Below are 107,624 nucleotides of genomic sequence, written 5' to 3'. Positions count from 1 at the left end.
GGCAGGAAAAAAAATGTTTTACTATCCAAAGTTAAAACAACAAGAAGAAGGGCAGAAAATTTAATAGATGGAAAGATTAAAAAATGACTGAAGGTTCCGCTTTAATGACCAGGCCATTTTTTTTTGCGATTCGGCACTGCATCGCTTTAACTGACAATTGCGCGGTCGTGCGACATTGTACCCAAACAAAACTGACGACCCACACGTAGAGATTTCTTTTGGTGGCATTTGATCACCTCTGCGGTTTTTTATATTACAAAAAAAGAACAACAATTTAATAAATAGAAAAAAAAAAAAAATTTTTTTAACTTTCTGCTATAATACGTATCCAAAAAACAAAGATATAAAAAAACAATTGTATTCGTCAGTTTATTCCGATATATATTTTTCTAGATATTTTTGGTAAAAAAAAAAAAAGAAAAATCGCAATAGGCGCATATCGATTGGTTTGCACAAAAGTTATTGCGTCTGCAAACTACGGGATAGATTTAGGGATTTTTATTTATTTTTTCATTGTTTTTGCTGGTAATGGCGATCTGCGATTTTTAGCGGGACTGCAACATTGCGGCGGACAAACCTGACCCCAAATTACACTTTTTGGGGGACCAGTGACCTTATTACAGCGATCAGAGCTTTAAAAATGCACTGATCAATGTTTAAATGTCACTGGCAGGGAAGAGGTTAACACTAGGGGGCGATCAAGGGGTTAAATGTGTTCCCTGGGTGTGTTTTAACTGTAGGGGGGGGGGGTTGGGCTGACAGGAACATGACATAGATCGCAGTTCCCGGTCGCTGTTGGCTTCCTGCGGCCGAGTGCAGGGTGTACCAAGATGGGCGTCGTGAATTTCAATCGCTGAAGGCAAGACGGAGCGTCACTTCCGTCCGCTAATTTCCGGTTGCGCCGCCTCTCCCAGGTATCGGATTGGGCATCGGGAGCATTTGTGCGAGTACCAAGTAACTCGCGCAAATGCTCGGTATTGTATCGGGACAACCCTAGTTAGAACCCTCAAATATTATATATATTCATTTTTTTTTTGCACAGACCCTATAGAATAAAATAGTGGGTGTTGCATTTTTTTATGTCACACGGTATTTGCACAATTTTTTTGAAAAAAAACAAAAACACTTTCATGAATTAAAAAATAAATAAATAATAAAACACTAAAGTTACCCCATTTTTTTTGTATAATGTGAAAGATGATGTTACGCCGAGCAAATAGATACCTCACATGTCACACTTTACAATTGTGTCTGCCCGTGGAATGACAGCAAACGACGGTGCTTAAAATTCTCCATAGGTGGCGCTTTAAATGCCTTTATAGGTTACCAGTTTAGAGTTGCACGGGAGGTCTGAATTGCTGGAATTATTGCTCTCGCTCTGACGTTCGCTACAATACCTCACATGTGTAGTTCAATCGCCCTTTACATATGAATAACGTATGCGTTCGCATTGAGCACCGTGGGACAGGGGTGCTCGGCAATCGCAGACCGCGCCCCTGGGGCGTGCGGGCAGCACAAGAGGAGGCCCATGTGCGCCCTCCCAGCATTTTAAGCCCGCGCTGTAGCCGTCTTTCGGGCTATAGTGTGGGCAAAAACTGGTTAAGCCCAAGAGGCGGAAGTGTCATCCGTTGTCGCTCTGCTCCTCCAAGGGCATAGAGCCAAGTGCCTCCTGCCCAGCTACCACTCTGACTTCCTGCCCAGCTACCACTTTGACTTCCTGCCCAGCTACCACTTTGACTTCCTGCCCAGCTACCACTCTGTCTTCCTGCCCAGCTACCACTTTGACTTCCTGCCCAGCTACCACTTTGACTTCCTGCCCAGCTACCACTTTGACCTCCTTCCCAGCTACCAATCTGACCTCCTGGCCAGCTACCAATCTGACCTCCTGCCCAGCTACCAATCTGACCTCCTGCCCAGCTACCACTCTGACCTCCTGCCCAGCTACCACTCTGACCTCCTGCCCAGCTACCAATCTGACCTCCTGCCCAGATACCACTCTGACCTCCTGCCCAGCTACCAATCTGACCTCCTGCCCAGCTACCAATCTGACCTCCTGCCCAGATACCAATCTGACCTCCTGCCCAGATACCATTCTGACCTCCTGCCCAGATACCATTCTGACCTCCTGCCCAGATACCATTCTGACCTCCTGCCCAGCTACCACTCTGACCTCCTTCCCAGCTACCAATTTAACCTCCTGCCCAGATACCACTCTGACCTCCTGCCCAGCTACCGATCTGATCTCCTGCCCAGATACCACTCTGACCTCCTGCCCAGCTACCAATCTGACCTCCTGCCCAGATACCACTCTGACCTCCTGCCCAGCTACCAATCTGACCTCCTGCCCAGCCGGTGAGTGCTGTGGTGTGGAGGTGATGGTTATCCGGTGAGTGCTCTGGTGTGAAGGTGATGGTTATCCGGTGAGTGCTTTGGTGTGGAGGTGATGGTTTACCGGTGAGTGATCTGGTGTGGAGGTGATGGTTATCCGGTAAGTGCTCTGGTGTGGAGGTGATGGTTATCCGGTAAGTGCTCTGGTGTGGAGGTGATGGTTATCCGGTAAGTGCTCTGGTGTGGAGGTGATGGTTATCCGGTAAGTGCTCTGGTGTGGAGGTGATGGTTATCTGGTGAGTGCTCTGGTGTGGAGATGATGGTTATCCGGTGAGTGCTCTGGTGTGGAGGTGATGGTTATCACACTCTCCACACTCCGCAGAGCTCAGTGAGGAGAGCCCTGAGAACTGATTGGAGGGAAGGTACGCACCTCTTTTCACACAGCACACTTGAACAGAGCTGTGGATGTCAATCACAGGCTGTGTGCTAGAGCTGCCCCCGTCACCTTTTATCTCTTGGTGTCAGGAAAACTTGTCAGAAGTGACTGATGCAGATAGCAGAGGGAGGAGGCAGCAGACACAAATGACACTTAGTGCTCTGGACTGAGACAAGTACACACTATAGAGGCATGTGCTTTCTTCATATTTCATGTCTGAGGTTTACAACCACTTTAATGTCTGTGCGCTAATCTCCCCATCCTGCTAATGACCTGGAAACCATGTGTAATGTCTCCTAAACATCTCCTGTATCATGTCTGCAGTCTCTGATCATCATACACAGCCGCCTCTGTACCACCCCCCTGTACACGGCCGCCTCTGTATCACCCCCCTGTACACGGCCGCCTCTGTACCACCCCCCTGTACACGGCCGCCTCTGTACCACCCCCCCTGTACACGGCCGCCTCTGTACCACCCCCCCTGTACACGGCCGCCTCTGTACCACCCCCCTGTACACGGCCGCCTCTGTACCACCCCCCTGTACACGGCCGCCTCTGTACCACCCCCCCCTGTACACGGCCGCCTCTGTACCACCCCCCCTGTACACGGCCGCCTCTGTACCACCCCCCTGTACAACGGCCGCCTCTGTACCACCCCCCCTGTACACGGCCGCCTCTGTACCACCCCCCCTGTACACGGCCGCCTCTGTACCCGCCCCCCCCCCCCCCCCCCCGTACACAGCAACCTCTATACCCCCCCTGAACACGGCAACCTCTGTAACCCCCCCCCCCCCTTTACACAGTCACCTCTGTACCCCCCCCTGTACACAGCCACCCCTGTACCCACCCCCCGTACACAGTCAACTTCTCTGGAGTTAATCCCCTTTTTAATGCATGCCAATATTCTGTTTGCTTTGTTAGCAGCAGTTTGGCCTTGCAAGCGGCGCTTTCCCTTTTGGGTGGAGCTCTGCTTTAACATCTAGGGACGATCAAGGGGTTAAATGTGTGCTCAACAATGTGTAATGTGTGTACTTAGGGATGTTTTTCACTAAACAATGTGCCGGGTTTTTACTCCCTGCATTGCAGGGAGAGAAAAAAAAAAAAGCAAAAAAAAAAAAAAGCAAAAAAAAAAAAAAAAAGGGCACATCGCTGCTGTCTGTAGAGGGCCATGTGTTTACCAACACATAGCTCTCTTCTGTCATTCGCTCAGCCGATCAGAGGGTCCCAGCCATGAATCATTGACCGGGACCCGATAATCGCTTGTGCTGCAGCGAATGACAGCCGTCTTCAGGGGCCGCACACGCATGCGTGGGGGGGGGGGGGGGGGGGGGTACCCGGAAGAACATAGCGATGTACAGGTACGTGACTCTGCAAGCTGACCTGTCGCAGTAAATGTACTGCGGTGAGTCGGCAAGCGGTTAAACTCAATGCACCTAAACATAAGCGAAGCGCAGTGTGCATTAGGCCTCATTCATATGGGCGTACCGATCCGTACATTTGTGCGAAGGGGCCGTCTTCACCCACGCGGGACGCACAGGTGTTCCGTTAAGGCTGCCTGTTTAACCGCATAAGGACCGCCCCGCGTTCATATACTGCGGCAGGGCGGCCTTTTAGCGCAAAATCACGTAGCTGTGCGTGATTTTTTTTCCAGGCTGTTTCCGAGTCTGGGGGTGCGCACACGCGCTGCCGGCGACCTGCTCCCGCTGCGATTGGACTCAGCAGGATCAAATCAGCGGGTCCAGCGTTCCCAATCGTTCCCGATGGCAGACAGAACGGTGGTCTGCTTATGTAAACAAGGCAGATCGCCGTTCTGTGACAGGAGAAGACAGAGAACTTGTGTCTTCTTACAGTACAAGCACCTCCCCCACACAGTAAGCACTCCCTAGGGACACATTTAAAAGTGATTGTAAAGTCTTGTTTATTTATTTTTAAAAATAAACATGTTATACTTACCTCCTCTGTGCAGTTGGCCATTGGCCTCTTCTCGTGGCCCCTCTTCGGTGCTCTTGGCCCCTCCCTCCTGTGGAGTACCCCCACTGTGGGGGCCGAGTCACAGCTCCCTGTGTCCATTCAGACACGGAGCGCCGATTCGGTCCCGCCCCCTCTCTCTCCCCTGATTGGCTTACTGATTTTGATTGAAAGCCACGGGAGCCAATGGCTCCGCTGTGTCTCGGCCAATCAGGAGTTCCAGATGGTTAAGACACTCGTGGACATAGGAAAGAGAGGGGGCTCAGGAAAGTATTGGGGGGGGGGGGGGGGGCTGCTGCACACAGGTGGTTTGCTATCTTAATGCATAGAATGCACTTTCTGCCTTAACAACCCCTTTAATCGCTCCTGATGTTAACCTCTTCCCAGCCAGTGTCATTAGTACAGTGACAGTGCATATTTTTTTTTAGCACTGATCACTGTATTGGTGCCACTGGTCTTCAAAAAAAAAAAAAAAAGGGTCAAAAGTGTCAGTTAGGTGTCCGTTTTGTCCTCCACAATGTCGCAGTCCTGCTGTAAGTCGCTGCTATCTCTAGTAAAAAAAAAATCAATAAAAATTCCATAAAAATATCCCATAGTTTGTAGACGCCATAACTTTTGCGCAAACCAATCCATATACACTTGTTGGGATTTTATTTTTACCAAACACATGTAGCAGAATACATATGTGAACGGATCTGAGCGCAGTCTGCGCTTCGATCTTTTCATTGGATCCACAATCCGGGATGCACATGGAGATCAGTGCAGCTGGCCAACTGTTACTGATTTCAGCAGGCTGCCTGGAACGCCTGTGCATCCCCCCACGTGGGTGTAGACGATCCTTCACAGGGGTGTACGGATCGGTATCTCGGTGTGAATTAGACATGTGCAGTTTGTTTCGTTCCGAATTCGTTAATTCGGAAATATCCGAATTTTTCAGAATATTCGGAAAATTTGAAAAAGAATAAAAATCCGAAAATTCAAAAGAAGGAGAATCTGAAAACCCAAAATTCGAAAAATCTGAAATAATTTGGCTGTTAGTGAACGTAACGAATACGAATGTATCCGAAGTTACAAATGCTGTATCTAAAACCAATGGAACGTAATGAATTAATAATAATAGCAACAATAAAAACTATTTATTATTCATTAGTTCCGTTCGATTTGATTAGATATTTATTTGTTATTTCGGATAATTTGTAACTTCGGATTAATCCGTATTTGTTACGTTCACTAAGAGCCAAATTGGAAAGGAAATTCCAATACTTATAATTTAATAGTTATTATTAGTTATTATTTGGAATTTTCGGATTGTCGTTCCTTCGGATTTCCAAATTTTTGAAAAAAATAAAAATAAATTTTTTTCCGGCAGTGCACATGTCTAGTGTGAATGAGGCCCAACACCATTTAACTCCTAGGAGCCGGTGCCTACCGGCCCTTTAAGGGGGTTTAGGAGGCAGGGCGGGGTTTACGATAATGTGACTGCCGTGATTGGCTGTCACATGAACAGAAAGCTCCAGATCGAAAAAGGCGATTTCACGTGGTTAGGGGCCCAGGAGCGCACTCTCGGCGCGGCTGTATTAGCCCTAACGAACGCAAATTTTCGGCTACTCAGCGCCAAGGCCCACCTGCCGAGAGGCCGCATATTTGCGTACTGTCGGCTCATAGGAGTTAAAACCATTTCATGCATTTTGAAATGTAAACTGTATGCGAATGAGGACTTACTGGCTCTAGAAAGGTAACAATTTCTGTAATCTCCCCCCCCCCCCCTCCCCGGATGCTGCAGGAAAAACTGTGGGAACAGAATCTCAATAAACAGAATTTTTGGCATTATTGCCATTTATTATTCTTCGATGAATTAAATATTAAACACACGTTTTGAAATAATGCAGCAAAATACATCTGAGGGCGAATCATTCCTATATACACCATAACATGTTCAATGGCCTCTATGTACAAAAATAGCGTTTTCCCCTCTATCCCCGCCCACTTTATTCAGATCACGCACAGATGTGCTGCAGCGTGGAGGTGTGTCCTAATGCCAAGTTGGCGCATATGCGCGTCTCTTTTTTTGCATGCCCCCCCCAAGCACCGTGACTGAGCTGTCACCGACCATTCATGGTCACCTAACCGGCCCCTGAGTCCTTTGACAGCCAATCACGGTGATCACACGGTAGAGGAAGCCCAGGTATTGCCCCATAAAGAGATGACGTTGCTCCAGCATGGATGATCATCTTAAAGGGCCATCAGAAAATTGCTTTAATAAAACAAACATATATTAGTGCCATTCCCATGCCGCTTGTTCATGTCACACGGAGAGCAGATGAAGACGGCCATTCATGTGGCCAACCAACAATACAAGATGGCGGAGGAGCTCCCGGAACATCGGCGCAGTTGATGAGCAGCGTAGTCAAGGTGAGAACATCCTCCATACATCGTCTTTGACCACCACGGGGGGAAAGTCACCGATAGGAGTTCCAAACCATTCCTAAACTATCAGATGAACCCCCCTGTAGTGCTTAAAATATGTCGTATTCCTCCAGTCCAGAAGGGGGAGACACATGTAGTCCTGGATTTCTATTCACATATCTGACCCAGATACAACAACTCCCCCCCCCCCTCCCCCATCCTCGGTCCTTCATCGCTTTATCTGGTGCAGATACCCGGAGAGCCGCCTCTGCTGCTGCTGCCTCCTCAGCTCGTGTTTAGTTCTTTGAGCCATCGGTTGGTTCTTCGTTCCGGAGACCGGCGGCTCAACCGGTGCGGTTTCATTGGAGCGGTCAGAATCCTCCTCAGAAGACGTGCTTCCTCTGTGGCCACTTTCATTGATGCTGTAAAGGGATCATAGAAGGAGGAGGAGTTATACCGGAGATATGAACAGGCAGAAGAGGACAACATAAACCAATCAGTACGAGTTTCCTTAAAGTGATTGTAAAGGTTTTTATTTTTAATTTTTTTTTTTTACTTATGTGCTCTGTGTAAAGGTTTTACACAGAGCGGCCCCCGATCTTCCTTTTCTGGGGTCCCCCGGCGGTGCCCTGGGCTCCTCCTCTTCATCGGGTGCCCCCACGGAGAGCCGCTTTCCATGGGGGCACTCGTGCGGGCGCGCTCCCGAGTCCCGCTGCTGCATCCATTGACACGGACAGCAGGACTCCGCCCCCCGGGTCACTGGATTTGATTGACAGCAGCGGGAGCCAATGGCACCCGAGGCAGCGGCTGGAGCTGCTGGGATCGTCCTTGACGCTGGAACGATCGGGCTCAGGTAAGAAAAGGGGGGCAGGGGGTGGGCTGCAGCACAGGTTTTTCACCTTGAATGCATTAAAAAGTAAAAAACTGAGACTTTAAAACTCCTTTAAGGCGATTATAACATTAAAGTGGTTCTAAAATCTGAAAGTTTTCTTTAAATTCATCCATTCTATCCATGAAGGTAAAAAAACCTTCTGTGTGCGGCAGCCCCCCCCCCCCCCCAATACTTACCTGAGCCCCCTCTCGATCCAGCGATGTGCAGAAAAACATCGGCTCTCAGGGGAACCTCCCTCATCATTGGCTTCCGCTGCTGTCAATCACAGCCAATGAGGAGAGGGAGAGGGAGAGAGAGAGAGAGAGAGAGGGGGGCTGTGTCTGAATGAACACATAGAGCAGCGGCGGCTCGGGAGCATGCCTGCTTGGGCGCCCCCATTGCAAGCTGCTTGTTATGGGGGCACTCGACAGGAGAGAAATGCCAGGAGCGCCGGCGCTGAAAAGAGGAGGATTGAGGCTGCTCTGTGCAAAACCATTACACAGAGCAGGCAAGGATAACATGTTTGTTATCATGCTACACTGTAACCATGTGAAATTTTTATCATTTTTTTCCCACAAATAGAGCTTTCTTTTGGTGGTAAACACTTCTGGGTTTTTTGTTTTTTTTTATGAAAAAATAAGACTAAAAATTTTGAAAATAAAAAAAAAAAGTTTCTGTCGGTAAATTTTGTAAATAAGTAATTTTTCTCCTTCACTGATGGGCGCTGATGGGGCGGCACTGATGAGCACTGATGGGTGGCACTGGTGGTCACTGATAGGCGGCACTGGTGGGCATTAATGGGCAGCAGTGATAGCCAGCACTGACTGGCATCACTAATGGGTATTGATTGCTGGCACTGGTGGGCACTCACTGCTGGTACTGGTGGGCGCTTAATTGTAATCAGGGCACTGATTATCAACACCTAGCAACACGGCGCGGCCGTTCTGGGTGCCGTCATATGACAGTGGGCGTGCGGCAAGTGATTAATGCATAGCTCCCAACTATCCCTGATTTGGAACATTGTTCCTCTGTCCTCCTCATTTTTCCCCCATTTTGGTCTGATCTATATTGTAATATATATATAAAATGCACTTTTTATCTTTCAAAAAGTGTTTCCCAGCGCTTAACCTTTCATCCAATTTCTAAATTGCTGCATTTTTTCAATTTTAAAAGCCAATATAAAAGAATAGTAGTGGTAAAAAAAAAAAAAAAAAAAAAAAAAGCACTTGTAGAATTAACCTTTTTTTTGTTATTTTCCCTTTAAGGGGGTGTGGCAGGGGGCGTGTCCTATGCCTACATACATTTGCTACTATGTGTCCCTCATTCCCATCTAAAAATGTTGGGAGGTATGTTAATGTCACTTTAACGTTCGTTGTTTTTTTTCCCCCTATACCACTTCAGTACCGGGCATTTTCACCTCCTTCCTGCCCAGGCCAATTTTCAGCGCTGTCACACTTTGAATGACAATTGCGCGGTCATGCAACACTGTACCCAGATGACATTTTTATCATTATTTTGAGACAAATAGAGCTTTCTTTTGGTTTTATTTAATCACCACTGGGTTTGTTTGCCAAATAAAAACAACAACAAACATTTAAAAACAAAACAAAAAAAAACAAAAACAAAACACATGTTTTTCTTTGCGTTATAAAATTTTGCAAATAAATAATCTTTCTTCGTAAATTTAGGCCAAAATGTATTCAGCTCCATTTCTTTGGTGAAAATAACCCAAATCAGTGTATATTATTTAGTCTGTAGGAAAGTTAGAGAGTCTACAAATTATGGGATATATATCTGACAATTGATCAATCCTGATGTAGTGACGGCCGATCTTATTTCTTGAGACCCGAAAATGCCAGAACAGTACAAATGACCCCTTTTGGGAAAGTAGACAGTCCAAGGTATTTAGTAAGAGGCATGACAAGTGACAATTTGTTCAAAAATTAGGAGATTTAAAAAAAATTTAAAAATTAAATAAAAGTCCTTTCACAATTATTTTGTTTCATCATACGGTCACCAGTGCAGTACAGCGTCATCATATAACTGGTGTCACGGTGATCGGGGACACTTTATATGTGTATATATTATTATTAATAATAATAATGATGCTTTTTTTCTTTATTACATTATTTTCTTTTCTTTATGATTTTTTGTATACTGTGACCAGAGCATCACAATGTTACTATAGTAACACTGTACTACTCTGGGGAGGTGTTTTTTTTTTTTTTTTGCACACTACTATTGCTTAGAACAGTGAATATTACTATAATAAAACCAGAACTTTTACTGAATGAAAGACACATTCAGTGTTTACTTTTGTGATTAGCTGTGATTGGCCTTGTCTGTACCATGTGACCACTGTGGCCAATCAGAGAGATCGACACAATAATACACAATGAATGGAAGCCATCCATTGTGTACAACTGTCATGTGATCTGCTGTGATTGGTCACAGCAATCCTGTGGTACAGGCAGTGGGCCGGTACACTGATCTGTCATCCGCTGTGTGTCCGGTGGATATGGTGGGCGACAGATCACACCACAGCGTGGGGTGTGTGTGAGGCGCGTTCTGGGGAGGACATCACATGACGTCCACCCAGATCTAAAGCGGTCCCGTCTGGTCATCATTTGACTATTATATTACATATATATATATATATATATATATATATATATATATATACACATACACACACACACACACACACACACACACACACACTATATATTGACTATAGGCCAGACAGGAACTGGTTAACCACTTGCTTACAGGGCACTTAAACCCCCCTCCTATCCAGACCAATTTTCAGCTTTCAGCGCTGACGCACTTTGAATGACAATTGCGCGGTCATACAACACTGTACCCAGATGAAATTTTTATCATTTTTTCACCACAAATAGAGCTTTCTTTTGGTGGTATTTGATCACCTCTGCGGTTTTTACTTTTTATTAAAAAAATGTAAAAAAATGAATTTAAAAAAAAAAAATTGGTTTATTTTTTTATAAAAAAATTTTAAACGGGTAATTTTTCTCCTTCATTGATGTACGCTGATGAGGCGGCAGTGATGGGCACTGATAGGCGGCAGTGATGGGCACTGATAGGCGGCAGTGATGGGCACTGATAGGTGGCACTGATTGGCACTACAGGTGGGCATTGTTAAGTGGCACTGTTGTCACTGTTAGGTGGCACTTTTAGTGGGCACTGATGAGGCAGATGTGCCTCTTCCACTTGGGGACCGATGTCCCTCACATTCGATCCGGTGATCGGCTTTTTTTTCTACTCGCGCTGTCAGCGTGAGTAAAAAAAAAAACGATTACCGATCTTTTGTTTACATCATGTGATCAGCTGTCATTGGCTGACAGCTGATCACATGGTAAGGGGCCGGGATCGGCCCCTTACACAGATCGGTGATCAGCCGAGTCTCAGTGACTCGGTGATCACAACGCGCCCGGCGCGCGCCCTCCAGGGCGCGCGCAGGGGAGGCCGTCATATGACGGCCTCCCAGGAATGTAGGTCCGCGCTGTGGCCGTCATTCGGCTATAGCGCGGATGTCTAGAGGTTAAATAATAAACATGTCTTACTTACCTGCTCTGTAATGTTTTTACACACAGCAGCCCGGATCCTCCTCTTCTGGGGTCTCCCGAAGGCACTCTTGGCTCTTCGTATTCAGTGAGTGCCCTCATAAGAAGCCGCTTCCTATGGGGGGGGGGGGGGGGGGGGACTCGTAAAGGCCTGATCCCCAAGCCGCGCTGTGTGAGTCCATACAGTGCGGCGTGGCCCCGCCCCCAATCACTGGGTTTGATTGACAGCAGCAGGGGCCAATGGCTCCCACTGGATCCAGTGAGGGAGAGAGCGAGAGAGCACGCTGGATCAAGATTGGGGTCCAGTATTTATGGTGTCTGGGGGGGGGGGAACCTTCAGACCTTACATTCTCCCCCAACCCCCCCCCCCCCCCCAATTACAAAAGCCCATGCAGTCACGGGGTCCCAGAAGATGTAAAATCTAGTGAAGAAATCTCTTGTCTAATTTAAGTTGCATACCTCTACATCCAAAACTTGGGACTCCAAACTTTCTAAACAAAAGGGCCAGTTTACTGTCCTTCAGGCTTTAGGGGGGCTGGACTGTGGTCAGTGGGGAGTAGAAAATGCCCATCAGTGCCCATCATTGGTTTATAATGGGAGGAATAGTGCACCATTGTTAATATCAATGAAAAGAAATAGTGACTCATCGATGGTGTCAGTGGGAGGGTCTAGGGCCCCAAGGGACAGATAAAGGAAAGCAAAGGGCCACATCTGGCCCCTATGCCATGCTGGTCCCCTCTGGAGTCTCACAAAAAAAAAAAAAAAAAACCCTCCTAATTGGTGGATCTCAGCATTGCTGCTACAGGGAGAAAAAGCATTAAATGCGCATGCGTAGCCTTTGACTAGGCACAGCGCTCGCTTCTGAGAGGTTGAGCAGAACATTCAACTTAACCCCTTGGTGCCGGCACCTCCCGCCACTTTAAGGGGTTTAGGATGCCGGGAGGCGGGGATTACGATCATGTGACTGCCATGATTGGCTGTCACATGTTCGGAAAGCTTTCCGTTAGCTGCTGGTAAACATCGGCACAGATGTTTCTGCAATATTGCACGCAAATATGCAGCTGATCGGTGCCCAGGCCCACCCTCCAAGAGGCTGCATATTTGTGTGCGCCTGGCGCTAAGAGGTTAAGCATACCCGTAGGTCATGTTGGCCCCTCAAAGCCAAGGTGTGTGATTTGGCAGTTTAAAAAGAAGTTACATTGTTGTCTTTGATCATTAAAAAAAAAGTATATAACATTTTTATAAATAGAAAAGTACAAGGCTGCCACCTAGTGGGCACAGGAGGTGGCCAACACACTCACCTAAAAGGCCTTTTCAAAACAGATAGGACTACATATTTATAAATAGGGCCCGGGGCCCCAACCTTCTATAGGTATAAAACCTGAGCCACAGAATCCACCCCCCCCTCCCTTATACTTAAATAAGCCCGATCCAGCCCTGTACACGAGCAGCATCTCTCTCTGCTCTCTCCCTGCTCACAGGGCAGAGAGGCAGCAGCAAGAGCCATTGTGAAAAGGGAGCGAGGGGGCGGGTACGAGACGTTCTCACTGTGTCTATGTATGCAGGAAGCATGGCTTGGGATTGAGCCTGTACATGTGTCATAATAGAAAGCAGCTTCCTATGGGAGGAGCCACTGAATGGGCTGAATACAGAAGCGTGCATTATAGAGTGGCAGTGAACGTGGAGAGCAGTGTTTGGGGAGTCTGGGGTGGGGGGTGGAGGGCATTCAGGTGCAGCAGGGAAAGAACATTGGTACAGCGGCAGCAAGCACATGCAGGTGCCGTGGTGATGAGTGCAGAACTAAACGGTGGTGGAGTTCTCCTACAGCTCTGCTCTCTCTAATCTGGTGGGAGGAGTAGTGCCCCATCATTGGCATCAGTGGGAGGAATAGTGCCCCGTCATTGGCATCAGTGGGAGGAATAGTGCCCCGTCACTGGCATCAGTGGGAGGAATAGTGCCCCGTCATTGGCATCAGTGGGAGGAATAGTGCCCCATCATTGGCATCAGTGGGAGGAATAGTGCCCCATTATTGGCATCAGTGGGAGGAATAGTGCCCCATCATTGGCATCAGTGGGAGGAATAGTGCCCCATTATTGGTATCAGTGAGAGGAATAGTGCCTCATCATTGGCATCAGTGGGAGGAATAGTGCCCCATTACTGGCATCAGTGGGAGGAATAGTGCCCCATTATTGGTATCATTGGGAAGAATAGTGCCTCATCACTGGCATCAGTGGGAGGAATAGTGCCCTATCATTGGCATCAGTGGGAGAAATAGTGCCCCATTACTGGCATCAGTGGGAGGAATAGTGCCCCATTATTGGTATCATTGGGAAGAATAGTGCCTCATCACTGGCATCAGTGGGAGGAATAGTGCCCCATCACTGGCATCAGTGGGAGGAATAGTGCCCAATCATTGGCATCAGTGGGAGGAATAGTGCCCCATCACTGGCATCAGTGGGAGGAATAGTGCCCCATCACTGGCATCAGTGGGAGGAATAGTGCCCCATCACTGGCATCAGTGGGAGGAATAGTGCCCCATCACTGGCATCAGTGGGAGGAATAGTGCCCCATCACTGGCATCAGTGGGAGGAATAGTGCCCCATCACTGGCATCAGTGGGAGGAATAGTGCCCCATCATTTGCATCAGTGGGAGGAATAGTGCCCCTTCATTGGCAGGAATAGTGCCCCATCATTGGCACCTGTGGGAGGAATAGGACCAAAGACCAATCTCCTCACACCGCTCACTGAATTCTTCTCAATGCACACCTTGAAAACCAAAAACCTTCTGGTACTTGGGGATTTCAATCTGTGGGCAAACTCCGCCCAAGACCCTATTGCAACCGCCTGCGTTAACCAAATGGAAGAACTTGGCCTGCAACAACTGATAAATGCTCCTACGCATGGTTCAGGACACACTTTAGATCTCATCTTCAAACAGAATATGGACATCGACGTATTGAACAACACCCCACTACCATGGACGGACCACCATGCTATCAAATTTAAAATCACCACTAACACCACCCTCCAAAAACAGAAACGGGCAATAGCAACACACTGGAATAGATCTCAGAAGAAACTACACTCTGAACTCTTCAAAACTACATTGTCGAGCAAAATTCTTCTGCTAAACCCAAACCTCTCAACGGAACAAACACTCAACTCCCTAAACAATGTTTTACTACAAACAGCAGACTCCGTGGCGCCAAAACGCAGAACACCCGTCCGCACAAAAAACTCGAGTTGGTTTAATGGCACTCTCACCCTACTCAAGCAAGAACGCAGAAGAGCTGAGAGAACTTGGAGAAGAAATCCCACCAAGGAAAACCATGCTAACTACAAAGCACTCACGGTGAAATACCACAAGGCAATCTTCAAAGCCAAAAAAGAACATTTTGCAGACACCATCTCATCCGCCTTAAACCGCCCACGGGAACTTTTCAAAATAGTTGCTCAATCAATGAACCCGACCTGCCTAGAACCCCCTGAAAACGATACTCAAGAATTCTGCAATGAGTTATCAGATTTCTTCATCGACAAAATCGACAACATTCGGAAAGCAATTCATCAGAAAATAACAACCAACCTCAACCAACCAATGCAAAAAGAGGATATCGACACGAACATCACTCAACCACCGAAGTTCTTTTTGTCCCCAATCACCACGGACACGACTAAAAACATCATCGGAAGCCTTCACGACAGCACATCACCGAACGACATCATCCCCACCAAATTGTTCAAAGAATGTTCCGACATCCTGGCCCCCACCCTAACACATCTCATAAATCAATCATTCAAAGAAGGGACTGTGCCAACCTCCCTCAAGCAAGGCATCGTCAAACCCCTGCTAAAGAAACCTAATCTCGACCCTAAAGACCCTAACTGCCGCAGACCAATAACAAGCCTCAACACCATCTCCAAGATTATAGAGAAAGCAGTAGTACAGCAGCTACAACACCACCTGGAGACACACCACCTCCTGGACCCTCTGCAATCAGGCTTCCGCCCAGGCCATGGCACAGAAACAGCACTTCTCAAAATATGGGACGACGCCCTCGAAGCAGCAGATGACGGGGAACCGAGTCTCCTGGTACTGTTAGACCTCAGCGCAGCATTCGATACAGTGGACCACAATACTTTACTTGTCCGCCTCTCAGAAGTTGCAGGAGCCACAGATTCTGCCCTAAAATGGTTTACATCCTTCTTAGAGAATCGCTCTCAGACAGTGAAACTGGGAACATTCACCTCGGAATCTCGGGCAGTCTCCTGTGGAGTCCCTCAGGGCTCACCCTTGTCACCAGTGCTATTTAACATCTACATCCGCCCGCTTCTCAATATCATCAGGAAAACGGACCTCTGCTTCCACTCATACGCAGACGACACCCAACTCTACCTTCGCATTAATGGACAAAAAGATCATCATCAGCAACTACAGAAATGCCTCACTTTAATCAATGACTGGATGACCGCTAGCTCCCTCAAACTTAACGAATCAAAAACAGAACTTCTTCTCCTGCAAGCCAACAAAAATTCCAAAATTAAGACTCCGTGGACACCACCCTCCATCCTCGGACAGACCATCTCCCCCAGCACCAAAGTCAAGAGTCTCGGAGTCATCTTTGACTCAGGAATGACAATGGATGCACAAATAGGATCGGTGGTGAGCGGATCCCACCACCTCCTCCGCCTGCTTCGCAGACTCATCCCCTTCATCCCAGAAGAGGACAAAGCGGCAGTTGTGGGAACGATCATCAATTCCCGACTCGACTACGCAAATTCTCTCTACGTAGGTCTACCCCAATATCAGCTTGCGCGCTTGCAACTCATGCAAAATACGGCGGCAAGACTGTTAACAGGAAAAAAGCCCTGGGAATCCATCTCCCCATCCCTAAAAAGCCTACATTGGCTAACTGTGAAGAATCGGATCATATTCAAGACCCTCTGCCTCACCCATAAATGCATACAAGGAAACGCTCCGCAATATCTCCGGGAAAAAATAAAACACTACACACCGAATCGCAGTCTTCGATCAGCTAACCAAAACCTCCTCCTCATTCCCAAATACCGCTACAAAGCAAAGGGAGAACGTAGATTTGCAGTCCAAGGACCTCGACTATGGAATGCTTTCCCAACCAACCTCCGCATGGAAGAAAACCACCAGGCTTTCAGGAAAAAACTAAAGACCTTCCTTTTCTAGAAGCTGGCTACAGAGAACACATCTAGCGCCTTGAGGCGATTCAGTTCGCAATTGCAGCGCTTTACAAATCATTCATTCATTCATTCATTCATTCAATAGTGCCCCATCATTGGTGTCAGTGGGAGGAATAGTGCCCCATCATTGGCGTCAGTGGGAGGAATAGTGCCCCATCATTGGCGTCAGTGGGAGGAGTAGTGCCCCATCATTGGCGTCAGTGGGAGGAATAATGCCCCATCATTGGCGTCAGTGGGAGGAGTAGTGCCCCATCATTGGCGTCAGTGGGAGGAGTAGTGCCCCATCATTGGCGTCAGTGGGAGGAGTAGTGCCCCATCATTGGTATCAGTGGGAGGAATAGTGCCCCATCATTGGTGTCAGTGGGAGGAATAGTGCCCCATCATTGGCGTCAGTGGGAGGAATAGTGCCCCATCATTGGCGTCAGTGGGAGGAATAGTGAAGGGTACAGGGGAGAGTTTTAGTTAGTGATCACTATCATAGCCAATCACACGCTATCCCAGCAATCGTGTGAACAGTAGCTGGTCCTCCCAGCTCTCAATCATTAGTACAAGACTTGGAGCTGCTGGGGACATCTCCATCCTGCAGGGGGTGCCATGGAGCGGGCTTCCCGGTGCAAACACAGGCATGTAATATGCAGCCCCAGAGTAGACGACCCGCCTTCCACGAGGCTGTATATATAGGCGTACGCTCGCTGGGCACGGATTAGATAGAAATCTTCTAGAACAAGTCAGGACTTACCAGAATTTGCTGAAGTTCTGCACGGACAGAGCTGCCATACCATCAGCGCTCAGTTTGCTCGATGAAGAATGAACGCTTTTATTCCGTTTCTTCCTTCGCAGCTTCATCAGGTCGTCAGCGATGTGCCGGTCTCCTGCGTAGTTGTAGATGATCTGCGCTCGCTCCTCGGCGCACTCGTCCCCGCCGGCGCGGAACAGCGTCTGCAACTGCAGGAGGTCGATGTCTTTGAAGATGTTGGCGGAGGCCTTCTTCCGGGTCCGCGGTTCTGGAGCCTGCCATGCCGGGGAGCTGACTACCGACGCCGGAGTGCCCATGACGAGGTCACCAGGAAACCACTAGAAGGAGAAGAAGAAGACAACAGGAACCGTGAGGATCCAATCGGAGACAACGTAACATCTTCTACAGGATTTTATATCACACGTCATTGGTGCTCACAATTTAACCACCTACCTACCGGGGCAATTCTTTACAAATTCTCACATATGCTAAAAATCTGCATTTTTGGCTAGAAATTACTGTAACCCCCCCCCCACAAAAAAAAGAATATATTTTCCGAAGGCAGAGACCCTGAAGAATAAAAACGGTGGCAGTTGCAATTTTTGTATGTCGCACAATATTTGTGCAGTTATTTACCAGATACATATTTTTAGGAAAAAAAATAAAATAAATAATATTTAAAAATAAAAAATAAAACAATAAAATTAAAATGTAATACATTATACCCAATTTTTTGATAAAATATAAAATGTTGGGCTGCATCGAGCGAATAGAAAACAAACGTGTCAAGTCTTAAAACTGGGCATGCCCGCGGAATTACAAAAATCCACGCCACTCAAATTCTCCATAGACGATGTTTTAAAAGCCTTTGCAGGTTTTTTTTTTTTTACTTACCGTATTTATCGGCATATAACACGCACATTCATTTTAAGAGAGAAGTTTCAGGAAAAAAACCTACATTTTAAATAAGAAACTTTGAAGCAAAATAAGAGTCAGTGCCCATCTGCAGCCTCACCATTGCCATCAATGCAGCCTCACCATTGCCATCAATGCAGCCTCACCATTGCCATCAATGCAGCCTCACCATTGCCATCAATGCAGCCTCACCATTGCCATCAATGCAGCCTGATCGAACAGAACAGTGGTCCAATGGCGGCCCAGGAGACGGGGCTATACAGAGGCCGCCAAATAAACAGGAGATTCTCACTGAATGTAATCTGACGGTGCTCATCCCGCCCCCTTCCTGTCCCCTGTGAGGCAGCTAAAATTGAAGTATTGGCGTATAACACGCACACGCTATTTGCACCCGATTTTTAAGGTGAAAAAGTGAGTATTATACGCCAATAAATACAGTAGTTGCTATCACAAGAGGGCTAACAAGACCCCTATGTATGTGCTAGCACGGAAGGTGACAGGTACTCTTTATTGAGCACAACTGTATATGAGTTCAGCTGCAGCCTGTCCTCTGTGCAAGTGAAGCCATATTGGATTCCATGCATGGAGATGGTGAGCGGAGGGTGTTTATCCAGCAGAATGTATCAGAGCCGTGTGAGAGTCACAGAATATCGGAGTCTCCGACTTCAGGGGAAGGAGAGAGGGAGAGAGAGAGAGAGAGAGAGAGAGAGAGAGAGAGAGAGAGAGAGAGAGAGAGAGAGAGAGAGAGAGAGAGAGAGAGCGCGCGCAGTCAGTGGGAGGACCTGTACTGTACGTACATAGACCACCCTCCCAGGCTTCTCTCCCCTTTGCAAGACAACCTTTCCCAGGTATCCCCCCCACCCCACGCAATGCGACCCTTCCAGGCATCCACCTCTTGAAATGTGACTTTCCCAGGCAACCTCCCCCTTGCAAAGCTACCCTCCATTGCATCCCCTCATGCAAGGCTTCCCTCCCAGGCCTCTCCCCTTGCAATGCGTATTTCCCAGGCACCCTCCCCCTTGCAAAGTGACCCTTCCACCAGGCATCTCCCTCTTGCAAGGGGTCCCTCCCAGCCATCTCCCCCTTGCCAGCGGACCCTACCAGGCATCGCCCTCTTGCAAGGGGACCCCCCCAGGAATCCCTCTCTTGCAAGGGGACCCCCCCCCCCCAGGAATCCCTCTCTTGCAAGGGGACCCCCCCCCCAGGAATCCCTCTCTTGCAAGGGGACCCCCCCCCCCCAGGAATCCCTCTCTTGCAAGGGGACCCCCCCCCCAGGAATCCCTCTCTTGCAAGGGGACCCCCCCCCCAGGAATCCCTCTCTTGCAAGGGGACCCCCCCCCCAGGAATCCCTCTCTTGCAAGGGGACCCCCCCCCCAGGAATCCCTCTCTTGCAAGGGGACCCCCCCCCAGGAATCCCTCTCTTGCAAGGGGACCCCCCCCAGGAATCCCTCTCTTGCAAGGGGACCCCCCCCAGGCGTTCACCTCTTTCAAAGCTTCCCTTCCACACATCCCCCTCGCTACGAGGTGACTTTCCCCAAGCATCCCCCCCCTGCAAGGCAACTCTCAGGCATCCCTCCCCTTGCAAAGCGACCCTTCCAGGCATCCGCCTCTTGCAAGGCAACCCTCCCAGGCATCCCCCCTTGCAATGCACTCTTCCCAGGCATCTCCCCCTTGCAAAGTGACCCTCCCACCAGGCATCTCCCTCTTGCCAGCTGACCCTCCCAGGCACCCCCCTCTTGCAAGGTGACCCTCCCACCAGGCATCCCCCTCTTGCAAGGCAACCCCCCCAGGCACCCCCCCCTTGCAAAGCGACCCTTCCAGGCATTCACCTCTTGCAAGGCGACCCTCCCAGGCATCCCCCCCGTGCAAGGCTACCCTCCCAGGCATCCCCCCGTGCAAGGCTACCCTCCCAGGCATCCCCCCGTGCAAGGCTACCCTCCCAGGCATCCCCCCCGTGCAAGGCTACCCTTCCCAGGCATCCCCCCGTGCAAGGCTACCCTCCCAGGCATCCCCCCCGTGCAAGGCTACCCTCCCAGGTATCCCCCCCCCCCTGCGCAGCAAACTTTCCCAAGCATCCCCCCTTTCAAAGCGACTTTCCCAGGCATCCTCCCCCTTGCAAAGTGACCCTTCCACCAGGCATCCCCCTCTCCCAAGGGGACCCTCCCAGGCATCCCCCTCTCCCAAGGGGACCCTCCCAGGCATCCCCCTCTCCCAAGGGGACCCTCCCAGGCATCCCCCTCTCCCAAGGGGACCCTCCCAGGCATCCCCCTCTCCCAAGGGGACCCTCCCAGGCATCCCCCTCTCCCAAGGGGACCCTCCCAGGCATCCCCCTCTCCCAAGGGGACCCTCCCAGGCATCCCCCTCTCCCAAGGGGACCCTCCCAGGCATCCCCCTCTCCCAAGGGGACCCTCCCAGGCACCCCCCTCTCCCAAGGGGACCCTCCCAGGCACCCCCCTCTCGCAAGGGGACCCTCCCAGGCACCCCCCTCTCGCAAGGGGACCCTCCCAGGCACCCCCCTCTCGCAAGGGGACCCTCCCAGGCACCCCCCTCTCGCAAGGGGACCCTCCCAGGCACCCCCCTCTCGCAAGGGGACCCTCCCAGGCACCCCCCTCTCGCAAGGGGACCCTCCCAGGCACCCCCCTCTCGCAAGGGGACCCTCCCAGGCATCCCCCTCTCGCAAGGGGACCCTCCCAGGCATCCCCCTCTCGCAAGGGGACCCTCCCAGGCATCCCCCTCTCGCAAGGGGACCCTCCCAGGCACCCCCCTCTCGCAAGGGGACCCTCCCAGGCATCCCCCTCTCGCAAGGGGACCCTCCCAGGCATCCCCCTCTCGCAAGGGGACCCTCCCAGGCATCCCCCTCTCGCAAGGGGACCCTCCCAGGCACCCCCCTCTCGCAAGGGGACCCTCCCAGGCACCCCCCTCTCGCAAGGGGACCCTCCCAGGCACCCCCCTCTCGCAAGGGGACCCTCCCAGGCATCCCCCTCTCGCAAGGGGACCCTCCCAGGCATCCCCCTCTCGCAAGGGGACCCTCCCAGGCATCCCCTTCTCCCAAGTTGACCCTCCCAGGCATGCCCCTCTCCCAAGGTGACCCTCCCAGGCATCCCTCTCTTGCAAAACGACCCTTCCAGACACCCCCCTGCGAAGCAACCTTCCCAGGCATTTCTCCCTTGAAAGGCGACCCTCCCAGGCACCACCCCCCTCACAGTGACTTTCCCAAGCATCCCCCCCCTTCAAACCAACTTTCCCAGGACACCCCCCTCCCCCACTTGCAAAGCAACTTTCTCAGGCATCTCCCCCCTGCAAGGTAACCCTCCCAAGTCATTCTGCAAGTGCAGAATGACTCACAGCACTCTGCCCAATCTGCTACTGAAACCCATCCCCCATCTGTGCACATCAAATACATGCAGAGATAGGCACTAGGGGGTCAGAGGTCAGGAAATCCTTGTGTGTGGCGCTCAGATCCGGGACGTCTCTAGAATGGAGGGATGAGAACATCGTGTTTGGTCTTCATCTGTAACCTGCATGTCAATGAGCCCAATGTACTAATTATTATCATTCGGTGGGTGGAAGTACTTTCAGTTCCCTGTTGAAACTAGTTTTGCTTTCTGACATCAACAGAATTATTATTTCTCCAATATAGAGAAGTCACGCAACCGCCACTAAATTCACCCTGTGCCCTGACCGCACTGATACAATCATCACTTTAATGACCACCCCCTCCCCCGCAACTTACTCCGCTCTTCCACCCGGGAATACCTACTAGGCACGGGGAGCATGGGTCTCAACCCATCCTTCCCACAATGCACCAGTGCTGTCATATTGGGGGCGGGGGGTTGGAACGTCCTAAAGCCCTGATCCATGTGTAAGCTCTGACGACATGGAGCTTACACACGGCTTCTTCTAAGCAGCTTGGGTGGTGGTGGTGGTGGGGGGGGGGGATGTGACATTTAAAGTAGACATAAACCCTAACTGAATGACAATTAGTTGCCTAAAGCACTGTGTATGGGGGGGTAAGTCATCTTTGGAAAGGTTTATTAATGGAGAGCTACAAACCAATACTTAAAAAACTGAAGGCTTTTTATTCTTTGGGTACCTTATCCTTGGCTCTGGTGATGAAGCCTTCCCAGGATGTATCTGTGAGGCCAGGGCTACATCACCAGTGTCTCACCAGGAAATGGAAAAAAAGCAAAAAATGGTTGTTGAACGAATGAACGTAAGATAATTATATGGCAGCATTCAGAGCTGTAAGCTGATGCGATTTTAAAGTAAAAGTTGGCAAAGGCCCACTGCACAGTGACACTAAACATCCTTACTCTCCAAAAATAATCCATACACGTCCTCTACTCAATGTCCCGTCATCGATTTTTAAGCATATTGTTTTTTGGGGGGTTTTTTTGCCTCCTTTTAATGTCCTCCGTGAGCTCCAGAACTTCTAATTTCCCCCCCCATTTCCTTGGATCAGGGAGTGCAGGTAAGTTGCGGTCATGTGCACTGCTCTATGTACAACCCACAGTCCACACCCCACAGTCCACAACCCACACCCTGCAGTCCGCAGTCCACAACCCTCACCCCCCACACCCCACAGTCCACACCCCACAGTCCACACCCCACAGTCCACAGGAACGAGCAAGAGGGGGGAAAGAGGGGAGGGGGCAATGTTCCTACATACAGTGGGATGACGGAGAACAAAACATAGCCACCCTCTAACAGGAAGTCAGATCACAATTTGGGGAATGGAGGAGGAGAAGAACAATAGCAAGAACTTGTCTGAGTACAAGTACAAGAATACATACTGGAATAGGATTTCATTTTTTTCCCCCTTCAAAATCTGATTTTAGTGGTGCCATGAAATGAAAACTCCGTTGCAGGAAATTCAGGATGCACTTGGCTGAAAACTGACAGCTTTTTTTTTTCATTTTTAAAATTGAATTAATGTGGCTGGCGACTTTGCACTAAAGTCTACGGGGAGAAGACTTTGCACTAAAGTCTACGGGGAGAAGACTTTGCACTAAAGCCCTACGGGAGAAGACTTTGCACTAAAGCCCTACGGGGAGAAGACTTTGCACTAAAGTCTACGGGGAGAAGACTTTGCACTAAAGCCCTACGGGGAGAAGACTTTGCACTAAAGCCCTACGGGAGAAGACTTTGCACTAAAGTCTACGGGAGAAGAAGACTTTGAACTAAAGTCTAGGAGAAGAAGACTTTGCACTGAAGCCTACGGGAGAAGAAGACTTTGCACTTGCACCACAAATGCATGAAAACGCACATGCAAAACACAGAGTTCCTGGTGGCAATGGGCCCAAAGTCCTTTGTGACATCACAGCTTGAATAATCCGGGATGCATCTTGCAACTCTAATTATCCGAGCTGTAATGACCACTTGTACTTTGTATTCCCTATGTGTCCGCACCACATAAAAGCAGCTTTACCTCGCAACACCTGAGCTATTCCTCATTGAGGATGTGGTCACCAGGACAGGAAGTGAAAGAAAATCCCCAATACAGGACACAGACAACAACAAACAAAAAAAAAACAATACAAAGAGTATCCGAGCAATTCCAGAACATATGCAAAACGGAAACAAATTGGCAAGAGATGTATAACCAACCCCCTCCCCCTACTTTCCATCATCCTTCACAGCGCATGTGAACTTTAAAATAAGGTCACCATAAAAAAAATAAAAAAAAAGTAAAAGAAGATTTTGGCTTCACATTGTGTTCAGTTTCACGCCTGTGCTGATGTACTCACATCTCTGGATTTTCTGCATTTCTGCACCTCTATCACTTGTTTTTTTTGTTCTAAAATCTTCAATAAAAAAAAAAATAGATAAATAAAAAGAAGTATTGAAAAAAAAAAATATTATAAAAATACGTTTTTATTATTAGTATTATAACAAAAATAAAATAATAAAACTGTATGACATCATTTTTGCCAGAAAGTAATGGAAGAAAATGTTAATAATTGTTTTTTTAAAACAATTAAATATAATATACCTTCATATCCATCTACTAATGCTAGCAGCAAAATGTTGATTAAGTGAAGTTCCACTATAAAAAGTAAATGTAGAGTCACCCTTTAAATCCGTGGCTCCTTAAGCGTCAAAAAACGTTGCGCCGGTGATCCGCAGGCAAAGAAGCGCCGAGCTGCGATTTCTCTAATTATAATCCACAACAGCTACACGTGTTATGACAGCTTCCCTGCGCATGCACAGCCCCCAATACGATTGGATGGAGGGATTCGATCCGAGAGAGGCTGATCCGTCCCGACGGCAACATTTCCCATTAGTATGCATGGTGACGGGGGAATGAAATCCCTGGCTGGGGATCACATCTCCCAGGATGCAGTGCAGGAAGAATGTGCACACCAGCACTGGCCGCTGACGTCAATCCAGGAGATAACGGGAGGAAATAACAACCCTGTGCAATAAAATCCCTCGCTGCAGGATGACATCAGGAGCCCTGGAACTGGAAAGACTGGAACCATCCGAGATGGAAGAGTCGCATCATCGACCGCAGAACATGGATTGCAAAACTCCACCTTAACCACTTCTATGCCGGGCCATTCTTTACTTTTTTTTTTTTTTCTGCTTTTCTTTTTTTTTCTATATTTTTTTTTTTTATAGAAACTACTGTAAACCCCCCAAAAAGTATATAATCTTCTAAAAGCAGAGACCCTGGAGAATAAAATAGCGGTAGTTGCATTTTTTTTTTATGTCGCTGGATATTGGCACATTTATTTTAAAAATGTAGATTTTCAGGAAAAAAAAAAAAAACACACTAAAATGAATCTTAGGCTGCGTTCACATCGCCGCGTTCCGGGCGGAATCACCCGCAATTCGCAATCGCGGCACGCCCGTGCGTTCCTGGTGCATTGCCCGTTGATTTGTAATAGCATCCCCAAAACGCGGCGCGACTTTCTCACGAGTCATCGGGTGACAATCGTGGTAAAAAAAAACGCGCAAACAGAATCGCAGGATGCCCAAAAGAAATACAGGCGCTCCTTTGGGGCGACGGGCGTCCCCGTGCTTCTATTTTTACATTTTTTTTTTTTTACTGCGATTGTCGCCCCCTCCCATACGTGGAGATGTGAGGCCCCTTTCACACTACCGCGACTTCAAAGTCGTGAGATTTTACCGCAATTTCAGGGTATGCCTGTGTGAACTTGAGGTCTATGGACCTCAACTCGCATCAAAGTCGCACCAAAGTAGTACAGGGGACTACTTTGAAGTCGGTGCAGATATGAACAGTACTCATTGGAAATCATGGGGTGCGACTTGTCATGCGACTTTGCAGTCCCAAGTCACAGGACAAGTCACACACAAGTGTGAAAGGGGCCTTAGTGCGAACACACACAATATCATACCCAATTTTTGGTAAAAACGTAAAAAGTTGGGTTGCGTTGAGTAAACAGATACCAAACATGTCAAGTCTTAAAATTGGGCACACTCGTGAAGTTGCAAAACAAAAAAAAAGAGCCTTTAGTTCTACTTTAACCACTTGCCTACCAGGCACTTCTGCCCCCCCCCCCTCTTGCCCAGGACTAGAATTTTTCAGCGCCGTAACACTTTGAATGACAATTGCGGTCATGTAACACTGTACACATGACATTTTTATAATTTTTTTCCACACAAATAGAGCTTTCTTTTGGAAGTATTTAATCAGCACTTGGCTTTTTTTTATTTTTGGTTAAACAAACCAAAAAAAAAAAAAAGAATTTTTTATAGTTTGTTATAACATTTTGCAAACAGGTAATATTTCTCCTTCACTGATGTGCGCTGATGAGGCTGCACTGATAGGTGGCACAGATTGGCAGCTCTGGTGGGCAACGTTGGGACCAATGTCCCTTTAACAGAAGCTGGTTACCGGCTTTCTTCTTTTCCTGATTACCGGCTTCTGTTTAATCCTGTGATCAGCTGTTATTGGCTGAAAGTTGATCACATGGCCCTTTACCCCAAATCTGTGATCTGCTGAGTCCGAAGGTCTCAGCGATCACAGAGCGCGCCCCGAGGACATCCATGTACGCCCTTCCCAGCATTGTAAGCCTGAGCTGGAGCCGGCTATAGCATGGCAGGAACTGGTTAATATGCAATTGACTCACTTTAGAAATAAAAAAATAAAAAGGACAGTAAGGGTCATGTGACACTGGTAAATCTGCGCAGGCAAAACTTTGGGGCAGAACATTCAACATAGTTGCAGTAATTATAATGGGGTTCAGGAGGACTCACATGAACATTTTATAGAGGTGACCAGCCGGTCCTGATACTGGAGCAGAAGAGACACTTCCAATATCTTTTACATGAGGGCCGACACACTCTGTAAGAACGGACTGCAGAACAAAAAAAAGACAGAAAAAGTTGAGCGTCATCATTGAGACCAGAATGTACATAGATTGAAAAAAGACAAAATCCATTTGGTTCAACAGAAAAATGAATAGAATAAATAAATAGAAAACCTCCATATACACAATGCTATACCCATAGGGCAAAAAAATAAAAAATAAAAACCCAATAAAGCAATTATCCAATTTTCTCCAGCTTGGAAAAAAATAAATCCCTTCCTGATCCCCCAGAAGGCAAATCAGACATGTTACCTGCATGTGCTTATGTATGATCCATAAAATTGTTTATTTTTATTTTTTTTTACTATGTATCTGAATGAATATTAACATAACACACAGGCTAAACAGGAGCATACAGATGTGTTGCCAGGCAGATGTTGCTGGTCATAGCGGCTCTGTGGTCAGGAGGACATTTACCTTCATGGTTCCGGTAGCTGCAGACACAACCTGCAGATGAGGAGACAAGAGGCAGTTCATGGAGGTGGAGGAGAGGCGAGGTAGATGACCCAAACTCAGGTCACTGTGCAACCTGCAAACACAAAACAAACACAGCGTTATAACATGTAACAATAAAACTGATGACATCACTGGAGAATGCAGCCTATCCATTCACTAGAGAGCGGTGACATCACCGAGAATGCAGCCTATCCATTCACTAGAGAGCGGTGACATCACCGAGAATGCAGCCTATCCATTCACTAGAGAGCGGTGACATCACTGGAGAATGCAGCCTATCCATTCACTAGAGAGCGGTGACATCACTGGAGAATGCAGCCTATCCATTCACTAGAGAGCGGTGACATCACTGGAGAATGCAGCCTATCCATTCACTAGAGAGCGGTGACATCACCGAGAATGCAGCCTATCCATTCACTAGAGAGCGGTGACATCACCGAGAATGCAGCCTATCCATTCACTAGAGAGCGGTGACATCACCGAGAATGCAGCCTATCCATTCACTAGAGAGCGGTGACATCACTGAGAATGCAGCCTATCCATTCACTAGAGACCGATGACATCACTGAGAATGTAGCCTATCAAATCAGTAGAGAGAGGTGACATCACTGAGAATGTAGCCTATCAAATCAGTAGAGAGAGGTGACATCACTGGCATCATCAGCCCACATGCGGTTACTAAACACATTTGTCTGGATGCCTTTCCTGCAGGACACGGCGATGGTTTTGAGGCAGCCATGCTGTGGAGATCAATCACCACTTGTTTCTGCAGTGACTGTAATATTATGGAGGGGAATACCTTTACTGTCACAGTAGGCATAGTGTCTTTTGAAAAACAATGCCTTCAACAGACAGGCAGCACATGACATATATATATATGTGAACTGTCGCATTGTGTCAGATTTTTAATTAAAGGCATGACAGGGATTTAGGTAAAATTAACCAGTTGCCGCCAAATCATGTACCTGGTACGTCGTTGGACTTCAAGCGCTTGTACAGGGAAGATATGCAGCTGCAGGCATCACCCCGGTACTTTTTTTTTTAAAGAGACGGGCAGCTCACTTGTAACAACCACCGGAGTGGCTAACCAGCCACTCAGTTGTTATTTCAAGCAGCGGGAGGGGGGTCGTCCCCTCCGGCGGCTCGCTCGGGCTCTCCCATCCTACCAGGAGACCCGAGCTACTCGCCGACACGTCCGCCGGCTAGTCGGGAGACCCCAAAGAAAGCCGGAGATTGGCTTTGATCGGATCGTCGCTATGGTAACCCTGAGGCGCTGACTTCACTTCCGATTTACCAGCATCTTAATGGCGCCATTTTTTTGGAAAACCAAATGTATTAAAAAAAACAAACAAACACCGATCTTGGTGTTTTGAATGCTTTCAAGTGCAGAGGAGGGGTTTGGGGGTCTTATAGATCCCAGATCTCCCCATAAAGAGGACCTGTCACATGCCTATTGCTGTCACAAGGGTTGTTTACATGGCTTGTGGCAGCAATAAGTGATCAAAAAACATTTTTTTTTTTTTTTTTTTTTTTACAGTGTAATAAAAAAAAAACATTTTTTAAAGTGCCCCCATCCCCCCATGCTAGCACGCAAAGGCAAATGCATGAGTCATGTCACGCACACACGCAAACCACGATCGTCCCCACACGTGAGGTTTTGCTGCGAACATCAGATCATGGGCAGTAATTCTAGCACCAGACCTCCTCTGTAAATCTAAACTGGTAACCTGTAAAAGCTATTAAAGCGTTGCCTAGGGATAGTAAAATTTACGTAGTTAGTCGAACGGGCGTGCGCAATTTTAAAGCGCGACATGTTTGGTATCTATTTACGCTGCGTGACATCTTTTATATTTTACAAAAAAAATTGGGTTATGTATTTATTTTCCAAAAACTGCATTTGAAAAAAACCGCTGCACAAATACCGCAAGACATAAAAAATTGCAAAACCTGTCAATTTATCCCCTAGAGTCTCCACTTTAAAAAAATAATAATGTTTGGGGATCTACCAAAAAAAAAAAAAAAATAGCTTTTCACATGTAAACAAAAAGTGCCAGAAAATGCCTGGTCTTCGTGTGGTAAAAAAAAAAAAAAAAAAAAACACTGTAATAGGTGGAAACGTTACTACCGTGATAAGTTGATGTGAGCTTTCTCCATTACCGCCAGCCAGGCCAGTCACATAACACAAAGAATACATCAAGTTAGCATAAAGCATGCTTATTAATTCAGACAAAAAGGAGAAAGAAAGAAAGAAAGAAAGAAAGAAAGAAAGAAAGAAAGAAAGAAAGAAAGAAAGAAAGAAAGAAAGAAAGAAAGAAAGAAAGAAAGAAAGAAAGAAAGAAAGAAAGAAAGAAAGATAAGGCTGCAGTGATAAGTGGCAATGATGGGCGCTGATGAGGCGGCACTGGTGGGCACTGATGAGGCGGCACTGATATGTGGCAATGATGGGCACTGATGAGGCTACACTAATAAATGGCAATGATGGGCACTGATGAGGAGGCACTGATATGTGGCAATGATGGGCGCTGATGAGGCTGCACTGAGAGGTGGCAACGATGGGCACTGATGAGGAGGCACTGGTAGGCACCGATAGGTGGCAATGATATGTGGCACTGATGGGGAGGCACTGATAGGTGGCAATGATGGGCACTGATGAGGCTTGCACTGGTGGGCACCATTTGGACTGCACTAATAATCAGGACACGGATAATCAGTGCCCTTCATATCAGTGTAGATGTCCCTTTTAGAGAATCCGGTTATCGGCTCTCCTCTCGCTGTCAGCGTGTAATAAGGAGTGCCGATAACCGACTTCAATTTACATCCATGACCAGCTGTGATTGGACAGAACTGATCACGTGGTAAACAGCCGCTGATTGGCTCTTTACCTCAATGTGTGATCAGCAGTGTCCTCTCGTCAGCGGGCGCTCACGGGATATGACAGCCTCCCAGAACTAGCCATCAGGGCTGTAAACGCCATTCAGCTATAGCGCGGTCAGCAAGTGGTCAAATAAAGACACAAACAGACAGTTCTCTGCAGAGATTACAGGATGACTCCGGTATCTATGGCAACCCAGGAAGAAAATTTCTAGTAAGGCCGATACAATCTTTTATAGAAATCAGATTTCTCTGAACATATATACTCACTGTGATGATCTGGGCATTGAGCTCGGCGGACAGAGCATTGGCATTAGGGTGAGCACTGAAGAGGGCATGGAACGCCTGCATGGCACAAGCCATGATCATCTGCAGAGGGGGAAAGAAGAAACATTTAAGAAAATGTAAAGTGAGACATGGTAACCGTTTGCCCCCTGTAAGATTTACCCCCCCCCCTTCATGACCAGGCCATTTTTGCTGAGCCAGCCGAGATTCGAACCATCTATAGACGGCTTTAGTGCAGAAATAGCTGGGTGAGGGGGTATGTAAATGGTATAATACCAACCCTCCCCCCCCCCCAAAACACTCACCACATGGTTCAAGGTCATGACCTTCAGTAACGTCTCACAGCAAGACTTGACCACACTGACAGGGAAACACGGCAGCAGATCCTTCAGCAGGGTCAGCATGTGTAGCGTTGTGGTGGCTTCTTTACTGCCTGAAGACCATAGAGGGGGGGGGGGGGGGACAAAGTTATACATTTATCTGATCAACACAATGATAAAGCTTTCTTTTTGGTGGTATTTAACCATCGTTTTTTTTATATATATATTTTTTGCTAAACTAAGAGACACTGAATTTTGGAAAAAAAAAATAACGCGTTTTTCTTTGTTTCCGTTATATAATTTTGCAAATAAATAATCATTCTTCATAATTTTTAGGCCAAAATTTATTCTGCTACATTTCTTTGGTGGAAATAACCCAAATCAGAGTAATTTATAGTCTGTAGAGTCCACAAACTATGGGATATTATATCTGAAAATTGATCAATCCTGATTTCTTGAGGCCCAAAAATGTTAGGACAGTACAAATACCCCCAAAATGACACCTTTTTTTGGAAATTAGAGACACAGTCCCAATGTATTTAGTAAGAGGCATGGCGGGTTTTTTGAAGTTTGTCATAAAATTTTAGAAAATAAATAATAAAAAAATCGAAAATTGTTTTTACATACTGTCACCATTACAGCGTTATTATGTAACTGGTGTGGGGGTGATCATAGACTGACTGGTGACAGTACAAAAAAAAAAAAAACATTTTTTTAACACTCTGACTAGAGCAATAAAATATTTCCATAGTAACATTTTACTACTCTGGGGAAGTGATGTTTTTTTTTTGTTTTTTTTTTTTAATTTTTAATATTTTTTTTTTTTTTTTTACACACACATTATGTTTACATTGCATTACATTGCAATAAGCAAGCATTTTACTGAATGAAACTGATTCATTCAGGTTTGTTTTGTTGTGATTAGTTGCTATTTGCTAATCACATGGTACAGATGGGCTGCGATTGGCCCTGTCTGTACCATGTGATCATTGTGACCAATCACAGCTAGCAACACAATTGCACACAATAGTTGGCATAAAAAGGAAGCCAGCCATTGTTTACAATTGGCATGTGATCTGCTGGGATTGGTCACAGCGATCACATGGTACCGGCAGAGGGCCAGTACACTGATCAGTCATCGAACACAGCCAGGGACAGATCGTGCTGCAGTGCAGCCTTGCGGACGCGTGCAAGGCACGATCCTGGAGGACGTCATATGACGTCCACCCGGATCGACAAATGTTCCACCCGGCCGTCATTTTGCTACAGGACGGGTGGGTGATGGTTAACCACTTGCCGACCAACTGCCATCACTGTACACAATGGATGGCACAAAAAGGAAGCCGCCTGTGATGGTGTAACACATGCCCCCAGCTCCTCCCCACTGCGTCCTATCGTCAAGAAACTTCTCCCACTTGAACTTTGTTATAACATTGTATTTACTTTTGAAGTCTGACCTTCAAGCCACTTTCCCACTGAGGCGCTTTACTGGCGTTTTTGCACTAAAAATAGCGCCTGTAAACTGCCTCTTCTGCAGCCCCAGTGTGAAAGCCAGAGTGTGTTCACACTGGGGCAGTGCGCTTGCAGGACAGGAAAAAAAAAAAAAAAGTCCTTTAAGCAGCATGTTTGGGGCGGTGCGGGAGCGGAGTACACACTGCTCCCCCACCGCCCTTGCCCATTGAAATAAATAGGTGCCACTTTCAAAGCAGCGCTAAGGGGGCACTTTTAACCCCTTCTGGGGTTATGGCTGATGGCTTCAGCCATAAGCCCTATAAACCACTCCAAAACCCACAACATATATATTAATAATAATTCATATATATATATATATATATATATATGGAATATATATATATATATATATATATATATATATATATTCTATATATATATATATTCTATATATATATATATATATATATATATATATATATATATATATATATATATATATATATATATATTTACACACACACTAGGGATCAACCGATTGTTTTTCGGTGCCGAAACAATAATAATTTCGGCAACCTCTCAGGGCGATAGCCGATATGGTCTGCCAATATGCTGTACATTTAAAAAAAAATAAAAAATTTTACACATTTTTCTTTATTTTTTATCACTGTTATTGCTGTCACAATGAATGCAAACATCCCGTGTGACAGCAATAGGCAGTGACAGGTTCTCTTTATGAAGGGATCAGGGGGTCTATAAGACCCCAAACCCCTCCACTGCACTTGAAAGTACTCAAAAACGTCAAGATCAGCGTTTCTGAATACTTTCTATTTTTTAAAACTGGTGCTTTTAAGATGTCAGTAACCTGGGAAGTGATGTCATGGGTTATTAGATCCAAACGAAGCATTGGCTTTGTTCGGGTCTTCGGCAAGCCGGTGGCGACCAGCTGATTGCTCGGGCCCCCTGGTGGGACGGGAGAGCCCAGGCGAGCGGCGGAAGGTAGCGGGAGGGGGGTGTCCCCTGCCACTGTTTGTAATAACAGCCGAGCGGCTGCTGAGCTGCATCGGTTGTTGTTACAATAAAGCCGACCGTCCGCTCTAGAGAGCAGTACCAGGGTGGTGCAAGCAATATCGGTCTAGTTTGTGACCAATACTGATTTTTCAGAAAATGCTGATAACGGCCTTACCGAAAATCGGTTGATCCCTAATATACGTATAGTGATCGAGAAGTGGGTAAAGGTCACCAACATTTTCGAAAGTTGCTTCAGTCTATTGTAGCAAAACTCTAATACTTCCAGGAAGGGCAGGACCTCACACGGGAGTAGAGGTGACTTTTATTTCACCAGCAGTCTATTGGGAACAATCATGATTTGTAGAAGTTGGAAGATTTCAGCTTCAAATTTTTAAACAAAATTTTCAGTCTTGATATTTGAGGTTGAGGTTTTGAGGCATTATTCCTCCCACTGACTCTGCACTCTTCCTTCTATACTCAGCTCTTACTCTACCCTTCCCCGTGTTCTGTCCCTTCCCACAAAATACAACTCTCACCTCCCGATTTCTCGATCTCCTGGACACAAAATTTAGCGGTGGACTGGGCAGCAGGATGGTGAGCGGGGGCGGAGTCTGTAAACATGAACTCGCTGCCCTTCAGGATGGAGCACACGCCAAGCTGAGCGGCCTTCCGCACCTACGACAAAAAAAAAAAAAAAAAAAAAAATCACACATACGGAGGATCAGATCATATTAAAAAAGTACCCACAGACCTCTGAAGACTTCCTTTTCTAAAAGGTCTCTTGTTTTTTTTCCTGGTCTACAACTTACTTATGGCTTTGCATGGACAGTGAAGCTCAGTAAGCCATGGTACACCTGCAGAGTGGAGGGATAACTCCATGCAGACAGGTCCTGTTTCCGAAGCAACACTGACAAACATGAAACGATCTGAAAAAAAAAAAAAAAATTAAAATTAAAATAAAGAAGATGATGTAATAATGAGATTGCAGAAAGACATACAAAAGTATATGAAAATAGACATCGCTATCACCGTTTTACTGCAATCCGTGCTCCCACACTCTAAAAATATGTATGAATCTACTAAACACAATATATGAAAGTGCAAGGTGCTACATGTGCAAAAAAGCAAAAAGTGTCAATTAAAGTGATTGTTAGTTAAAAAAACGAAAAAAAAAAAAAACTCCTCCTTTACAAACATGTTATACTTGCCTCCACTGTGCAGCTCGTTTTGCAGAGAGAGGCCCCGATGACTGCCAGGTGTTCTTTCACCTTAATGCATAGGATTTTTTTTTTTTTTTTTACCAAAAATATCGCAATAAGCGTATATTGATTGGTGGCAACAGTTATAGCCTCTACAAACTATGGGAAAGATTTATGGCATTTATTATTTCATTTATTTTATTTTTTTTTGTAGAAAAATGGCGGTGATCTGCCATTTTTAGCAGGCCTGCGACATTGCGGCGGACAGATCAAACACTTCTGAGTTTTTTGGGACCATTTACATTATATTAAAAATGCACTGATTACGGTGTAAATGTCACTGGCAGGGAAGGGGTGTGTTCTGTGTGGGGATGTGACAAGGAGGGGAGACATATCAATATTCCTACTTAGGAACAAACAATATGGCTCCTCTCCTCTGACAGCACAAGGATTTGATTTGTGCGTATACACACACACAAATCCCCGTGCTGGCACTCGTGCACGCGATAGCGCATGGCTGTCAGTGATCGTGCCGGCCGGCCACGCGCATCGGGTCCCACAGCAGTGCGCGCCCCCTCTGGTGGCCAAAAGGGGTAGGACGTACCCATACGGGGTTTCACCCAAGGGAGCCATTCTGCCGCAGTATATCTGCGGGAGCCGGTCGGGAACCGGTTAAAGGTAAAGCTGGCTTTAGAACCAGTTTAACCACTTACCGACCGGCTCACGCCGATACACGGCACCACAGTGGCACGTTCCATCAAAAGGACGTATGGGAACGTCTTCTCCTTTCAAAGCCGCCGTGTGCGCGCGCCTGTTGCATGGCAGGGGATCCGATGCGCGTAACCGGCGGGGGCGCGATCGCCGCTGGCCACCCACGTTCGCGAGAGCCAGAACGGGGATTTGCTTGTGTAAAACGCACAAATCCCTGTTCTGTCAGGGGAGAGGAGACAGATTGTTTGTTCCTAGTAAGTAGGAACAGCGATATGTCTCCTCCCCCCACAGTAAGAAACACTCACCAGGGAACACAGTTAACCCCTTGATCGCCCCCTAGTGTTAACCCCTTCCCTACCAGTGACATTTACACAGTAATCAGTGCATTTTTATAGCTCTGATCGCTGTATAAATGTAAATGGTCCATAAAAATGTGATAAAAGTGTCCGATTTGTCGGCCGCAATGTCGCGGTACCGCTAAAAAAAAATAATTAAAATGCCATAAATCTATCCCCAATTTTGTAGACGCTATAACGTTTGCGCAAACCAATTGATATACGCTTATTGCGATTTTTATTTACCAAAAATACGAAGAATATATATTGGCCTAAACAGACGAAATTAGATTTTTTAAAAAAAAACATTTTTTGGGTATATTTATTATAGCAAAAAGAAATGTTTTTTTTTTTTTTTTTTTTTTTCCCAAAATTGTCGCATTTTTTGTTTATAGCGCAAAAAATAAAAACCGCAGAGGTGATCAAATACCACCAAAAGAAAGCTCTATTTGTGGGGAAAAAAAAAGGATGCCAATTTTGTTTAGGTGCAGCTTCGCACGACGCTGTGACGGGACCAGCTTCTCTAAAATTACAGAAACATGAAAATCTAAAAACACAGGATAATACAAAAGGAACACGACTTACCCATCTAAGAGCGGAGGTGCTGCCGCTGGTGGCCTGTGAGGACATAATATCCATGAAGGCCTTAGACGTGTCCGAGAATTTCTTAATCAGCACAGGACCCGGAACCCTAAAACACATCATCAGTTACTGGAGGATGAAGGACCAATGACCCGTAACCACTGGGGGGGGGGGCGTTGACAGACAGGCTTACCTTTTCAGAACCAGGTTCAGCAGGTAGGCAACGGCAGACAGCGACTCCGCAGACTCAACAGCTTCCAGAGTGGTCATCTATGGGAGAAAAAAAAAAAAAAAATATATAAAAATTTTTGTTTTTATGTTCTGCAGTGTACAGACAAACCATGGAGGGATTTCCGCATTTAATCTCCTTATCAGTTAGTAAAATGAAGAGAAAACCAAATCATAAAAAAAAAGTGTCACCTAGAGGACGATTTTCAGAGCGAGAACTGCTTAACTCCCACAGGTTTCAGTTTTATTAAATAGTAATACAGTAGTAAACTCAAAACGAAGTTGTAAAAGTGGAACTTCTGCTTACCTAATTCCATCCCTCTCTCCGGTGCCACATTTTCAGGGGGGGGGGGGGGGGGGGAGCAGGTAACTTTTTTTTTTTTTTTTTTTTATTATAGGTACCCTGTCCCCACTCCTGGGTGACCGGGCTGCGGCAAGTTACGTTAAGAGCTCGGCCCCCTTCTGCCGGGCCAGTGAGAGAGTGCAGCGCGCATGCGCAGTAGGGAACCCGGAGGTGAAACCCGAAAGGCTACACTGCCAGGCTCCCTTACCTGCAACGGTGGCGGCAGCACCTGTCCATCGGCTGAGGTGCCAACATCACTGGACTCCAGGACAGGCAAGTTTTCTAATGTTAAGGCTGCATTCACACCTGAGCGTTTTCAGCTCATTAAACGCCTGAAAAACGCCCAACCATACATTTCAATAGCACCTGTTCACATTTGAGCGTTTTGTCACCTGAAGCAAAAACGCCTGAAAAACACCCCAAGCTCAAAAAATAACATGAGCTTCTTTGGGACAGATTACAGGCGTTTTTCTGCCTTTTACATTGGTGACCTGAACAAAACCGCGGCAAAAACGAGGCAAAATGCGCGGTAAAAAACGAGCGACTTTGAAACGCTCAGGTGTCAATGCAGCCTAAAAATCAGCAGCTACAGTATGTGGTGCTGCTGACTTTAATTTTTTTTTTAAAAAGGGGCGAGCGGAAGGAACTCCACTTTAAAACAAAAATTAAAAAATCTTCTCCCTGCAAGGTAATGTCATAATGTGCTAGTAGGCTTCACCTACTAGCACATTATGAAAATGTTATCTAAGAACGAAGCCCTTCAGTGGCGCGCTGTCATCGCTGAGCTTCCATCTTCACCCGGTCTTCCTTCCGGGTTCACGGGGCTCCGGCTGCTTGAACGGCCAATCTGCGATGACATCACTCCCTTCCATGCGCGCGGGAGTCTCGGCCACGGCACAGATCTCTGAAGGTAACGGCACGAGTATGCTGCTCCTTCAGTGTGACGTCACCGGCTGCAGGGACATTGAATATCTCCTGTACGGCGCACATTTAGTAGTTAGTTACAAGGACTCTTTCTTATAAGCTTACCTGTAGGTAGAAGTGTCCAATGGGAGTTCACTAACACTTTAAGCCCCCGTTCACATGGGAGTGACTTCTCATGCGATTTGACGGTGGCACCGGTCAAATTAGTGCGACGCCGACTTTGCGGTGCTGCACCAATTTGAAACAGTAGTACATGCGTTGCTTTTGCCGAATTTGGGTGTGACTTGAATAGACATTTGTGCATGAACCAGGCCAGCCCCCGTCCATCGCTGTGCTGCTCTTCCAATGTCAGCTCTGCAAAGACAACAGAGCTAGCGGTGGCTGAGGGGAAAAAGATGATCCTAAATGCCGCATCTGCGGTGGGTCCGGATGGGACATTGACTTGGTCAGGACCCGGACCGTGGTCCACCATTTAGAGACGCCCGTTTTATTGCATTATAGTGCAGCACATTTGAAAAATGAAGACAATGGCAACCATGCAGAGAAATCACTCACCAGAGCAGCAAAGTATTCCGTTTCTGTCTCCTTCCCTCCCTGAGAGCGGATCACTTCTGTTACTGCAGCCAGAACCGCACAGATCTAAAAAGACAATCAATTAAGTCTCAGATCTATACTTTGTATCGGTGATAGAAGTCCTATAAACACAAATGAATGCAACAGTTATAACACTAGATTGGAGCAAACAATAGATAACGACTTCTCCACTGATCACCAATGTAAGGAACATTCTTCTCACTGATCACCAATGTAAGGGACATTCTTCTCACTGATCACCAATGTAAGGAACATTCTTCCCACTGATCACCAATGTAAGGAACATTCTTCCCACTGATCACCAATGTAAGGAGCATTCTTCTCACTGATCACCAATGTAATGAACATTCTTCTCACTGATCACCAATGTAAGGAACATTCTTCTCACTGATCACCAATGTAAGGAACATTCTTCCCACTGATCACCAATGTAAGGAACATTCTTCCCACTGATCACCAATGTAAGGAGCATTCTTCTCACTGATCACCAATGTAAGGAACATTCTTCTCACTGATCACCAATGTAAGGAACATTCTTCTCACTGATCACCAATGTAAGGAACATTCTTCTCACTGATCACCAATGTAAGGAGCATTCTTCTCACTGATCACCAATGTAAGGAACATTCTTCTCACTGATCACCAATGTAAGGAACATTCTTCCCACTGATCACCAATGTAAGGAACATTCTTCTCACTGATCACCAATGTAAGGAACATTCTTCTCACTGATCACCAATGTAAGGAACATTCTTCCCACTGATCACCAATGTAAGGAACATTCTTCTCACTGATCACCAATGTAAAGAACATTCTTCCTACTAACCGCCCACACAGATGTGCCAATCATTCTTCCTCCATTGCGATGTGACTATTTTACAATAAAACACTCGGTTGGTATTTGGTGATCTGTGGTGTGTTGGCAGAGATGTATATGGCCCTTTGATGCTTCCAGTCTCCCGATACTTCTCAGCCTAATCCAGGAACGTGTGTAATGAGAATGTTCATATTCAATGATCTACAAGTCCCATCTGCCGCTGAGGCAGGCAGCTTGTAGTTCACTGAACCTTCCTGCTCTTCAGTAATTACCTCCCCTAGGGGCAGACAGCGGTACTGACAGTCTGCAGGAGCCGGACATTGTACCCGCCATCTACTGATTATAGGTGCAATGCTCTGCAGGCTAAAAAAAACAAATGCATATTTCTGTATTTGCAAAACAATGTGCAGTTATTGGTTATTAGATGAAAAGTTCTCCTTCAAAAGGTCCACAACCCTAGTCGTCACCCACCTCCTTGTGAGCGGCCGAGTTGGACTCCCAGAATCTCTGGACTTTGTTGAAGGTGATGTTGGTGCAATCGGAGAGGCCGCTGAGGAAGGTGGCCCCGGATCTTTCTGTGACGGCCATTTCCTCCTCCTCTTCCTCCGGCCTCTTCTGTATGGACAGGGAACCCGACTGCAGGTCATTGTGCAGCTTTACAGCGTCTACCGTCAGATCACTCTTCCCTGGAGAGCAGAAATATGAACATCAACCAATGACAGGTGAGGACACAGGTATCATGTAAGGTGGAGCACAGGTATCACAAACCTGGAGATGTTTTCACCGGATTGGAAGGACTTTTGAAGTCACTTGCCAACCGCAAATATGGTATAAAAAAAATATAAATTTATACACACCCTATATTACCAAAAGTATTGGGACACCTGCCTTTACACACACATGAACTTTAATGACATCCCAGTCTTAGTCTGTAGGGTTCAATATTGAGTTGGCTCCGCCCTTTGCAGCTATAACAGCTTCAACTCTTCTGGGAAGGCCATCCACAAGGTTTAGGAGTGTGTCTATGGGAATGTTTGACTGTTCTTCCAGAAGAGCATTTGTGAGGACAGGCACTGATGTTGGACGAGAAGGCCTGGCTCACAGTCTCCGCTCTAATTCATCCCAAAGGTGATCTATCAGGTTGAGGTCAGGACTCTGTGCAAGTCAGTCAAGTTCCTCCACCCCAAACTCGCTCATCCATGTCTTTATGGACCTTGCTTTGTGCACTGGTACAAATCATTTGGTGGAGGGGGGATTATGGTGTGGGGGTTGTTTTTCAGGGGTTGGGTTTGGCCTCTTAGTTCCAGTGAAGGGAACTCTTAAAGGGTCAGCATACCAAGAAAGTTTGGACAATTTCATTCTCCCAACTTTGTGGGAACCTCTTGGGGACGGCCCCTTCCTGTTCCAACATGAGTGCCCACCACAAAGTTGGGAACATGAAAATGTCTTGGTATGCCGACACCTTAAGAATTCGATCAGTCCTGATGTACTTAAGGCCGATCTCTTTTGTTGAGACTCAAAAACGCCAGGAAAGTACAAATACCCCCCAAAAGACCCCTTATTAAAGTAGTTGAAAGTAGACAGTCCAAGGTGTTTAGAAAGAAGCATTGCTGGGTTATTTTTTGTATTTCTGAACCACTTCCCGCCAGCCAAATGATGGCATGGCTCTTGTCCTGGGTGGACATCTTATTACGGCCTCCCAGAATGACCGCGCATCGTGACGATCGCTGGTGCGGTGTGTCAGACAGACACACCGCTACACCGATCTCGGTAAAGAGCCTCCGACGTAGGCTCTTTACCACGTGATCAGCCGTGTCCAATCACAATGTAAACAGGAATAGCCGTTGATCGGCTTTTCCTCACTCGCGTCTGACAGACGCCGATCGGCTGCTCTCCTGACAAAAGGGGGGTCTGTGCTGATTGTTTATCAGCGCAGCCCCCCCTGGGATGCCCGCCCAGGACCACCAGGATGCCGCCAGGACCACCAGGGATTGGCACCACCCTGGTCCACCAGGTATGCCCTCCTAGACCACCAAGCAGCTGCCAATCAGTGCCCATCCCCAATGCCTGCCAGTGCCATCAGTGATGCCTATCAATACCATCAGTGCCACCCATAAGTACCCACCAGTGCTGCATATCAGTGCCACCTACCAGTGCCCATCAGTGAAGGAGAAAGCTTAGTTATTTACAAATTTTTACAACAGAAACAAAAGAAAAACTTTTTTTTTTCCCAAAATTTTAGTTTTTTTTTTTTTTTATTTGTTTAGCAACAAATAAAAAAAACAAAAAAAAAAACGCAGTGGTGATCAAATACCACCAAAAGAAAGCTCTATTTGTGGGAACAAAATGATAAAAATCCTGTTTGGGTACAGCGTAGCATGACCGCGCAATTGTCATTTAACCACTTCACACTTTGAATAACAATTACGCGGTCATACAACACTGTACCCAAATGAAATTTTTATCATTTTTCCCCCACTAATAGAGCTTTCTTTTGGTGGTATTTGATCACCTCTGCGGTTTTTATTTCTTGCGCTATAAACAAAACAAGAGTGACGAGTTTGAAAAAAAAAAAAAACACAATATTTTTTACTTTTTGCTATAATAAATATCCAAATTTTTTTTTTTTAACAAATTTTTTCCTCAGTTTAGGCCGATATCTATTCTTCTACATATTTTTGGTAAAAAATATCACAAGAAGCGTATATTTATTGGTTTGCGCAAAAAATTATAGCGTCTACAAAATAAGGGGATAAATTTATAGCATTTTTATTATTTTTTTTTTTTTTTTACTAGTAATGGCGGCTATCTGCGATTTTTATCGTGACTGCGATATTGTCATATGACGGTCGGCGGGCAGCAAGTGGTTAAACAGCAACAAACGGCCTGGGCAGGAAGGGGGTGTAAGTGCCCGATATTGAAGTGGTTAATAAAAAGCTCAAATTTTTTTTATCATATATTGTCACCAGTGTAGTACCGCGTTGTCATATAACTCATATGGCAGCGATCCGAGACACTGACCGGTGACAGTATGTGAAAAATAATATATATATTTATTATTTTTTTATATCTATAGTAACACTGTACTACTACTATGAGGTCATCAGGATTTTTTATTTTCACCTTATGATTACCTAATAAAAATAACACACACATATATATATATTTTTTTTTTTTTTTTCACATACTGTCGCCAGTCAGTTTTTTTTTCCCTCATATCATCACTACTATGTAATTTTCTATGTAAACTTCTTTTTTAAAATGAGGATTATTCATTTAATATTCAGAAAAAAAAAAAAAAATTATATATATATATATATATATATATATATATATATATATAAAAGATTTTTTTATATTTTTTTTTACATATATATATATTTTTTTATAATATTAAATGAAAATAATCCTCATTTTAAGAATAATATAATAATAATTTATAATAATTGTAGCAGAAAAAAAATAATACATAGTAGTGATGATATGAAAAATAATAAAAAAATAAATAAAAAGAAAGGGAACAATATTATCATTGTAATTGTTACTTTAATTAAAAATGCTCAAAATAATGATAGTGATCGTCTCTCCCCTCCCCCTCTCTCACCGGAGCTCCGGCTGAAGAACCGGCTCCGTGCGGCCTCCCGGTGTCTCCTCTCCTCGGGGTTGCAGTTGCTGCTGTGCCCCTTCTTCCAGCGCTTCACCTTCCCGGCCACCCCGGGGCGCAGCTTCCCCGACTTCCCCATCAGCACAACGACTACCGGGACCCGCTGTCTCCACGTGTGGCCCTATACACCGATCACTTCCGGGCGGAGCTCTATGGTGATCACAGGAAGCACTTGGTGGTGATCGCACTCTATAGGAAGTGCTGGCCTCTGGCGGCACCGGGGAGCATTGCAGTCCCTGAAATGTCACCAGAAAATCTACAGAGCGGAATTCAGCTTATAATATTACATTAAAATAAATAAAACGAATCAAACATACATAATTATTACATTTTATTAACCACTTAAGGACCGAGCCTCTTTCTGAGATTTCTGGTTTACAAGTTAAAAACTGTTTTGGTTTTTTTTTTGCTAGAAAATTACTTAGAACCCCCAAACATTATATATATATATATATATATATATATATATATATATATATATATATATATATATATATATATATATATATTTTTTTTTTTTTTCTAACACTCTAGAGAATAAAATGGCGGTCGTTGCAATACATTCTGTCACATCGTATTTGCGCAGTGGTCTTACAAGCGCACTTTTTTTGTAAAAAATGCGCTTTTTTTAATTAAAAAATAAGACAACAGTAAAGTTAGCCCATTTATATTTTTTTTTAATATTGTGAAAGATAATGTTACACCGAGTAAATTGATACCCAACCCGTCACGCTTGAAAATTGCTGCTCACCATTAAAGGCGGAACCCCATGGGAAAAATGAAAAATCTAAAAAATAAAAACATGGCCACCCAAAATCCAGACCCCCTCCTGAGCATGCATCCTGGCAGGCCAGGAAAGGGGGGGGGGGATGGGGGGGGATGAGCATGCACCCCTTCCCTGGCCTGCCAGTGCAAGGAAAGGCCGGTGCCCATGGCCTGTGAATCTTGCTGGGAGCTGGCCGCGGATCTGTGTGTCCTGCTGGCCAGTCACCTGTGAATCCTGCTGGGAGCTGGCTGTGGACCTGTGGGTCCTGCTGGGAGCGGAGAATACCCTATGGGTCCTGCTGGCTGCTGGCCTGTGGCTCCTGCTGGGACCTGGCCAGGGCCTATGGGTCCTGCTGGGAGCTGGCCGGTGGACCTGTGGGTCCTGCTGGCCAGTCACCTGTGGGTCCTGCTGGCCGCTGGCCATGACCTACAGGCCAGCGGCCAGCAGAACCCACAGGTCTGCAGCCATCTCCCAGCAGGACCCACAGGCTGGTGGACCTGTGGGTCATGCTGGCCACGGACCTGTGGGTCCTGCTGGCCACTGACCTGTGGGGCCTGCTGGCCACTAGTCTAGAGTGACCAGAAGTACCCAGTTTCCAGGCACACTGCCCCTGGACCAAGTCTGTCCCCACAAGCTGAAGCAGAGTGGGGCCCCCGGGGGGACAGCGGCCGCTGTCATACCAAGTCCCGCCTCCTGGATGAGCTCCTATGATAGACTGCACACAGGGGCCGTGCCGTGTAAGCGGGAGATCCTCGCTCTGTGTAACCCGGTGGCTCTCCTTGCTCTAATCACAATGTATTGAACGGAGTGTAACTTTTACATGTCATTTTAAAGGTGTCTGTAATGTTGAAATGCATCTTTTTCTCCAAATAAAAGTTTATACTTAGAGTGGAATGTTTTTACTTATGTTTTTTTGCGCAATTGCGTATAGTTTATATACTGTTTTTGTGCGTGTATTCAAAATTAAAGTGGGCCAGTCTGGATGAAGTCCAGGGCAAAATTTTTGTCCCAGTCCAGCCCTGGAGGGGGGGGGTCTAATATTGCTAGCTGCTGGAGGGTCTATTGATGCTGGCTGCTGGGGAATCTATTGTTGCTGGAGGGGATCTATTTTTGGAAGGGAGGTCTATTGTTCTTGGAGGGGATCTATTTTTGGAAGGGAGCTCTATTGTTGCTGGAGGGGATTCATTTTTGGAAGGGAGGTCTTTTGTTGCTGGTGGGGGATCTATTGTTGCTGGGGGTGGGTCTTATGTGGCAGGGGGGTCATTCGTTGCTGGGAGGGATCTACTGTTGAAAGAAGGGGGTCTAATGTTGCTGGCTGTTGGGAGTCCCTTGTTGCTCGGGTAGATCTATTGTCGCTGGGGTGTCCATTGTTGCTAGATCTATTTTACTGCCTTTCTTGCTATCATTAACAAATTCCATACAAAATACTTATCACCACAATGCTTCAGTTTCTGCATGAATAGGAAGCATATGAGTGCTTCCTATTCATTCATCTGTGCCCCTGAGGCTACAGAGAAAGGGACTGATGGATCTATGACCTCAGTCCCTTTCTCTGTCTCAAATGTGATATATTAGGGGTCTATTTAGACCCCTGATATTTTACCAAAGCCCCCCAACAGGGCAGTTAAAAATGTAAGAAAAAAAAAAGTAAAAATAAAATCACAAATCTAAAAAAGATTTATAAATATTTTTTAGATTAATAATAAAAGAAATAAATAAAAAAATAATTAAAGAGGAAGCAATGTCCCATGCATAGTTTGTACCTATATATAAGCCTATAACAAGGCTTTCCCATAGGTCCTGTAAATATCTCCTAAATGTGCACTGTTTAGGAGATATTTACTATATATGCAGCCGATGACGTCATCGGCGCAAGTGCTCTGAAGGAACGTCTACCCGTACCGTTTCTTCACAATCGTGTGCCTTTAATGACGGTTCCCCCGCACATGCGTGGGAGTGACGTCATTGCGGCTCTGGTCAGTCACCCTGCCTCCAGCAATGACATCGCATCGCTGGAGGGCTTAGTTTTCAGATAAGTTTCACATAATGTGCTAGTATGCGGTGCATACTAGCACATTATGCCTTCACCTTGCAGGTCCAGTAAAAAAAACGACCAGACCAGTGGTTTACAACCTCTTTAAGGACTCGTTCACATGTGCTTTGCTGTCTATAATTTCTGCCATGGCTGCAAAGCACAGCAGCTGTGACGTGTACACCCATAGCCACTGCTTCTGATGCTTTGTGTTTGAGCTTTGGGGTGCACAACTATGAACCTTCCCCAAGCTGTTACTGCAAAGTTGGAAGAGTACTGTGACGGACCCCCGTACTCAAGAGGAGTATGTCCCCTGCATAAGCTTCCCTTGCCCAGTACCAGCACGATCCAAGATCCCTTAGCCCACCCAGTCACTTGTCGAGACATCAGCGTAGGGTGGTAAGAAACATAAAACTGTTTATTCAAACATAGGTACAGAGAGTTATACACTCAGGGGACAATCCCCCCTTCTTTGCATAATGACACAGAGTGGGGTAAACTACATTCAGTAACAAGAGACACACAGACAGCCTTTAGGAAGGGCTGCAGGAGAAATCCCCCCTCCCCTTTAGCAGCTAATCCACATACACATATACATCCCATAATAGGTTGCTCCCAGGGCAGACAGACACAATAGAACACCAGGGCAGACAGACACAATAGAACAATGGGATACAGCCACTTAACAATAACCACTTAACAAACCCCCACCCCACCTCAAACGATCTGGTAAAAACTCTACAACGGACTACGAGACCAAGCTCAAACTATTTTCTAGCAGTCTGAAAAGTGGAATTATTTATCTTCATATATTTCTTGAAGGATATTGTTCAGAAATATTACTGTCCAGAGTGAAAGAACCTCTTCATTCTTTCAACACAAACCACACATATAAGACCCAGGATAACAGGGTTAACACGGTGCAGTTGTACGGTGAGTCTGGTTAGGGCTGACCAGACTGGGGTTCTCGGTCATCCTGTGTCCCTAATAGACACAAGGTGACTACTACTTACACATTAGAGGTGCAGGGATGGATCCGGGGGGCAGGGGGGGGGGCAACGGGGCAATTGCCCCCTCCGAGAAATTTGTGATTGGCAGGCCAGTCAGCGTATGAGTGAGCGGGCGGGAGGGCGAGTGTGCAGGTTAACGAGCGGCCGGGCCAGTCAGCGGAGGTCGGCAGGTGAGAGAGAGCCTGAAAGGGCAGGTTGGAGGATGAGTGAGGCGGGGGTCTCCAGGTGAGTGTGCGGGCGTGCAGGGCAGACGTCGAGTGAGGGGGCGGGCCGGTGCGCAGGTGAGCGGAGAGACTGGCAAGTCAGTGAGCCGGCGGGCGGGGAGCAGAGAGATGACATCATCTCACCACCCGCCCTGCATCACTGCAGTTCCGCCCTCACTGTAAAGCCGTGGGCAGCAGAGAGATTACATCATCTCTCTGCTGCCTGCCTTCACTCTGACAATCTGCACCTTAGCAGGCCAATGACAATAAGCAACGTGTGGCAGGAGATGTGACGATCAGCAACATGTGGCAGGTTATGTGACAATCAGCAACATGTGGCAGGTGACGTGGCAAGTGTAATCCGCAATGTGTGGCAGGTGACGTGGCAAGTGACAATCAGCAACATGTGGCAGGTGACGTGGCACGTGTTATCCGCAATGTGTGGCAGGTGATGTGGCAAGTGTGATCTGCAATGTGTGGCAGGTGATGTGGCAAGTGACAATCAGCAACATGTGGCAGGGGACATGGCACGTGTAATCTGCAATGTGTGGCAGGTGATGTGGCAAGTGTAATCCGCAATGTGTGGCAGGTGACGTGGCAAGTGTAATCCGCAATGTGTGGCAAGTGTAATCCGCAATGTGTGGCAGGTGACGTGGCAAGTGTAATCCGCAATGTGTGGCAGGTGACGTGGCAAGTGTAATCCGCAATGTGTGGCGGGTGACGTGGCAAGTGTAATCCGCAATATGTGGCAGGTGACGTGGCAGGTGTAATCCGCAATGTGTAGCAGGTGACATAGCAAGTGACAATCAGCATCTGGTGGCAGGCAAGTGACAATCCGCAGCTTGTGGCAGGGACGTGGCAAGTCACAAGCTGCATCAGAAGGCAGGTCGACGTGGAAAGCGACACACTCGGGGGCTCCCACTGATTCTGCATTATGGAGAGTTGAACCATTTCATTTTATATTACAATGTAATAATAGAAATATTGTGCTTCAATCATCCTGACACCATAACAACCATGGTGCAGTGACGATGAAGGCGCCAACACCAGCCACTGCCCCGATAAATTGCCCACAAAAAAAGTATTTTCTCGCAGTGCCCCTCCCGAGGCCAGACTCTAGATCCACCCCTGTCCTGGTGAGCTCTCTACGGTAAGCTGGGTTCCATGGCCCCCCCACCCAAAGTGACACCCTTAGCCGCTGCCTCTGTTGCTTTGTGCTTGAGCTTTGGGGTGCGCACCTATGGACTTTCGCCAAGCTGTTACTGCAAAATTGGAAGAGTACAATCGTCTAAATTGGCCACGTGGTGATATTGCAATGTATACAATCTCCTTTTCTTCTGTACATTGCGTTGTCTTGGTAAACCAACCAATTATGTATGTAGAGTATAAAATTACTGCTGGAAGCCGATGTTTCCTTGGCTGCATTTTGCTCTTGGTGTTTGTTGTAATTTGGTTATATAGTGTGACTATTATGTCTACGTGTCCATGGTTCGCTTTCACACAATGACTAAATATTTTCTGTATGTTAGTAAACACATGTAACAATTGTATTGGCAGATACCGAGAGCTGAGATTTGCATGACACCTGCAGGAGCTGAACGGTGTCACCATAAAGGTATGCAAATAATAGAAGTGAAGCGTGAATTACCAGGAATGTTTAATAACATGAGCAACGGAAGGATAGGTGCTGGAGGATATTACTTACTCTGTATATACCGTACAGTATATATACAGTGGGGACGGAAAGTATTCAGACCCCCTTAAATTTTTCACTCTTTGTCATATTGCAGCCATTTGCTAAAATCATTTACGTTCATTTTTTTTCCTCATTAATGTACACACAGCACCCCATATTGTACACACAGCACCCCATATTGTACACACTGCACCCCATATTGTACACACAGCACCTCATATTGTACACACAGCACCCCATATTGTACACACAGCACTCCATATTGTACACACAGCACCCCATATTGTACACACAACACCTCATATTGTACACACAGCACCCCCATATTGTACACACAGCACTCCATATTGTACACACAGCACCCCATATTGTACACATAGAACCCCATATTGTACACACAGCCCCCCATATTGTACACACAGCACCCCATATTGTACACACAGCGCTCCATATTGTACACACAGCACCCCATATTGTACACACAGCCCCTCATATTGTACACACAGCCCCCCATATTGTACACACAGCACCCCATATTGTACACAGCCCCCCATATTGTACACACAACACCCCATATTGTACACACAGCACCCCATATTGTACACACAGCACCCCATATTGTACACAGCCCCCCATATTGTACATACAACACCCCATATTGTACACACAGCACCCCATATTGTACACACAGCACCCCATATTGTACACACAGCGCTCCATATTGTACACACAGCACCCCATATTGTACACACAGCCCCTCATATTGTACACACAGCCCCCCATATTGTACACACAGCACCCCATATTGTACACAGCCCCCCATATTGTACACACAACACCCCATATTGTACACACAGCCCCCCATATTGTACACACAACACCCCATATTGTACACACTGCACCCCATATTGTACACACAGCACCCCATATTGTACACACAGCACCCCATATTGTACACACAGCACTCCATATTGTACACACAGCACCCCATATTGTACACACAGCACCCCATATTGTACACACAGCACTCCATATTGTACACACAACACCCCATATTGTACACACAGCCCCCCATATTGTACACACAACACCCCATATTGTACACACTGCACCCCATATTGTACACACAGCACCCCATATTGTACACACAGCACCCCATATTGTACACACAGCACTCCATATTGTACACACAGCACCCCATATTGTACACACAGCACCCCATATTGTACACACAGCACCCCATATTATACACACAGCACCCCATATTGTACACACAGCACCCCATATTGTACACACAGCACCCCATATTGTACACACAGCACTCCATATTGTACACACAACACCCCATATTGACAGAAAAACACAGAATTGTTGCGATTTTTGCAGATTTATTAAAAAAGAAAAACTGAAATATCACATGGTCCTAAGTATGTATATATACATACTATATTACCAAAAGTATTGGGACGCCTGCCTTTACACACACATGAACTTTAATGGCATCCCAGTCTTAGTCTGTAGGGTTTAATATTGAGTTGGCAAGCAACAACAGCTTCAACTCTTCTGGGAAGGCCGTCCACAAGGTTTAGGAGGGTGTCTATGGGAATGTTTGACCATTTTTCCAGAAGAGCATTTGTGAGGTAAGGCACTGACGTTGGACGAGAAGGCCTGGCTCGCAGTCTCCGCTCTAATTCATCCCAAAGGAGTTCTATCGAGTTGAGGTCAGGACTCTGTGCAGGCCAGTCAAGTTCCTCCACCCCAAACTCGCTCATCCATGTCTTTATGGACCTTGCTTTGTGCACTGGTCCAAATCATTTGGTGGAGGGGGGATTATGGTGTGGGGGTTGTTTTTCAGGGGTTGGGCTTGGCCCCTTAATTCCGGTGAAGGGAACACTTAAGGCGTCAGCACACCAAGACATTTTGGACAATTTCATGCTCCCAACTTTGTGGGAACAGTTTGGGGATGGCCCCTTCCTGTTCCAACATGACTGCTCACCAGTGTACAAAGCAAGGTCCATAAAGACATGGATGAGCGAGTTTGGGGTGGAGGAACTTGACTGGCCTGCACAGAGTCCTGACCTCAACCCGATAGAACTCCTTTGGGATGAATTCGAGCGGAGACTGCCAGGCCTTCCTTTCCAACATCAGTGCCTAGCCTCACAAATGTGCTCCTGGAAAAATTATCAAACATTCCCATAGACACGCTCCTAAACCTGAAACCCACAAATGAGCACTTCCGGCTTTGTTTCCTACCCATGCATGCGCAGTCCGCATTCACTCTCACAGAACACTGACCTGCAAAAGAGAGTGGACCGCATCTGCACATCCCTAACGGGGAAACCAATAGAAACGAATAGGTTCCTAAAACCACCCCGCTCCAAATCCAGAGCCAAACTAAAAAAAATAAAAATTTTGCCTTTAGTTATACTTTAACCTCTTGCCGACCAGACGCCGCAATTTCACTGCAGCAGAATGCGTAGTTTCCAACATTGTAAAAAAATGTATAGGGACACTTTTTTTTTTTTGTCTGTGGGCAGAGTCTTATTATAATTAGGGGGCGAACATTTGTTTGTAGGTGTGGCCTAGCGGGGAAAGGAAAATGTGGCGTGCAAAAAAATGGGCATGGTTTAAGTGTAATATTGGGAGTGTCTTAAAGGGGCGTGACTCAAAGTGGTGTGGTTAGAGTCTGAGATAACGAGGGATGGAGGGAGAAACAAAGAAAGAGAGAGAGAGAGAAGGAAGGAAAAAAAGAGCGATGGAGGGACAGCAGGCCCAGATCCTACACCACAACAGAAATATATGTGTTACAGAAAGTTTAACAATCAGCAGATAAAGATACTCCAAACACCTGGTGTTAGCGCTTCAATCATCCCGGCACCATGGTTGTTATGGTGTCAGGGTGATTGAAGTGCATTATTTCTATTATTACATTGTAATATAAAATGAAAAAGTTCAACTCACCATAATGCAGAATAAGTGGGAGCCCTGAGCCATGTCACCTGCCACCAGATGCCATCAGGTGTCTCCAGTAGAGTCCCTCTTTGCATCTCAGGTGTCCCCAGCAGAGTGCTTCCTTACATCTCAGGTGTCCCCAGCGGAGTGCTTCCTTACATCTCAGGTGTCCCCAGCGGAGTGCTTCCTTACATCTCAGGTGTCCCCACCGGAGTGCTTCCTTACATCTCAGGTGTCCCCACCGGAGTGCTTCCTTACATCTCAGGTGTACATCAGGTGTCCTTGAGCCCACCCACTTAATATTCGCTATTGTCTTCCTAATTCTCCTCCCGGACAATCAGGAAGTGAGTCCTGAGACCTGATTGGCCAGGGAGTCTAGGGAGGAGAAGCAAAGGCCCCGGAGCGAGGAGCAGCAGCCCTACCCCGGATCCTTGTCATCTGCCTCCTAAGGTAAGGAGGCCTCTAATCGCTGCCTTCTCATCCGTCTCCCACGGGGGGGGGGGGGGGGGGTCATCACCGCCTTCCCACCTGTCTCCCGTGCAGGGGGGTGTCGTTGGTTTGCCACCCCCCCAAAATATTGAGCACCAGCTGCCACTGCTTCTAGCCAGGGCTTTTTGACTTTTTTTTCTCAGAGAATAGGTGCAGGAACCCCCCCCTTCTGAGTCACTTCTTCTCAGGTCTCCACCCCCTACCCACCTCTGAGCGACATCCCTTGGTCCCACCCCCTACCCACCTCCAAGTACTGCCACTTTTAAATACAGAACCAAGTATTATTTTGTGATAAGTAATAATAACAAGAAAAACAGTACAGTAGATCTCCTGCAACCAGCAGCATTAAACCCTTCCAGCAACAATAGACCCCCTAACAACAATGGACCCCAATAAGAATAGACCCTGGCAGCAAAAACAGATTTCCCAGCATCAATAGACTTTCCAGCAGTCAGCAAGAATAGACCACTCCCTCAACAGTAGATCCCTTCCAACAACAATTGATCCCCCAGCAGCAGCACCAGCTGAATACACTCAAACCATGGAGTCCAAACCCAAATGAATAGGAATGATACCAAGACATTATTTCTCTCTTTATCGATGACCCCACACCGACCTAACCTACAGAAAGATCTGGGGATTGTTGAGATCGGATAGGCCGTAAAACAGGGTCAGGTAGGAGGCACTCACCCCCCCTGTTTCGGCCTTCTCCATTCTTACCCCCTACCGCTCTTGCACCCAGAGCCTTCTCCATACTCTACTCCTCCTTTCAGCTCATCCACATCCCTCTTCCCTCTCACCCCCCCCCTCCCCTCATGTAATACACCCCATTATTAGCCCAAACGAACTAATGTATCTATACAAGGTTACCAGCAGGTCTGTCAACCTTGGAAACTCCATTAGAGGTATGTAATTACCACCTCGTATCATGCGTCACCCCGAAGACTACCCTCACACATTATCATATAGAGATTTCCCTAACCAACCTCTCTTGTTTCAAGAAACCAGCTCAATCTACAACATAAATCAACTCCAACATGGACTTCACATATCTAAAATAGGCCACTTCTGGCCTCTGAGAGACAACGTTCATACTCAGCATCAGTACGATCCCTGATGACGTCAGAACGTACTGACGAAACCGGTCGGATTTACCGAATGTGACACGTCACTTCCGCCTGCTACGCTGCTGATTTCGCAGCAGCGTTCATTTGTTAGACTGTCCGCACAGACCCACGTTTGGCTTGCACGTTTTTTTATCCTGTTTTAAATAATTTTTTTGGCATATTTCACGATGGGAGCCTTCCATTTACTTTCTCCTCATTCATGGCATTAATGGTCTTCAATAACGAATCTCGATCTGAGGGTTCAACAAAATCCATCCAGTGTCCATGCAGTCACAGCATTCCTGATTCTTAGCACTTGGACCAAGCCGTGATCGTGGGAATCTTTCTGGCATGTCTATGAAGCGCTTTTGACTCCTGTAATGGGAGTCACTACAATCTGGTGAGTGGACTGTGTGGCCGGTGATGGTGGCGGAATATTACTCCCTTGATGATTTATCCAGAAGTTTTTGAGAATTTATCTTAATTTTTGAACACTATTTGCTCTTTGATTGACTTTTTGATTTTTTTGTTTTTTTATTGCTTGGTATTTCATCACCCATTATGGTTGTCACCAATGACACAGTATTTCTATATATTTTTGTGTTAGTTATTATCCTACTTGCACTTGCACTTTAAAGGGAGCGCGGTTTGTAAATAACTTGTTAATTATTCTCTTTTCTTTTAAGCCTTTCTCCAGACCTAAACCCTATTGAGCATCTGTGGGGCATCCTCAAACAGAAGGTGGAGGAGCGCAAGGTCTCTAACATCCACCAGCTCCGTGATGTCGTCATGGAGGAGTGGAAGAGGACTCCAGTGACAACCTGTGAAGCTCTGGTGACCTCCATGCCCAAGAGGGATAAGGCAGTGCTGGAAAATAATGGTGGCCGCACCAAATATGGACACTTTGGGCCCAATTTGGACATTTTCACTTAGGGGTGTACTCACTTTTGTTGCCAGCGGTTTAGACATTAATGGCTGTGTGTTGAGTTATTTTGAGGGGACAGCAAATTTACACTGTTATACAAGCTGTACACTCACTACTTTACATTGTAGCAAAGTGTCATTTCTTCTGTGTTGTCACATGAAAAAATATAATACAATAATTACAAAAATGTGAGGGGTTTACTCACTTTTGTGAGATACTGTATCTATCTATCTATCTATCTATCTATCTATCTATCTATCTATCTATCTATCTATCTATCTATCTATTTATCTAGATATCTATATCTATATAAAATATTTACAAAAATGTGAGGGGCGTACTCACTTTTGTGAAATACTGTATATCTTTCAGCACATTACAATGCTATTATACTACTTTTGGCCATTTTATATGGGTTAAACAATAAACCACTGTTACGGTTATGCTATATATGTAGTTCTTTAGGCCCGTCGAGCCCTTGTAACTTCTGGTTTTCTATGTTCTTCCTTCTCTGTATTATTACTTTGAATATCCTTAATAAAACATTATGGAAACTAAAAAAAAAACCCATTGGTGATCAAATACCACCAAATGAAAAAATGCTACAAATTTAGTTTGGGTACAGCATTGCATGACTGCGCAATTGTCAGTTAAAGTACTAAACAGAAATAAAATGGCCTGGTCTTGAAGGAAGGGGTAAATTTTCTGGAGGTCACGTGGATAACGAATGTTGATTTCTTTGATTACTAGTAACCAGGACATGGAAATAAGGTATTATCTTGCATTTTCTGGATACCCTGGGGACGGCAGCAGTATAATCACCACAAGAACAAATGAGGGTGTCATGACATGCCTCTCAATGCACATTCCTTTACTGACAGGTGCACTCACACAAAGACATATTCAATATTGTTCATATCTATATTAACAGAAATAACTATGGCGTTATCTTTATGATATGATAACAACGTAAAGTAGTCCATGAACGCCTAAGAGGTAGAATTGCAGAAGTGATTTGTGACAAACAATGAGCTGTCCATATGTCCAATTACAAGGAAGAGAACATGTCCCGCGAGTCCCTGAAATCATAGGGCTCCAATTTTAGCAAGGGTCTTTTATTGTCATTTGACGAGCAGTAAAAGGAAGAGCTGGTGAATGATGATCTTGTTTGTTTTGGCTTTTTGTGTGTTTACGTTGCTTATTGATGTGTTTATGGTACAAATGACTAGTCAATTTTTTCACCTGTTAATGTTGGTGATGATGAGATGGACTTAAAACATAACTCTAGTAATTAAATAAATAAAAATTGAAGGGATCTGCTCTGCTTTACTGTCTGTATTTGCAAATAACTGTGCTATCACAGAGCTATTTACCTGCAAAGGTTGGAAACCCCAAAACAAAGAAACGGAGAAGGAGAATCTGGGAAAACATGCCCTGTCCATGGAGAAGCTGCTGCTAATCCAGACCAGATGCAGGGATTATTAGGCAAGTGTTCCTATGCGCAAATGCCCATAGCTTTTGGGTATACAGTGGGGATGGAAAGTATTCAGACCCCCTTACATTTTTCACTCTTTGTTACATTGCAGCCATTTGCTAAAATCATTTAAGTTCATTTTTTCCCTCATTAATGTACACACAGCACCCCATATTGACAGAAAAACACAGAATTGTTGACATTTTTGCAGATTTATTAAAAAAGAAAAACTGAAATATCACATGGTCCTAAGTATTCAGACCCTTTGCTCAGTATTTAGTAGAAGCCCCCTTTTGATCTAATACAGCCATGAGTCTTTTTGGGAAAGATGCAACAAGTTTTTCACACCTGGATTTGGGGATCCTCGGCCATTCCTCCTTGCAGATCCTCTCCAGTTCTGTCAGGTTGGATGGTAAACGTTGGTGGACGGCCATTTTTAGGTCTCTCCAGAGATGCTCAATTGGGTTTAAGTCAGGGCTCTGGCTGGGCCATTCAAGAACCGTCACAGAGTTGTTGTGAAGCCACTCCTTCGTTATTTTAGCTGTGTGCTTAGGGTCATTGTCTTGTTGGAAGGTAAACCTTCGGCCCAGTCTGAGGTCCTGATTGAAGCTCAGGACTCTTGTGCAGGCCAGTCAAGTTCCTCCACCCCAAACTCGCTCATCCATGTCTTTATGGACTTTGCTTTGTGCACTGGTCCACATCATTTGGTGGAGGGGGGATTATGGTGTGGGGGTTGTTTTTCAGGGGTTGGGCTTGGCCCCTTAGTTCCAGTGAACTAAGCAAAGACAAAATGTCTTGGTATGCTGACGCCTTAAGAGTTCCCTTCACTGGAACTAAGGGGCCAAGCCCAACCCCTGAAAAACAACAACCCCCACACCGTAATCCCCCCCTCCACCAAATGATTTGGACCAGTGCACAAAGCAAGGTCCATAAAGACATGGATGAGCGAGTTTGGGGTGGAGGAACTCGACTGGCCTGCACAGAGTCCTGACCTCAACCTGATAGAACACCTTTGGGATGAAATAGAGCAGAGACTGCGAGCCAGTTCTTCTCGTCCAACATAAGAGCCTGACCTTACAAATACACTTCTGGAAGAATGGTCAAACATTCCCATAGACATCCTCCTAAACCTTGTGGACGGCCTTCCTAGAAGAGTTGAAGCTGTTGTAGCTGCAAAGGGCGGAGCCAACTCGATATTGAACCCTACGGACGAAGATGCCATTAAAGTTCATGTGCGTGTAAAGGCAGGCGTCCCAATACTTTTGGTAATATAGTGTATATGTATATACAGCACACACTTAAGGTCTGATAACAGAAGTATACGCACATCTTCTTATCTTACAAGCACTACACCGGATAGTTTGATCTGTGACTAGTGTGAATGTGTAAAGATCACCTTGCTGTAGGTGAACCTGGTTATTGCGATAGAGATTATATGCAGCTCCTGTTATTTGAGTTAACCCTGTCTCTTCTGGTGTGGGATTCCATAGCTAATGTTAGCTCAGGGCTCACTGTCTAGCTTGGGGTAAAGCCAGATTTGGTATCTGACGGCACAAAGGTACAGTGCCTTGAAAAAGTATTCATACCCCCTGAAATTACCCACATTTTGTCATGTTACAATCAAAAACGTAAATGTATTTTATTGGGATTTTATGTGATAAACCAACACAAAGTGGCACATAATTGTGAAGTGGAAGGAAAATGATAAATGGTTTTCAATTTTTTTACAAATAAATATGTTAAAAGTGTGTGTGTGTGTGGTGGTGGGGGGGGGGGGGGGGGGCATTTGTATTCAGCCCCCTACCCCTAACTAAAATCTAGTGGAACCAATTGCCTTCAGAAATCACCTAATTAGTAAATAGAGTCCACCTGTGTGTAATTTAATCTCAGTATAAATACAACTGTTCTGTGAAGCCCTCTCAGGTTTGTTAGAGAACCTTAGTGAACAAACAGCATCATGAATGCCAAGCAACGCACCAGGCAGGTCAGGGATAAAGTTGTGGGGAAGTTTAAAGCAGGGTTAGGTTATAAAAAATACCCCAAGCTTTGAACATCTCATGGAGCTCTGTTCAATCCATCATCGGGAAATGGAAAGAGTATGGCACAACTGTACACCTACCAAGACATGGCCGTCTACCTAAACTGACCGGCCGGGCAAGGAGAACATTCATCAGAGAAGCAGAGAAGAGGTCCATGGTAACTCTGGAGGAGCTGCAGAGATCCACAGCTCAGGTGGGAGAATCTGTCCACAGGACAACTATTAGTCGTGTTCTCCACAAATCTGACCTTTATGTAAGAGTGACAAGAAGAAAGTAATAAGAAGACCTATCTGTAGTTTACGAGAATCCATGTGGGGGACATTTATCATTTTCCTCCCACTTCACAATTTTGTGCCACTTTGTTGGTCAGTCACATAAATCCCAAAAAAAAACATTTAAGTTTTCGGTTGTACCATGACAAAATGTGGAAATTTTCATGGGGTATGAATACTTTTTCAAGGCACTGTAGTTAGAGGTCTGCTTGTATGGCGGATTAGAAACTACTAGGGACTAAGGCGCAGAGTAGATAGGCTGATTCTGAGTTCCAATGTCATGCGACAGTTTCTGCTGGTGAGAAGCTACGTTCCAGGCTTGTTGGACAATGGTTCAACGATCCCCCTATTATTACTGATTCTGTCTTCCGATCTTTGACACCAAGACAGATGCAGCATCGTGATCATCCTTGAGGGCCCCTGCAACTGGACTTTGCTGCAACATTCACCCGGAAGTATATTTATTAATAACGATATATATCTGGGTATATGTGCACAGTTCCACCAGAACTCCTATCGGACCCTTTGCAGATATTACCTGTTTGTACATTAAATGTATGTACTATCATTAAAGTGGTTCTAAAGGTTCAAGGTTTTCTTTTACCTTCATGCATTCTATGCATGAAGGTTTGGTTGGGAGCAGTTTGACAGTTTGGTTGGGAGCACAACCAATGTGACAGTTAGCATTTCGGGCATTCCGGGAATGTAAAGTTTTTTTTAAACTATTAAATCGATGGGTCTAATTTCGCTTAAAATCTGAACTCTGCTCAAGCTCTTCGCTAAATGGTCTTCAGTCTTATTCCTGTGCTCTTTATTCTGATACTCGTCCTGAATCTGTGACTGACCCGGCTTCCACTGGATCTCACTATTGGATTACCCCTTGTCTGCTTTGTTCTCTATCTCTACTGACTTTGGCTAGAATTACTGACTATGCTCCTGCCTAGCAAATTTGTACCTCACTTCCCACTCGTTACTAACCATTGCCTGGTGCTGACAATGATCCTGCCAACAACTTGGTGCCTCACTGCTTGGCTGCTACTAGACCAGGCATGGGACCCAACTCCGTCTTTAACTGAACTTGGTGTATCCTCAGTGTACTACTGGCACTTGTGTCTCTCCATCACCCATGCAAACCCTGTCTCAACTTCCAAGGGTGCTTGGACAAGAATGGTGAAAGAGGCCACCCTCATCATCTCAGGCTCCACATACAGGTTTGTGACAAATACTCACCTTCAATCTACAGCTGTCCTCTGCAGTTCTTTTCCGCCACAAGATGTCCTCTCCCCCATATCACAAATGGGTAGAGTTCTGTAGATCTTAGAGGTAGCTGGGAACAATGGAGTAAAATAGAACCCTTGTATTCTCTTCACCATATCATAAATGGGAGGAGCTCTGTAATTCTTAGAGATTGCTGGGAACAATCGAGTAGTGTAGGACCCTCCTCTTCTCCATGTCATAAATGGGAGTTCTGTAGTCCCCACAGATAGTTGGGAATAGTAGAGGAGTATAGAACTCTTCTCTTATCTCCTGTCCTGATCACCATATCATACATGGGAGTTCTGTAGTCTCTCCTCTCTCCTCTCTTCCTCTTTTCTTTTATTCTCCTATTCTGTTCTTCTCTTCTCTCTTCTCGTCGTCTCTTCTCCTCACCTCTCCTCCATATCATAAACGGGAGGAGTTTTGTAGTGCTTCAAAATAGCTGATACCAATGCAACACGGGACATTATCAGCTCACAAGGTTTCTGGAAAGACCAGCAAGTATTTTATTTACCAGACCAAAGAGGAGCAAATAAGAGAAGTTCATGGTTAGGGTTTACATACACTTTAAAGTGAATTCAAAGTTGTTCATTAAATTAAGGTGAAACCCAGCACATGACTAAACTATGACCAAGGCTTCAATTGTTCATTCTGCTGGATTTGTTTGGATGTCCCATATTGCTTATCTTCTACCCAGTAAGTATAGCGAATGATTAATATTGGACTCCAGCTCTCCAAATGTGAAACCCAGTACAGCCTTCATAACACAAGGCATCTGAACATCTCACTTCAATAATTTGTATCTGTGCCAAATACTGAAGGGTCCAGACGCACAGTTGGTCAAGGGGCATCAAGGAATCTGCATGGCTTTCGAACATCCCTGAAATGTAGACGACACTACTGGTCCTCTTTAGCCACTAAGTCTACACACTCGTCAGGAAATGTAGTCCTAGCTGTAATGTTAAAGTCAAGTGGTCTCTACCTTGGAGGAAATCTCTCCGGCATTGCAACATCATTCACTCCCCAAGCAAAGCCCAGAAGGGAGAATTCAGAAGTAATTTTGAGGGATCCAGTCTATCTTTTACAAATTGAGCATGTGTTAGCAACAGCAAGGAACTTGCATTGTGGGAATACTTCTCAGTTACAGACAGGGGTTCTCCGATCAGCAGGTTGGTCTCCTGATTTCATACAACAATGCCCACAGACTTTGTTCCCCATAGGCTTTAAGCGGACAATGCTCGGTCCACTTACAATGTCTTGGTCCCGTCTTACCTTCTGTCATTGGGCATTATTACACCACCACTGTTCTTCCAGAAAGATTCTTGGGGAATCCAGAGAAGGCTAAATCCCATGAGAAGACCCTCTAGTTCAGTGGTCTTCAAACTGCGGCCATTAGCTTGCTTTTATTTTGCCCTTGGGGCACTATTTTATCCACTGACACAAACAAAGGAGCACAATTCCTCCCAATGACACCAACGATAGGGCACAGTTTCTCCCAATGACACCATCAATAGGGCATGTTTCCCCTCATTGACACCAAAGATGGGGCATTGTTTACTCCCACTGATGCCAGGAAATTTTCTACTCCTGAAGACCATGGTCCGACCACCCTAAAGTCTGAAGACCCTTTGTTTAGAAAGTTTGGAGACCTCTGCTCTAGTCCAATGCAAGTGTGTCTTTCTAAAAAGGCTTGGGCTGCTCTGTATTCTCCAGAATCCTGCCAGAAGGGGCGTTATGTCAATGTTGTCTAGGTGCTCATTGTGGAAGACGTGTAAAGTAATTACAACGTGAATCAATAAAAATTGATAATGTATTTTTTTAATTTAGGCCATTTGTGTCACTAATAGCAACGACTTTGGCCTGGTGTCTATACTAGGTTTAGCAGTTGGAATTATAAAGTCTGACTTTTGACTTTACAGACTTTTTTTTCCTGTAGGTTTTAAATGGAAAACATACAGTCTACCTATAATGTCCAGGTCTCCTCCTATCTCTGGTCATGACACTATCGTCCTTCTAGGAAAATTCCTGGGGGTCGCAAAACAGGTCAAATCCCATAACAATAACCTCTACCTCCAGTCCATTGCAGGTGGGCTTTCTCACAAGGTTTGTTGTTCTGAATTTTCCAGGATCTGTCCAGAATCGGATGTGACATCACTGTCTCCTAGGCGCTCGTTGTGGAAGATGGGTAAAGTAATTATAAAGTCTGACTTTTCTCTTTACAGGCTTTTTTCCCGTAGGTTTTAGGAGGACAAAGCACAGCCTGCCGATAATGCCCAGGTCCTCTCTTACCTCCCATTGTTGGACATGACATCACCCTCCTTCCAGGAAGTCTCTTGGGGAACCCAGAGATAACTAAATTCCATGAGAGGACCCTCCAGTCCATTGGAAGTGTGTCTTTCTCACAAGGTTTGGGCTGCTCTCTGTATTTTCCAGAATCCTACCGGAAGGGGTGTGATGTCACTCTTGCCTTGGTGCTGCTTGTTGAAGGTGGGTAAGATAAGTATAAAGCCTGACATTACCATCCTTCTAGGAAGATTCCTGGGGAAAGCAAAACAGGTCAAACTTATCCTTTCCAGTGGCAAGTGGGTCTTTCTCACAAGGTTTGGGCTGCTCTGTATCCTCCAGGATCCCGCTGGAAGCGGTGTGACGTCAATGCTGTCTAGGTGCTCATTGTGGAAGATGTGTAAAGTAATTATAATCTGAACCAATAAAAATGTATCATGTTTTTTTTTTCTTTAATTTAGGCTACTTGAGTCACTAATAGCAACGACTTTTGACCTGGTGTCTATACTAGGTTTAGCAGCTGGAATTGTAAAGTCTGACGTTTGTCTTTATAGACTTTTTCCCCGTAGGCTTTAAATGGACAACACACGGTCCACCTATACAGCCCAGGTCTCCTCCTGTCGTTGGACATGATATTACCGTCCTTCTAGGAAGATTCCTGGGGAATGCAAAACAGGCCGAATCTCACAAGAATATCCTTTAGTCCATTGCAAGAGTGTCTTTCTCACGAGGTTTGACAGCTCTGTATTCCCCAGGATCCCGCCTGAAAGAGATGTGATGTCACTGACTGATAGGCGCTCATTGTGGAAGATGGATAAGGTAATTATAGAGTTTGACTTTTGTCTTTACAGGCTTTTTTCCCCTGTAGGTTTTAGGAGGACTGAGAAAGATGAACCTTTTAGAGTACTGCTTTAAACATGATACAAAATGGATACTAGTCTTAATATACTTTAGTCCAGTGGCGTCACTAGGGGGTGGCTTTTGGGGCTATAGCCCCGAATCTGGTGCCCATAAGCATGAGTCTCTGCAGGGGTCCCCAAGGGGAGGGGAGGCTCTCTGGGGACCCTGAACTAAGTGGGGGGCTCTTTGGGGACCCTGATGCAAGGGGAGGCTCTCTGGGAACCCTGATTTTAAGGGGGAGGCTCTCTGGGAACCCTGATTTTAAGGGGGAGGCTCTCTGGGAAACCTGATTTAAGGGGGAGGCTCTCTGGGGACCCTAATGTAAGGGGGCTCTCTGGAAACCCTGATGTAAGAGGGAAGCTCTCTGGGGACCCTGAAGCAAGGGGGAGGCTCTCTGGAGACTCTGGTGTAAGGAGGAGGCTCTCTGGGGACCCTGATGTAAGGGGGTGCTCTGTGGGGACCCTGATGTAAGGGGGGCTCCGTAGGGACCCTGATGTAAGTGGGGGGCTCTCCTGGGATATAGACACACCCACACGTATATTACTGTATATACATGTGTATGCCCACCCAAGCGTATGACTTTCTTTACTACGCTGCTATGGGCTCTAGCCCCAGATCTTTTGTAGACCTAGCAACGCCCCTGCTTTAGTCAAACTGTTATTTTCTCTTTGCTCTTTACTTTTTCCTGTATTTTGAATATCTGCGGTTTCCCTCAAGCTACATCCTGCTGCAAAGGGTCATTGTGACCCAAAAGACATATAGCTTTGAGTAATAACACACTTCTATGTAATCCAGATTTCACAATCAATCTAATGGCATAATTAATGAGCTGTTAACACCCTAAGGCTTCATGTACACGGAACGTTTTTACAACCTCTCCTAAACGATTTAACTTGACAGATAGTGACGTTTTGCTGCGTTTACATGCCACGCTTAGCGGCGTTTTGCCACGTTTGCGTTTAGAAGCGTTTAAAAAATACATTAAAAAAATGACCAAAAATGAAAAATACCTGTAAACGAAACGCGGCGAGTTGCCGCCTTTTAGCCGCGTTTAGAAGCGTTCGGCGGTTGAAATGCCTCTAAACTCAGCTTCTGAACCCATTTTTTTGCGTTCCGAAAAAAGCCTCTGAACTCAACTGCCTAGAAATGACTGTAAATGACCCTGTGTACATGTACTGATAAGATAACATAGAGGAGAGTTCAGGAGCAGTTGAAAAAAATGCGTAACTACTCATAAATATCCGTTTACCAGCAGCGATGTACATGAGGCCCAATACGCCTAAAATTTATTATTAATGATTATGGAAATAAATGTCACTGCCTTGGACATTAACCACTTGCTTAACGGGGCACCTAAACCCCCCTCCTGCCCAAACCAATTTTCAGCTTTCAGCGCTCTCACACTTTGAATGACAATTGCGCGGTCATACAACACTGTACCCAAATTTTTTTCCCCACAAATAGAGATTTCTTTTGGTGGTATTTGATCACCTCTGGGTTTTTTATTTTTTGTTAAAGAAATTCAAAAAGACCAAATTTTTTTTCAAAAAAATACAGAACCGTTTTATATTTTGTTAATAAATTTTGCAAACAGGTAATTTTTCTCCTTCTTTGATGTACGCTGATGAAGCTGCACTGATTAGCACCGATAGGCTGCATTGATGGGCACTGATAAGGGGGCACTGATGGGCACTGATAAGGCGGCACTGATGGGCACTAATAGACGGCACTGGTGGGCAATGATTAGGTGGCACTGGTGGGTACTGATAGGTGGCACTGGTGGGCACTGAGAGGTGGCACCGGTGGGCACTGATGGGCACTGATAGGCTGCATTGATGGGAACTGATAAGGCGGCACTGATGGGCACTGATAAGGCAGCACTGATGGGCACTAATAGGCGGCACTAGTGGGCACTGATGAGGTGGCACTGGTGGGCACTGATAGGTGGCACTGGTGGGCACTGAGAGGTGGCACTGGTGGGCACTGAGAGGCAGCACTGAAGGGCATTGATAGGTGGCACTGAAGGGAACTAATAGGTGGCGCTGATAGCTGGCACTGATAGCTGGCACTGATAGGTGGCAGTGATGGGCACTGATCGGTACTGGAGGGTGACACTAATAGGCAGCACTGCTAGGTGGCACTGATGAGGCACTGATTGGCACCACTGGTGGGCATTGATAGGTGGCACTCGTGGGCATTGAAAGGTGGCACTTTTAAGTACTGGTGGGCACTGGGCACTGATTCGTGGCACTGTGGGCACTGGCAGGTGGCACTGGCAGGTGGTACTGGTGGGCACAGATGAGGCGGCTTCGCCTCTTCCTCTTCGGGACCGATGTCCCTTAAACAGAAGCCGGTGATTTGATTTTTTTTCTCCTCGCGCTGACAGCCTCCCGGTAAAGTAGATCCGCGCTGTAGCTGTCATTCGGCTATAGCGCAGATCTGAAGGAGTTAAACAAAAACTGCTGAACGCTGGTCTAGTGCCAGTATTGTCAGTTTCTCTAGCATATTCTATACTTGGGTTCCCCGTAACACTTCTCTTCTAGGATAGGCGTGGTATCGAAATTTACAGTGCCTTGAGAAAGTATTCATACCCCTTGACATTTTCCACATTTTGTCATGTTACAGCCAAAAACGTAAATTTATTTTATTGGGATTTTATGTGATAGACCAACATAAAGTGGTGCATAATTGTGAAGTGGAAGGAAAATGATAAATGGTTTTTACAATTTATTTACAAATAAATATGTGAAAAGTGTGGGGGGCATTTGTATAGCACCCCCTTAGTCAATACTTTGTAGAACCGCCTTTCGCTGAAATTAGAGCTGCAATGTAATGGGTCGTTGTCCTGCTGGAAGGTGAACCTCCGCCCCAGTCTCAAGTCTTTTGCAGACTCTAACAGGTTTTCTTCTAAGATTGTCCTGTATTTGGCTCCATCCATCTTCCCATCAACTCTGACCAGCTTCTCTGTCCCTGCTGAAGAAAAGCATCCCCACCACATGATGCTGCCACCACCATGTTTCACAGTGGGGATGGTGTGTTCAGGGTGATATGCAGTGTTAGTTTTCCACCACACATAGAGTTTTGCTTTTAGGCCAAAATGTTAAAATTTTAGTCTCATCTGACCAGAGCACCTTCTTCCACATGTTTGCTGTGTCCTCCACTTGGCTTCTCGCAAACCGCAAACAGGACTTCTTATGGCTTTCTTTCAGTAACGGCTTTCTTCTTGACACTCTTCCATAAACAACCGCAATATACAGGGATATACAATGTAATACAGACAAATAATCACACACACATAGGTTGGACTTGATGGACTTGTGTCTTTTTTCAACCTCACCTACTATGTAACTATAAAGACCAGATTTGTGGAGAACACGACTAATAGTTGTCCTGTGGACAGATTCTCCCACCTGAGCTGTGGATCTCTGCAGCTCCTCCAGAGTTACCATGGACCTCTTGGTTCTTCTCTGATGAATGCTCTCCTTGCCGGGCCGGTCAGTTTAGGTGGACGGCCATGTCTTGGTAGGTTTGCAGTTGTGCCATACTCTTTCCATTTTCGGATGATGGATTAAACAGAGCTCCGTGAGATGTTCAAAGCTTGGGATATTTTGTTTATAACCTAACCCTGCTTTATACTTCTCCACAACTTTATCCCTGACCTGTCTGATGTGTTCCTTGGCCTAAATGATGCTGTTTGTTCACTAAGGTTCTTTAACAAAGCTCTGAGGGCTTCACAGAACAGCTGTATTTATACTGAGATTAAATTACACACAGGTGGACTCTATTTACTAATTAGATGTATTCTGGAGACAATTGGTTCCACTAGATTTTAGTTAGGGGTATCAGAGTAAAGGGGGCTGAATACAAATTCCCCCCCCCATACTTTTCACATATTTATTTGTAAAAAATGTTGAAAATCATTTATCATTTTCCTTCCACTTCACAATTATGTGCCACTTTGTGTTGGTCTATCACATAAAATCCCAATAAAATACATATACAGGCAATACAGGCAATATGGACTTTCATGGTACAGTACAGACTTACACAATGGATTTAGAAAAATAAAAATTAATTATGCAAAAAATATTTGGTTAAAATCATAGACAAGTGTATACTAAACACCGGATGCTACTCATTAGAGGCATCCAATTCTCTGCCGCAATCTGGGAAAAGAAAGATCAAACAAATTCTGCAATAATTTCAACAGAAACAATTCTCCAGTTGCAAACTCTACATGTTTTGCGGTGACCCACTTCCTCAGGAGTATACTTGTCAGAGAATTTTTTTTTTTTTTTTTTTTTTTTAGCAAAACACACCCAAAAACTCCACCCGGTGCCAAAAAAAGTGCACGCGCATAAAGAGTGAAACACAAAACATGCAACGGGTGTTACACTAGTCCTCTCTAGGAAAGACCTTACCCTGATCCCCTGGGACGTTAGGCTCCAGACGGGGACTGAGGTACTTCACATGGGTCCATCTGGCCGAAACCAGACGGACCCCCTTTCTCTGGAGGGTCTGCCGAAACAAACCCACCCAAGTACTAGGTGGGACTCCCCCGAAGGGAGACCCTATGTGAGAAGGCGAACCAAGCCAAAAGGCCTATGTCCACCACCTCCCGAGACTTTCAAAGTAGACCCGAGGTCCCACACCCTACTCATCACACTGTGACAAACGTGTATACACCAAACAAAAACATACAAAAAAGTGACAAACAAGGGAATAAATAAAAAGAAAGTGAGGGAGAAGGAAGTGGGAGGAGTGAAAAGTGGCCATTGTGCAGTACAATGGCCGGCCCTTCGCCCAGGAGTCAAAAATTCCTCTGGTCCTAGCCAAAAGGCTTGGCCCTAGAGGCAGGTGTGAAAAAAAGCGTGTAGTGAAATGACCAAGGTGCCAAATCTCAAAGTGCCCCTCAACACTTGTGCAAGCTATGGCACCCCTGGACTGCCACTCCAGGGGCACATTCACCACGGGCTTTTCGTCACAACCCTGACCAACAGCCCAGACTAGTACAGCCCCCACACCAGGCAGGAAGGCATGGAGTTCTGAGAGCTTAGGGAGAGCCTGTGTAACTCGACTCAACCACTACTCCCATTACTCCTAACTAATTACATTCGGGATATACTGACCGCTCCCCAGGTGGGAAAGGGGAGCCAGTGTTCTCTCCCGAAAAACTGACCGGAGCAAGCGCTACACCAATCTAGGCCAGAAGGCCAGGGACCCGACCCTCCAGCCAGACCCAGTGGTTCTCCATCCCCATCAGAAGGCTTCCCTTTCGGCTATCTCTAACGGCTCCAGGTTGCCTTCACACCAGCAGGTTTTGCATAGCCACCACCACCCCTAATTCACCTCGCCGTAGATCAGGGACGGAAGCAAGCGCCACCTCCTGGCAACTGATAAGAACAGATACTACACTTGATCTTAGCCAAAAGACCGAGAAGCGTTTCTCTTCAGATTGAATAAATCTTTCGCCTTTTACATACTTGTCAGAGAATTTTTTTTTTTGAAAAGCCAGTGGCGTGCAAAACACACCCAAAAACTTCCACCCTGGTGCCAAAAAAAAGTGCACACACATAAAGAGTGAAACACAAAAATGTGCAACGGGTGTTACACTGTCCTCCAGTAGGGAAGGACCTTAACCTGATCCCCCGGGGCGTTAGGCTCCAGACAGGGACTGAGGTACTTCACTTGGGTCCATCTAGCCGAAACCAGACGGACCCCCATTCTCTGGAAGGTCTGCCAAAACAGACCAACCCAAGTACTAGGTGGGACTCCCCCGAAGGGAGACCCCATGAGAGAGGTTGAACCAAGCCAAAAGGCCTATTATCTACCCCCTCCCAAGACTTTCAGAGAATGATCTACAAGAAAAACATATAAAAAATAAACCAACATGTAAAGAAATATAATAATCAGATAACGGAGATAGAACGGGTCACCAACCAGCATAGAGAGACGTCATATATCCGTGACCTAAAGTGTATATATAGAGATCATAGTAAACCCTCTAGGGAATCCACCCCCCCCCCCACCAGTAGTATAGATAAGGCCCAATAGGAATGTAATTGTAGGAGCAGGAAAAGACTCACCCAAATAGCCAAGATAGGCATCATAAAGGCCTGTGAAGGTTGAGTACTTTGTGGTGCATACCATAACCAGACTGGGAGTCACGAGGTGTCCGATCCACCATTATTTCTGCATTTATTTTAATTTATTTTCATGTTTCTAATTTGACTATTTTGCAGCCAAGGATATGAGAGTTTGTGTACTTTGGCCTTGGTGTGTACTTGCTTTCTTTTAGTTTGGTTTGCGTGTTTTGGCTATGTGGAAGTTTCGGGTGCATATAAGTTGTGTGCTGACGCAGCACTATAGGCTGTGCTGGGGATGTGTGTCTGTGTGTCTGTGATGCTGTCTGGTTAGGTGTGTGGAGAATTCGGGCCATGGTGTGCAGCTCTTGGCGGGTCGGGGCCATTATGCCTCCCTCGCCCTCCAAATCCTGTGCAGCAGGGGGGAGGTTTTTGCACGGACTTCACGTGCACTCCCTCTGTTTCATGCTCCGGAAGTATAGCCGGGGGGGGGGGGCGACACAGTTCCGGACCTGCCCCGCCATTTCCGGACATGCCTGGCTCCTCCTTTTTGCCGCACATGCCCAGAGATGTACCCGCCCGCCCAAAAAATACTACATATTCAGTTATTCATAGGCCATCGGTATAGGTTTCTCTGTCCAGCCACATTTTCATATATGGGAGAATGCTAATTTTGTGCAAACATACTAGTCACTATGACATGTTTTTATGATATTTTTTGCTGTCTAACCGCTTGCCGGCCCGGCTCACGTCAATATACGTCGCCAGAAGGTCGCGTACAGGCAGATTAACGTACCTGTACGTTGCCCTTTAAGCAGCAGTTTGCGGGCGCGCGCGTGCCCGCCGCGACCTCTGTGAGTGTGATCGCGGGTCCCGCGGACTCAATGTCCTTGGGGATACCCACAATCATCTCACGGAGAGGAAAAACGGGGAAATGCTGATGTAAACAAGCATTTCCCCGTTCTGCCTAATGACAAGGACACTGATCATAGCTCCCTGTAATCGGGAGCGGTGATTAGTGCTGTGTCACACATAGCCCCTCCCCCCCACAGTTAGAATAACTCCCTAGGACACACTTAACCCCTACAGCGCCAACTAGTGGTTAACCCCCTCACTGCCAGTCACATTTACACAGTAATCAATGCATTTTTAATCGCACTGATCGCTGTAGAAACGTGAATGGTCCCAAAATCGCACCAAAAGTGTCCGATCTGTCGGCCATAATGTCGCAGTCACGATAAAAATCGCAGATCGCCGCCATTACTAGTTAAAAAAAAAAATTATTTATAAAAATGACATAAAACTATCCCCTATTTTGTAGACGCTATAACTTTTGCCCAAACCTATCAATAAACGCTTATTGAGATTTTTTTTTTAATCAAAAATATGTAGAAGAACACGTATCGGCCTAAACTGAGAAAAAAAAAGTTTTTTTATATATTTTTTGGGGATATCTATTATGGAAAAAAGTAAAAAATATTGCATTTTTTTCAAAATTGTCGCTATTTTTTTGTTTATAGCGCAAAAAATAAAAACCGCAGAGGCGATCAAATACCACCAAAAGAAAGCTCTATTTGTGGGGAAAAAAGGACGTAGATTTTGTTTGGGAGCCACGTCGCACGACCGCGCATTTGTCAGTTTGTCAAAGCGACGCAGTGGCCGAATCGCAAAAAGTGCTCTGGTCTTTGGCCAGCCAGATGGTCCAGGGTTGAAGCAGTTGAAGGATATCTAAAGGTTTGTATCTTTTTTAAATAAACATGTTATACTTACCTCCTCTGCGCAGTTGGTTTTGCACAGAGTGGCCCCCGATCCTCCTCTTCTGGGGTCCCTCAGCGGCACTCCTGGCTCCTCCTCTTCTTGAGAGAGTCGGAGAAGCGATCTCCCTCAGGACACCCGTGCGGGTGCGCTCCCATGTCCTGCTGCTGCGTCTATTGACACAGACAGCAGGACTTGGCCCCACCACCGGCTCCCACATCATTGGTTGATTGACAGTAGCGGGAGCCAATGGCTGCACTGCTATCAATCTATCCAATCAGGACCTGAGACACTGGCTGGAGCTGGAGGGCTCGTCCCCGTCGCTGGAAAGACCGGGTTCAAGTAAGTAAAAGGGGGGCTCTGGGGGGCAGCTGCATCACAGGAGGTTTTTCATTTGGTTTGGTATTTTTTTTTTTTTAAATAACAAACATATCTTACTTACCTGCACTGTGCAGCTCATTTTGCACAGAGTGGCCCCGAACCTCCTCTTCTGGGGTCCCCCGGCGGCTCTCGCGGCTCCTCCCCACATCGGATAACCCCCTCGGGAAAGCGCTTCCCCAAGGGGGTTACCTTCCGGGCGTGCTCCCGAGTCCAGCATTCTGCGTCCATAGCCGCCCAATGTATGACTCGGCGGCTGCGTCATTGGATTTGATTGACAGCAGCGGGAGCCAATGGCTGCTGCTATCAATCTATCCAATCAAGAGGTAAGAACCTCAGGCATAGAGACAGCACGTCCCCAGTGGGTCAAGTTCCAGAGTAAGTAAAACGGGGGGGGGGAATAAACACAAAGGTTTACAACCCCTTTAATTAAAGCAGCAGATAGTCCAACTAAATACTGAGACAAGGGGGTGATCCTTTTTACAACTCTGATTCTGTTTTTGATTTTTTTTTTCTGACATGTTGGTGTTGTATCTTTCACTTGGAAGTTATAAGTTGCATTAGTAAATACAGCTGGATAAAACAAAAACTGTGTCTGTCTCAATTTCAGATGGCAAAGCAACAAAATGTGGGGGGTGATATCTTTTCTATACCCACTGTATGTAAATGAGAGCATTTGTGGCCGGAGTTCAGCTTTAAGTTCCAGTCTTAACTGGAGTCTACCTTTGAGTAAAGGCCAGCAGGCACACAGAAGGGGTTACATTATATATTTGCATACAGGAGAAAAAAAGCCGTATAACAGCAGGAAGTTTTATGTTGCAACTTGCTTCATCTTGTTGCTTGGGGGAAGCTGTTGCTTGTGGTATATGAATGTCATTCATCCGTATTCGGATATCATGAGCGCTGATTGTTTGTCGAATTAAAGCTTTCACGGATTAAGCTGATGGTAACTAAGGGATGCCCAAGCAGAAAAAAATCGGAGCACCATTATGGCCTTTGTCAATGTGTAGCTCCCAGCTGGGTCTCCGCCCTTCACTGCTGTCTTTCCTGGCGTATAGGTCTATAAAAAAATATGGAAGGCTTCTACATAATTTTGTTTTCTATCGGAGTTATAAAAGTAGGACCACCGATTTCTTTGGTGCTTTAGGTCCTCCTAGTGGCCCTGTCAGCCTCCTACCTTCCAGGGGCGGATCCAGAGTCTAGTCTCGGAAGGGGCACTGCCAGAAAATACCTTTTTTTGCAGGCAATTTATCTGGGAAACGGCTGGTGTTGGCGCTTCAATCATCACGGCACCATGGTTATTATGGTGTCAGGATGATTGAAGCGCATTATTTCTATTCTTACATTGTAATATAAAATGAAATAGTTCAACTCACCATAATGCAGAATCAGTGGAAGCCCTGAGCGTGTCACTTGCCACGTCGCCTGCCACCAAATGCAGATTGTCACCTGCCACACGCTACGAATTGTCACTTGCCACATTACCTGCCATCAAATGCTGATTGTCACTTGCCACGCCACCTGCCACATGCTGCGAATTGTCACTTGCCACGTCACCTGCCACACACTGCGAATTGTCACTTGCCACGCCACCTGCCACATGCTGTGAATTGTCACTTGCCACGTCACCTGCCACACGCTGCGAATTGTCACTTGCCACGTCACCTGTCACCAGATGCGGATTGTCATTTGCCACGTCACCTGCCACACTTTGCAGATTGTCACTTGCCACACGTTGCGAATTGTCACTTGCCACGTCCCCGGTCACCAGATGCGGATTGTCACCTGCTGTGTCACTTTCCTGCTAAGGTGGTCTTTTGCTATGTCCCAGAGTCAGGCAGCAGATTACCAGTCAGGCAGCAGAGAGATGATGTAATCTGTCTGCTGCCCACAGCTGCCTTTACAGTGAGGGCGGAACTGCAGGGATGCAGGGCGGGCACAGGGTGGTGAGAGATGATGTCATCTCTCTGCTCCCCTGCCCGCTGGCTTCCTGATTGGCCAGCAGCCCGTTCACACACTGAGCCGCCCAGCTACCCCCCTCTCTCACCTGCCCACTCGAGCCGCCCAAGCTCGCACCCGCGGCGCCTCCCGCACTGTCGCCGCACTGTCAACTAGGGAGCCACCCGCACTGTCACCTGCGGAGCAGCCTGCACTGTCACCCGTTGAGCCGCCCGCACTGTCACTCGCATTCTCGGAGGGGGCAATTGCCCCATTGCCCCCCCCCTGGATCCGCCCCTGCTCCCTTGCCCTACATTGCTAACAGGGAGCGGGTGGGGAAGCCCATAAGCCAAACAAGTCCTACTGCATTGCACAATGCTGTCCGTTCAACAAAGAGAGCTTAATAGGAAGAGAGAGTGTTGACCAGATGTTTTTTTTTTACTATCCAATCACATGCTGAGGCAAGTCCTTGACCAAGCCGTCATGCAGCAGGTAAAAGTGAGGTCAGAGACCTGACTATGCTATTTGGAAGGAGCGAGTGAAGATAAATGTATACTCCTTCCAAAACCATTCACGCTTATGTATTTCAGCTGTGTATGTGATAGTAGGGTAGGGCATGATGTGGCCTAGCTGGCCACCAGATGCCCCCATAGGCGCCCCACGGGAGTAATTGGGTTTTAGTGCCAAACCTGCCCTGGTAAAGGGCACCATGGGAAGGAGGCATTGGATATATATACAGTCTTGGCCAAAAATACTGGCACCCCTGCATTTCTGTCAGATAACTTACCACTTCGCCCAGAAAATTGTTGGAATTACAAATGTTTAGGCATTCTCACGTTTATTTCTTTTGTTTGCATTGGTACGACACAAAAAAGTGGAGAAACAAAAAAAGCCAAATCGGACACGTTTCACGCAAAAACTCCAAGAATGGACTGGACAAAATAATTGGCACCTTCAATTTAATATTTGGTAGCACAACCCTTGGAAAAAATAACTGAAATCAATGGGTTCCTGTAACCATCAATACCTCTCTACTGGAATTGTAGACCACTCTTCTTTCACCAACTGCTCCAGGTCTCTCAGATTGGAAGGGTTCCCTTTCCCAACTGCTGTTTTGAGATCTCACCACGAGAGCTCTATGGGATTTAGATCTGGACTCATTGTTGGCCAGCCCAGTACTCTCCAGCGCTTTGTCTTAAACCAGCCTTTTTCCACCTTTTCAACACAGAGGAACCCTTGAAATAGTTCTCCGGTCTCAGAGAACCCCTGCTAAAAATTAGAAATCTACAACTCATGATACATTAGTGTAATGGTCAGTGGGAAGAACGGCCCTTACACTTGTGGTCATTGGGAAGAATTACCTTTTTACAGATAGTTAAAAAGATCAATGGTGTCAGTGGGAACTTATCTGAGAGGCAGAAATTGCCCAATGCTGAAGGAACCCCTAGCAACCTCTGGAGGAACCTTAGGGTTCCACGGAACCCTGGTTGAGAATCACTGTCATTTCTGGGTGCTTTTTGACGTGTGCTTTGGGTCATTGCCCTGCTGTAACCTATGACCTCTGACAGAGACCCAACTTTCCGACGCTGGGCCCTACATTGCACCCCAGAATCCTTTGGTAGTCTTCATGCTTCATAATGCCATGCACACGGTCAAGGCCTAAAGCAGCAAAGCAACCCCAAAACATCAGTGAACCTCCACCATGTGTGACTGTAGGGACTGTATTATTTGCTTTAAATGCCTCATTTCTTTTTCTGAAAACAGTAAAATGATGGGCTTTACCAAAAAGCTGTATTTTTGTTTCGTCTGTCTACAGCAAATTCTCCTAAAAAAAGATTTTGGCTTCCTCAGGTAAGTTTTGGCAACCCCTTTGATACATTTTTCTCTTTGGTCCACATCGAGGGAGATTAGTTACAGTACCATGGGCTGTAAACTTCTTGACAATGTTGCGCACAGTGGACACAGGAACACAGGTGGAGATGGACTTGTAACCTTGAGATTGTCCATGCTTTTCCACAATTTATTTTTCTCAAATCCTCAGACAATTGTTTGCTGCTCTTTCTCTTCTCCATGCTCCGTGTGGCACACAGAGACACACAACAGAAAGTTTGAGTCACTTTTTCACCATTTTAACTGGTTTCCAGTGTGATTTCTATATTGTCAGCACCTGTTAATTGATACAGGTGAGTTTAATGACAAACGACAGGAGCATCACAAACTTGGATTGCAATTATTTCTTGCAATTTTAAGAAGGTGGCAATAATTTTGTCCAGTCCATTTTTGGAGTTGTGCCTGGAATGTGTCAGATTTGGCTTTTTCTTTCTCCACTGTTTTGTGTCATGCCGATACGAACACAAGAAATAAACCTGTGAATGCCTAAACCTTTGTAATTGCAACAATTTTTGGCCATGACTGTAATTTGTTGGGAATCTGTCTGGTGGTAGCTGTTTCTGGAAGAAGTGTTCTGTATTGTCTTAGTTGGACCATCAAGGTTCAGGATGTAGTTGTAAAGCTATTGCAGTGGTGTTTTTTGGGGGGAAGACAGATGGTGCAAGAGAAATTTGTAGTATGGGACTACTTACATGTTCCTCTTTGGGGATGCTGGACTCTGGGACACTACTCATGTAGGTACCAGGCTCTCCTCTTAATTCTACTCTCTGAACTCTGCTAGGGACGATTCGTAACCTTGAAGCTGTGAGCCATTGCCCCTTGTGAGAGGATGATTGTATAATATGATATTCATTCAGTAAACTCTTGGAAAGACACTTTCTGATGTGGACTGCTCCTTTCCTTTACCCTACGTGGTAATGTCTCCTGGAAATGGTCCAGTGCACAGGAGCCTAGCCGAGTCAGTTGTCTGGCAGGGCCAGTAGCTATTTGGAATAGGGCACTGGGGTCCTGGTCACTCTAATCTGGGTCACTCTCAGGATGTACCCCAATCAGGTGGAGCCTTGGAAACCCTGGCAGACCCAAACTTGGGGAATTCCAGTGTGCCACATAGATCAACCATTCATGCCTCAATGAGTTAAAGAGCAATGTGCTCTTTTATTATGGTCAAGCCCATGCTCAAAGGAATGTGCATGCGTGCAGAATGGTCAACAGAACTGGGCACAGAATTAGGACCTTGTGCACATCTACACAAGCACGCTGGGTGTGCTCATGAGCGTGAGCATGCATGCTAGATGGACTTTGGTGGCCAGTGACCTATTTAAAGCCCTAGAGGACTCAGGATCATTGCAGAATGGTCGTCAGCTCCTACTGCTTACCTGATTGTTGTGTACATCTGTATCCCGACCCGGCTTGTTGTTCATGCTTGTTCCTTAACCCCTGTTGCTGACTCCGGCTTGTGGCCCGACCTTGCTTACTGCAGCTGTTTCGGTACCTCCTTTGCTTGCTTGATATTGGCCTTGGACTGGCTCTGACTCTGCTCTTGGTTCCCGACTCTGTACTCCTGCTACCTGGTTGTTGCCATCCCCTGTCTGTCTGTACCACGCATCCAAGATCCTGCATCTGCCTACTGCCAGTTTGCTTGCTACACTTCAGCTTTGCATCTGCTACCAGATCTTCTGAACCGGATCTCCTACAGGCACCCGTGCCGCTCTGTGCCCTGTTATACCCTGTCCTCATCCCCAGGGGAGACAGGACAAGAGGTGTATAGAAAGCCTTCTGGTGAACTCGGCTTCAACCAGGTATGCGACCACTACAAAACATCTTCCTATAGTTCTGCTTTAAAGTGGACCCTTCATCAAAATGTTGGGTCTAAATAGGCGGACCTCTGCTCCTTGTGTCACGTGACTATTTAAATAATTAATTAGTGCCAAGAGTGGGTCCCCTACCCATGACTGCCACTAGCTGTCTCTGTTGGTTCCAAGTGATGGACCATACACTGGATTAAAGATTTACCCTTTTAATCGCGTACAAGGAAGCAATTGATTTTGCCCAGAAGACAGATTAATAATCAACAATCACAGGCACAGTCTGATCGAGGCAACATCCAAAGAGTTTAATCTTTGCCAGACAACTAATCTGAGTTGACCCGGGATTGATCCCAAAATGAAAAATAGGTCGCTTATGTTTCCTGGCAGATATCTAAGAATCAGACATATCCTTTTTACTAGTACATGAAGGAGGAAGAAGAACTTATTAACAGTAAGTGGAAGAAGGGAATGGGGTTGATTTACTAAAGGCAAATAGACTGAGCACTTTGCAAAGTAGAGTTGCGCCAGAGCTTAGTAAATGAGCAGAAGCTCTGCTGACTTCCATCATCCAATCACGAGCAAGCAAAAATGCTGTTTATTTTTTCATTTTCCTTGCACGTGTAGCAAAGTCTTTGGCCCTGTCCAGTCTAATGAGAACTTTCCAAGCCAAAGATTAGCTGACAACCTTCTGTATGTGGTGGGCTGTGAGCAGGGGTGGACTGACAACCCATGGGGCCCTCGGGCAATAGAAGATTATGGGGTCCCCGGGCTTACAGATGGCCGTAATGCCAGGAGTAAATAACAAACAAAACAACATATTGAGTACAGCAGTCAGGATGAGTCCTCCCTTACATCAGAGTCTCCCTATAAATCACAGTCCACAGAGTGCCACCTTAGGGCAGAGCCCCCCAGTGTGCCACTCTATGGCAGAGCCCCCAGAGTGTCACCTTCCATCAGTGTCCCCTTACACACACCTTTGCACCTTAGTGCTTGGTGTGGCAGGAAGCTGTCGGGAAAAGGCTTTTAGTTAGAAAAAATCCACTTGTTGCATCATCTGAACTGCCCAAGTGAGTCGTAGAGCCAGCTGAAAAGTGAACTGCTGTGGCTGGCCTCAGATCGGGCAGTAGGGCATGTGAATAAAGGCCATGCTTGATGTGTGCCATGATATCACTGCACAGGTGTGTATCCAGATCTGCTGCCTGATCCAAGGCCGAGCTCTGCAGTGCACCAATCAGATGGCTCCAAATGGCAACAAGTACATTTTTCATGGGCATGGGATTGTTAGATCAACTTTTGTTGAGCAGCAGTGGGCACACCTGGGTCAAACAGTATACATACACACATCCACAGTATACATACATATAGACACACATGAACAGTATACATACACACATACAGTATACATACAGTATACACACACATGCAGTATAAATACACACATACAGTATACACACACACAGTATACATACACATACAGTATACATACACACATACAGTATACATACAGTATACACACACATACAGTACACATACACAGTATACATACAGTATACACACATACAGTATCAGTGGCAGTGCATCCATAAAGGGCACCCGGGCACCGTCCCCTCTCTCCTGTCACCTCTCTATCACCATAGATAGATTCATGCATTGCATGAATCTATCTATCTATGGTCGCTGCTGCCACCCCCTATTCAGGAGTCAGGCCCCTTTTCGGGCGCCGGGTACCTGACTTACAGCAGCGGGTATTTTTTGAAAGCACCTGATTAGAGCCATAGGCTGCGTTTGATGGCACAGTGGCGGCAATTGATGGGCACAGTGGTGGCAATTGATGGGCACAGTGGCTCCGTTTGATGGCACAGTGGCTGCGTTTGATGGCACAGTGGCGGCAATTGATGGCACAGTAGAGGCAATTTATGGGTACAGTGGCTGCGTTTGCTGGGCACAGTGGCTGCATTTGATGGCACAGTGGCGGCAATTGCTGGCACAGTGGCTACATTTGATGGCACAGTGGCTGCGTTTGATGGCACAGTGGCTGCGTTTGATGGCACAGTGGCTGCGTTTGATGGGCACAGTGACTGTGTTTGATGGCACAGTGGCTAGATTTGATGGCATAGTAGCGGTAATTGATGAGCACAGGAGCAGCAATTTATTGGTACAGTGGCGGCAATTGATGGCACAGTGGCTGCGTTTGATGGCACAGTGGCTGCGTTTGATGGGCACAGTGGCTGTGTTTGATGGGCACAGTGGCTGCGTTTGATGGCACAGTGGCGGCAATTGATGGGCACAGTGGCTGCATTTGATGGCTCAGTGGCTGCATTTCATGGGCACAGTGGCTGCATTTCATGGGCACAGTGGCTGCGTTTGAGGGCACCTTGGCTGCGTTTGATGGCACAGTGGCTGCATTTGATGGCACAGTGGCTCCATTTGATGGCACAGTGGCTGCGTTTGAGGGCACAGTGGCTGCATTTGATGGCACAGTGGCTGCGTTTGATGGCACAGTGGCGGCAATTGATGGCTCATTGGCTGTGTTTGATGAGCACAGTGGCTGTGTTTGATGGCACAGTGGCTGTGTTTGATGGCACAGTGGCTGCAATTCATGGGCACAAGCCAAATGTCAGAGACCACCAGTGCAGCTTGTCAGTCCCAACAGTACCGCTTGTCAGTCCCAACAGTGCAGAGCGGGGATTATTATCAGAAATCACTTGTATGACCCAGCGGGGATCTCCCACTGTGTCAGGTATTGTATATGACAGTGATGGCGAACCTTGGCACCCCAGATGTTTTGGAACTACATTTCCCATGATGCTCATGCACTCTGCATTGTAGTTGAGTATCATGTCAAATGTAGTTCCAAAACATCTGGGATGCCAAGGTTCACCATCACTGGTATATGAGAACACCAACCGCTGATCTCCCACCTCCTGCCGTTATTATGATTGATAGCGCACTGTGCCAATAACGGCAGGAGGTGGGAGATCAGCGATCGATGTTCTCATATACTATATCTACTATATATATCTACTATAGCACAGCGGGAGCTCCCTGCTCTATCATACAAGTGATTTCTTATAATAATCTCTGCACTGGATGAGATCCAAACCATGTATGGGCAGGCTGAATGTCCGCAAGTTGATTGATTGATCAATTTGGGTACAACCAGCCTGCCGGAATTTAAATGCGATTTTAAATAGCAACTGTTAAAGCAATAATCACTGTGTTCTCCCGGCAGGGATGCCTTCTTCCATCCCCTTGCTGGGAGAACACAATGGGTCCGTGGGAGGGATTCCCATGTCAACACTGACTGTGGTTGCAGAAAAAGAAATTTGCTCTGTCTATGGCTGGCCCAAGATCAGCAGTTTTCAGTGCAGTTTCATAATTAAGGAGTGTGCACAGGGGGGTTAAGCCATCTGTGGCTTCTCGGCTGAATGAATAAAACATGACATTAAGTGGTGGCCAGGAAACCCTCAAAAAATGGCATTGAGTGGTGACCATGGACCCAAAAAAACATTTCTTTGAGTGATGGTCAGAAGATCCAAAAAACATGGCATTGAGACAGATAGGGTGCCAAAACACATGACATTGAGTGGTGGCCAGGGAATCCAGAAAACATGGCATTTAGTGGTGGCCACAAAATCCAAAACATCCAAAAAACAGGGCCAGGGAACCCCCCAAAAATATGGCACTGAGTGGTGGCCAGAGAATCTGAAAAAACAACACTGAGTGGTGACCATGGAACCCACATGCCATTGAGTGGTGGCCAGAAAATCCAAAAACATACCATTGAGTGGTGGCCAGAAAATCCAAAAACATGGCACTGAGTGGTGGCCAGAAAATCCAAAAACATACCATTGAGCAGGGGCCAGAAAATCCAAAAACATGGCATTGAGTGGTGGTCGGGAAATCCAAAAACATGGCATTGAGTGGTGGCCAGAAAATCCAAAAACATGTCACTGAGTGGTGGCCAGAAAATCCAAAAACATACCATTGAGCAGGGGCCAGAAAATCCAAAAACATGGCATTGAGTGGTGGTCGGGAAATCCAAAAACATGGCATTGAGTGGTGATCAGGAAATCCAAAAATACATAAAATTGAGTGGTAGCCGGGAAGTCAAAAACATGGCATTGAGTGGTAATTAGGAAGTCCAAAAATACATCAAATTGAGTGGTGTACGGGAAGCCAAAAAACATGGCATTGAGTGGTGGCCAGAAAATCCAAAAATGCATGTAATTGAGCGGTGGCCAGGCAGGTAAAACAAATGGCACTGAGTAGTGGCCAGGGAAACCAGAACACATGGCATTGAGTGGTGGCCAGGAAATGAAAAAATAAAAAAAATGGCACTGAGTGGTGCCCAGAGAACCTGAAAATGGTATTGAGTGGTAACTATTGAACCCAAAAAACATGCCATTGAGTGGTGGCCATGAAATCCAAAAACATGGCACTAATTGGTGGCTAGAAAATCCAAAAAAATAAGGCATTTGGTGGTAGCCAGGAATTCCAAAAATACATGATGTTGAGTAGTGACCAGGAAACCCCCCCCAAAAAAACATACGGTTGAGTGGTAGCCAGGGAACCCACCCTCACTTTCCCAAGGCAAAGCCCTAAGTAGACACGAATCTCCTTGCCGGTCTGACCTTCTCTCTTCCCTTCTGAAGCCTTTAGTGCGAAAACTTTTACACTGGGTATAATATACTGTACAGTCCATCTATAGCTATGCCCTGCTCCTTCAGATGACATTTTTCACAATAGGTAAATGTTAGTCATCTGGAAAAGGTTAGGAGACAGCCCCGGTCAGATTCTGATCTTGTTATGGGTAATGCACACACTTTTTACTGATATTTAGTACATTGTATAGATTGTAAGATACTCTTGTCAAGCGGTCACTAGTACAAAAGCAAAAAAAAAAAAAGTTTTGAGCTCTCTAGTCTTTAAAAAAATGATCATTTTGTAATGCCAAGATGTATATAAATAGAATCATGTTTTTGGCATGACTTTTGCGTTTTTTCTCTGTGTTCCTGTGGGAGAACATGCCACCAGCGTGTCTTTGTAGTGAGTCTACTCCGGTTTCCGAGTCCCACCCTACAAAGACATGCTGGTGGGTTAATAGGCTTCTGTCTAAATTGGTCCTGGTATGTGCGTACTAACTGGTTGCGCACATTAGTTGTCATGTTCTGCATGCCGAGAATTTAGAGCAGGTTGAGCGGGTAGACCAGGTGACCTACTTCGTCAAAAAATGGTCAAGAAAAGTCCACGGACATAGCTTTCATTGTATCAGACATGGTGCTCAGAGAGCTGGCCATAGGATTCCTGAGAGTCATGTATGACTGATCGGATATACACTATATTGCCAAAAGTATTGGGATGCTTGCCTTTTGAACTTTAATGGCATCCCAGTCTTATGCCTCGTACACACGATCGGATTGTTGGCTAACAAAACCGTGGCATTTTGTCTGAAGGGCGCTGGCCCAGATTTGTCTTGCATACACCCGGCCACACAATTGTTGGCCAACAATTATGAACGTAGTAGTGTACTAGACGTACTACGTGGTTTTTAGCGCCACCCTTTGGGCTCCTTCTGCTAATTTTGTTTTAGTAGAAGTTTGGTGAGTGTTCGCTTTTCATTTCACGCTTTTCATTTCGCACTTTTCAGTTCATATCTGAACGGACATTCATCAACCAGACATGTTGCGGAATCGGAGGAGATAACGTGTTATTTATTATTGGCCTTGGAGTTATTGCTTTTAACATTATTTTTTTGGTTGAATAATGATGATTTGATTTGTTATATTTTCTATATTTTTGGATACATAGAATGCACTTTTTGGTTAAGTTCTATTGGCAGAGAGCATGTCTAATTTTATTTGTTTTCTTTTTTTAATGCACAATAAAATAATTGTGTAGAATAATACTCGGCTGTGTGTTTTACTTCCAATGACAGTTTGGGAGTCGGCAGTTACATTTTAAAATATACAATGTAAAATTGACAAGGGACACCAACATAGTTGTATCTTTGATCTTAAAAACTACAGGATAATGGTGTTGTGGTAACTTGCCCAAATAAAAAAAAAAAAAAAGCATAATAATATTATTCTTGATATCACTAGAAAAAAAAAGCTTTTGAAAATTCTTTTGAAATAACTCCATCAGTATCACCAGCAAAGCAGCTTCATTATTATCCCATTAAAGAAGAAGAGAATTGTGCGCTGCATTTCGAAATGTCATAATTTGCTGCGTCACGAATGTTAATTCTCCATTACGAATGCTAGTTTACAAGACCCACCGCTTCCGGCTCGTCCTTGCTTCCGAGCATGCGTGTTTGTACTTTGGTCCAACATACTTTTATTAATTTTCTTAAATTTCCATACAAACAACAAAACACATATACATACATAGATTTACTAAATACACTCAGAATACATATTTAACCTTTGATATTCATTAAAATTATAATTACTGAATCATTCAACTTTCTTAGTTATACATTTCTTCAAAAAAAAAAAAAAAAAAAAAAGAAAAGAAAGAAAAAGAAAGGGAAAAAAAATAAAGAAGGGAAGAAGAAAAAAAAAAATAAAGTAGGGAAGAAGAAAAAAAAGGGGGGGGGAAAGGGGGAGGGAAGGAGAGGGAAAGTGTTTGTACTTTGGACTTTGGCCGACGGACTTGTGTACACACGCTCGGAAAATCCAACAACAGACATTTGTCCATGGAAAATTTGAAAACCTGCCATCCAACATTTGTTGGCGGAAAGTCCGACAACAATTGTCCGATGGAGCGTACACACGGTCGGATTTACCGCCAACAGCCTGTCATCGAACATTTCACGTTGGAAAGTCCGATTGTGTGTACGAGGCTTTAGTTCCGTAGGGTTCAATATTGAGTTGGCTCCGCCCTTTGCAGCTATAACAGCTTCAACTCTTCTGGGAAGGCTGTCCACAAGGTTTAGGAGGGTGTCTATGGGAATGTTTGACCTACTCATCAGTGATAAAAATGTACCTGTTTGCAAAATGTTATAAACAAACTATGAAATTTTTTTTTTTTTTTTGTTCAAAGTTTTTGGTCTTTTTTCGTTTGTTTAGCAAAAGATAAAAAAAAAAAAAAAAAACCCAGTGGTGATTAAATACCACCAAAAGAAAAATGATAAAAATGTCATATGGGTACAATGTTGCATGACCGCGCAATTGTCATTCAAAGTGTGAGAGCGCTGAAAGCTGGAAATTGGCCTGGGCAGGAAGGGGGTGAAAGTGCCGGGTAGGCAAGTGGTTAAACAGCGGACTTCTTTGTTTATTGTATATATTGGGTGGCATACATTTTATACACGTTGCGTTGGGGAAAATTGCTGAAAATTTAAGTAAAAAATAAAAGTTTTTATTTATTCCCAATAAAAAAAAAAAGAAATAATGTATCCAAATTTTCACTTTAATTAAATCCCCGGGAAAAAGACAATTGGAGTAGCATACAAATGCTAAGTGGTATAATGTGTGGGATTGCCAATAAGAATAAAGAACAAACGCTATGAGGGACTCAAGGAGGTTTAGGGAGACAAATGTCCCGGGGGGGACTCGAGTGGTTGAACTTGACCTCTGAAATTCTCTTTTTGTTTCCTATTGTCTGCCTGAAGCAATAAGCGGAAGATGTCATCTGACAAGTAGACGGGAATGTGTTAGAGAACACCTGAGGGGACGAAAGGCTTGTTTATGGCAGGTAGATGTGACGTGAAGGTGACAAAGAAAATAAGAGTGGAATCCAAGCAATGTTCATAACGCTGAGAGCTTTGCATGAGTTAATCATCAATCTACAAACTATGGGGTGGATTTACTAAAGGCAAACAGACTGTGCACTTTTTCACGGGCAGTTGCACTCATTTTCCCCAGAGCTTATCATGGCTGTTGTCACACCTAAGTGTTTTTCCAGCTTTTTTTGTGCGTTTTTATCAGTGGCGCCTGGTGCTCAAAATTTTTGGAGGTGGCGCAAACAAACTGAAAAATTCTGAAAAAAAACATCAATTGCAGCCTCACTGTGCCCATCATATGCAGCCTCTGTGCCCATCATATGCAGCCTCTGTGCCCATCATATGCAGCCTCTGTGTCTACCATATGCAGCCTCTGTGTCCATCATATGCAGCCTCTGTGTCTACCATATGCAGCCTCTGTGTCCATCATATGCAGCCTCTGTGTCTACCATATGCAGCCTCTGTGTCCATCATATGCAGCCTCTGTGTCTCCCATATGCAGCCTCTGTGTCCATCATATGCAGCCTCTGTGTCTACCATATGCAGCCTCTGTGTCCATCATATGCAGCCTCTGTGTCTACCATATGCAGCCTCTGTGTCCATCATATGCAGCCTCTGTGTCTACCATATGCAGCCTCTGTGTCCATCATATGCAGCCTCTGTGTCTCCCATATGCAGCCTCTGTGTCCATCATATGCAGCCTCTGTGTCTCCCATATGAAGCCTCTGTGTCCATCATATGCATCCTCTGTGTCTACCATATGCAGCCTCTGTCCCCATCATATGCAGCCTCCTCTGTGTCCACCATATGCAGCCTCTGTGCCCATCATATGCATCCTCTGTCCCCATCATATGCAGCCTCCTCTGTGTCCACCATATGCAGCCTCTGTGCCCATCATATGCAGCCTCTTTGTCCACCATATGCAGCCTCTGTGCCCATAATATGCAGCTTCTATGCCCATCATATGCAGCCTCTGTGCCCATCATATGCAGCCTCTTTGTCCACCATATGCAGCCTCTGTGCCCATAATATGCATTCTCTGTGCCCATCATATGCAGCCTCTGTGCCCATAATATGCAGCTTCTGTGCCCATCATATGCATCCTCTGTGCCCATCATATGCAGCCTCTTTGTCTACCATATGCAGCCTCTGTGCCCATCATATGCAGCCTCTGTGCCCATAATATGCATTCTCTGTGCCCATCATATGCAGTCTCTGTGCCCATAATATGCATCCTCTGTTCCCATCATATGCAGCCTCTGTGTCCATCATATGCAGCCTCTGTGCCCATAATATACAGCCTCTGTGCCCATAATATGCAGCCTCTGTGCCCATAATATGCAGCCTCTGTTCCCATCATATGCAGCCTCTGTGCCCATAATATGCATCCTCGGTTCTCATCATATGCAGCTTCTGTGTCCATCATATGCAGCCTCTGTGCCCATCATATGCAGCCACTGTGACCCCCCCCTCCTCTTGCCCACCGTCAGACCGGCACATACCCCATCCGGGTGGCGGCAGCGAGCTGTATGACGGGCAGGCGACGGCTCCTGCATCCTCCATAGTTCCCGTGCGTCTCCCACTCCATTCCGCTAGGCGTCCAAGAGGAATGTCTGTGCCTTCAGCCAATCAGGTGCTGGGTATTAGACCCGCTCTCCCTGATTGGCGGAGAGGTGGTTCAGTGTTAGCAAAGCAAATGTTCATTTGCTTTGCTAACACACCTGGGTGGGCTCATAGCGCAATGTTCTGCGCCATGAGTCCTTTTTTTTGAAGCCTATTAAAGCCTATGGCTCTAATCAGGTGCTTCAAAAATACACCTCCGCCGATGGAATTCAGGCGCCTGTCATCCGAAAAGGGGCCGGACGCCTGAATAGTGGGTGGCTACAACGGCCATGGATAAATTCATGCAATGCATGAATCTATCCATTTTACATATAGGGGGGTGGCTGGAGAGAGGGGGTGGCGCCCGTACGCCATTATGGACTGGTTTTCATGTGCGATTTGCACGTATTTGTACAGCATTTTTAAGTTTTGATGTTTTTGCATTAGCCAAGAAAGGAGAAAACTACCATCTGTTGCATCATTTGTTGCTAGGTTTTTGAGCTTTTTTTAGCTTTTCCTTCAGCTTTTATTTCTTTTTTATCATTATTATTCATTTATTAATATTTTTTTCTTGTTTGGGTCAGGCTGGGTTCACATATATGCGAATCGGATGCGCTTTTTTATCCGCATCCAATTAGCAGAACAGCTCAATGGAGCCGGTTCACACATGTCCGGGGCGGCCTCGGTGTGGTTTTGAAAAGAGTCCCGTGCGTTTTTATGGGTCCGGTTCAGGTGCAAATTTAGGCAAAAATTTGCACCTCAACCAGAGAACAGAAACGCGCCAGCTCTGGGCTGCAAACTGCAGCCTAAGGGGTTAGAGTTAAGGATAGGATTAGGGGTTAGGGTTATTTATTTCTTTATTTTTTTGCTAGGTTTAGGGTGTTAATCATACTAATAATAATAAAACGTTAAAATTCTAGTCAAGGTTCTCGCTTGTAGATTGAGTGAAGTCATTACTTTCATTATACAGTCTGACCAAACTGGATAAATAATAAATAAATACATACAATAAATGAAAATTATGTAATAATAAATAAATAATTAACCCCTAACCATTAAAAAAATAAAAAAATAAAATAATAATAATAACACCAATTAAAATAATAACTAACTAAACACCCTAACCAAAACTTAAAATAAATAATAAAACGTATTATTATTATTATTATTAATAATAATAATAATAATAAAAATAATATTAATAATAATAATTTATTATTATTAGTACTAATAATTTCGATTTTTGTTCGGGTTTGAGTGTCAATTTATTATTATTATTAACAATGATAATAATAATAATACTTTGCTTAACTACTTCCCGACCGGCTCACATACATATATGGCGGCAGGTTGGCTCTCCTGCGCGAATCGCCGTATATGTACGGCAGCTCCTTAAAGAGCCATAGTAGGCGCACGTGCGTGCGCACTGCGCGGCGGTGGACCCGATGCGCGTGGCCAGTGGGTGCGATCGCCGTCGGCCACCCACAATCGTGGGCACAAGAGCCAGAATGGGGATTTGTGTGTGTAAACACACAAATCCCTGTTCTGACAGTGGAGGAGAAACGGATTGTTCCTACTAAGTAGGAACAGCGATCTGGCTCCTCCTCCGGTCAGTCCCCTTCCCCCCACAGTTAGAAACACACCTAGGAAACACACTTAACCCCTTGATCGCCCCCTAGCGTTAACCCCTTCCCTACCAGTGACATTTACACAGTAATCGGTGCATTTTTATAGCACTGATCGCTGTATAAATGTCACTGGTCCCAAAAAAGTGTCAAAGGTGTCCGATCTGTCCGCCGCAATGTCGTAGTCCTGCTAAAAATCGCAGGTCACCACCATTACTAGTAAAAAAAAAAAAAAATTATAATAAATGCCATAAATCTATCCCCTATTTTGTAGACACTGTAACTTTTGCGCAAACCAATCAATAAACGCTTATTGCGATTTTTTTTACCAAAAATATGTAGAAGAATACATATTGGCCTAAACTGATAAAGAAATTATTTTTTTTTACATTTTTTTTGGATATTTATTATAGCAAAAAGTAAAAAATATTTAGTTTTTTTCTAAATTGTCACTCTTTTTTTGTTTATAGCACAAAAAATAAAAACTGCAGAGATGAGAAAATACCACCAAAAGAAATCTCTATTTGTGGGAAAAAAGGACATCAATTTTGTTTAGGTACAATGTCGCACGACCGCGCAATTGTCAGTTAAAGCGACGCAGTGCCGAATCGCAAAAAATGGCCTGGTCATTAAGAGGGCAAATCCTTCCGGGGCTGAAGTGGTTAATATATTTTTTTTAAGGTTAAGGTTAATTATTATTTATTTATGTATTATTACATATTATTAATTTATTTTACTTACTTATTTATGATGATTTTTAGTTACTTGTGTGTTTATTTTACATTTACTTATTTACTTATTCATATATTATTACTATTTTTTTTAGCATTTTTTCATTTGAGCAGAAAATCGGTCCAATGAGGAAGGAGCTGCTTGTGCACATTGTTGGATCGGCCAAGCCAATAGCTCCCGCTGCTGACTCAGCCAATGAGAAGTGAGAGTCCCCGGAGAGACGAGGCTCTCGTGGACATCGCTGGATCGAGAGGGGACTCAGGTAAATATTAGGGGATGCTAGGAGGGCTGCTGCACACAGAAGGTTTTTTTACCTTCATGCAGAAGGTAAAAGACCTTGAACCTTTAGAACCACTTTAACCCATCAAGGAGCATCAGCCGGGGACATAGAGATGTCTTTCGGCTGGACAAGAAGAGGGAAAATGTGGTAGACAAACCCCGGGATTTTTAAGGTTCTTGTAATATGAGGTCAATAGACATTCTGAAGATATCCGTAAAAAAGGTTTTTATTTTACAATTGATACAAAAAACATAACAAGATTAAAAATATCTCAATATCCACATCAAATATTGTACAAAAACACAGTAGATAGTTGGAGCAAAAGATACCACTCAATAAATACCACTCAACATGTTTCGTTCATTTGAGCTTCCTCAGGAGTTTTGGTACAATGCTAGAAATGATAAAAAGACATGGATAAGGTTTCATATTACATATAGAAGTTTCGACCACAAAGTATTAGTTGTTTGGTATATGTATAAACAACATATCATATGAAATTGTATAAAGCTATGAAAAGGTCAAGAAAGTCAGAAAATCTTACCCAGGTTGCCAAAAATCAAATGTGAAGCAGATTGAAATAGTAGTATTGCTGATGAGCAACATCAGAGATATAGGGCATCACGTAAGTCTTTTGACCAGTAGTCTGACTTTCTTGACCCTTTCGTAGCTTTATACAATTTCATATGATATGTTGTTTATACATATACCAAACAACTAATACTTTGTGGTCGTAACTTCTATATGTAATATGAAACCTTATCCATGTCTTTTTATCATTTCTAGCATACCATACATTGTACCAAAACTCCTGAGGAAGCTCAAATGAGCGAAACGTGTTGAGTGGTATTTATTGAGTGGTATCTTTTGCTCCAACTATCTACTGTGTTTTTGTACAATATTTGATGTGGATATTGAGATATTTTTAATCTTGTTATGTTTTTTGTATCAATTGTAAAATAAAAACCTTTTTTACGGATATCTTCAGAATGTCTATTGACCTCATATTATAATCACCTTAAAAGTCCCGGGGGTTTGTTTACCCCGTTTTCCCTCTTCTTGTCTCCAATTATATATATGGGATGTGGTGTTTAGTTTGATGTTTCTTCCCTCATTTTTTTTTCATGTCTTTCGGCTAGATTAGGCAACCGATCTCTAAAGTCTGGAGGCACCTTATGGCCAACGTTGAACTCTCAAAGTCTTGGGGTAAATAAGGGGTTAATTGTGTTACTGGCAATCAATGTGTATATAGAAAACATTGTACTTCATCTGTCTCTACTGATAACCTTCAGGATGAGGTATTTGCATAGAAATAGCAGACAGCCTAGGACAGATCCTTACACAAACACAATCAGGAGACGGAGGAACCGGTATATCGGTATGTATGGCCTTCTCCGGGCCGGGCATAACTCTGTAGAAGAGGAGAAAGTCAGAAAGAAAGAAAGAAAGAAAAGTCTTCGTTGTCAGAGTTTATAGTGAGCCTGTTGCCTTTAGGTACAGTATGCATGGGCATTGATTATTGGCTCCTGACCCTGCTAAGTTTATCAGGATCATGTTAATTAAAAAAAAATACTTTCCGCAACCCCCCCCCCCCCAAAAAAAAAAAAAATTGTACTTGTAGCACCCTGGTGTTTAGGCAGGGTTGCTAACCAGTTTTGTTTGCCAGGTAGTAATTGTCCTGGCTAATTGTTAGGAGACCCACTGATCTTCCCCCTAATTCTGGAATTGCTGCACTTTTCTCTCCTGTCACTAGGTGGCATTGTAACTAGTGACATTAGATAGACAAGGGCAAAGCAAGGACAGATTATGGATTGATGGGGTGTCTCTGCCAATGGGCAGGGGTTTCTTTAAGCCCCTTGGGCTGCTGGGAGAGCCTATTTATTTGGGTGGAGTCAGGTGATCGGGGGTGCTGTGCCACCAGGACGGCTGTCTGGGTGAACGTGTGTTATGTCGCCCCGTTGGCTGCTAGGCCAGAAGTCTGAGGTCCATACCAGGGAAACCTGGCTGCTAGGCGGCCTGAGGCCTATCCAGGAGCAGGAGAGTTGGGACTGCAGGATTGGAGTCCAACAGAGTTGAGAAGGTTCAGCCGATCGGGGAACCAGTTGTGGTTGGAGGTAGAGGGAAAGCTGTGGCCAAGGGACTAACCACCTTGTTACCGGGGACCACTGTGAGTAGCTGAAGCAAGTACCGGAGCAGTATTCTCACCAACTGGGGACAGTGAAAAAAAGTGGGAAAGCATCAGCCAGTGCCAAGCCAGGGATCTAGCAGGATAGCGGGGGTGAAGCTTGAGGGGTATACAGCGGGATAGCTGTGGAAGAGCTCAGGGGATCCAGTGACGTCTGGGATCTGGAAGTCTAGTGAGAAGACTGGGAGTTCCGTGAGTGAAGATCTATAGTGGGATACTGTGAGATAAGTAAAAGGACTGTTCTGCGTTGCAAGATTACTTGCCATAGGAGACAGCGGTCCTACCTATACAGAATTGTTATCCGGCTGGAGGCCTTCCACTGTATAGCTGTCTACTTATAGAAGTCGCAGAATCTGCCAATTATCATTGCATTCCACTCAAGGGTGTCCTGGCCCTAACCCGCTCTCCCCCAGTTCCGTTAAGAGGCAATAAATCTCTTGTTTGCATTCAAAAAGTGACTGGCGCCCATCATTCTTCTTGCATCACCCCCACCATGCCTGGTAACCCACTCTACAAGGAAGGATGCCAGCTCCCCATAACCCTTGAGGTCACCATTAGGCCTCTTGGGCCCCCCGAGATCTTGCTACATACACAAAGCCTGCGGCACCCAAGATGAGACCCACCTCTGCAAAGGGATACCAATGATGTGCCGCGCTCCAAACTTGTGACCACGAGCGCAGTAAACGTATAATTAGAGGTCAATTAAAAAGAAAGAAATATTGCCAAATAACCATGGGGTTTGGCAATATTTACTTACTTTTATTTCACCTCTAATGATGATACGATTAGTGCGCTCGTACTGCGCTCAGGTTATATAAAGCAGCGAGCATTAACCGCCTGACACCCGCCGGCCGTCAAATGTTGGCCAGGCGGCGCAGCTCTCGTTCTGGGCGGGTGTCATATGACGTCCTCCCAGAACGACCGCTCTCCCACGCCCCCTTAGTCAGACACACCACTACATCGATCTTGGTAAAGAGCCTCTGATGGAGGCTCTTTACCGCGTGATAAGCCGTGTCCAATCACGGCTGATCATGATGTAAACAGGAAGAGCCGTTGATCGGCTTTTCCTCGCTCACGTCTGACAGACGCGAGTAGAGGAGAGCCATTGGGCTGCTCTCCTTACGGGGGGGGGGGGGGGGGGGGGTCTGTGCTGATTGTTTATCAGCACAGCCCCCCCCTTGGATGCCCGCCCAAGACCACCAGGATGCCGCCAGGACCACCAGGAAATTGGCACCACCCTTGATCACCAGGTATGCCACCCTAGACCACCAGGGAAATGCCAATCAGTGCCCAGGCAGCTACCTATCAGTGTCCATGCAGCTGCCAATCAGTGCCCATCCCCAATGCCTGCCAGTGCCATCAGTGATGCCTATCAATGCCATCTATCAGTGCTGCATATCAGTGCCCAGCAGTGTCACCTATCAGTGCCCAGCAGTGCCGCCTATCAGTGTCAAGCAGTGCACAGCAGTGCCGCCTATCAGTGCCACCCATAAGTTCCCATCAGTGCAGCCTTTTAGTGTCCATCAGTGCCCACCAGTGCCACCTATCAATGCCCATCAGTGTTGCATATCAGTGCCACCCATCAGTGCCACCTACCAGTGCCCATCGTCAGTGCCACCTCATTGGTGCCACCTCATCGGTGCCGCCTTATCAGTGCCGCCTTATCAGTGCCCATCAGTGAAGGAGAAAACTTACTTAGTTACAAAATTTTATAACACAACAAAAGAAAAATTTTTATTTTTTCAAAATTTTAGGTCGTTTTTATTTGTTTAGCAAAAAATAAAAAACGCAGAGGTGATCAAATACCGCCAAAAGAAATCTCTATTTGTGGGAACAAAATGATAAAAATTCTGTTTGGGTACAGTGTAGCATGACCGCGCAATTGTCATTTCAACAGCGACAGCGCTGAAAGCTGAAAATTGGCTTGGGCAGGAAGGGGGGTGTAAGTTCCCGGTATTGAGGTGGTTAATTGCTGGTAACAATTGGCAGAAATATTTTTAAAAATGCAGCGCTAAAAAGTTCATTTATAAAAAAGTCCACAATCAATAAGAACTCCCAGGATAGGAGGCAGAAATAAAAATTCCTAAATGCACAAGTCCATAAATCCTAGGGGACACCCAAGGTGTGTAGAGATAGAATAGGTGAAACAACACTCCTCCACCGACTCCATAGCACACCGGGCCTCTTACCTTAAGGCATGGACCACTAGATTATAGGTGGTCATACAAGCGTTCCAGAACTCCTCTGGCTGGCCTTTGATCATCAATGTTGGCATAAACATAGCCCCTCTGAGACATTCTCTCGGGAAGGTCACATATATCAAAATGAAAACAGACACCACCTCATCGTGCAGTACGCCAAGAAAACGCCTAAGAATAAGTCCGAAATACTTACATTTAAAAAAGGTAAAAACAAGCGTGTCAGAAAGCATATGACCAGATGGTTTGCAACCAACAAGATGGCCGCAGTCGACACGTGTTGTGACATGACTTGTAGTAGCCAAACTCCACCCTACGCTTTTCATCCAATTAGAACATCGTCAGGGGAGTCTTTGGCTTTGACCAATGTGATTGTTTTGTTTGTGCTCTACAAATTTGCTAGACATGTGCAGAACGGAAAAATTTGCTTTGTTTCTTCATTTTCTAGCGAATTCCAAATTTTCAGAAGGATTGGAATTCTAATCGGTTGAAAATGGATCGACCAATTTGAATTCTGTGTGAAGAATAGCTGTTTTTTAAGGAGCGGGGCCTGGAAGTTGGCTGTCATGCCCTTAACAACCGATGATTTATCAGCTGTCAGCGGGCTTCTCCACTGACAGCTGAATGTAAACAAAAAAATGCAGACAATGAAAAATGCAGAAAAAGAACAGTGTGGGGTTTCCCTTAAAACCCATACAAGACCCTGGTATGGATTGGGGCCAAAGTAAAAAAAAAACAAATGGCGTGGGGCCCCCCCCCCAAAATCCATACCAGACCTTTATCCGAGCATACAGCCTGGCAGGTCAGGAAAGGGGGGGGGGGGGGGCAAAAGAACTTCGTCTCCATGTTCATGGGGACAAAGGCCTCTTCCCCACAACCCAACCCAGATTCCTAAACCTTATGGACGGCCTTCCCAGAAGAGTTGAAGCTGTTATAGCTGCAAAGGGTGGGCCAACGCCATATTAAACCCTAGGGACTAAGACTGGGATGCCATTAAAGTTCATGTGTGTGTAAAGGCAGGCGTCCCAATACTTTTGGTAATATAGTGTGTGTGTGTGTGTGTATATATATATATATATATATATATATATATATATATACACACACACACCTGCCTAAAATGTTTGCACAGTAGTGTATATTTTTTGAAGCCACGTACGTCATCCATAGTAGCTGCTTTTTTAGGACCCTGGTGTCTTTGCCAGGGTCTTCATATTTATTAGATATGTTCTTGGTTACAGTGACTACACTTACCAATTGAGTTGGCGTGATTCTTATGTTTGGACTTGTTTACCCTCTCTCTTCATTTATAGTTTGGTTAACCACTTGCTCTTTGGAAGGTTGTACCTCCTTCGTGACCAGGTAATTTATTGCTATTTGGCTTTGGGTCAACTGAAAATTGGGCGGTTATGCAACACTGTACCCAAATGAAATTTATATAATTTTTTTTCACACAAATAGAGCTTTCTTTTGATGGTATTTGGTCATCACTGAGGTTTTTTTTATTTTTTTTATTATATAAATAAAAAAATACTGAAAAATGTAAAAAAAAAACCTAAAACAATATTTTTTACTTTCTGCTATAAAACATATTTTTTTTAATAATTTAAAAAAAAAATCGAATTTTTTTTCATAAATTTAAGCCAAAATGTATTCTGCTACATGTGGTACATTGGTTTGGGTGAAAGTTATAGTTTATAGTGTCTACAAACTATGATATATATATATATATATATATATATATATATATATATATATATATATATATATATACTGTCATTTTTATTTTTATACTACTAATAGTGGAGATCGGCGACTTATAGTGCCTTGAAAAAGTATTCATATCCCTTGAAATTTTCCGACTTTGGTCATGTTATAACCAAAAAACTAAATGTATTTTATTGGGATTTTATGTGATAGGCCAACACAAAGTGGCACATAATTGTGAAGTGGAAGGAATATGATTAATGGTTTTCAACATTTTTTACAAATAAATATGTGAAAAGTGTGTGTGTGTGTGTATGTGGGGGGGTATTTGTATTCAGCCTCCTTTACTCTGATACCCCTAACTAAAATCCGGTGGAACCAATTTCCTTCAGAAGTCACCTAATTAGTAAATAGAGTCCACCTGTGTGTAATTTAATCTCAGTATAAATACAGCTGTTCTGTGAAGCCCTCAGAGGTTTGTTAGAAAACCTTAGTAAACAAACAGCATCATGAAGGCCAAGGAACACACCAGACAGGTCAGGGATAAAGTTGTGGAGAAGTATAAAGTAGGGTTAGGTTATAAAAAATTATCCCAAGGTTTGAACATCTCACGGAGCTCTGTTCAATCCATCATCCGAAAATGGAAAGAGTATGGGACAACTGCAAACCTACCAAGACATGACCGTCCACCTAAACTGACCGGCCGGGCAAGGAGAGCATTCATCAGAGAAGAGCCAAGAGGTCCATGGTAACTCTGGAGGAGCTGCAGAGATCCACAGCTCAGGTGGGAGAATCTGTCCACAGGACAACTATTAGTCGTGTTCTCCACAAATCTGCCCTTTATGGAAGAGTGACAAGAAGAAAGACATTGGTGAAAGAAAGTCATAAGAAGTCCTGTTTGCAGTTTGCAAGAAGCCATGTGGAGGACACAGCAAACATGTGGAAGAAGGTGTTCTGGTCAGAGGAGACCAAAATTGAACCTTTTGACCTAAAAGCAAAACGCTATGTGTGGGGGGAAACTAACACTGCACATCACCCTGAACACACCATCCCCACCGTGAAACATGGTGGTGGCAGCATCATGTTGTGGGGATGCTTTTCTTCAACAGGGACAGGGAAGCTGGTCAGAGTTGATGGGAAGATGGATGGAGCAAAATACAGGACAATCTTAGAAGAAAACCTGTTATGCCGCGTACACACGGTCGGACTTTTCGTCTACAAAAGTCCAACGGACGCCGACGGACTAAAGCTGGCTGGTAATCCGATCGTGTGTGGGCTTCTCCGGACTTTCAGCAGACTTTTTCAGCCTCAAATCCGACGGACTTTAGATTTGAAACATGCTTCAAATCTTTACATCGTAACTACGACGGACCCCGAAATCCGCTCGTCTGTGTGCTAGTCCGACGGACAAAAACCCATGCTAGGGCAGCTATTGGCTACTGGCTATGAACTTCCTTATTTTAGTCCGGTGTACGTCATCACGTACGAATCCGTCGGACTTTTGTGTGGTCGTGTGTAGGCAAGTCCGTTCGTTAGAAAGTCTGCTGCAAGTCCGCCGAAAGTCCGCCGGAAGTCTGTCGGACAGGCTGTCGGACTTTTGTAGACGAAAAGTCCGACCGTGTGTACGCGGCATTAGAGTCTGCAAAAGACTTGAGACTGGGGCGGAGGTTCACTTTCCAGCAGGACAACAACCCTAAACATACAATCAGAGCTACAATGGAATGGTTTAGATCAAAGTCTATTCATGTGTTAGAATGGCTCAAAGTCCAGACCTCAATCCAATTGAGAATCTGTGGCAAGACTTGAAAATTGCTGTTCACAAATACTGTTAGGGTTGAGTTCACCTGCTGGTGGTACTGTGCTGCTCTGGGCTGTTTGCTGCTCCTCCCTTACCCTGGCGTGTCACTATTTCGTTTGCCTCTCTGCTGCCTGGTTACCTGTCCTGGAGCTTCCTCCTGTACCCCTCTGCCTTGCTCCTGCTCAAGTACCCAGTCGTGATCCCCCCTTCCTCGCTTCCTTGCATTCCCTGTTCTCTTGTCCCTTATTTTATACATATATATAGTCAATTGTTCGGTTCATCAGTTATCTTGTCAGTGGGGTTTGGTTCTGTTTGTTGGGGTTGTTCATGTTCACTGTTAATAAACCTCACTTTAAGGATATATATATATACTTTGTTTGGTCTCAGTTTTCTTGTGTAGCTACGTGTCTGGTCTCCTTGCTGCAGAAACCTGACAGATGTTCTCCATCCAATCTGACAGAACTTGAGATATTTTGCAGAGAAGAATGGGCAAAAATGTCCCTCTCTAGATGTGCAAAGCTGGTAGAGACATCCCCAAAAAGACTTGCAGCTGTAATTGTAGAGAAAGGAGGTTCTACAAAGTATTGACTCCGGGGGGCGCCATACAAATGCCCCCCCACACTTTCACATATTTATTTGTATCATTTATCATTTTCCTTCCACTTAACAATTATGTGCCACTTTGTGTTGGTCTATCACATAAAATCCCAATAAAATACATTTAGGTTTTTGGTTGTAACATGACAAAATGTGGAAAATTTTAAGGGGTGTGAATACTTTTTCAAGGCACTGTATAATGAGAGTGCGGCGGAAATCTGACACCAACTTACACTTTGTGGGAACTGGCTAACTGCCACTGACATCTCCACTGATGTCTCCAAAAAGATTTGAGGCAGCTGACATCCACAGGAGATCTGTACTTAGTTCTCCAAGAGATGTTTGGAACAACCTACCTGTTGAGTTCCTTCAAAAACTGTGTGTAACTGTACAGGGTCATTCTTAATATTGGTTGGACCATGGGAAAATATTTTCTTGCTTCCACCCCCCGTCCCAACGTTAGGTAGTTCCTAATGGCTCAGTCTATAGAAGTGGTAAGGAGGAGCGGCCACAAGGCTCTCTCACCAGACCCAGCGACTCTAGCGCAGTCTATTGAATTAGGGTGTGCACCCCAAAGTTTAAACACGCATGCGTGTGTGTGTATCTTTATATATATATATATATATATATATATATATATATATATACTCTCATTTTTATTTATTTATTTTTATACTACTAATAGTGGAGATCGGCGACTTACAGTGCCTTGAAAAAGTATTCATATCCCTTGAAATTTTCCGACTTTGGTCATGTTATAACCAAAAAACGAAATGTATTTTATTGGGATTTTATGTGATAGACCAACACAAAGTGGCACATAATTGTGAAGTGGATGGAATATGATTAATGGTTTTCAACATTTTTTACAAATAAATATGTGAAAAGTGTGTGTGTGTGTGGGGGGGTATTTGTATTCAGCCTCCTTTACTCTGATACCCCTAACTAAAATCCGGTGGAACCAATTTCCTTCAGAAGTCACCTAATTAGTTAATAGAGTCCACCTGTGTGTAATTTAATCTCAGTATAAATACAGCTGTTCCGTGAAGCCCTCAGAGGTTTGTTAGAAAATCTTAGTGAACAAACAGCATCATGAAGGCCAAGGAACACACCAGACAGGTCAGGGATAAAGTTGTGGAGAAGTATAAAAAAGGGTTAGGTTATAAAAAATTATCCCAAGGTCTGAACATCTCACGGAGCTCTGTTCAATCCATCATCCGAAAATGGAAAGAGTATGGCACAACTGCAAACCTACCAAGACATGGCCGTCCACCTAAACTGACTGGCCCGGCAAGGAGAACATTCATCAGAGAAGAGCCAAGAGGTCCATGGTAACTCTGGAGGAGCTGCAGAGATCCACAGCTCAGGTGGGAGAATCTGTCCACAGGACAACTATTAGTCGTGTTCTCCACAAATCTGCCCTTTATGGAAGAGTGACAAGAAGAAAGACATTGGTGAAAGAAAGTCATAAGAAGTCCTGTTTGCAGTTTGTGAGAAGCCATGTGGAGGACACAACAAACATGTGGAAGAAGGTGATCTGGTCAGATGAGACCAAAATTGAACCTTTTGACCTAAAAGCAAAACGCTATGTGTGGGGAAAACTAACACTGCACATCACCCTGAACACACCATCCCCACCAGGAAAAATCATGGTGGCAGCCATCTTCATGCTTTTCTTCAGCAGGGACAGGGAAGATGGTCAGAGTTGATGGGAAGATGGATGGAGCAAAATACAGGACAATCTTAGAAGAAAACCTGTTAGAGTCTACAAAAGACTTGAGACTGGGGCGGAGGTTCACCTTCCAGCAGGACAACAACCCTAAGCATACAATCAGAGCTACAATAGAATGGTTTAGATCAAAGTCTATTCATGTGTTAGAATGGCTCAAAGTCCAGACCTCAATCCAATTGAGAATCTGTGGCAAGACTTGAAAATTGCTGTTCACAAATACTGTTAGGGTTGAGTTCACCTGCTGGTGGCACTGTGCTGCTCTGGGCTGTTTGCTGCAACCCCAGTTTCCACCAGCAGGTGTCTCTCAAGAGCCAGCAGGCTGTTAGAATCAGCCACACCTGGGCTCAGCCATTAGTTGGCTATGTAAGGCTGCTCCTCTCTTACCCTGGCGTGTCACTATTTTGTTCGCCTACCTGCTGCCTGGTTACCTGTCCTGGAGCTTCCTCCTGTACCCCTCTGCCTTGCTCCTGCTCAAGTACCCAGTCGTGATCCCCCCTTCCTCGCTTCCTTGCATTCCCTGTTCTCTTGTCCCTTATTTTATACATATATATAGTCAGTTGTTCAGGTCATAGGTTATCTTGTCAGTGGGGTTTGGTTCTGTTTGTTGGGGTTGTTCATGTTCACTGTTAATAAACCTCACTTTAAGGATATATATATATACTTTGTTTGTTTGGTCTCAGTTTTCTCGTGTAGCTACGTGTCTGGTCTCCTTGCTGCAGAAACCTGACAGATGTTCTCCATCCAATCTGACAGAACTTGAGATATTTTGCAAAGAAGAATGGGCAAAAATGTCCCTCTCTAGATGTGCAAAGCTGGTAGAGACATCCCCAAAAAGACTTGCAGCTGTAATTGCAGCGAAAGGGGGTTCTACAAAGTATTGACTCCGGGGGGCGCCATACAAATGCCCCCCACACTTTTCACATATTTATTTGTATCATTTATCATTTTCCTTCCACTTCACAATTATGTGCCACTTTGTGTTGGTCTATCACATAAAATCCCAATAAAATACATTTAGGTTTTTGGTTGTAACATGACAAAATGTGGAAAATTTTAAGGGGTATGAATACTTTTTCAAGGCACTGTATAATGAGAGTGCGGCGGAAATCTGACACCAACTTACACTTTGTGGGAACTGGCTAACTGCCACTGACATCTCCACTGATGTCTCCAAAAAGATTTGAGGCAGCTGACATCCACAGGAGATCTGTACTTAGTTCTCCAAGAGATGTTTGGAACAACCTACCTGTTGAGTTCCTTCAAAAACTGTGTGTAACTGTACAGGGTCATTCTTAATATTGGTTGGACCATGGGAAAATATTTTCTTGCTTCCATCCCCCCCCCGTCCCAACTTTAGGTAGTTCCTAATGGCTCAGTCTATAGAAGTGGTAAGGAGGAGCGGCCACAAGGCTCTCTCACCAGACCCAGCGACTCTAGCGCAGTCTATTGAATTAGGGTGTGCACCCCAAAGTTTAAACACGCATGCGTGTGTATATATATATATATATATATATATATATGTAGCACCCTCTACCAATAGGTAGGTGCCAGCAAGGTTTATTTTTACTAGGTTATCCAGCACAGGCAAATTTAGGCAGGCTTATGCTGCATGCTAGGCCTGTCTGTTTTGATCTGGGGGCTGGGAGTGGTCAGAGTAGCAGTGGGTGTGACCACCTGCATTTTAGTTCTGAGGCGCCTCCCCTGCTTCTGAGGAGAATATTCTAGAAGAGGGGCTGGGCCTGGAACTGGAGTGGCAGGCAGCTTGTGTTTGAGCCCTGACCAATCCCCAATTGGTATCGACAGGGGGCAGGCCTCATATATAAGCTGAGGTGAGATGCCACTGGGGGGAGAAGTCGGCTGTGGGAAGTGAGGAATGGCATGTTAGACAGTCACAGGAGGCCATCCCCACCTGAAGGGAGTGCGCCGATCGCAGATGAAGGCCTGGGGAGAGCTGTGAGGGAACATTGCTTTTACACGGTCATTGGCAATGTCTCTGCCACCACAAGGTCGGACAGCAGGGAACTCCTGGAACAGAGGGGCAGGTGAAGCTGTCGGTACGCATGGTCCAGTCAAAGTTCCTCATCAGGGACTCAGGGCTGTTGGAAGGTCGGTGAGTGTTACCACAGTGGAGGGCTGGAGGTGCCAAGGAGTCTGCGATTGAACTCTGCTATCACACGGTCATTAGCAGAGTCTTCATCAAACACACGGTGGATGATGGCGAGTCCTGAATCAGAAAAGAGACTGTGGGGATCTGTGTCAAGTCGATGTAGCCTGCGGGCTCATGATTTGCAAGTTGGGCTGGCTGGGAACAGTAGTCCATTTTCCTGGAAGATATGCTTTTAACCCACTAGGCCTCCGGCGAGAGGTTCTGCAGGCCTCAGGCCCAGTGGCAGCGAGAAACCAGAGCAAGTAGACGGGTTTATTCAGAGTGGGCCCCTACTATCTAATAGAAGAGGATGTGTCATACTTCACTAGTAACTACAAGTTTTGTGCAGACTGTCAACAGAAACTACCCAAATGACCCTGATCAAAAGTTTAAATACCCCATTTATTAATACCGTGTATTGCCCCCTTTAACATCAATGACAGCTTGAAGTCTTTTGTGGTATTTGTGGATGATGCTCATTATCTACTCAGATGGTAAAGCTGCCCATTCCTCTTGGGAAAAAGTTCCCTCCAGTTCCTGTAAATTCTTGGACTGTCTTGCATGAACTGCACGTTTGAGATCCCCCCAGAGTGGCTCAATGATATTGAGGTCAGGAGACTGAGATGACCACTCCAGAACCTTCACTTTATTCTGCTATAGCCAATGACAGGTGGACTTGGCCTTGTGTTTTAGATCATTGTCATGTTGGAATGTCCAACTACGCCCCATGCGCAGCTTCCTGGCTGATGAATGCAAATGTTCCTCCAGTATTTTTTGATAACATACTGCATTCATCTTGCCATCAATTTTGACCAAATTTCCTGTGCCTTTGTAGTTCCCACATCCCCAAAACATCAGCGATCCACCTCCATGTTTCACAGTAGGAAAGTTGTACTTTTCATCATAGGCCTTGTTGACTCCTCTCCAAATGTAGCATTTATGGTTGTGGCCAAAAAGCTCAATTTTGGTCTCATCACTCCAAATGACTTTGTGCCAGAAGGTTTGAGGTTTGTCTCTGTGCTGTTTGTCGTATTGTAAGCGGGATACTTTGTGGCATTTGCGTAGTAATGGCTTTCTTCTGGCGACTCGACCATGCAGCCCATCTTTCTTCAAGTGCCTCCTTATTGTGCGTCTTGAAACAGCCACACCACATGTTTTCAGAGAGTCCTGTATTTCACCTGAAGTTATTTGTGGAAAAAAGACCCAATATTCACAGAAGATGGCTGTTAATAGTCACCACACCCCGGTTGTACAGAAAAAAGAAACCCCCTTGGAAATGGGATTTTGAAAGTGACTGAAAACAGCAGAGTATATATAAAAAATATAAAGTTTATTAAATATATTACAAAACATTCATAGATTAAAAATAATTCATGTGGAATATGCAAATCCAATTAGAATGTTGGTTAGATACATATAAAACGGCTCTTTGTAAGACCCAAGTGTAAACAAATAGATATTCTGTGAATATGGGAAAGATAGTGGGGGATTGGGTATTTGCTACCCTGATTATATAGAAAAAAGACCCAATATTCACAGAAGACGGCTGTTAATAGTCACCACACCCCTGTTGTACAGAAAAAAGAAAAGAAACACCCTTGAGAATTGGATTTTGAAAGTGACTGAAAACAGCAGAGTATACAAAGAGCCGTTTTATGTATATCTTACCAACATTCTAATTGGATTTGTATATTCCACATGAATTATTTTTAATCTATGAATGTTTTGTAATATATTTAATAAACTTAATATTTTTTATATAAACTCTGCTGTTTTCAGTCACTTTCAAAATCCCATTCCCAAGGGGGTTTCTTTTCTTTTTTCTGAAGTTATTTGTGGGTTTTTCTTTGCATCCTGAACAATTTTTCCAGCAGTTGTGGCTGAAATTTTAGTTGGTCTACCTGACCGTGGTTTGGTTTCAACAGAACCTCATTTTCCACTTCTTGATTAGAGTTTGAACACTGCTGATTGGCATTCTCAATACCTTGGATAGCTTTTTATATCCCTTTCCTGTTTTATACAGTTCAACTACCCTTTCCGGCAGATCCATTGACAATTCTTTTGCTTTCCCCATGACTCAGAATCCAGAAATGTCAGTGCAGTACTGGATGAAAGATGCAAGGGTCTGTCAAGAGTCCAGAAACTCATAGACCTTTTATACACACACTAATTACAAGCAAACAGATCACAGGTGAGGATGGTTACCTTTAATAGCCATTCAAACTCCTTTGTGTCAACTTGTGTGCATGTTATCAGGCCAAAATCCCCAGGGTATGTAAACTTTTGATCAGGGTCATTTGGGTAGTTTCTGTTGCCATTATGACTTAAAAAGAGTAAACACAGTTGATTGATAATAAATGGCTTCAGCCAAACACTAACATAGTAACATAGTAGGTGAGGTCGAAAAAAGTCACAAGTCCACCAATGAAAATTGAAATGAAACAAACAAAATGTGCTTTAACTGCAGGCTTCCAGCTTTAATTTGAGGGTATTTACATCCAAATCAGGTGAACGGTGTAGGAATTACAACAGTTTGTATATGTGCCTTCCACTTTTTAACTGACCAAAAGTAATGGGACAGATTAATAATCATCCATCAAACTTTCACTTTGGTTGTAAATCCTTTGCTGTCAATTACAACCTGAAGTCTGGAACGCATAGACATCACCAGACCCTGGGTTTCATCCCTGGTGATGCTCTGCCAGGCCTCTACTGCAACTGTCTTCAGTTCCTGCTTGTTCTTGGGGCATTTTCCCTTCAGTTTTGTCTTCAGCAAGTGAAATGCATGCTCAATCGGATTCAGGTCAGGTGATTGACTTGGCCATTGCATAACGTTCCACTTAACAAACTCTTTGGTTGCTTTCGTAGTATGCTTCGGGTCATTGTCCATCTGCACTGTGAAGCTCCGTCCAATGAGTTCTGAAGCATTTGGCTGAATATGAGCAGATAATATTGTCCGAAACACTTCAGAATTCATCCTGCTGCTTTTGTCAGCAGTCACATCATCAATAAATACAAGAGAACCAGTTCCATTGGCAGCCATACATGCCCACGCCATGACACTACCACCACCATGCTTCACTGATGAGGTGGTATGCTTTGGATCATGAGCAGTTCCTTTCCTTCTCCATACTCTTCTCTTCCCATCACTCTGGTACAAGTTGATCTTGGTCTCATCTACCCATAGGATGTTGTTCCAGAACTGTGAAGGCTTTTTTAGATGTTGTTTGGCAAACTCTAATCTGGCCTTCCTGTTTTTGAGGCTCACCATTGGTTTACATCTTGTGGTGAACCCTCTGTATTCACTCTGGTGAAGTCTTCTCTTGATTGTTGACTTTGACACACAAACATCTACCTCCTGGAGAGTGTTCTTGATCTGGCCAACTGTTGTGAAGGGTGTTTTCTTCACCAGCGAAAGAATTCTTCGGTCATCCACCACAGTTGTTTTCCGTGGTCTTCCGGGTCTTTTGGTGTTGCTGAGCTCACCGGTGCGTTCTTTCTTTTTAAGGATGTTCCAAACAGTTGATTTGGCCACACCTAATGTTTTTGCTATCTCTCTGATGGGTTTGTTTTGTTTTTTCAGCCTAATGATGGCTTGCTTCACTGAGGGTGACAGCTCTTTGGATCTCATATTGAGAGTTGACAGCAACAGATTCCAAATGCAAATAGCACACTTGAAATGAACTCTGGACCTTTTATCTGCTCCTTTTAAATGGGATAATGAGGGAATAACACACACCTGGCCATGGAACAGCTGAGCAGCCAATTGTCCCAATACTTTTGGTCCCTTAAAAAGTGGGAGGCACATATACAAACTGTTGTAATTCCTACACCGTTCGCCTGATTTGGATGTAAATACCCTCAAATTAAAGCTGAAAGTCTGCATTTAAAGCACATCTTGTTCGTTTCATTTCAAATCCATTGTGGTGATGTATAGAGCCAAAAAGATAAGAATTGTGTCGATGTCCCGATATTTATGGACCTGACTGTATGTGTGTGATTATATGTCAGTATGACATTGTATACCCCATTATGTTGCGGTCGTTCACTAACCATGACTAAAAGAAAAGTTTTGTGTTAAAATTTATATTCTCTGAAAAATGGCCAAGAAATCATAAATTCTGCCATGTAAACATATGAGCACAACTGTGTATATATATATTGTGATGGTATGCGAGGTGATGTAGTGGATGATCACTATATTTCACCTGGCATTTGTTCTATTGTAAGGGACTGAACCGGAATCCGGCCCGGGTTTTTCCATCCTCTGTGGCAGGCTAGGTTCCGGTCCAGATGTTCTGGTCCACTTGAGTCCACACTCAGGTGGACTTTAAATGATCAGGAAGAGAACACAGCAGAGCTCTGGCCTGAGTCTCAGAAGGGAATCGGAGAGAGAGAGGAGCTCTGTTTGTTTGGATTGAAAAAAGGTTCGCCTTACCTCATGTTTTGTGGGTGACGGGGACCGGCCCCGCACTGTATAGAGAGAACAGTCTACTGTTTAGTTTAGCGCCGGGTGGCAAAGATTTGATTTACTGTTTTTGTTTATTTTTTAGTGACTTGCAAACCACTTGTAAATAAAGCGGGCAACACGCCCGATTTTAACCACTTGACCACTGGGCACTTAAACCCCCTTAATAACCAGACCAATTTTCAGCTTTCGGTGCTCTCACATTTTGAATGACAATTACTCAGTCATGCAACACTGTATCTATATGAAATTTTTGTCCTTTTTTTCACACAAATAGAGCTTTCTTTTGGTGGTATTTAATCACCGCTGGGTTCTTTATTTTTTGCGCTATAAAAGAAAAAAGCCCGAAAAAAATCTGTTAAAAAATGAATTTTTCTTCGTTTCTGTTATAAAATTTTGCAAATTAGTAATTTTTCTTCATATATTTTGGCCAAAATTTATACTGCTACATATCTTTGGTAAAAATAACCCAAATTGGTGGATATTATTTGGTCTTTGTGAAGGTTATAGAGTCCAAAAGCTATGGTGCCAATCTCTGAAAATTGATCACACCTGAAGTACTGACGGCCTATCTAATTTCTTGAGACCCTAAGGGCTCTTTCACATGGACGATCCGTATGTCCGTTTTTCATCCTTCCGTTTTCGGATGAAAAACGGACATACAGTCATCCCTATGGAGCGTCGGATGTCAGCGGTGACATGTCCGCTGACATCCGACCCGCTCCGATCCGAAAAGTGTAACGGAGGAAAAACCTACTTTTCCATCCGTTTTCGGATCGGATCGGATGACGACGGACACTACGGACCGTCATCATCCGATCCCCCCATAGGGGAGAGCGGCGCTCTGACAGGTCCGTCGCTGCACAGCGTGCAGCGATGCACCTGTCATCTTCCTGCTCAGCGGGGATCGGCGGAGCTATCCCCGCTGAGCAAGCGGATATTCACGGGGCGGATCATGACTGATCTGCCCCGTGTGAAAGAGGCCTAACATGCCAGAAAAGTACAAATATCCCCCAAATGACCCCTTTTTGGAAAGAAGACATTCCAAGGTAATTAGAAAGATGCATGGTGAGTTTTTTGAAGTTGTCATTTTTTTCCCACAATTCTTTGCAAAATCAAGTTGTTTTTTTTTTTTCTTTTTTTCACAAAATTGTCATATTAGCAGGTTATTTCTCACCCACAGCATATGCATACCACAAATGACACCCTAAAACACATTCTGCTATTACTCCCGAGTACGGCGATACCACATGTGTGAGACTTTTACACAGCGTGGCCACATACAGAGGCCCAACATGCAGGGAGCACCTTCAGTCGTTCTGGAGCACCCAGGTCAATTCTGACATTTCTCTCCTACATGTAAAAATCATCATTTATTTGCTAGAAAATTACATAGAACCCCAAAACATTATATGTGGTTTTTTTAGCAAAGACCCTAGAGAATACGGTTGTTGCAACTTTTTATCTCGCACGATATTTGCGCAGCAATTTTTCTAACGCGTTTTTTTGCTTTAAAACTGTTTTGTGCTTTAAAAAAAAAACAAAACAGTAAGGTTAGCCCAAAGTTTTTGCATAATATGAAAGATGAAGTTACGCCAAGTAAATAGATACCTAACATGTCACCTTTCAAAATTGCACACGCTTGTGGAATGGCGCCAAACTTCACTACTTAAAAATCCCCATAGGCGACGCTTTAAAATTTTGAGTTGCAGAGGAGGTCTAGGGCCAAAATTTTAGCTCTCGCTCTACCGATCGCAGCAATACCTCACATGTGTGGTTTGAGCACCGTTTTCATATGTGGGCGGGACTTCCGTATGTGTTCGCTTCTGCATGCGAACACACAGACAGGGGCGCTTTAAAATTTTTTTTTTTTTTTTTTTTTATTGTTCATTTTACTTTATTTACTTTAGTTTGACACTTTTTTCCAAAAAAAAATTTTTTTTGATCACTTTTATTCCTATTACAAGGAATGTAAACATCCCTTGTAATAGGAATATGGCATAACAGGTTCTCTTTACAGTGAGATATGGGGTCAATAAGACCTCACATCTCACCTCTAGGCTGTGCCTGAAATAAAAAAAAAACAAAAAAAAAAAAAAACGATGCTGGCTTCGTTCGTAGCGGTGAGTCGGTAGAAGCACTGGAGGGCGGCGGGAGGGGGGGTGTCCCCTCTCGCCTCCCGTAAGAACGATCAAGTAGTGTAACAGCCGCTATGATCATTCTGGTGTAGGGAATCACCGGCTGAAAAAGCTGATATCTGAATGATGCCTGTAGCTGCAGGCATCATTCAGATATTCCCGCACAAAGTCAAGGACGTCGTATGACGGCGGGCAGGCGGAAAGTGGTTAAAACGCTTTTTTTTTTTTTAACACAAAGTTGTCCATTTATACAATATTTCTAACACATAGCATGTACATACCAAAAATGACACCCCAAAATAGATTCTCCTACTCCTCCTGAGTACGGCGATACCACATGTGTGAGACTTCCACAGCCTGGCCACATACAGAGGCAGAGTATGGCTGAGCACGGCTGGGTATTGCAGGGTATCGCCGAGTATGACTGGATATCACCGAGTATGGCTGGGTATGACCGAGTATGGCTGGGTATGGCTGGGTATCACCGAGTATTGCAGAGTATGGCTGGGTATTGCGGGTTATGGCGGGGTATGGCTGAGTATTGCGGGGTATTGCGGGGTATGGCAGAGTATTGCGGGGTATGACAGAGTATTGCGGGGTATGGCAGAGTATTGCGGGGTATGGCGGAGTATTGCGGGGTATGGCAGAGTATTGCAGAGTATTGCGGGGTATTGTGGGGCATTGCAGAGTATTGTGGGCATTGCAAAGTATTGTGGGGCATTGCAGAGGGCGTTGCAGAGTATTGTGGGGCATTGCAGAGTATTGTGGGGCATCGCAGAGTATTGCACAGCATTGCAGGGCATTGCAGAGCAGTGAGGGATGGCTGAGCATGGATGGATGGATGGATGGCT

At 45.2% G+C, this 107,624-nt stretch overlaps 2 protein-coding genes and 1 pseudogene across 4 annotated transcripts; all 3 read right to left on the bottom strand.

Annotated features, from left to right (window-relative positions):
• Positions 1-6,535: 6,535 nt before the first annotated feature.
• LOC141105583 (arginine vasopressin-induced protein 1-like) lies at positions 6,536-25,487 on the bottom strand. Of its 3 annotated transcripts, none has more exons than XM_073595507.1 (3): positions 24,448-25,487; positions 17,544-17,878; positions 6,536-7,560 (listed from the first exon to the last, which is right to left on the bottom strand). In XM_073595507.1, the coding sequence occupies exons 1-3, from the start codon at positions 24,457-24,459 to the stop codon at positions 7,368-7,370; spliced, it is 540 nt and encodes a 179-aa protein (XP_073451608.1). In that variant the 5' UTR covers positions 24,460-25,487; the 3' UTR covers positions 6,536-7,367. The 3 variants fall into 3 exon arrangements, with proteins under 3 accessions (XP_073451608.1, XP_073451609.1, XP_073451611.1); XM_073595508.1 differs by having other exon boundaries at positions 24,527-25,481; XM_073595510.1 differs by lacking the exon at positions 24,448-25,487 and adding an exon at positions 22,549-22,933.
• LOC141105582 (RRP12-like protein) lies at positions 24,198-42,773 on the bottom strand. The gene is made up of 12 exons (XM_073595506.1): positions 42,524-42,773; positions 39,391-39,605; positions 38,064-38,147; positions 36,207-36,283; positions 36,017-36,122; positions 33,996-34,112; positions 33,723-33,861; positions 30,709-30,836; positions 30,389-30,487; positions 27,209-27,320; positions 26,679-26,779; positions 24,198-24,259 (listed from the first exon to the last, which is right to left on the bottom strand). The coding sequence occupies exons 1-6, from the start codon at positions 42,660-42,662 to the stop codon at positions 33,996-33,998; spliced, it is 738 nt and encodes a 245-aa protein (XP_073451607.1). The 5' UTR covers positions 42,663-42,773; the 3' UTR covers positions 24,198-24,259; positions 26,679-26,779; positions 27,209-27,320; positions 30,389-30,487; positions 30,709-30,836; positions 33,723-33,861.
• Positions 42,774-67,299: 24,526 nt separating this feature from the next.
• Positions 67,300-67,432, bottom strand: LOC141106959 (U2 spliceosomal RNA; annotated as a pseudogene).
• Positions 67,433-107,624: the final 40,192 nt, after the last annotated feature.

This window comes from Aquarana catesbeiana, linkage group LG08, assembly GCF_042186555.1.
Source record: "Aquarana catesbeiana isolate 2022-GZ linkage group LG08, ASM4218655v1, whole genome shotgun sequence".
Classification (NCBI taxonomy): domain Eukaryota; kingdom Metazoa; phylum Chordata; class Amphibia; order Anura; family Ranidae; genus Aquarana; species Aquarana catesbeiana.
This window is presented reverse-complemented; position numbering and strand designations above follow the sequence as displayed.

Bases quoted from the DNA above. Each gene is read 5' to 3' on its own strand.
- LOC141105583 (XM_073595507.1), bottom strand. The intron at 7,561-17,543 runs GTAAGTCCTGAC...ATCCCTTTACAG, and splicing joins CAGAACTTCAGCAAATTCTG to CATCAATGAAAGTGGCCACA.
- LOC141105582 (XM_073595506.1), bottom strand. From the start codon at position 42,662: ATGGGGAAGTCGGGGAAGCTGCGCCCCGGGGTGGCCGGGAAGGTGAAG. The intron at 39,606-42,523 runs GTGAGAGAGGGG...TCTGCTCTCCAG, and splicing joins GTTCTTCAGCCGGAGCTCCG to GGAAGAGTGATCTGACGGTA. The intron at 36,123-36,206 runs GTAAGCCTGTCT...GATGTGTTTTAG, and splicing joins CTGAACCTGGTTCTGAAAAG to GGTTCCGGGTCCTGTGCTGA.